The 144,179-nt window shown below is 56.4% G+C and overlaps 1 protein-coding gene across 1 annotated transcript; it reads right to left on the reverse strand.

The window, feature by feature from the left end:
- Window positions 1–57,276: 57,276 nt before the first annotated feature.
- On the reverse strand, window positions 57,277–110,654 carry LOC122547825 (E3 ubiquitin ligase RNF157-like). Its single transcript, XM_088000797.1, has 14 exons — window positions 110,589–110,654; window positions 106,016–106,059; window positions 102,412–102,459; window positions 93,997–94,068; window positions 92,619–92,778; window positions 89,235–89,347; window positions 88,364–88,602; window positions 87,980–88,085; window positions 80,952–81,063; window positions 74,279–74,454; window positions 67,301–67,366; window positions 63,295–63,352; window positions 62,687–62,791; window positions 57,277–57,867 (listed from the first exon to the last, which is right to left on the reverse strand). Exons 1-14 carry the CDS (start codon window positions 110,620–110,622, stop codon window positions 57,758–57,760), a joined length of 1,443 nt encoding a protein of 480 aa, XP_087856923.1. The 5' UTR covers window positions 110,623–110,654; the 3' UTR covers window positions 57,277–57,757.
- Window positions 110,655–144,179: the final 33,525 nt, after the last annotated feature.

The following is a 144,179-nucleotide window of genomic DNA, read 5'->3' on the forward strand; positions in this document are numbered from 1 at the left end:
CCCCCCTCCAATGCACGGGCTATTTACCTCCCAATGCACGGGCTATTTACCCCCCAATGCAGGGGCTATTTACCTCCCAATGCACGGGCTATTTACCCCCCAATGCACGGGCTATTTACCCCCCAATGCACGGGCTATTTATCTCCCAATGCACGGGCTATTTACCCCCCAATGCACGGGCTATTTACCACCCAATGCACGGGCTATTTACCTCGCAATGCAGGGGCTATTTACCCCCCAATGCACGGGCTATTTACCCCCCAATGCACGGGCTATTTACCTCCCAATGCAGGCGCTATTTACCACCCAATGCACGGGCTATTTACCACCCAATGCACGGGCTATTTACCTCCCAATGCACGGGCTATTTACCCCCCAATGCAGGGGCTATTTACCCCACAATGCAGGGGCTATTTACCTCCCAATGCAAGGGCTATTTACCCCCCAGTGCACAGGCTATATACCCCCCAATGCAGGGGCTATTTACCCCCAAATGCAGGGGCTATTTACCCCCCAATGCACGGGCTATTTACCCCCCAGTGCACGGGCTATTTACCACCAAATGCACGGGCTATTTACCACCCAATGCAGGGGCTATTTACCCCACCAATGTAGGGGCTATTTACCCCCCAAATGCACGGGCTATTTACCCCCCAATGCAGGGGCTATTTACCCCCCAATGCCGGGGCTATTTACCCCCCAATGCAGGGGCTATTTACCTCCCAATGCCGGGGCTATTTACCCCCCAATGCAGGGCCTATATACCACCCAATGCACGGGCTATTTACCCCCCAATGCAGGGGCTATTTACCCCCCAATGCACAGCATATTTACCCCCCAATGCAGGGGCTATTTACCCCCCAATGCAGGGGCTATTTACCCCCCCAATGCTCAGGCTATTTACCCCCCCCAATGCACAGGCTATTTACCCCCCAATGCAGGGGCTATTTACCCCCCAATGCAGGGGCTATTTACCTCCCAATGCAGGGGCTATTTACCACCCAATGCAGGGGCTATGTACCCCCCAATGCACGGGCTATTTACCACCCAATGCACGGGCTATTTACCTCCCAATGCACGGGCTATTTACCACCCAATGCACGGGCTATTTACCACCCAATGCACGGGCTATTTACCACCCAATGCACGGGCTATTTACCCCCCAATGCACGGGCTATTTACCTCCCAATGCACGGGCTATTTACCTCCCAATGCACGTGCTATTTACCACCCAATGCACGGGCTATTTACCCCCCAATGCACGGGTTATTTACCCCCCAATGCACGGGCTATTTACCCCCCAATGCACGGGCTATTTACCCCCCAATGGACGGGCTATTTACCTCCCAATGCACGGGCTATTTACCCCCCAATGCAGGGGCTATTTACCTCCCAATGCAGGGGCTATTTACCACCCCAATGCACAGGCTAATTACCACCCAATGCAGGGGCTATTTACCCCCAATGCAGGGGCTATTTACCCCCCCAATGCAGGGGCTATTTACCTCCCAATGCACGGGCTATTTACCACCCAATGCAAGGGCTATTTACACCCCAATGCAGGGGCTATTTACCCCCCCAATGCACAGGCTATTTACCCCCCAATGCAGGGGCTATTTACCCCCCAATGCAGAGGCTATTTACCCCCCAATGCACAGGCTATTTACCCCCCCCCCAATGCACAGGCTATTTACCCCCCAATGCAGGGGCTATTTACCCCCCAATGCAGCGGCTATTTACCTCCCAATGCAGGGGCTATTTACCACCCAATGCAAGGGCTATTTACCCCCCAATGCAGGGGCTATTTACCCCCCCAATGCACAGGTATTTACACCCCAATGCAGGGGCTATTTACCCCCCAATTCAGGGGCTATTTACCTCGCAATGCAGGGGCTATTTACCTCCCAATGCACGGGCTATTTACCCCCCCAATGCACGGGCTATTTACCCCCCCAATGCAGGGGCTATTTACCTCCCAATGCAGGGGCTATTTACCACCCAATGCAGGGGCTATTTACCACCCAATGCACGGGCTATTTACCCCCAAATGCTGGGGCTATTTACCCCCCCCCAATGCACAGGCTATTTACCCCCCAATGCAGGGGCTATTTAACCCCCAATGCAGGGGCTATTTACCCCCCAATGCACAGGCTATTTACCCCCCCAATGCACAGGCTATTTAACCCCTAATGCCGGGGCTATTTACCCCCCAATGCACGGGCTATTTACCTCCCAATGCACAGGCTATTTACCCCCCAATGCACGGGCTATTTACCCCCCAATGCAGGGGCTATTTACCCCCCAATGCACAGGCTTTTTACCCCCCAATGCAGGGGCTATTTACCCCCCAATGCAGGGGCTATTTACCTCCCAGTGCACGGGCTATTTACCACCCAATGCACGGGCTATTTACCCCCCAATGCCGGGGCTATTTACCCCATAATGAAGGGGCTATTTACCTCCCAATGCCGGGGCTATTTAACCCCCAATGCAGGGCCTATATACCACCCAATGCACGGGCTATTTACCCCCCAATGCAGGGGCTATTTACCCCCCAATGCACAGGATATTTACCCCCCAATGCAGGGGCTATTTACCCCCCAATGCAGGGGCTAATTACCCCCCCAATGCTCAGGCTATTTACCCCCCCAATGCACAGGCTATTTACCCCCCAATGCAGGGGCTATTTACCCCCCAATGCAGGGGCTATTTACCTCCCAATGCAGGGGCAATTTACCACCCAATGCAGGGGCTATGTACCCCCCAATGCAGGGGCTATTTACCTCCCAATGCACGGGCTATTTATCACCCAATGCACGGGCTATTTACCTCCCAATGCACGGGCTATTTACCACCCAATGCACGGGCTATTTACCACCCAATGCACGGGCTATTTACCTCCCAATGCACGGGCTATTTACCACCCAATGCACGGGCTATTTACCCCCCAATGCACGGGCTATTTACCTCCCAATGCACGGGCTATTTACCCCCCAATGCACGGGCTATTTACCTCCCAATGCACGTGCTATTTACCACCCAATGCACGGGCTATTTACCCCCCAATGCACGGGTTATTTACCCCCCAATGCACGGGCTATTTACCCCCCAATGCACGGGCTATTTACCCCCCAATGCACGGGCTATTTACCCCCCAATGCAGGGGCTATTTACCTCCCAATGCACGGGCTATTTACCCCCCAATGCAGGGGCTATTTACCCCCCCCCCAATGCACAGGCTATTTACCACCCAATGCAGGGGCTATTTACCCCCAATGCAGGGGCTATTTACCCCCCCAATGCAGTGGCTATTTACCTCCCAATGCACGGGCTATTTACCACCCAATGCAAGTGCTATTTACACCCCAATGCAGGGGCTATTTACCCCCCCAATGCACAGGCTATTTACCCCCCAATGCAGGGGCTATTTACCCCCCAATGCAGAGGCTATTTACCCCCCAATGCACAGGCTATTTACCCCCCCCAATGCACAGGCTATTTACCCCCCAATGCAGGGGCTATTTACCCCACAATGCAGGGGCTATTTACCTCCCAATGCAGGGGCTATTTACCACCCAATGAAAGGGCTATTTACCCCCCAATGCAGGGGCTATTTACCCCCCCAATGCACAGGTATTTACCCCCCAATGCAGGGGCTATTTACCCCCCAATTCAGGGGCTATTTACCTCGCAATGCAGGGGCTATTTACCTCCCAATGCACGGGCTATTTACCCCCCCAATGCACGGGCTATTTACCCCCCCAATACAGGGGCTATTTGCCTCCCAATGCACGGGCTATTTACCCCCCAATGCACGGGCTATTTACCTCCCAATGCACGGGCTATTTACCACCCAATGCACGGGCTATTTACCACCCAATGCACGGTCTATTTACCCCCTCCCCCCAATGCACGGGCTATTTACCCCCTCCCCCCCAATGCAGGGGCTATTTACCACCCAATGCACGGGCTATTTACCCCCCAATGCACGGCTTATTTACCACCCAATGCACGGGCTATTTACCACCCAATGCAGGAGCTATTTACCCCCAACCCCCCAATGCACGGGCTAATTACCCCCTCCCCCCCAATGCAGGGGCTATTTACCACCCAATGCACGGGCTATTTACCCCCTCCCCCCCAATGCAGGGGCTATTTACCCCCCAATGCAGGGGCTATTTACCCCCCAATGCAGGGGCTATTTATCTCCCAATGCACGGGCTATTTACCCCCCAATGCAGGGGCTATTTACCCCCCAATGCAGGGGCTATTTACCTCCCAATGCAGGGGCTATTTACCACCCAATGCAGGGGCTATTTACCTCCCAATGCAGGGGCTATTTACCTCCCAATGCACGGGCTATTTACCCCCCCAATGCAGGGGCTATTTACCTCCCAATGCAGGGGCTGTTTACCACCCAATGCAGGGGCTATTTACCACCCAATGCACGGGCTATTTACCCCCCAATGCAGGGGCTATTTACCCCCCCCAATGCACAGGCTATTTACCCCCCAATGCAGGGGCTATTTAACCCCCAATGCAGGGGCTATTTACCCCCCAATGCACAGGCTATTTACCCCCCCAATGCACAGGCTATTTAACCCCCAATGCAGGGGCTATTTACCCCCCAATGCAGGGGCTATTTACCTCCCAATGCAGGCGCTATTTACCACCCAATGCACGGGCTATTTACCCCCCAATGCAGGGGCTATTTACCCCCCAATGCACAGGCTATTTACCCCCCAATGCAGGGGCTATTTACCCCCCAATGCAGGGGCTATTTACCTCCCAGTGCACGGGCTATTTACCACCCAATGCACGGGCTATTTACCCCCCAATGCACGGGCTATTTACCTCCCAATGCACGGGCTATTTACCACCCAATGCACGGGCGATTTAACACCCAATTCACGGGCTATTTACCCCCCAATGCACGGGCTATTTACCTCCCAATGCACGGGCTATTTACCCCCCAATGCACGGGCTATTTACCTCCCAATGCACGGGCTATTTACCTCCCAATGCACGGGCTATTTACCCACCCATTGCATGGGCTATTTACTACCCAATGCACGGGCTATTTACCACCCAATGCACGGGCTATTTACCCCCCAATGCACCGGCTATTTACCTCCCAATGCACGGGCTATTTACCCCCCAATGCAGGGGCTATTTACCTCCCAATGCACGGGCTATTTACCTCCCAATGCACGGGCTATTTACCCACCCAATGCAGGGGCTATTTACCACCCAATGCACGGGCTATTTACCTCCCAATGCACGGGCTATTTACCACCCAATGCACGGGCTATTTACCCCCCAATGCACAGGCTATTTACCTCCCAATGCAGGGGCTATTTACCCCCCAATGCAGGGGCTATTTACCCCCCCAATGCAGGGGCTATTTACCTCCCAATGCACGGGCTATTTACCACCCAATGCACGGGCTATTTACCCCCCAATGCAGGGGCTATTTACCCCCACAATGCACAGGCTATTTACGCCCCAATGCAGGGGCTATTTACCCCCCAATGCACAGGCTATTTACCCCCTCAATGCACAGGCTATTTACCCCCCCAATGCACAGGCTATTTATCCCCCAATGCAGGGGCTATTTACCCCCCAATGCAGGGGCTATTTACCTCCCAATGCAGGGGCTATTTACCACCCAATGCACGGGCTATTTACCCCCAAATGCAGGGGCTATTTACCCCCACAATGCACAGGCTATTTACCCCCCCCAATGCAGGGGCTATTTACCCCCCAATGCAGGGGCTATTTACCTCCCAATGCACGGGCTATTTACCTCCCAATGCACGGGCTATTTACCCCCCCAATGCAGGGGCTATTTACCACCCAATGCAGGGGCTATTTACCCCCCAATGCAGGGGTTATTTACCTCCCAATGCACGGGCTATTTACCACCCAATGCTCGGGCTATTTACCCCACAATGCACGGGCTATTTACCCCCCAATGCACGGGCTATTTACCTCCCAATGCACGGCCTATTTACCCCCCAATGCACGGGCTATTTACCCCCCAATGCACGGGCTATTTACCACACAATGCACGGTCTATTTACCCCCTCCCCCCCAATGCACGGGCTATTTACCCCCTCCCCCCAATGCAGGGGCTATTTACCACCCAATGCACGGGCTATTTACCCCCCAATGCACGGCTTATTTACCACCCAATGCACGGGCTATTTACCACCCAATGCAGGAGCTATTTACCCCCTCCCCCCCAATGCACGGGCTAATTACCCCCTCCCCCCCAATGCAGGAGCTATTTACCACCCAATGCACGGGCTATTTACCCCCTCCCCCCCAATGCAGGGGCTATTTACCCCCCAATGCAGGGGCTATTTACCCCCCAATGCAGGGGCTATTTACCTCCCAATGCACGGGCTATTTACCCCCCAATGCAGGGGTATTTACCCCCCAATGCAGGGGCTATTTACCTCCCAATGCAGGGGCTATTTACCACCCAATGCAGGGGCTATTTACCTCCCAATGCAGGGGCTATTTACCTCCCAATGCACGTGCTATTTACCACCCAATGCACGGGCTATTTACCCCCCAATGCACGGGTTATTTACCCCCCAATGCACGGGCTATTTACCCCCCAATGCACGGGCTATTTACCCCCCAATGCACGGGCTATTTACCTCCCAATGCACGGGCTATTTACCCCCCAATGCAGGGGCTATTTACCTCCCAATGCACGGGCTATTTACCCCCCAATGCAGGGGCTATTTACCCCCCCCAATGCACAGGCTATTTACCACCCAAGGCAGGGGCTATTTACCCCCAATGCAGGGGCTATTTACCCCCCCAATGCAGGGGCTATTTACCTCCCAATGCACGGGCTATTTACCACCCAATGCAAGTGCTATTTACACCCCAATGCAGGGGCTATTTACCCCCCCAATGCACAGGCTATTTACCCCCCAATGCAGGGGCTATTTACCCCCCAAAGCAGAGGCTATTTACCCCCCAATGCACGGGCTATTTACCACCCAATGCACGGGCTATTTACCTCCCAATGCACGTGCTATTTACCACCCAATGCACGGGCTATTTACCCTCCAATGCACGGGTTATTTACCCCCCTATGCACGGGCTATTTACCCCCCAATGCACGGGCTATTTACCCCCCAATGCACGGGCTATTTACCTCCCAATGCACGGGCTATTTACCCCCCAATGCAGGGGCTATTTACCTCCCAATGCACGGGCTATTTACCCCACAATGCAGGGGCTATTTACCCCCCCCAATGCACAGGCTATTTACCACCCAATGCAGGGGCTATTTACCCCCAATGCAGGGGCTATTTACCCCCCCAATGCAGGGGCTATTTACCTCCCAATGCACGGGCTATTTACCACCCAATGCAAGGGCTATTTACACCCCAATGCAGGGGCTATTTACCCCCCCAATGCACAGGCTATTTACCCCCCAATGCAGGGGCTATTTACCCCCCAATGCAGATGCTATTTACCCCCCAATGCACAGGCTATTTAACCCCCCCAATGCACAGGCTATTTACCCCCCAATGCAGGGGCTATTTACCCCCCAATGCAGGGGCTATTTACCTCCCAATGCAGGGGCTATTTACCACCCAATGCACAGGTATTTACCCCCCAATGCAGGGGCTATTTACCCCCAAATTCAGGGGCTATTTACCTCCCAATGCAGGGGCTATTTACATCCCAATGCACGGGCTATATACCCCCCAACGCACGGGCTATTTACCCCCCAATGCACGGGCTATTTACCTCCCAATGCACGGGCTATTTACCCCCCAATGCACGGGCTCTTTACCCCCCAATGCACGGGCTATTTACCACCCAATGCACGGTCTATTTACCCCCTCCCCCCCAATGCACGGGCTATTTACCCCCTCCCCCCAATGCAGGGGCTATTTACCACCCAATGCACGGGCTATTTACCCCCCAATGCACGGCTTATTTACCACCCAATGCACGGGCTATTTACCACCCAATGCAGGAGCTATTTACCCCCTCCCCCCAATGCACGGGCTAATTACCCCCTCCCCCACAATGCAGGGGCTATTTACCACCCAATGCACGGGCTATTTACCCCCTCCCCCCCAATGCAGGGGCTATTTACCCCCCAATGCAGGGGCTATTTACCCCCCAATGCAGGGGCTATTTACCTCCCAATGCACGGGCTATTTACCCCCCAATGCAGGGGCTATTTACCCCCCAATGCAGGGGCTATTTACCTCCCAATGCAGGGGCTATTTACCACCCAATGCAGGGGCTATTTACCTCCCAATGCAGGGGCTATTTACCTCCCTATGCACGGGCTATTTACCCCCCCAATGCAGGGGCTATTTACCTCCCAATGCAGGGGCTATTTACCACCCAATGCAGGGGCTATTTACCACCCAATGCACAGGCTATTTACCCCCCAATGCAGGGGCTATTTACCCCCCCAATGCACAGGCTATTTACCCCCCAATGCAGGGGCTATTTACCCCCCAATGCAGGGGCTATTTATCACCCAATGCACAGGCTATTTACCCCCCAATGCACAGGCTAGTTACCCCCCAATGCAGGGGCTATTTACCCCCCAATGCAGGGGCTATTTACCTCCCAATGCAGGCGCTATTTACCACCCAATGCACGGGCTATTTACCCCCCAATGCAGGGGCTATATACCCCCCAATGCACAGGCTATTTACCCCCCAATGCAGGGGCTATTTACCTCCCAATGCAGGCGCTATTTACCACCCAATGCACGGGCTATTTACCCCCCAATGCAGGGGCTATTTACCCCCCAATGCAGGGGCTATTTACCTCCCAATGCAGGGGCTATTTACCACCCAATGCACGGGCTATTTACCCCCCAATGCACGGGTTATTTATCCCCCAATGCACGGGCTATGTACCCCCCAATGCACGGGCTATTTACCCCCCAATGCACGGGCTATTTACCTCCCAATGCACGGGCTATTTACCCCCCAATGCACGGGCTATTTACCTCCCAATGCACGGGCTATTTACACCCCCCCCAATGCACAGGCTATTTACCACCCAATGCAGGGGCTATTTACCCCCAATGCACGGTCTATTTACCCCCTCCCCCCCAATGCAGGGGCTATTTACCCCCTCCCCCCCAATGCCCGGCCAGTTACCCCCCAATGCACGGGCTATTTACCCCCCAATGCACGGCTTATTTACCACCCAATGCACGGGCTATTTACCACCCAATGCAGGAGCTATTTACCCCCTCCCCCCAATGCACGGGCTAATTACCCCCTCCCCCACAATGCAGGGGCTATTTACCACCCAATGCACGGGCTATTTACCCCCTCCCCCCCAATGCAGGGGCTATTTACCCCCCAATGCAGGGGCTATTTACCCCCCAATGCAGGGGCTATTTACCTCCCAATGCACGGGCTATTTACCCCCCAATGCAGGGGCTATTTACCCCCCAATGCAGGGGCTATTTACCTCCCAATGCAGGGGCTATTTACCACCCAATGCAGGGGCTATTTACCTCCCAATGCAGGGGCTATTTACCTCCCTATGCACGGGCTATTTACCCCCCCAATGCAGGGGCTATTTACCTCCCAATGCAGGGGCTATTTACCACCCAATGCAGGGGCTATTTACCACCCAATGCACAGGCTATTTACCCCCCAATGCACAGGCTATTTACCCCCCCAATGCACAGGCTATTTACCCCCCAATGCAGGGGCTATTTACCCCCCAATGCAGGGGCTATTTATCACCCAATGCACAGGCTATTTACCCCCCAATGCACAGGCTAGGTACCCCCCAATGCAGGGGCTATTTACCCCCCAATGCAGGGGCTATTTACCTCCCAATGCAGGCGCTATTTACCACCCAATGCACGGGCTATTTACCCCCCAATGCAGGGGCTATATACCCCCCAATGCACAGGCTATTTACCCCCCAATGCAGGGGCTATTTACCCCCCAATGCAGGGGCTATTTACCTCCCAATGCACGGGCTATTTACCACCCAATGCACGGGCTATGTACCCCCCAATGCATGGGCTATTTACCCCGAATGTAGGGACTATTTACCCCTCCCCCCCCCAATACAGGGACTATCTACCCCGAATGCACGGACTATATCCCCCCCCAGTGCTGGGGCTATTTATCCCCCAATGCACAGGCTATTTACCTCCAATGCACTGGCTATTTACCCCCCAATGCTGGGGCTATTTACCCCCCAATGCATGGGCTATTTACCCCAAATACACGGGCTATTTAACCCCCATAATTCAGGGGCTATTTACCCCCCTCCAATGCACGGGCTATTTACCCCCCCATTGCTGGTGCTATTTACCCCCTCCCCCCAATGCAGGGGCTATTTACCCCCCAATGCAGGGGATATTTACCCCCCAATGCAGGGGGTATTTACAACCCAATGCAGGGGCTATTCACCCCCCCCCCAAATGCACGGGCTATTTACCCCCCAATGCACGGGCTATTTATTCTCCAATGGACGGGCTATTTACCCCCCAGTGCATGGACTATTTACCCCCAATGCAGGGGATATTTACAACCCAATGCAGGGGCTATTCACCCCCCCCCCAAATGCACGGGCTATTTACCTCCCAATGCACAGGCTATTTACCCCCCAATGCAGGGGCTATTTACCCCCCAATGCAGGGGCTATTTACCCCCCAATGCAGGGGCTATTTACCCCCCCAATGCACAGGCTATTTACCCCCCAATGCAGGGGCTATTTACCCCCAATGCAGGGGCTATTTACCCCCCAATGCACGGGCTATTTACCCCCAATGCACGGGCTATGTACCCCCCAATGCATGGGCTATTTACCCCGAATGTAGGGACTATTTACCCCCCCCCCAATACAGGGGCTATCTACCCCGAATGCAGGGACTATATCCCCCCTAGTGCTGGGGCTATTTACCCCCCAATGCACAGGCTATTTACCCCAAATACACGGGCTATTTAACCCCTATAATTCACGTGCTATTTTCCCCCCATTGAAGGGGCTATTTACCCCAAATACACGGGCTATTTAACTCCCATAATTCAGGGGCTATTAACCCCCCTCCAATGCACGGGCTATTTACCTCCCAATGCACGGGCTATTTACCCCCCAATGCAGGGGCTATTTACCTCCCAATGCACGGGCTATTTACACCCCAATGCAGGGGCTATTTACCCCCCCAATGCACAGGCTATTTACCCCCCAATGCACGGGCTATTTACCCCCCAATGCACGGGCTATTTATCTCCCAATGCACGGGCTATTTACCCCCCAATGCACGGGCTATTTACCCCCCAATGCACGGGCTATTTACCTCCCAATGCAGGGGCTATTTACCCCCCAATGCACGGGCTATTTACCCCCCAATGCACGGGCTATTTACCTCCCAATGCTCAGGCTATTTACCCCCCCAATGCACAGGCTATTTACCCCCCAATGCAGGGGCTATTTACCCCCAATGCAGGTGCTATTTACCTCCCAATGCAGGGGCTATATACCACCCAATGCAGGGGCTATGTACCCCCCAATGCAGGGGCTATTTACCTCCCAATGCACGGGCTATTTACCACCCAATGCACGGGCTATTTACCTCCCAATGCACGGGCTATTTACCACCCAATGCACGGGCTATTTACCACCCAATGCACGGGCTATTTACCTCCCAATGCACGGGCTATTTACCACCCAATGCACGGGCTATTTACCCCCCAATGCACGGGCTATTTACCTCCCAATGCACGGGCTATTTACCACCCAATGCACGGGCTATTTACCTCCCAATGCACGTGCTATTTACCACCCAATGCACGGGCTATTTACCCCCCAATGCACGGGTTATTTACTCCCCAATGCACGGGCTATTTACCCCCCAATGCACGGGCTATTTACCCCCCAATGCACGGGCTATTTACCTCCCAATGCACGGGCTATTTACCCCCCAATGCAGGGGCTATTTACCTCCCAATGCACGGGCTATTTACCCCCCAATGCAGTAGCTATTTACCCCCCCCCAATGCACAGGCTATTTACCACCCAATGCAGGGGCTATTTACCCCCAATGCAGGGGCTATTTACCCCCCCAATGCAGGGGCTATTTACCTCCCAATGCAAGGGCTATTTACACCCCAATGCACGGGCTATTTACCCCCCCAATGCACAGGCTATTTACCCCCCAATGCAGGGGCTATTTACCCCCCAATGCAGAGGCTATGTACCCCCCAATGCACAGGCTATTTACCCCCCCCAATGCACAGGCTATTTACCCCCCAATGCAGGGGCTATTTACCCCCCAATGCAGGGGCTATTTACCTCCCAATGCAGGGGCTATTTACCCCCCAATGCAAGGGCTATTTACCCCCAATGCAGGGGCTATTTACCCCCCCAATGCACAGGTATTTACCCCCCAATGCAGGGGCTATTTACCCCCCAATTCAGGGGCTATTTACCTCCCAATGCAGGGGCTATTTACCTCCCAATGCAGGGGCTATTTACCCCCCCAATGCACGGGCTATTTACCCCCCCAATGCAGGGGCTATTTGCCTCCCAATGCACGGGCTATTTACCCCCCAATGCACGGGCTATTTACCTCCCAATGCACGGGCTATTTACCCCCCAATGCACGGGCTATTTACCCCCCAATGCACGGGCTATTTACCACCCAATGCACGGTCTATTTACCCCCTCCCCCCCAATGCACGGGCTATTTACCCCCTCCCCCCCCAATGCAGGGGCTATTTACCACCCAATGCACGGGCTATTTACCCCCCAATGCACGGCTTATTTACCACCCAATGCACGGGCTATTTACCACCCAATGCAGGAGCTATTTACCCCCTCCCCCCAATGCACGGGCTAATTACCCCCTCCCCCCCAATGCAGGGGCTATTTACCACCCAATGCACGGGCTATTTACCCCCTCCCCCCCAATGCAGGGGCTATTTACCTCCCAATGCACGGGCTATTTACCCCCCAATGCAGGGGCTATTTACCCCCCCAATGCACAGGCTATTTACCACCCAATGCAGGGGCTATTTACCCCCAATGCAGGGGCTATTTACCCCCCCAATGCAGGGGCTATTTACCTCCCAATGCACGGGCTATTTACCACCCAATGCAAGGGCTATTTACACCCCAATGCAGGGGCTATTTACTCCCCCCCAATGCACAGGCTATTTACCCCCCAATGCAGGGGCTATTTACCCCCCAATGCAGAGGCTATTTACCCCCCAATGCACAGGCTATTTAACCCCCCCAATGCACAGGCTATTTACCCCCCAATGCAGGGGCTATTTACCCCCCAATGCAGGGGCTATTTACCTCCCAATGCAGGGGCTATTTACCACCCAATGCACGGGCTATTTACCCCCCAATGCAGGGGCTATTTACCCCCCCAATGCACAGGTATTTACCCCCCAATGCAGGGGCTATTTACGCCCCAATTCAGGGGCTATTTACCTCCCAATGCACGGGCTATTTACATCCCAATGCACGGGCTATATACCCCCCCAACGCACGGGCTATTTACCCCCCAATGCACGGGCTATTTACCTCCCAATGCACGGGCTATTTACCCCCCAATGCACGGGCTCTTTACCCCCCAATGCACGGGCTATTTACCACCCAATGCACGGTCTATTTACCCCCTCCCCCCCAATGCACGGGCTATTTACCCCCCAATGCAGGGGCTATTTACCCTCCAATGCACAGGCTATTTACCCCCCAATGCAGGGGCTATTTACCCCCCAATGCCGGGGCTATTTACCTCCCAATGCACGGGCTATTTACCACCCAATGCACGGGCTATTTACCCCCAATGCACAGGCTATTTACCCCCCAATGCAGGGGCTATTTACCCCCCAATGCAGGGGCTATTTACCTCCCAATGCAGGCGCTATTTACCACCCAATGCACGGGCTATTTACCCCCCAATGCAGGGACTATTTACCCCCCAATGCACAGGCTATTTACCCCCCAATGCAGGGGCTATTTACCCCCAATGCAGGGGCTATTTACCTCCCAATGCACGGGCTATTTACCACCCAATGCACGGGCTTTGTACCCCCCAATGCATGGGCTATTCACCCCGAATGTAGGGACTATTTACCCCTCCCCCCCCCCAATACAGGGACTATCTACCCCGAATGCACGAACTATATCCCCCCCAGTGCTGGGGCTATTTATCCCCCAATGCACAGGCTATTTACCTCCAATGCACGGGCTATTTACCCCCCAATGCAGGGGCTATTTACCCCCCAATGCATGGGCTATTTACCCCAAATACACGGGCTATTTAACCCCCAGAATTCAGGGGCTATTTACCCCCCTCCAATGCACGGGCTATTTACCCCCCAATGTACGGACTATTACCCCCCAATGCATGGACTATTTACCCCCAATGCAGGGGGTATTTACAACCCAATGCAGGGGCTATTCACCCCCCCCCAAATGCACGTGCTATTTACCCCCCAATGCACGGGCTATTTATTCTCCAATGGACGGGCTATTTACCCCCCAGCGCAGGGACTATTTACCCCCAATGCAGGGGACATTTACAACCCAATGCAGGGGCTATTCACCCCCCCCCCAAATGCACGAGCTATTTACCTCCCAATGCACAGGCTATTTACCTCCCAATGCAGGGGCTATTTACCCCCCAATGCAGGGGCTATTTACCCCCCAATGCAGGGGCTATTTACCCCCCCAATGCACAGGCTATTTATCCCCAATGCAGGGGCTATTTACCCCCAATGCAGGGGCTATTTACCCCCCAATGCACGGGCTATTTACCCCCAATTGACGGGCTATGTACCCCCCAATGCATGGGCTATTTACCCCGAATGTAGGGACTATTTACCCCCCCCCCCCAATACAGGGGCTATCTACCCCGAATGCAGGGACTATATCCCCCCTAGTGCTGGGGCTATTTACCCCCCAATGCACAGGCTATTTACCCCAAATACACGGGCTATTTAACCCCTATAATTCAGGTGCTATTTTCCCCCCAATGAAGGGGCTATTTACCCCAAATACATGGGCTATTTAACTCCCATAATTCAGGGGCTATTTACCCCCCTCCAATGCACGGGCTATTTACCTCCCAATGCACGGGCTATTTACCCCCCAATGCAGGGGCTATTTACCTCCCAATGCACGGGCTATTTAACCCCCAATGCACGGACTATTTACCCCCCAATGCACGGGCTATTTATCTCCCAATGCACGGGCTATTTACCCCCCAATGCACGGGCTATTTACCCCCCAATGCACGGGCTATTTACCTCCCAATGCAGGGGCTATTTACCCCCCAATGCACGGGCTATTTACCCCCCAATGCACGGGCTATTTACCTCCCAATGCTCAGGCTATTTACCCCCCCAATGCACAGGCTATTTACCCCCCAATGCAGGGGCTATTTACCCCCCAATGCAGGGGCTTTTTACCTCCCAATGCAGGGGCTATTTACCACCCAATGCAGGGGCTATGTACCCCCCAATGCAGGGGCTATTTACCTCCCAATGCACGGGCTATTTACCACCCAATGCACGGGCTATTTACCTCCCAATGCACGGGCTATTTACCACCCAATGCACGGGCTATTTACCCCCCAATGCACGGGCTATTTACCTCCCAATGCACGGGCTATTTACCCCCCAATGCACGGGCTATTTACCTCCCAATGCACGTGCTATTTACCACCCAATGCACGGGCTATTTACCCCCCAATGCACGGGTTATTTACCCCCCAATGCACGGGTTATTTACCCCCCAATGCACGGGCTATTTACCCCCCAATGCACGGGCTATTTACCTCCCAATGCACGGGCTATTTACCCCCCAATGCAGGGGCTATTTACCTCCCAATGCACGGGCTATTTACCCCCCAATGCAGGGGCTATTTACCCCCCCCCCCCAATGCACAGGCTATTTACCACCCAATGCAGGGGCTATTTACCTCCCAATGCAGGGGCTATTTACCCCCCCAATGCAGGGGCTATTTACCTCCCAATGCACGGGCTATTTACCACCCAATGCAAGGGCTATTTACACCCCAATGCAGGGGCTATTTACCCCCCCAATGCACAGGCTATTTACCCCCCAATGCAGGGGCTATTTACCCCCCAATGCAGAGGCTATGTACCCCCAATGCACAGGCTATTTACCCCCCCCCAATGCACAGGCTATTTACCCCCCAATGCAGGGGCTATTTACCCCCCAATGCGGGGGCTCTTTACCTCCCAATGCAGGGGCTATTTACCCCCCAATGCAAGGGCTATTTACCCCCCAATGCAGGGGCTATTTACCCCCCCAATGCACAGGTATTTACCCCCCAATGCAGGGGCTATTTACCCCCCAATTCAGGGGCTATTTACCTCCCAATGCAGGGGCCATTTACCTCCCAATGCACGGGCTATTTACCCCCCCAATGCACGGGCTATTTACCCCCCCAATGCAGGGGCTATTTGCCTCCCAATGCACGGGCTATTTACCCCCCAATGCACGGGCTATTTACCTCCCAATGTACGGGCTATTTACCCCCCAATGCAGGGGCTATTTACCCCCCAATGCACGGGCTATTTACCACCCAATGCACGGTCTATTTACCCCCTCCCCCCCAATGCACGGGCTATTTACCCCCTCCCCCCCCAATGCAGGGGCTATTTACCACCCAATGCACGGGCTATTTACCCCCCAATGCACGGCTTATTTACCACCCAATGCACGGGCTATTTACCACCCAATGCAGGAGCTATTTACCCCCTCCCCCCAATGCACGGGCTAATTACCCCCTCCCCCCCAATGCAGGGGCTATTTACCAACCAATACACGGGCTATTTACCCCCTCCCCCCCAATGCAGGGGCTATTTACCCCCCAATGCAGGGGCTATTTACCCCCCAATGCAGGGGCTATTTACCTCCCAATGCACGGGCTATTTACCCCCCAATGCAGGGGCTATTTACCCCCCAATGCAGGGGCTATTTACCTCCCAATGCAGGGGCTATTTACCACCCAATGCAGGGGCTATTTACCTCCCAATGCAGGGGCTATTTACCTCCCAATGCACGGGCTATTTACCCCCCCCAATGCAGGGGCTATTTACCTCCCAATGCAGGGGCTATTTACCACCCAATGCAGGGGCTATTTACCACCCAATGCACGGGCTATTTACCCCCCAATGCAGGGGCTATTTAACCCCCCCCAATGCACAGGCTATTTACCCCCCAATGCAGGGGCTATTTACCCCCCAATGCAAGGGCTATTTACCCCCCAATGCACAGGCTATTTACCCCCCCAATGCACAGGCTATTTACCCCCCAATGCAGGGGCTATTTACCCCCCAATGCAGGGGCTATTTACCTCCCAATGCAGGCGCTATTTACCACCCAATGCACGGGCTATTTACCCCCCAATGCAGGGGCTATTTACCCCCCAATGCACAGGCTATTTACCCCCCAATGCAGGGGCTATTTACCCCCCAATGCAGGGGCTATTTACCTCCCAATGCACGGGCTATTTACCACCCAATGCACGGGCTATTTACCCCCCAATGCACGGGCTATTTACCTCCCAATGCACGGGCTATTTACCACCCAATGCACGGGCTATTTACCACCCAATGCACGGGCTATTTACCCCCCAATGCACGGGCTATTTACGTCCCAATGCACGGGCTATTTACCCCCCAATGCACGGGCTATTTACCTCCCAATGCACGGGCTATTTACCTCCCAATGCACGGGCTATTTACCCACCCAATGCAGGGGCTATTTACCCCTCAATGCACGGGCTATTTACCCCCCAATGCACGTGCTATTTACCTCCCAATGCACGGGCTATTTACCCCCCAATGCACGGGCTATTTACCCCCCAATGCACGGGCTATTTACCTCCCAATGCTCAGGCTATTTACCCCCCCAATGCACAGGCTATTTACCCCCCAATGCAGGGGCTATTTACCTCCCAATGCACGGGCTATTTACCCCCCAATGCACGGGCTATTTACCTCCCAATGCACGGGCTATTTACCCCCCAATGCAGGGGCTATTTACCTCCCAATGCACGGGCTATTTACCCCACAATGCAGGGGCTATTTACCCCCCCAATGCACAGGCTATTTACCACCCAATGCAGGGGCTATTTACCCCCAATGCAGGGGCTATTTACCCCCCCAATGCAGGGGCTATTTACCTCCCAATGCACGGGCTATTTACCACCCAATGAGAAGGGCCATTTACACCCCAATGCAGGGGCTATTTACCCCCCCAATGCACAGGCTATTTACCCCCCAATGCAGGGGCTATTTACCCCCCAATGCAGAGGCTATTTACCCCCCAATGCACAGGCTATTTACCCCCCCAATGCACAGGCTATTTACCCCCCAATGCAGGGGCTATTTACCCCCAATGCAGGGGCTATTTACCTCCCAATGCAGGGGCTATTTACCACCCAATGCAAGGGCTATTTACCCCCCAATGCAGGGGATATTTACCCCCCCAATGCACAGGTATTTACCCCCCAATGCAGGGGCTATTTACCCCCCAATTCAGGGGCTATTTACCTCCCAATGCAGGGGCTATTTACCTCCCAATGCACGGGCTATTTACCCCCCCAATGCACGGGCTATTTACCCCCCCAATGCAGGGGCTATTTGCCTCCCAATGCACGGGCTATTTACCCCCCAATGCTCGGGCTATTTACCTCCCAATGCACGGGCTATTTACCTCCCAATGCACGGGCTATTTACCCCCCAATGCAGGGGCTATTTACCTCCCAATGCAGGCGCTATTTACCACCCAATGCACGGGCTATTTACCCCCCAATGCAGGGGCTCTTTACCCCCCAATGCACAGGCTATTTACCCCCCAATGCAGGGGCTATTTACCCCCCAATGCAGGGGCTATTTACCTCCCAATGCACGGGCTATTTACCACCCAATGCACGGGCTATTTACCCCCCAATGCACGGGCTATTTACCTCCCAATGCACGGGCTATTTACCACCCAATGCACGGGCTATTTACCACCCAATGCACGGGCTATTTACCCCCCAATGCACGGGCTATTTACCTCCCAATGCACGGGCTATTTACCCCCCAATGCACGGGCTATTTACCTCCCAATGCACGGGCTATTTACCTCCCAATGCACGGGCTATTTACCCACCCAATGCAGGGGCTATTTACCCCTCAATGCACGGGCTATTTACCCCCCAATGCACGTGCTATTTACCTCCCAATGCAGGGGCTATTTACCCCCCAATGCACGGGCTATTTACCCCCCAATGCACGGGCTATTTACCTCCCAATGCTCAGGCTATTTACCCCCCCAATGCACAGGCTATTTACCCCCCAATGCAGGGGCTATTTACCCCCCAATGCAGGGGCTATTTACCTCCCAATGCACGGGCTATTTACCCCCCAATGCACGGGCTATTTACCTCCCAATGCACGGGCTATTTACCCCCCAATGCAGGGGCTATTTACCTCCCAATGCACGGGCTATTTACCCCACAATGCAGGGGCTATTTACCCCCCCAATGCACAGGCTATTTACCACCCAATGCAGGGGCTATTTACCCCCAATGCAGGGGCTATTTACCCCCCCAATGCAGGGGCTATTTACCTCCCAATGCACGGGCTATTTACCACCCAATGAGAAGGGCCATTTACACCCCAATGCAGGGGCTATTTACCCCCCCAATGCACAGGCTATTTACCCCCCAATGCAGGGGCTATTTACCCCCCAATGCAGAGGCTATTTACCCCCCAATGCACAGGCTATTTACCCCCCCAATGCACAGGCTATTTACCCCCCAATGCAGGGGCTATTTACCCCCAATGCAGGGGCTATTTACCTCCCAATGCAGGGGCTATTTACCACCCAATGCAAGGGCTATTTACCCCCCAATGCAGGGGCTATTTACCCCCCCAATGCACAGGTATTTACCCCCCAATGCAGGGGCTATTTACCCCCCAATTCAGGGGCTATTTACCTCCCAATGCAGGGGCTATTTACCTCCCAATGCACGGGCTATTTACCCCCCCAATGCACGGGCTATTTACCCCCCCAATGCAGGGGCTATTTGCCTCCCAATGCACGGGCTATTTACCCCCCAATGCACGGGCTATTTACCTCCCAATGCACGGGCTATTTACCTCCCAATGCACGGGCTATTTACCCCCCAATGCACGGGCTATTTACCACCCAATGCACGGTCTATTTACCCCCTCCCCCCCAATGCACGGGCTATTTACCCCCTCCCCCCCAATGCAGGGGCTATTTACCACCCAATGCACGGGCTATTTACCCCCCAATGCACGGCTTATTTACCACCCAATGCACGGGCTATTTACCACCCAATGCAGGAGCTATTTACCCCCTCACCCCCAATGCACGGGCTAATTACCCCCTCCCCCCCAATGCAGGGGCTATTTACCACCCAATGCACGGGCTATTTACCCCCTCCCCCCCAATGCAGGGGCTATTTACCCCCCAATGCAGGGGCTATTTACCCCCCAATGCAGGGGCTATTTACCTCCCAATGCACGGGCTATTTACCCCCCAATGCAGGGGCTATTTACCCCCCAATGCAGGGGCTATTTACCTCCCAATGCAGGGGCTATTTACCACCCAATGCAGGGGCTATTTACCTCCCAATGCAGGGGCTATTTACCTCCCAATGCACGGGCTATTTACCCCCCCAATGCAGGGGCTATTTACCTCCCAATGCAGGGGCTATTTACCACACAATGCAGGGGCTATTTACCACCCAATGCACGGGCTATTTACCCCCCAATGCAGGGGCTATTTACCCCCCCAATGCACAGGCTATTTACTCCCCAATGCAGGGGCTATTTAGCCCCCAATGCAGGGGCTATTTAACCCCCAATGCAGGGGCTATTTACCCCCCCAATGCACGGGCTATTTACCCCCCCCAATGCAGGGGCTATTTGCCTCCCAATGCACGGGCTATTTACCCCCCAATGCACGGGCTATTTACCTCCCAATGCACGGGCTATTTACCCCCCAATGCACGGGCTATTTACCCCCCAATGCACGGGCTATTTACCACCCAATGCACGGTCTATTTACCCCCTCCCCCCCAATGCACGGGCTATTTACCCCCTCCCCCCCAATGCAGGGGCTATTTACCACCCAATGCACGGGCTATTTACCCCCCAATGCACGGCTTATTTACCACCCAATGCACGGGCTATTTACCACCCAATGCAGGAGCTATTTACCCCCTCCCCCCAATGCACGGGCTAATTACCCCCTCCCCCCCAATGCAGGGGCTATTTACCCCCCAATGCACGGGCTATTTACCCCCTCCCCCCCAATGCAGGGGCTATTTACCCCCCAATGCAGGGGCTATTTACCCCCCAATGCAGGGGCTATTTACCTCCCAATGCACGGGCTATTTACCCCCCAATGCAGGGGCTATTTACCCCCCAATGCAGGGGCTATTTACCTCCCAATGCAGGGGCTATTTACCACCCAATGCAGGGGCTATTTACCTCCCAATGCAGGGGCTATTTACCTCCCAATGCACGGGCTATTTACCCCCCCAATGCAGGGGCTATTTACCTCCCAATGCAGGGGCTATTTACCACCCAATGCAGGGGCTATTTACCACCCAATGCACGGGCTATTTACCCCCCAATGCAGGGTCTACTTACCCCCCCCCCAATGCACAGGCTATTTACCCCCCAATGCAGGGGCTATTTACCCCCCAATGCAGGGGCTATTTACCCCCCAATGCACAGGCTATTTACCCCCCCAATGCACAGGCTATTTACCCCCCAATGCAGGGGATATTTACCCCCCAAAGCAGGGGCTATTTACCTCCCAATGCAGGCGCTATTTACCACCCAATGCACGGGCTATTTACCCCCCAATGCAGGGGCTATTTACCCTCCAATGCACAGGCTATTTACCCCCCAATGCAGGGGCTATTTACCCCCCAATGCAGGGGCTATTTACCTCCCAATGCACGGGCTATTTACCACCCAATGCACGGGCTATTTACCCCCAATGCACAGGCTATTTACCCCCCAATGCAGGGGCTATTTACCCCCCAATGCAGGGGCTATTTACCTCCCAATGCAGGCGCTATTTACCACCCAATGCACGGGCTATTTACCCCCCAATGCAGGGACTATTTACCCCCCAATGCACAGGCTATTTACCCCCCAATGCAGGGGCTATTTACCCCAAATGCAGGGGCTATTTACCTCCCAATGCACGGGCTATTTACCACCCAATGCACGGGCTTTGTACCCCCCAATGCATGGGCTATTCACCCCGAATGTAGGGACTATTTACCCCTCCCCCCCCCCAATACAGGGACTATCTACCCCGAATGCACGAACTATATCCCCCCCAGTGCTGGGGCTATTTATCCCCCAATGCACAGGCTATTTACCTCCAATGCACGGGCTATTTACCCCCCAATGCAGGGGCTATTTACCCCCCAATGCATGGGCTATTTACCCCAAATACACGGGCTATTTAACCCCCAGAATTCAGGGGCTATTTACCCCCCTCCAATGCACGGGCTATTTACCCCCCATTGCTGGTGCTATTTACCCCCTCCCCCCAATGCAGGGGCTATTTACCCCCCAATGCAGGGGATATTTACCCCCCAATGCACGGGCTATTTACCCCCCAATGTACGGACTATTACCCCCCAATGCATGGACTATTTACCCCCAATGCAGGGGGTATTTACAACCCAATGCAGGGGCTATTCACCCCCCCCCCCCCAAATGCACGTGCTATTTACCCCCCAATGCACGGGCTATTTATTCTCCAATGGACGGGCTATTTACCCCCCAGCGCATGGACTATTTACCCCCAATGCAGGGGACATTTACAACCCAATGCAGGGGCTATTCACCCCCCCCCCCCAAATGCACGAGCTATTTACCTCCCAATGCACAGGCTATTTACCTCCCAATGCAGGGGCTATTTACCCCCCAATGCAGGGGCTATTTACCCCCCAATGCAGGGGCTATTTACCCCCCCAATGCACAGGCTATTTATCCCCAATGCAGGGGCTATTTACCCCCAATGCAGGGGCTATTTACCCCCCAATGCACGGGCTATTTACCCCCAATTGACGGGCTATGTACCCCCCAATGCATGGGCTATTTACCCCGAATGTAGGGACTATTTACCCCCCCCCCCCAATACAGGGGCTATCTACCCCGAATGCAGGGACTATATCCCCCCTAGTGCTGGGGCTATTTACCCCCCAATGCACAGGCTATTTACCCCAAATACACGGGCTATTTAACCCCTATAATTCAGGTGCTATTTTCCCCCCAATGAAGGGGCTATTTACCCCAAATACATGGGCTATTTAACTCCCATAATTCAGGGGCTATTTACCCCCCTCCAATGCACGGGCTATTTACCTCCCAATGCACGGGCTATTTACCCCCCAATGCAGGGGCTATTTACCTCCCAATGCACGGGCTATTTACCCCCCAATGCACGGGCTATTTACCCCCCAATGCACGGGCTATTTATCTCCCAATGCACGGGCTATTTACCCCCCAATGCACGGGCTATTTACCCCCCAATGCACGGGCTATTTACCTCCCAATGCAGGGGCTATTTACCCCCCAATGCACGGGCTATTTACCCCCCAATGCACGGGCTATTTACCTCCCAATGCTCAGGCTACTTACCCCCCCAATGCACAGGCTATTTACCCCCCAATGCAGGGGCTATTTACCCCCCAATGCAGGGGCTTTTTACCTCCCAATGCAGGGGCTATTTACCACCCAATGCAGGGGCTATGTACCCCCCAATGCAGGGGCTATTTACCTCCCAATGCACGGGCTATTTACCACCCAATGCACGGGCTATTTACCTCCCAATGCACGGGCTATTTACCACCCAATGCACGGGCTATTTACCCCCCAATGCACGGGCTATTTACCTCCCAATGCACGGGCTATTTACCCCCCAATGCACGGGCTATTTACCTCCCAATGCACGTGCTATTTACCACCCAATGCACGGGCTATTTACCCCCCTATGCACGGGTTATTTACCCCCCAATGCACGGGTTATTTACCCCCCAATGCACGGGCTATTTACCCCCCAATGCACGGGCTATTTACCTCCCAATGCACGGGCTATTTACCCCCCAATGCAGGGGCTATTTACCTCCCAATGCACGGGCTATTTACCCCCCAATGCAGGGGCTATTTACCCCCCCCCCCAATGCACAGGCTATTTACCACCCAATGCAGGGGCTATTTACCTCCCAATGCAGGGGCTATTTACCCCCCCAATGCAGGGGCTATTTACCTCCCAATGCACGGGCTATTTACCACCCAATGCAAGGGCTATTTACACCCCAATGCAGGGGCTATTTACCCCCCAATGCACAGGCTATTTACCCCCCAATGCAGGGGCTATTTACCCCCCAATGCAGAGGCTATGTACCCCCAATGCACAGGCTATTTACCCCCCCCCCAATGCACAGGCTATTTACCCCCCAATGCAGGGGCTATTTACCCCCAATGCGGGGGCTCTTTACCTCCCAATGCAGGGGCTATTTACCCCCCAATGCAAGGGCTATTTACCCCCCAATGCAGGGGCTATTTACCCCCCCAATGCACAGGTATTTACCCCCCAATGCAGGGGCTATTTACCCCCCAATTCAGGGGCTATTTACCTCCCAATGCAGGGGCCATTTACCTCCCAATGCTCGGGCTATTTACCCCCCCAATGCACGGGCTATTTACCCCCCCAATGCAGGGGCTATTTGCCTCCCAATGCACGGGCTATTTACCCCCCAATGCACGGGCTATTTACCTCCCAATGTACGGGCTATTTACCCCCCAATGCACGGGCTATTTACCCCCAATGCACGGGCTATTTACCACCCAATGCACGGTCTATTTACCCCCTCCCCCCCAATGCACGGGCTATTTACCCCCTCCCCCCCCAATGCAGGGGCTATTTACCACCCAATGCACGGGCTATTTACCCCCCAATGCACGCTTATTTACCACCCAATGCACGGGCTATTTACCACCCAATGCAGGAGCTATTTACCCCCTCCCCCCAATGCACGGGCTAATTACCCCCTCCCCCCCAATGCAGGGGCTATTTACCAACCAATACACGGGCTATTTACCCCCTCCCCCCCAATGCAGGGGCTATTTACCCCCCAATGCAGGGGCTATTTACCCCCCAATGCAGGGCTATTTACCTCCCAATGCACGGGCTATTTACCCCCCAATGCAGGGGCTATTTACCCCCCAATGCAGGGGCTATTTACCTCCCAATGCAGGGGCTATTTACCACCCAATGCAGGGGCTATTTACCTCCCAATGCAGGGGCTATTTACCTCCCAATGCACGGGCTATTTACCCCCCCCAATGCAGGGGCTATTTACCTCCCAATGCAGGGGCTATTTACCACCCAATGCAGGGGCTATTTACCACCCAATGCACGGGCTATTTACCCCCCAATGCAGAGGCTATTTAACCCCCCCCCAATGCACAGGCTATTTACCCCCCAATGCAGGGGCTATTTACCCCCCAATGCAAGGGCTATTTACCCCCAATGCACAGGCTATTTACCCCCCCAATGCACAGGCTATTTACCCCCCAATGCAGGGGCTATTTACCCCCCAATGCAGGGGCTATTTACCTCCCAATGCAGGCGCTATTTACCACCCAATGCACGGGCTATTTACCCCCCAATGCAGGGGCTATTTACCCCCCAATGCACAGGCTATTTACCCCCCAATGCAGGGGCTATTTACCCCCCAATGCAGGGGCTATTTAACCCCCCCCCCCAATGCACAGGCTATTTACCCCCCAATGCAGGGGCTATTACCCCCCAATGCAGGGGCTATTTACCCCCCAATGCACAGGCTATTTACCCCCCCAATGCACAGGCTATTTACCCCCCAATGCAGGGGCTATTTACCCCCCAATGCAGGGGCTATTTACCTCCCAATGCAGGCGCTATTTACCACCCAATGCACGGGCTATTTACCCCCCAATGCAGGGGCTATTTACCCCCCAATGCACAGGCTATTTACCCCCCAATGCAGGGGCTATTTACCCCCCAATGCAGGGGCTATTTACCTCCCAATGCACGGGCTATTTACCACCCAATGCACGGGCTATTTACCCCCCAATGCACGGGCTATTTACCTCCCAATGCACGGGCTATTTACCACCCAATGCACGGGCTATTTACCACCCAATGCACGGGCTATTTACCCCCCAATGCACGGGCTATTTACCTCCCAATGCACGGGCTATTTACCCCCCAATGCACGGGCTATTTACCTCCCAATGCACGGGCTATTTACCTCCCAATGCACGGGCTATTTACCCACCCAATGCAGGGGCTATTTACCCCTCAATGTACGGGCTATTTACCCCCCAATGCACGTGCTATTTACCTCCCAATGCAGGGGCTATTTACCCCCCAATGCACGGGCTATTTACCCCCCAATGCACGGGCTATTTACCTCCCAATGCTCAGGCTATTTACCCCCCCAATGCACAGGCTATTTACCCCCCAATGCAGGGGCTATTTACCCCCCAATGCAGGGGCTATTTACCTCCCAATGCACGGGCTATTTACCACCCAATGCAGGGGCTATGTAACCCCCAATGCAGGGGCTATTTACCTCCCAATGCACGGGCTATTTACCACCCAATGCACGGGCTATTTACCTCCCAATGCACGGACTCTTTACCACCCAATGCACTGGCTATTTACCACCCAATGCACGGGCTATTTACCTCCCAATGCACGGGCTATTTACCACCCAATGCACGGGCTATTTACCCCCCAATGCACGGGCTATTTACCTCCCAATGCACGGGCTATTTACCCCCCAATGCACGGGCTATTTACCTCCCAATGCACGTGCTATTTACCACCCAATGCACGGGCTATTTACCCCCCAATGCACGGGTTATTTACCACCCAATGCACGGGCTATTTACCCCCCAATGCACGGGCTATTTACCCCCCAATGCACGGGCTATTTACCTCCCAATGCACGGGCTATTTTCCCCCCAATGCAGGGGCTATTTACCTCCCAATGCACGGGCTATTTACCCCACAATGCAGGGGCTATTTACCCCCCCAATGCACAGGCTATTTACCACCCAATGCAGGGGCTATTTACCCCCAATGCAGGGGCTATTTACCCCCCCAATGCAGGGGCTATTTACCTCCCAATGCACGGGCTATTTACCACCCAATGCAAGGGCCATTTACACCCCAATGCAGGGGCTATTTACCCCCCCAATCCACAGGCTATTTACCCCCCAATGCAGGGGCTATTTACCCCCCAATGCACAGGCTATTTACCCCCCAATGCAGGGGCTATTTACCCCCAATGCAGGGGCTATTTACCTCCCAATGCAGGGGCTATTTACCACCCAATGCAAGGGCTATTTACCCCCCAATGCAGGGGCTATTTACCCCCCCAATGCACAGGTATTTACCCCCCAATGCAGGGGCTATTTACCCCCCAGTTCAGGGGCTATTTACCTCCCAATGCAGGGGCTATTTACCTCCCAATGCACGGGCTATTTACCCCCCCAATGCACGGGCTATTTACCCCCCAATGCACGGGCTATTTACCTCCCAATGCACGGGCTATTTACCCCCCAATGCACGGGCTATTTACCCCCCAATGCACGGGCTATTTACCACCCAATGCACGGTCTATTTACCCCCTCCCCCCCCAATGCACGGGCTATTTACCCCCTCCCCCCCCAATGCAGGGGCTATTTACCACCCAATGCACGGGCTATTTACCCCCCAATGCACGGCTTATTTACCACCCAATGCACGGGCTATTTACCACCCAATGCAGGAGCTATTTACCCCCTCCCCCCCAATGCACGGGCTAATTACCCCCTCCCCCCCAATGCAGGGGCTATTTACCACCCAATGCACGGGCTATTTACCCCCTCCCCCCAAATGCAGGGGCTATTTACCCCCCAATGCAGGGGCTATTTACCCCCAAATGCAGGGGCTATTTACCTCCCAATGCACGGGCTATTTACCCCCCAATGCAGGGGCTATTTACCCCCCAATGCAGGGGCTATTTACCTCCCAATGCAGGGGCTATTTACCACCCAATGCAGGGGCTATTTACCTCCCAATGCAGGGGCTATTTACCTCCCAATGCACGGGCTATTTACCCCCCCAAAGCAGGGGCTATTTACCTCCCAATGCAGGGGCTATTTACCACACAATGCAGGGGCTATTTACCACCCAATGCACGGGCTATTTACCCCCCAATGCAGGGGCTATTTACCCCACCCAATGCACAGGCTATTTACTCCCCAATGCAGGGGCTATTTACCCCCCAATGCAGGGGCTATTTACCCCCCAATGCACAGGCTATTTACCCCTCCAATGCACAGGCTATTTACCCCACAATGCAGGGGCTATTTACCCCCCAATGCAGGGGCTATTTACCTCCCAATGCAGGCGCTATTTACCACCCAATGCACGGGCTATTTACCCCCCAATGCAGGGGCTATTTACCCCCCAATGCACAGGCTATTTACCCCCCAATGCAGGGGCTATTTACCCCCCAATGCAGGGGCTATTTACCTCCCAATGCACGGGCTATTTACCACCCAATGCACGGGCTATTTACCCCCCAATGCACGGGCTATTTACCTCCCAATGCACGGGCTATTTACCACCCAATGCACGGGTATTTACCACCCAATGCACGGGCTATTTACCCCCCAATGCACGGGCTATTTACCTCCCAATGCACGGGCTATTTACCCCCCAATGCACGGGCTATTTACCTCCCAATGCACGGGCTATTTACCTCCCAATGCACGGGCTATTTACCCACCCAATGCAGGGGCTATGTACCCCCCAATGCACGGGCTATTTACCCCCCAATGCACGGGCTATTTACCTCCCAATGCACGGGCTATTTACCCCCCAATGCACGGGCTATTTACCTCCCAATGCACGGGCTATTTACCTCCCAATGCACGGGCTATTTACCCACCCAATGCAGGGGCTATTTACCCCCCAATGCACGGGCTATTTACCCCCCAATGCACGGGCTATTTACCTCCCAATGCAGGGGCTATTTACCCCCCAATGCACGGGCTATTTACCTCCCAATGCTCAGGCTATTTAGCCCCCAATGCACAGGCTATTTACCCCCCAATGCAGGGGCTATTTACCCCCCAATGCAGGGGCTATTTACCTCCCAATGCAGGGGCTATTTACCACCCAATGCAGGGGCTATGTACCCCCCAATGCAGGGGCTATTTACCTCCCAATGCACGGGCTATTTACCACCCAATGCACGGGCTATTTACCTCCCAATGCACGGGCTATTTACCACCCAATGCACGGGTTATTTACCCCGCAATGCACGGGCTATTTACCTCCCAATGCACGGGCTATTTACCCCCCAATGCACGGGTTATTTACCCCCCAATGCACGGGCTATTTACCCCCCAATGCACGGGCTACTTACCCCCCAATGCACGGGCTATTTACCTCCCAATGCACGGGCTATTTACCCCCCAATGCAGGGGCTATTTACCTCCCAATGCACGGGCTATTTACCCCGCAATGCAGGGGCTATTTACCCCCCCCAATGCACAGGCTATTTACCACCCAATGCAGGGGCTATTTACCCCCAATGCAGGGGCTATTTACCCCCCCCAATGCAGGGGCTATTTACCTCCCAATGCACGGGCTATTTACCACCCAATGCAAGGGCTATTTACACCCCAATGCAGGGGCTATTTACCCCCACAATGCACAGGCTATTTACCCCCCAATGCAGGGGCTATTTACCCCCCAATGCAGAGGCTGTTTACCCCCCAATGCACAGGCTATTTACCCCCCCCAATGCACAGGCTATTTACCCCCCAATGCAGGGGCTCTTTACCACCCAATGCAGGGGCTATTTACCTCCCAATGCAGGGGCTATTTACCCCCCAATGCAAGGGCTATTTACCCCCCAATGCAGGGGCTATTTACCCCCCCCCCAATGCACAGGTATTTACCCCCCAATGCAGGGGGTATTTACCCCCCAATTCAGGGGCTATTTACCTCCCAATGCAGGGGCTATTTACCTCCCAATGCACGGGCTATTTACCCCCCCAATGCACGGGCTATTTACCCCCCCAATGCAGGGGCTATTTGCCTCCCAATGCACGGGCTATTTACCCCCCAATGCACGGGCTATTTACCTCCCAATGCACGGGCTATTTACCCCCCAATGCACGGGCTATTTACCCCCCAATGCACGGGCTATTTACCACCCAATGCACGGTCTATTTACCCCCTCCCCCCAATGCATGGGCTATTTACCCCCTCCCCCCCCAATGCAGGGGCTATTTACCACCCAATGCACGGCTTATTTACCACCCAATGCACGGGCTATTTACCCCCCAATGCACGGCTTATTTACCACCCAATGCACGGGCTATTTACCACCCAATGCAGGAGCTATTTACCCCCTCCCCCCAATGCACGGGCTAATTACCCCCTCCCCCCCAATGCAGGGGCTATTTACCACCCAATGCACGGGCTATTTACCCCCTCCCCCCCAATGCAGGGGCTATTTACCCCCCAATGCAGGGGCTATTTACCCCCCAATGCACGGGCTATTTACCTCCCAATGCACGGGCTATTTACCCCCCAATGCAGGGGCTATTTACCCCCCAATGCAGGGGCTATTTACCTCCCAATGCAGGGGCTATTTACCACCCAATGCAGGGGCTATTTACCTCCCAATGCAGGGGCTATTTACCTCCCAATGCACGGGCTATTTACCCCCCCAATGCAGGGGCTATTTACCTCCCAATGCAGGGGCTATTTACCACCCAATGCAGGGGCTATTTACCACCCAATGCACGGGCTATTTACCCCCCAATGCAGGGGCTATTTACCCCCCCCCCAATGCACAGGCTATTTACCCCCCAATGCAGGGGCTATTTACCCCCCAATGCAGGGGCTATTTAGCCCCCAATGCACAGGCTATTTACCCCCCCAATGCACAGGCTATTTACCCCCCAATGCAGGGGCTATTTACCCCCAATGCAGGGGCTATTTACCTCCCAATGCAGGCGCTATTTACCACCCAATGCACGGGCTATTTACCCCCCAATGCAGGGGCTATTTACCCCCCAATGCACAGGCTATTTACCCCCCAATGCAGGGGCTATTTACCCCCCAATGCAGGGGCTATTTACCTCCCAATGCACGGGCTATTTACCACCCAATGCACGGGCTATTTACCCCCCAATGCACGGGCTATTTACCTCCCAATGCACGGGCTATTTACCACCCAATGCACGGGCTATTTACCACCCAATGCACGGGCTATTTACCCCCCAATGCACGGGCTATTTACCTCCCAATGCACGGGCTATTTACCCCCCAATGCACGGGCTATTTACCTCCCAATGCACGGGCTATTTACCTCCCAATGCACGGGATATTTACCCACCCAATGCAGGGGCTATTTACCACCCAATGCACGGGCTATTTACCCCCCAATGCACGGGCTATTTACCCCCCAATGCACGGGCTATTTACCCTCCCAATGCATGGGCTATTTACCACCCAATGCACGGGCTATTTACCCCCCAATGCACGGGGTATTTACCCCCCAATGCACGGGCTATTTACCTCCCAATGCACGGGCTATTTACCCCCCAATGCAGGGGGTATTTACCTCCCAATGCACGGGCTATTTACCCCCCAATGCACGGGCTATTTACCCCCCCCAATGCACAGGCTATTTACCTCCCAATGCACAGGCTATTTACCCCCTCAATGCACAGGCTATTTAACCCCCCAATGCACAGGCTATTTACCCCCCAATGCAGGGGCTATTTACCCCCCAATGCAGGGGCTATTTACCTCCCAATGCAGGGGCTATTTACCACCCAATGCACGGTCTATTTACCCCCAAATGCAGGGGCTATTTACCCCCCCAATGCACAGGCTATTTACCCCCCAATGCAGGGGCTATTTACCCCCCAATGCAGGGGCTATTTACCTCCCAATGCACGGGCTATTTACCTCCCAATGCACGGGCTATTTACCCCCCCAATGCAGGGGCTATTTACCACCCAATGCAGGGGCTATTTACCCCCCAATGCACGGGCTATTTACCTCCCAATGCACGGGCTATTTACCACCCAATGCACGGGCTATTTACCCCACAAAGCACGGGCTATTTACCCCCCAATGCACGGACTATTTACCTCCCAATGCACGGCCTATTTACCCCCCAATGCACGGGCTATTTACCCCCCAATGCACGGGCTATTTACCACCCAATGCACGGTCTATTTACCCCCTCCCCCCCAATGCACGGTCTATTTACACCCTCCCCCCAATGCAGGGGCTATTTACCACCCAATGCACGGGCTATTTACCCCCCAATGCACGGCTTATTTACCACCCAATGCACGGGCTATTTACCACCCAATGCAGGGGCTATTTACCTCCCAATGCACGGGCTATTTACCCCCCAATGCAGGGGCTATTAACCCCCACAATGCACAGGCTATTTACCTCCCAATGCAGGGGCTATTTACCCCCCAATGCAGGGGCTATTTACCCCCCCAATGCAGGGGCTATTTACCACCCAATGCACGGGCTATTTACCACCCAATGCACGGGCTATTTACCCCCCAATGCAGGGGCTATTTACCCCCACAATGCACAGGCTATTTACGCCCCAATGCAGGGGCTATTTACCCCCAATGCACCGGCTATTTACCCCCTCAATGCACAGGCTATTTACCCCCCCAATGCACAGGCTATTTACCCCCCAATGCAGGGGCTATTTACCCCCCAATGCAGGGGCTATTTACCTCCCAATGCAGGGGCTATTTACCACCCAATGCACGGGCTATTTACCCCCAAATGCAGGGGCTATTTACCCCCCCAATGCACAGGCTATTTACCCCCCAATGCAGGGGCTATTTACCCCCCAATGCAGGGGCTATTTACCTCCCAATGCACGGGCTATTTACCTCCCAATGCACGGGCTATTTACCCCCCCAATGCAGGGGCTATTTACCACCCAATGCAGGGGCTATTTACCCCCCAATGCAGGGGCTATTTACCTCCCAATGCACGGGCTATTTACCACCCAATGCACGGGCTATTTACCCCACAATGCACGGGCTATTTACCCCCCCAATGCACGGGCTATTTACCTCCCAATGCACGGCCTTTTTACCCCCCAATGCACGGGCTATTTACCCCCCAATGCACGGGCTATTTACCACCCAATGCACGGTCTATTTACCCCCTCCCCCCCAATGCACGGGCTATTTACACCCTCCCCCCAATGCAGGGTCTATTTACCCCCCAATGCACGGGCTATTTACCACCCAATGCACGGTCTATTTACCCCCTCCCCCCAATGCACGGGCTATTTACCCCCTCCCCCCAATGCAGGGGCTATTTACCACCCAATGCACGGGCTATTAACCCCCCAATGCACGGCTTATTTACCACCCAATGCACGGGCTATTTACCACCCAATGCAGGAGCTATTTACCCCCTCCCCCCCAATGCACGGGCTAATTACCCCCTCCCCCCCAATGCAGGGGCTATTTACCACCCAATGCACGGGCTATTTACCCCCTCCCCCCCAATGCAGGGGCTATTTACCCCCCAATGCAGGGGCTATTTACCCCCCAATGCAGGGGCTATTTACCTCCCAATGCACGGGCTATTTACCCCCCAATGCAGGGGTATTTACCCCCCAATGCAGGGGCTATTTACCTCCCAATGCAGGGGCTATTTACCACCCAATGCAGGGGCTATTTACGTCCCAATGCAGGGGCTATTTACCTCCCAATGCACGGGCTATTTACCCCCCAATGCAGGGGTATTTACCTCCCAATGCAGGGGCTATTTACCACCCAATGCAGGGGCTATTTACCACCCAATGCACGGGCTATTTACCCCCCAATGCAGGGGCTATTTACCCCCCCCAATGCACAGGCTATTTACCCCCCAATGCAGGGGCTATTTACCCCCCAATGCAGGGGCTATTTACCCCCCAATGCACAGGCTATTTAACCCCTAATGCACAGGCTATTTACCCCCCAATGCAGGGGCTATTTACCCCCCAATGCAGGGGCTATTTACCTCCCAATGCAGGCGTTATTTACCACCCAATGCACGGGCTATTTACCCCCCAATGCAGGGGCTACTTACCCCCCAATGCACAGGCTATTTACCCCCCAATGCAGGGGCTATTTACCTCCCAATGCAGGGGCTATTTACCACCTAATGCACGGGCTATTTACCCCCCAATGCACGGGCTATTTACCTCCCAATGCACGGGCTATTTACCACCCAATGCACGGGCTATTTACCCCCCAATGCACGGGCTATTTACCTCCCAATGCACGGGCTATTTACCTCCCAATGCACGTGCTATTTACCTCCCAATGCACGGGCTATTTACCCACCCAAAGCAGGGGCTATTTACCACCCAATGCACGGGCTATTTACCCCCCAATGCACGGGCAATTTACCCCCCAATGCACGGGCTATTTACCTCCCAATGCTCGGGCTATTTACCCCCCAATGCAGGGGCTATTTACCTCCCAATGCACGGGCTATTTACCCCCCAATGCAGAGGCTATTTACCACCCAATGCACAGGCTATTTACCTCCCAATGCAGGGGCTATTTACCCCCCAATGCAGGGGCTATTTACCCCCCCAATGCAGGGGCTATTTACCTCCCAATGCACGGGCTATTTACCACCCAATGCACGGGCTATTTACCCCCCAATGCAGGGGCTATTTACCCCCACAATGCACAGGCTATTTACACCCCAATGCAGGGGCTATTTACCCCCCAATGCAGGGGCTATTTACCACCTCAATGCACAGGCTATTTACCCCCCCAATGCACAGGCTATTTACCCCCCAATGCAGGGGCTATTTACCCCCCAATGCAGGGGCTAGTTACCTCCCAATGCAGGGGCTACTTACGACCTAATGCACGGGCTATTTACCACCCAATGCACGGGCTATTTACCCCCCAATGCAGGGGCTATTTACCCCCCAATGCAGGTGCTATTTACCCCCCCAATGCACAGGCTATTTACCCCCCAATGCAGGGGCTATTTACCCCCCAATGCAGGGGCTATTTACCTCCCAATGCACGGGCTATTTACCTCCCAATGCACGGGCTATTTACCCCCCCAATGCAGGGGCTATTTACCACCCAATGCAGGGGCTATTTACCCCCCAATGCAGGGGCTATTTACCTCCCAATGCACGGGCTATTTACCACCCAATGCATGGGCTATTTACCACCCAATGCACGGGCTATTTACCCCCCAATGCACGGGCTATTTACCACCCAATGCACGGACTATTTACCCCCCAATGCACGGGCTATTTACCTCCCAATGCACGGGCTATTTACCCCCCAATGCACGGGCTATTTACCTCCCAATGCACGGGCTATTTACCTCCCAATGCACGGGCTATTTACCCCCCAATGCAGGGGCTATTTACCCCCCCCCCCCAATGCACAGGCTATTTACCCCCCAATGCAGGGGCTATTTACCCCCCAATGCAGGGGCTATTTACCCCCCAATGCACAGGCTATTTAACCCCCAATGCACAGGCTATTTACCCCCCAATGCAGGGGCTATTTACCCCCCAATGCAGGGGCTATTTACCTCCCAATGCAGGCGCTATTTACCACCCAATGCACGGGCTATTTACCCCCCAATGCAGGGGCTATTTACCCCCCAATGCACAGGCTATTTACCCCCCAATGCAGGGGCTATTTACCCCCCAATGCAGGGGCTATTTATCTCCCAATGCACGGGCTATTTACCACCTAATGCACGGGCTATTTACCCCCCAATGCATGGGCTATTTACCTCCCAATGCACGGGCTATTTACCACCCAATGCACGGGCTATTTACCCCCCAATGCACGGGCTATTTACCTCCCAATGCACGGGCTATTTACCTCCCAATGCACGGGCTATTTACCCACCCAATGCAGGGGCAATTTACCACCCAATGCACGGGCTATTTACCCCCCAATGCACGGGCTATTTACCCCCCAATGCACGGTCTATTTACCTCCCAATGCACGGGCTATTTACCCCCCAATGCAGGGGCTATTTTCCTCCCAATGCACGGGTATTTACCCCCCAATGCAGAGGCTATTTACCCCCCAATGCACAGGCTATTTACCTCCAAATGCAGGGGCTATTTACCCCCCAATGCAGGGGCTATTTACCCCCCCCAATGCAGGGGCTATTTACCTCCCAATGCACGGGCTATTTACCACCCAATGCACGGGCTATTTACCCCCCAATGCAGGGGCTATTTACCCCCACAATGCACAGGCTATTTACACCCCAATGCAGGGGCTATTTACCCCCCAATGCAGGGGCTATTTACCCCCTCAATGCACAGGCTATTTACCCCCCCAATGCACAGGCTATTTACCCCCCAATGCAGGGGCTATTTACCCCCCAATGCAGGGGCTAGTTACCTCCCAATGCAGGGGTATTTACCCCCCAATGCAGGTGCTATTTACCCCCCCAATGCACAGGCTATTTACCCCCCAATGCAGGGGCTATTTACCCCCCAATGCAGGGGCTATTTACCACCCAATGCACGGGCTATTTACCCCCCAATGCACGGGCTATTTACCACCCAATGCACGGGCTATTTACCCCCCAATGCAGGGGCTATTTACCCCCCAATGCAGGTGCTATTTACCCCCCCAATGCACAGGCTATTTACCCCCCAATGCAGGGGCTATTTACCCCCCAATGCAGGGGCTATTTACCTCCCAATGCACGGGCTATTTACCTCCCAATGCACGGGCTATTTACCCCCCCCCCAATGCAGGGGCTATCTACCACCCAATGCAGGGGCTATTTACCCCCCAATGCAGGGGCTATTTACCTCCCAATGCACGGGCTATTTACCACCCAATGCATGGGCTATTTACCCCCCAATGCACGGGCTATTTACCTCCCAATGCACGGGCTATTTACCACCCAATGCACGGGCTATTTACCACCCAATTCACGGGCTATTTACCCCCCAATGCACGGGCTATTTACCTCCCAATGCACGGGCTATTTACCCCCCAATGCACGGGCTATTTACCTCCCAATGCACTGGCTATTTACCTCCCAATGCACGGGCTATTTACCACCCAATGCATGGGCTATTTACCCCCCAATGCACGGGCTATTTACCTCCCAATGCACGGGCTATTTACCACACAATGCACGGGCTATTTACCACCCAATGCACGGGCTATTTACCACCCAATGCACGGGCTATTTACCTCCCAATGCACGGGCTATTTACCACCCAATGCACGGGCTATTTACCCCCCAATGCACGGGCTATTTTCCTCCCAATGCACGGGCTATTTACCCCCCAATGCACTGGCTATTTACCTCCCAATGCACGGGCTATTTACCCACCCAATGCAGGGGCTATTTACCACCCAATGCACGGGCTATTTACCTCCCAATGCACGTGCTATTTACCACCCAATGCACGGGCTATTTACCCCCCAATGCACGGGTTATTTACCCCCCAATGCACGGGCTATTTACCCCCCAATGCACGGGCTATTTACCTCCCAATGCACGGGCTATTTACCCCCCAATGCAGGGGCTATTTACCTCCCAATGCACGGGCTATTTACCCCCCAATGCAGGGGCTATTTACCCCCCCAATGCTCAGGCTATTTACCACCCAATGCAGGGGCTATTTACCCCCCAATGCCGGGGATATTTACCCCCTCCCCCCCAATGCACGGGCTATTTACCCCCTCCCCCCCAATGCAGGGGCTATTTACCCCCCAATGCAGCGGCTATTTACCCCCCAATGCACGGGCTATTTACCACCCAATGCACGGGCTATTTACCCCCCAATGCACGGGCTATTTACCCCCCAATGCACGGGCTATTTACCTCCCAATGCACGGGCTATTTACCCCCCAATGCAGGGGCTATTTACCTCCCAATGCACGGGCTATTTACCCCCCAATGCACGGGCTATTTACCCCCCCAATGCACAGGCTATTTACCTCCCAATGCACAGGCTATTTACCCCCTCAATGCACAGGCTATTTACCCCACCAATGCACAGGCTATTTACCCCCCAATGCAGGGGCTATTTACCCCCCAATGCAGGGGCTATTTACCTCCCAATGCAGGGGCTATTTACCACCCAATGCACGGTCTATTTACCCCCAAATGCAGGGGCTATTTACCCCCCCAATGCACAGGCTATTTACCCCCCAATGCAGGGGCTATTTACCCCCCAATGCAGGGGCTATTTACCTCCCAATGCACGGGCTATTTACCTCCCAATGCACGGGCTATTTACCCCCCCAATGCAGGGGCTATTTACCACCCAATGCAGGGGCTATTTACCCCCCAATGCACGGGCTATTTTCCTCCCAATGCACGGGCTATTTACCACCCAATGCACGGGCTATTTACCCCACAAAGCACGGGCTATTTACCCCCCAATGCACGGACTATTTACCTCCCAATGCACGGCCTATTTACCCCCCAATGCACGGGCTATTTACCCCCCAATGCACGGGCTATTTACCACCCAATGCACGGTCTATTTACCCCCTCCCCCCCAATGCACGGGCTATTTACACCCTCCCCCCAATGCAGGGGCTATTTACCACCCAATGCACGGGCTATTTACCCCCCAATGCACGGCTTATTTACCACCCAATGCACGGGCTATTTACCACCCAATGCAGGGGCTATTTACCTCCCAATGCACGGGCTATTTACCCCCCAATGCAGGGGCTATTAACCCCCCCAATGCACAGGCTATTTACCTCCCAATGCAGGGGCTATTTACCCCCCAATGCAGGGGCTATTTACCCCCCCCAATGCAGGGGCTATTTACCACCCAATGCACGGGCTATTTACCACCCAATGCACGGGCTATTTACCCCCCAATGCAGGGGCTATTTACCCCCACAATGCACAGGCTATTTACGCCCCAATGCAGGGGCTATTTACCCCCAATGCACCGGCTATTTACCCCCTCAATGCACAGGCTATTTACCCCCCCAATGCACAGGCTATTTACCCCCCAATGCAGGGGCTATTTACCCCCCAATGCAGGGGCTATTTACCTCCCAATGCAGGGGCTATTTACCACCCAATGCACGGGCTATTTACCCCCAAATGCAGGGGCTATTTACCCCCCCAATGCACAGGCTATTTACCCCCCAATGCAGGGGCTATTTACCCCCCAATGCAGGGGCTATTTACCTCCCAATGCACGGGCTATTTACCTCCCAATGCACGGGCTATTTACCCCCCCCAATGCAGGGGCTATTTACCACCCAATGCAGGGGCTATTTACCCCCCAATGCAGGGGCTATTTACCTCCCAATGCACGGGCTATTTACCACCCAATGCACGGGCTATTTACCCCACAATGCACGGGCTATTTACCCCCCAATGCACGGGCTATTTACCTCCCAATGCACGGCCTATTTACTCCCCAATGCACGGGCTATTTACCCCCCAATGCACGGGCTATTTACCACCCAATGCACGGTCTATTTACCCCCTCCCCCCCAATGCACGGGCTATTTACACCCTCCCCCCAATGCAGGGGCTATTTACCACCCAATGCAGGGGCTATTTACGTCCCAATGCAGGGGCTATTTACCTCCCAATGCACGGGCTATTTACCCCCCAATGCAGGGGCTATTTACCTCCCAATGCAGGGGCTATTTACCACCCAATGCAGGGGCTATTTACCACCCAATGCACGGGCTATTTACCCCCCAATGCAGGGGCTATTTACCCCCCCCAATGCACAGGCTATTTACCCCCCAATGCAGGGGCTATTTACCCCCCAATGCAGGGGCTATTTACCCCCCAATGCACAGGCTATTTAACCCCTAATGCACAGGCTATTTACCCCCCAATGCAGGGGCTATTTACCCCCAATGCAGGGGCTATTTACCTCCCAATGCAGGCGTTATTTACCACCCAATGCACGGGCTATTTACCCCCCAATGCAGGGGCTATTTACCCCCCAATGCACAGGCTATTTACCCCCCAATGCAGGGGCTATTTACCTCCCAATGCAGGGGCTATTTACCACCTAATGCACGGGCTATTTACCCCCCAATGCACGGGCTATTTACCTCCCAATGCACGGGCTATTTACCACCCAATGCACGGGCTATTTACCCCCCAATGCACGGGCTATTTACCTCCCAATGCACGGGCTATTTACCTCCCAATGCACGTGCTATTTACCTCCCAATGCACGGGCTATTTACCCACCCAAAGCAGGGGCTATTTACCACCCAATGCACGGGCTATTTACCCCCCAATGCACGGGCTATTTACCCCCCAATGCACGGGCTATTTACCTCCCAATGCTCGGGCAATTTACCCCCCAATGCAGGGGCTATTTACCTCCCAATGCACGGGCTATTTACCCCCCAATGCAGAGGCTATTTACCACCCAATGCACAGGCTATTTACCTCCCAATGCAGGGGCTATTTACCCCCCAATGCAGGGGCTATTTACCCCCCCAATGCAGGGGCTATTTACCTCCCAATGCACGGGCTATTTACCACCCAATGCACGGGCTATTTACCCCCCAATGCAGGGGCTATTTACCCCCACAATGCACAGGCTATTTACACCCCAATGCAGGGGCTATTTACCCCCCAATGCAGGGGCTATTTACCACCTCAATGCACAGGCTATTTACCCCCCCAATGCACAGGCTATTTACCCCCCAATGCAGGGGCTATTTACCCCCCAATGCAGGGGCTAGTTACCTCCCAATGCAGGGGCTACTTACGACCTAATGCACGGGCTATTTACCACCCAATGCACGGGCTATTTACCCCCCAATGCAGGGGCTATTTACCCCCCAATGCAGGTGCTATTTACCCCCCCAATGCACAGGCTATTTACCCCCCAATGCAGGGGCTATTTACCCCCCAATGCAGGGGCTATTTACCTCCCAATGCACGGGCTATTTACCTCCCAATGCACGGGCTATTTACCCCCCCAATGCAGGGGCTATTTACCACCCAATGCAGGGGCTATTTACCCCCCAATGCAGGGGCTATTTACCTCCCAATGCACGGGCTATTTACCACCCAATGCATGGGCTATTTACCACCCAATGCACGGGCTATTTACCCCCCAATGCACGGGCTATTTACCACCCAATGCACGGACTATTTACCCCCCAATGCACGGGCTATTTACCTCCCAATGCACGGGCTATTTACCCCCCAATGCACGGGCTATTTACCTCCCAATGCACGGGCTATTTACCTCCCAATGCACGGGCTATTTACCCCCCAATGCAGGGGCTATTTACCCCCCCCAATGCACAGGCTATTTACCCCCCAATGCAGGGGCTATTTACCCCCCAATGCAGGGGCTATTTACCCCCCAATGCACAGGCTATTTAACCCCCAATGCACAGGCTATTTACCCCCCAATGCAGGGGCTATTTACCCCCCAATGCAGGGGCTATTTACCTCCCAATGCAGGCGCTATTTACCACCCAATGCACGGGCTATTTACCCCCCAATGCAGGGGCTATTTACCCCCCAATGCACAGGCTATTTACCCCCCAATGCAGGGGCTATTTACCCCCCAATGCAGGGGCTATTTATCTCCCAATGCACGGGCTATTTACCACCTAATGCACGGGCTATTTACCCCCCAATGCATGGGCTATTTACCTCCCAATGCACGGGCTATTTACCACCCAATGCACGGGCTATTTACCCCCCAATGCACGGGCTATTTACCACCCAATGCACGGGCTATTTACCTCCCAATGCACGGGCTATTTACCCACCCAATGCAGGGGCAATTTACCACCCAATGCACGGGCTATTTACCCCCCAATGCACGGGCTATTTACCCCCCAATGCACGGGCTATTTACCTCCCAATGCACGGGCTATTTACCCCCCAATGCAGGGGCTATTTTCCTCCCAATGCACGGGTATTTACCCCCCAATGCAGAGGCTATTTACCCCCCAATGCACAGGCTATTTACCTCCAAATGCAGGGGCTATTTACCCCCCAATGCAGGGGCTATTTACCCCCCCAATGCAGGGGCTATTTACCTCCCAATGCACGGGCTATTTACCACCCAATGCACGGGCTATTTACCCCCCAATGCAGGGGCTATTTACCCCCACAATGCACAGGCTATTTACACCCCAATGCAGGGGCTATTTACCCCCCAATGCAGGGGCTATTTACCCCCTCAATGCACAGGCTATTTACCCCCCCCAATGCACAGGCTATTTACCCCCCAATGCAGGGTCTATTTACCCCCCAATGCAGGGGCTAGTTACCTCCCAATGCAGGGGTATTTACCCCCCAATGCAGGTGCTATTTACCCCCCCAATGCACAGGCTATTTACCCCCCAATGCAGGGGCTATTTACCCCCAATGCAGGGGCTATTTACCACCCAATGCAGGGGCTATTTACCCCCCAATGCACGGGCTATTTACCACCCAATGCACGGGCTATTTACCCCCCAATGCAGGGGCTATTTACCCCCCAATGCAGGTGCTATTTACCCCCCAATGCACAGGCTATTTACCCCCCAATGCAGGGGCTATTTACCCCCCAATGCAGGGGCTATTTACCTCCCAATGCACGGGCTATTTACCTCCCAATGCACGGGCTATTTACCCCCCCAATGCAGGGGCTATCTACCACCCAATGCAGGGGCTATTTACCCCCCAATGCAGGGGCTATTTACCTCCCAATGCACGGGCTATTTACCACCCAATGCATGGGCTATTTACCCCCCAATGCACGGGCTATTTACCTCCCAATGCACGGGCTATTTACCACCCAATGCACGGGCTATTTACCACCCAATTCACGGGCTATTTACCCCCCAATGCACGGGCTATTTACCTCCCAATGCACGGGCTATTTACCCCCCAATGCACGGGCTATTTACCTCCCAATGCACTGGCTATTTACCTCCCAATGCACGGGCTATTTACCACCCAATGCATGGGCTATTTACCCCCCAATGCACGGGCTATTTACCTCCCAATGCACGGGCTATTTACCACCCAATGCACGGGCTATTTACCACCCAATGCACGGGCTATTTACCACCCAATGCACGGGCTATTTACCTCCCAATGCACGGGCTATTTACCACCCAATGCACGGGCTATTTACCCCCCAATGCACGGGCTATTTACCTCCCAATGCACGGGCTATTTACCCCCCAATGCACTGGCTATTTACCTCCCAATGCACGGGCTATTTACCCACCCAATGCAGGGGCTATTTACCACCCAATGCACGGGCTATTTACCTCCCAATGCACGGGCTATTTACCCCCCAATGCACGGGTTATTTACCCCCCAATGCACGGGCTATTTACCCCCCAATGCACGGGCTATTTACCTCCCAATGCACGGGCTATTTACCCCCCAATGCAGGGGCTATTTACCTCCCAATGCACGGGCTATTTACCCCCCAATGCAGGGGCTATTTACCCCCCCAATGCTCAGGCTATTTACCACCCAATGCAGGGGCTATTTACCCCCCAATGCCGGGGATATTTACCCCCTCCCCCCCAATGCACGGGCTATTTACCCCCTCCCCCCCAATGCAGGGGCTATTTACCCCCCAATGCAGCGGCTATTTACCCCCCAATGCACAGGCTATTTACCCCCCAATGCACGGGCTATTTACCACCCAATGCACGGGCTATTTACCCCCCAATGCAGGGGCTATTTACCCCCCAATGCAGGGGCTATTTACCTCCCAATGCAGGCGCTATTTACCACCCAATGCACGGGCTATTTACCCCCCAATGCAGGGGCTATTTACCCCCCAATGCACAGGCTATTTACCCCCCAATGCAGGGGCTATTTACCCCCCAATGCAGGGGCTATTTACCTCCCAATGCACGGGCTATTTACCACCCAATGCACGGGCTATTTACCCCCCAATGCACGGGCTATTTACCTCCCAATGCACGGGCTATTTACCACCCAATGCACAGGCTATTTACCACCCAATGCACGGGCTATTTACCCCCCAATGCTCGGGCTATTTACCTCCCAATGCACGGGCTATTTACCCCCCAATGCACGGGCTATTTACCTCCCAATGCACGGGCTATTTACCTCCCAATGCACGGGCTATTTACCCACCCAATGCAGGGGCTATTTACCACCCAATGCACGGACTATTTACCACCCAATGCACGGGCTATTTACCCCCTAATGCACGGGCTATTTACCTCCCAATGCACGGGCTATTTACCCCCCAATGCACGGGCTATTTACCTCCCAATGCACGGGCTATTTACCTCCCAATGCACGGGCTATTTACCCACCCAATGCAGGGGCTATTTACCACCCAATGCACGGGCTATTTACCTCCCAATGCATGGGCTATTTACCACCCAATGCACGGGCTTTTTACCCCCCAATGCACAGGCTATTTACCCCCCAATGCACGGGCTATTTACCCCCCAATGCAGGGGCTATTTACCTCCCAATGCACGGGCTATTTACCTCCCAAAGCACGGGCTATTTACCCCCCCAAAGCAGGGGCTATTTACCACCCAATGCAGGGGCTATTTACCCCCCAATGCAGGGGCTATTTACCTCCCAAAGCACGGGCTATTTACCACCCAATGCACGGGCTATTTACCTCCCAATGCACGGGCTATTTACCCCCCAATGCACGGGTTATTTACCTCCCAATGCACGGCCTATTTACCCCCCAATGCACGGGCAATTTAACCCCCAATGCACGGGCTATTTACCACCCAATGCACGGTCTATTTACCCCCTCCCCCCCAATGCACGGGCTATTTACCCCCTCCCCCCCAATGCAGGGGCTATTTACCACCCAATGCACGGGCTATTTACCCCCCAATGCACGGGTTATTTACCACCCAATGCACGGGCTATTTACCACCCAATGCAGGAGCTATTTACCCCCTCCCCCCCAATGCACGGGCTAATTACCACCCAATGCAGGGGCTATTTACCACCCAATGCATGGGCTATTTACCCCCTCCCCCCCAATGCAGGGGCTATTTACCCCCCAATGCAGGGGCTATTTACCCCCCAATGCAGGGGCTATTTACCTCCCAATGCACGGGCTATTTACCCCCCAATGCAGGGGCTATTTACCCCCCAATGCAGGGGCTATTTACCTCCCAATGCAGGGGCTATTTACCACCCAATGCAGGGGCTATTTACCTCCCAATGCATGGGCTATTTACCTCCCAATGCACGGGCTATTTACCCCCCCAATGCAGGGGCTATTTACCTCCCAATGCAGGGGCTATTTACCACCCAATGCAGGGGCTATTTACCACCCAATGCACGGGCTATTTACCCCCCAATGCAGGGGCTATTTACCCCCCCCCCAATGCACAGGCTATTTACCCCCCAATGCAGGGGCTATTTACCCCCCCCAATGCACAGGCTATTTACCCCCCAATGCAGGGGCTATTTACCCCCCAATGCAGGGGCTATTTACCCCCCCCCCCAATGCACAGGCTATTTTCCCCCCAATGCAGGGGCTATTTACCCCCCCAATGCAGGGGCTATTTACCTCCCAATGCACGGGCTATTTACCACCCAATGCACGGGCTATTTACCCCCCAATGCACGGGTATTTACCTCCCAATGCACGGGCTATTTACCACCCAATGCACGGGCTATTTACCTCCCAATGCACGGGCTATTTACCCCCCAATGCACGGGCTATTTACCTCCCAATGCACGGGCTATTTACCTCCCAATGCAGGGGCTATTTACCACCCAATGCACGGGCTATTTACCTCCCAATGCACGGGCTATTTACCACCCAATGCACGGGCTATTTACCCCCCAATGCAGGGGCTATTTACCTCCCAATGCACGGGCTATTTACCCCCCAATGTAGGGGCTATTTACCCCCCCAATGCACAGGCTATTTACCTCCCAATGCAGGGGCTATTTACCCCCCCAATGCAGGGGCTATTTACCTCCCAATGCACGGGCTATTTACCACCCAATGCACGGGCTATTTACCCCCCAATGCAGGGGCTATTTACCCCCACAATGCACAGGCTATTTACGCCCCAATGCAGGGGCTATTTACCCCCCAATGCAGGGGCTATTTACCCCCTCAATGCACAGGCTATTTACCCCCCAATGCAGGGGCTATTTACCCCCCAATGCAGGGGCTAGTTACCTCCCAATGCAGGGGCTATTTACCACCCAATGCACGGGCTATTTACCCCCAAATGCAGGGGCTATTTACCCCCCCCAATGCACAGGCTATTTACCCCCCAATGCAGGGGCTATGTACCCCCCAATGCAGGGGCTATTTACCTCCCAATGCATGGGCTATTTACCCCCCAATGCACGGGCTATTTACCTCCCAATGCACGGGCTATTTACCCCCCAATGCACGGGCTATTTACCACCCAATGCACGGGCTATTTACCACCCAATGCACGGGCTATTTACCTCCCAATGCACGGGCTATTTACCACCCAATGCACGGGCTATTTACCACCCAATGCCCGGGCTATTTACCACCCAATGCACGGGCTATTTACCTCCCAATGCACGGGCTATTTACCCCCCAATGCACGGGTATTTACCCCCCAATGCACGGGCTATTTACCCTCCAATGCAGGGGCTATTTACCCCCCAATGCAGGGGCTATTTACCTCCCAATGCACGGGCTATTTACCCCCCAATGCACGGGTATTTACCCCCCAATGCACGGGCTATTTACCCTCCAATGCAGGGGCTATTTACCCCCCAATGCAGGGGCTATTTACCCCCCAATGCAGGGGCTATTTACCTCCCAATGCACGGGCTATTTACCCCCCAATGCACGGGCTATTTACCCTCCAATGCAGGGGCTATTTACCCCCCAATGCAGTGGCTATTTACCTCCCAATGCACGGGCTATTTACCCCCCAATGCACGGGTATTTACCCCCCAATGCACGGGCTATTTACCCTCCAATGCAGGGGCTATTTACCCCCCAATGCAGGGGCTATTTACCCCCCAATGCAGGGGCTATTTACCTCCCAATGCACGGGCTATTTACCCCCCAATGCACGGGCTATTTACCACCCAATGCACGGGCTATTTACCCCCCAATGCAGGGGCTATGTACCCCCCAATGCAGGGGCTATTTACCTCCCAATGCACGGGCTATTTACCCCCCAATGCACGGGCTATTTACCTCCCAATGCACGGTCTATTTACCACCCAATGCACGGGCTATTTACCTCCCAATGCACGGGCTATTTACCCCCCAATGCACGGGCTATTTACCTCCCAATGCAGGGGCTATTTACCACCCAATGCACGGGCTATTTACCTCCCAATGCATGGGCTATTTACCACCCAATGCACGGGCTATTTACCCCCCAATGCAGGAGCTATTTACCTCCCAATGCACGGGCTATTTACCCCCCAATGCACGGGCTATTTACCTCCCAATGCACTGGCTATTTACCTCCCAATGCACGGGCTATTTACCACCCAATGCACGGGCTATTTACACCCCAATGCAGGGGCTATGTACCCCCCAATGCAGGGGCTATTTACTCCCCAATGCAAGGGCTATTTACCTCCCAATGCACGGGCTATTTACCTCCCAATGCACGGGCTATTTACCACCCAATGCACAGGCTATTTACCCCCCAATGCAGGGGCTATGTACCCCCCAATGCAGGGGCTATGTACCCCCCAATGCAGGGGCTATTTACCTCCCAATGCAGGGGCTATTTACCTCCCAATGCATGGGCTATTTACCCCCCAATGCACGGGCTATTTACCTCCCAATGCACGGGCTATTTACCACCCAATGCACGGGCTATTTACCTCCCAATGCACGGGCTATTTACCTCCCAATGCACGGGCTATTTACCCCCAATGCACTGGCTATTTACCTCCCAATGCACGGGCTATTTACCCCCCAATGCAGGGGCTATTTACCTCCCAATGCACGGGCTATTTACCCCCCAATGCAGGGGCTATTTACCCCCCCTAATGCACAGGCTATTTACCTCCCAATGCAGCGGCTATTTACCCCCCCAATGCAGGGGCTATTTACCTCCCAATGCACGGGCTATTTACCCCCCAATGCAGGGGCTATTTACCCCCACAATGCACAGGCTATTTACGCCCCAATGCAGGGGCTATTTACCCCCCAATGCAGGGGCTATTTACCCCCACAATGCACGGGCTATTTACGCCCCAATGCAGGGGCTATTTACCCCCCAATGCAGGGGCTATTTACCCCCTCAATGCACAGGCTATTTACCCCCCCAATGCACGGGCTATTTACCCCCCAATGCACGGGCTATTTACCTCCCAATGCACGGGCTATTTACCTCCCAATGCACGGGCTATTTACCCCCCAATGCAGGGGCTATTTACCTCCCAATGCACGGGCTATTTACCCCCCAACGCAGGGGCTATTTACCCCCCCAATGCACAGGCTATTTACCACCCAATGCAGGGGCTATTTACCCCCTCCCCCCCAATGCAGAGGCTATTTACCCCCCAATGCACGGGCTATTTACCCCCCAATGCCGGGGCTATTTACCCCCTCCCCCCAATGCACGGGCTATTTACCCCCTCCCCCCCAATGCAGGGGCTATTTACCCCCCAATGCAGGGGCTATTTACCCCCCAATGCACAGGCTATTTACCCCCCAATGCACGGGCTATTTACCCCAAATGCACGGGCTATTTACCACCCAATGCACGGGCTATTTACCCCCGAATGCACGGGCGATTTACCCCCGAATGCAGGTTTTTGTTTAGTCCGAATGCAGAGTGTGAGCCCGTCCTCGGTTGCTGGAGGAGGCTGCTCTTCACCAGGTTGGCGCCTCCCGAGTGAAGCCTCTCCCTCGCTGGAGTAAAGCTGATGGTTAATCCTGGCTCTGTGCCTGTGCTAAACAGCCTGGCCAGGCAGGAGCAATAGGAATGTGCTGTCACTGGCTCAGGGCACAATGTGCAAAAGGCCAAGGCTGAGGCAACTGTCAGCATCGAACTGGAGAAAGTGAAAGAGTGCTAGGACAGAATGCTGGGAGTGCAGCTTGGTGCCTTCCATGAGCTGGAGGCCTGTCCATGATGGGGAAGGGTCCTCACTGCAGTATTGCAATGATAGTCGCTGCCTCACCCCCCCACCCAAGGTGAACTACTGAAGTCTAGGAGCATCCTGTTAGTGGCTCAGCCATGAGGGTTACTAGAGGCTGGCACATGTCAGATGCCAATGTCCATGGATATGGGATGTATATGAAAATGTTGGTGCCAGGGTCCAATATGGAGGTCATTTGGAGAAAGCAGCAAGTGGAATCTGTCAGGAGTGCACTCAGGATCCAGAGCAAGGTTCCATACAACTCGTGTGTGTGAGAGAAAGTGTATCTGTGTCAGCGTGTGTGTCTCTGTGTGTCTGTGTCAGCGTGTGTGTGTGTATCAGTGTATCTGTCAGCGCGTGTCAGTGTCTGTGTATCAGAGCGTGAGTGTGCGCGTGTGTCAGAGTGTGTGTGTTTGGTTAGATAGGAAGATATGTGTTAATGAGACGAGTTGTTCTGTTAATATAACATCCAACAGCAATAATCCTCTTTATTCGGTCAGTCACTGCTGCCCATTGAGGAACACATCTATCTGCCTTTCAGATCCATAAAAGATGCAGCGACTTGTTCCCGATGCTGAGATTAAAAGCCCACACATTCTGACCCTGAGAAAATTGTGTCTATAGTTCATTGCTCACAACAAAAATCTTCCCCAGTGAGGGAGAGAGATTCCAGGGAAGGGATAAAGTGACTATGTTAATCAAGGAAGTTTGGAAAGATTAGATTAGATTACAGTGTGGAAACAGACCCTTCAGCCCAACAAGTCCACACCGACCCGCCGAAGCGAAACCCACCCATATATTGACCCATAACCTAACACTAAGGGCAATTTAGCATGGCCAATTCACCTGACCCTGCACTGATCTTTTGGACTGTGGGAGGAAACCCGAGCACCCGGAGGAAACCCACGCAGACACGGGGAGAATGTGCAAACTCCACACAGTCAGTCGCCTGAGGCAGGAATTGAACCCGGGTCTCTGGCGCTGTGAGGCAGCAGTGCTAACCACTGTGCCACCGTGCCGCCCACTGTGAGTATTGTATTGAAGGAAGAAACATACGTGGCAAACATTAGCAGTAAACTGCAGGATGGAAAAATGTTTGAAAAGCCAACAAAGTCTGATAAAAAGAGTTAACAATAGGGCAAACAAGCACATAATATGAAAATGGACAGTAGGCCCTAACTGGGTGTGGACATGGACTATCCACCATCTGATGGATTGTGAATTGCATCGCCCTGAGGGACTCCTGCAGAGATGTCCTGGAGCTGTGGTAACTGACCCTCCAACAACCACAACCATCTTCCTTTGTGCTCGGTGTGCCTCGAACCAGTGGAGAGTTTGCCCCCTGATACCCATTGATCCCAGTTTTGCCAGGGCTCCTTGATGCCTTACTCGGTCAAATGCAGCCCTGATGTCAAGAGCTGTGCCTCTCCCCACCCCAATGGAATTCAGCTCCTTTGTCCATTAGGGTGTAGGTTAGCTCACTGAGCTGTAGGTTTGATATCCAGACGTTTCATTACCTGGCTAGGTAACATCATCAGTGGCGACCTCCAAGTGAAGTGAAGCTGTTGTCTCCTGCTTTCTATTTGTATCTTTCTCCTGGATGGGGTTCCTGGGGTTTGTGGTGATGTCATTTCCTGTTTGTTTTCTGAGGGGTTGATAGATGGCATCGAGATCTATGTGTTTGTTTATGGCGTTGTGGTTGGAGTGCCAGGCCTCTAGGAATTCTCTGGCATGTCTTTGCTTAGCCTGTCCCAGGATAGATGTCCCAGGAACAAAACCAGATAGAAGAGACATTTAACATCATCAACAACACCCTCACAGGCATGAAGTTCACCGAGGAGGAAGGAACTGACAACAAACTCGCATTCCTGGACGTCACAGTCGAAAGAACGGACAAGGGAGAACTACAAACCTGCAAACACATAGATCAGATACCATCTATCAACCCCTCAGAAAACAAACAGGAAATGACATCACCACAAACCCCAGGAACCCCATCCAGGAGAAAGATATAAATAGAAAGCAGGAGACAACAGCTTCGCTTCACTTGGAGGTCGCCACTAATGATGTTACCTCGCCAGGTAATGAAACGTCTGGATATCAAACCTACAGCTCAGCGAGCTAACCTACACCCTAAACCTCAACCTGAGCTACAAACCTTCACAAACCTTCCTTTGTCCAAGTTTGACCCAAGGCTGTAATGAGGTCAGGAGCTGAGTGACCCTGGGGGAACCCAAACTGGGTGTTACTCAGCAGGTTATAGCTGAGCAGGTGCTGCTTGATAGCTCTGTTGATGAGCCCTTCATCACTTTACTGATGATGGAGAGTAGACTGATGGGGTGGGAACTGGCCAGGTTGGATTTGTCCTGCTTTTTGTGTCCAGGACATACCTGGGCAATTTTCCCCATTGTCGGGTCGATGCCATTGTTGTAACTGGACTGGAAGAGCTTGGCGAGGGGAGCGGCACGTTCTGGAGCACACGTTTTCAGGACTATTGCTGGAATGTTTTCAGGGCCCATTGCCTTTGCAGTATCCAGTGCCTCGAACTGTTTCTTGATATCACATGGAGTGAATTGAATTGGCTGGAGACTGGTATCTGTGATCACTGGAGGAGCCCAAGACAGATCATCCACTCAGCACTTCCGGCTGAAGATTGTTGCGAATGCGTCAGCCTTGTCTTTTGCCCCGATGTGCTGGGTTCCCCCATCATTGAGGTTGGGATATTTGTGGAGCCCCCTCCCCCAGTGAGTTGTTTAATTGTCTATCACATTCACGGTTGGATGGATTGCAGAGCTTCAATGTGACCTGGTGGGTTTAATCCCAATTTCACGGTAATCGGGGCGATTTAAACTGTTTAACACGATATTAAAGGTATTTACCCAGTCTGACCCCGGGCCTGGGGTATTTACCCAGTCTGACCCTGGGGCCTGGGGTATTTACCCAGTCTGACCCTGGGCCTGGGGTATGTACCCAGTCTGACCCTGGGGCCTGGGGTATTTACCCAGTCTGACCCTGGGCCTGGGGTATGTACCCAGTCTGACCCTGGGGCCTGGGGTATTTACCCAGTCTGACCCTGGGCCTGGGGTATGTACCCAGTCTGACCCCGGGCCTGGGGTATTTACCCGGTCTGACCCCGGGCCTGGGGTATTTACCTGGTCTGACCCTGGGCCTGGGGTATTTACCCAGTCTGACCCTGGGATCTGGGGTATTTACCCAGTCTGACCCTGGGGCCTGGGGTATTTACCCAGTGTGACCCTGGGGCCTGGGGTATTTACCCGGTCTGACCCTGGGATCTAGGGTATTTACCCGGTCTGACCCTGGGCCTGGGGTATTTACCCAGTCTGACCCTGGGGCCTGGGGTATTTACCCAGTCTGACCTTGGGGCCTGGGGTATTCACCCGGTCTGACTCTGGGGCCTGGGGTATTCACCCGGTCTGACTCTGACCATGGGGTATTTACCCGGTCTGACTCTAGGGCCTGGGGTATTTACCCGGTCTGACTCTGGGCCTGGGGTATTTACCCAGTCTGACCCCGGGCCTGGGGTATTTACCCTGTCTGACCCCGGGCCTGGGGTATTTGCCCAGTCTGACCCCGGGCCTGGGGTATTTACCCGGTCTGACCCTGGGCCTGGGGTATTTACCCAGTCTGACCCTGGGGTATTTACCCGGTCTGACTCTGGGCCTGGGGTATTTACCCAGTCTGACCCTGGGGCCTGGGGTATTTACCCGGTCTGACTCTGGGCCTGGGGTATTTACCCGGTCTGACCCTGGGCCTGGGGTATTTACCCAGTCTGACCCCGGGCCTGGGGTATTTACCCAGTCTGACCCCGGGCCTGGGGTATGTACCCAGTCTGACCCTGGGACCTGGGGTATTTACCCGGTCTGACCTTGGGGCCTGGGGTATTCACCCGGTCTGACTCTGACCCTGGGGTATGTACCCAGTCTGACCCTGGGGCCTGGGGTATTTACCCAGTCTGACTCTGAACCTGGAGTATTTACCCAGTCTGACCTTGGGGCCTGGGGTATTCACCCAGTCTGACTCTGACGCAGGGTATTTACCCAGTCTGATCCTGGGGCCTGGGGTATTTACCCGGTCTGACTCTGACGCAGGGTATTTACCCAGTCTGATCCTGGGGCCTGGGGTATTTACCCGGTCTGACTCTGACCCTGGGGTATTTACCCAGTCTGACCCTGGGGTATTTACCCAGTCTGACCCTGGGGTATTTACCCAGTCTGACTCTGACCTTGGGGTATTTACCCAGTCTGACCATGGGGCCTGGAGTATTTGCCCAGTCTGACCCTGGGGCTTGGGGTATTTACCCGGTCTGACTCTGACCCTGGGGTATTTACCCGATCTGACCATGGGGCCTGGAGTATTTGCCCAGTCTGACCCTGGGGCTTGGGGTATTTACCCGGTCTGACTCTGACCCTGGGGTATTTACCCTGTCTGACTCTGACCCTGGAGTATTTACCCAGTCTGACCCTGGGGTATTTACCCGGTGTGACTCTGACCCTGGGGTATTTACCCAGTCAGACCCTGGGGCTTGGGGTATTTACCCAGTCTGACCCTGGGGCCTGGGGTATTTACCCGGTGTGAATCTGACCCTGGGGTATTTACCCAGTCTGACCTTGGGGTATTTACCCAGTCTGACCCTGGGGCCTGGGGCATTTACCCAGTCTGACTCTGACCCTGGGGTATTTATCCAGTCTGACCCCGGGGTATTTACCCAGTCTGACCCTGGGGCTTGGGGAATTTACCCAGTCTGACCCTGGGGCCTGGGGTATTTACCCAGTCTGACCCTGGGGCCTGGGGTATTTACCCAGTCTGACCCCGGGCCTGGGGTATTTACCCTGTCTGACCCAGGGCCTGGGGTATTTACCCTGTCTGACCCAGGGCCTGGGGTATTTACCCAGTCTGACTCTGGGCCTGGGGTATTTACCCTGTCTGACCCCGGGCCTGGGGTATTTACCCAGTCTGACCCCGGGCCTGGGGTATTTACCCAGTCTGACCCCGGGCCTGGGGTATTTACCCAGTCTGACCCCGGGCCTGGGGTATTTACCCAGTCTGACCCCGGGCTTGGGGTATTTACCCAGTCTGACCCTGGGGCCTGGGGTATTTACCCAGTCTGACTCTGGGCCTGGGGTATTTACCCAGTCTGACTCTGGGGCCTGGGGTATTTACCCAGTCTGACCCTGGGGCCTGGGGTAAATACCCAGTCTGACCCTGGGGCCTGGGGTATGTACCCAGTCTGACCTTGGGGTATTTACCCAGTCTGACTCTGACCCTGGGGTATGTACCCAGTCTAACCCCAGGCCTGGGGTATGTACCCAGTCTGACCCTGGGGTATTTACCCAGTCTGACCCTGGGGTATTTACCCAGTCTGACTCTGGGGCTTGGGGTATTTACCCAGTCTGACTCTGGGGCTTGGGGTATTTACCCAGTCTGACCCTGGGGCTTGGGGTATTTACCCAGTCTGACCCTGGGGCTTGGGGTATTTACCCAGTCTGACTCTGGGGCTTGGGGTATTTACCCAGTCTGACCCTGGGGCTTGGGGTATTTACCCAGTCTGACCCTGGGGCCTGGGGTATTTACCCAGTCTGACGCTGGGGCTTGGGGTATTTACCCAGTCTGACCCTGGGGCCTGGGGTATTTACCCAGTCTGACCCTGGGGCTTGGGGTATTTAGTGTTGAAAAGTGTGGTGCTGGAAAAGCGCAGCAGGTCAGGCAGCATCCGAGGAGCAGGAGAATCGACGTTTCAGGCATAAGGCCTTCTTCAGGAATGAGGCTGGTGTGCCAAGCGGGCTGAGATAAAAGGTGGTGGGGGGGGCGCTGGGAATACGATAGGTGGAAGGAGTTGAGGGTGAGGGTGATAGGCCGGAGAGGGGGTGGGGGGGGGGGGGGGAGAGGTCAGGAAGAAGATTGCAGGTTAGGAAGGCGGTGCTGAATGGATTTGACTGAGACAGGGTGGGGGGAGGGGAAATGAGGAAACTGGTGAAATCCGAGTTCATCCCTTGTGGTTGGAGTGTTCCCAGGGGGAAGATGAGGCGTTCTTCCTCCAACCGTCGTTTTGTTGTGGTCTGACGATGGAGGAGTCCAAAGACCTGCATATCCTTGGTGGAGTGGGAGGGGGAGTTGAAATGTTGAGCTACAGGGTGGTTGGGTTGGTTGGTCCGGGTGTCCCAGAGGTGTTCTCTGAAACGCTCCGCAAGTAGCCGGCCTGTCTCCCCAATATAGAGGAGGCCACATCGGGTGCAGCGGATGCAATAGATGATGTGTGTGGCGGTGCAGGTGAATCTGTGGCGGATATGGAAGTTTCCTTTGGGGCCTTGGAGGGAGGTGAGGGGGGAGGTGTGGGCGCAAGTCTTGCACCTCCTGCGGTTGCAGGGGAAGGTGCCGGGAGTGGAGGTTGGGTTGGTGGGGGGTGTGGATCTGACGAGGGAGTCACGGAGGGAGTGGTCTTTACGGAACGCTGATAGGGGAGGGGAGGGAAATATATCCCTGGTGGTGGGGTCCGTTTGGAGGTGGCGGAAGTGACGGCGGATGATGCGCTGTACATGGAGATTGGTGGGGTGGTAGGTGAGGACCAGTGGGGTTCTGTCCTGGTGGCGGTTGGAGGGGCGGGGCTCAAGGGCGGAGGAGCGGGAAGTGGAAGAGATGCGGTGGAGGGCATCGTCGACCACGTCGGGGGGGAAATTGCGGTCCTTGAAGAAGGAGGCCATCTGGGATGTGCGTTTTTGGAACTGGTCCTACTGGGAGCAGATGCGGCGGAGTCGAAGGAATTGGGAGAATGGGATGGCGTTTTTGCAGGGGGCAGGATGGGAGGAGGTGTAGTCCAGGTAGCTGTGGGAGTCGGTCGGTTTGTAGTAGATGTCCGTGTTGATTCGGTCGCCTGAGATAGAAATAGAAAGGTCGAGGAAGGGGAGGGAGGAATCTGAGACTGTCCAGGTGAATTTGAGGTCGGGGTGGAAGGTGTTGGTGAAGTGGATGAACTGTTCAACCTCCTCGTGGGAGCACGAGGCGGCGCCGATACAGTCATCGATGTAGCGGACGAAAAGGTGGGGGGTGGGGCCAGTGTAGTTGCGGAAGATGGATTGTTCCACATATCCTACGAAGAGGCAGGCATAGCTGGGGTCCATGCGGGTGCCCATGGCTACTCCTTTCGTTTGGAGGAAGTGGGAGGATTGGAAAGAGAAGTTGTTCAGGGTGAGGACCAGTTCAGTCAGTCGAAGGAGGGTGTCTGTGGAAGGGTACTGGTTGGTACGGCGGGAAAGGAAGAAGCGGAGGGCTTTGAGTCCTTCGTGATGGGGGATGGAGGTGTACAGGGACTGGATGTCCATGGTGAAAATAAGGCGTTGGGGACCGGGGAAGCGAAAATCATGGAGCAGGTGGAGGGCGTGGGTGGTGTCCCGAACGTAGGTGGGGAGTTCTTGGACTAAGGGGGACAGGACCGTGTCAAGGTATGCGGAGATGAGTTCGGTGGGGCAGGAGCAGGCTGAGACAATGGGTCGTCCGGGGCAGTCAGGTTTGTGGATTTTGGGCAGGAGGTAGAAGCGGGCGGTGCGGGGTTGTGGGACTATGAGGTTGGAGGCGGTGGATGGGAGGTCCCCTGAGGTGATGAGGTTATGGACGGTCTGGGAGATGATGGTTTGGTGGTGGGGGGTGGGGTCATGGTCAAGGGGGCAGTAGGAGGAGGTGTCTGCGAGCTGGCGTTTGGCCTCAGCGGTGTAAAGGTCGGTGCGCCAAACTCCCACTGCGATTCCCTTGCTGGTTTGGGGTATTTATCCAGTCTGACACTTGGGGCCTGGGGTATTTCCTGAAGAAGGGCTTATGCCCGAAACGTCGATTCTCCTGTTCCCTGGATGCTGCCTGACCTGCTGCACTGTTCCAGCAACACATTTTCAGCCCTGGGGCATTTACCCCGTCTGACCTTGGGGCCTGGGGTATTTACCCCGTCTGACCCCAGGCCTGGGGTATTTCCTGAGTAGATTGTTTCTGTAACAGAGTCACTGAGCAGGCACTGAATTGTTTTCTGAAATTTTAATTGTGATCTTTCTATTTTGGGAATGACAGTGATCTGGGCCAACACGAAACTGTAACAATTCACACTGACTGTAAAATATCGTCCAGTCTCAGAGGGGAGGGTCATGTGTGATTTCAAACCCTCACACATCAGCTTCACCAAACAACAGACAGAGAAACGAAGGCAGCCCTGATCAAACATGCAACAAGGCAGTGAGAGAGATGGTGAGGGGGAAGGAGTCACACAGTGATGGGAGAGACACAGGGAGTGAGGTAGTGATGGGGAGAGAGAGTGAGTGACAGGCCAGAGGTACAGGAACTTGGAGAGATGAACAGGAGGTAGGGGTAATATCTCAGTGCTATAACTGTGCTACATTTGAGGTATTGCTCTGCTACAGCTACAAAGTGCTTTGGCCTCCAAACTGCTCGACTCTGGGAGGCGTCACACTCAGGGTGGGAGTCTAGTTCATTGTTGATCCTTCATTCAGACCATCAGGGATCCGTAGACATTAGTGGGGTCCCCACAGTCCTTCAGGTCAGTATTATCTGTGAGCGCCAGAGGGTGGTGGACAGGGTCATCACTCAAAGTTGTACCTGTGAGAGACAGAGAGAGAGAAATGTCAGGGTGAGCCCACATCCCCCAGGCCCCACACCCACACCGATTATTCCAGCAACAAACTGACACCAAAGGCAGAATCACAGATCCTCACACCCGGAGCTCAGTAAAGACACGGACTGGAAAGACCATGACGTGTTTTTAACAAAGCGATAGTCAGCCTTGTATTTTGGTGTTTGCTGCCAGGAGAGGTTTTCACAATTCACCAGAACACGGCTCCCGGCGCGGTGCAGACACAGCACTGCTCCCGGCGCGGTGCAGACAGGACGCCGCTCCCGGCGCGGTGCAGACAGGACGCCGCTCCCGGCGCGGTGCAGACAGGACGCCGCTCCCGGCGCGGTGCTGAGAGAACACTGCTCCCAGCGCGGCGCTGAGAGAACACTGCTCCCAGCGCGGTGCTGAGAGAACACTGCTCCCAGCGCGGCGCTGAGAGAACACTGCTCCCAGCGCGGTGCAGACAGGACACTGCTCCCAGCGCAGTGCAGACAGAACACTGCTCCCGGCGCGGTGCAGACAGGACGCCGCTCCCGGCGCGGTGCAGACAGGACGCCGCTCCCGGCGCGGTGCAGACAGGACGCCGCTCCCGGCGCGGTGCAGACAGGACGCCGCTCCCGGCGCGGTGCAAACAGGACGCCGCTCCCGGCGCGGCGCTGACAGAACGCCGCTCCCGGCGCGGCGCTGACAGAACGCCGCTCCCGGCGCGGCGCTGACAGAACGCTGCTCCCGGCGCGGTGCTGACAGGACACTGCTCCCAGCGCGGTGCCGACAGAACACTGCTCCCAGCGCGGTGCTGACGGGACACTGCTCCCGGCGCGGTGCCAACAGAACACTGCTCCCAGCGCGGTGCCGACAGAACACTGCTCCCAGCGCGGTGCCGACAGAACACTGCTCCCAGCGCGGTGCCGACAGAACACTGCTCCCAGCGCGGTGCTGACGGGACACTGCTCCCGGCGCGGTGCCAACAGAACACTGCTCCCAGCGCGTTGCAGACAGGACACTGCTCCCAGCGCGGTGCTGACGGGACACTGCTCCCGGCGCGGTGCCAACAGAACACTGCTCCCAGCGCGGTGCCGACAGAACACTGCTCCCAGCGCGGTGCTGACGGGACACTGCTCCCGGCGCGGTGCCTACAGAACACTGCTCCCAGCGCGGTGCTGACAGAACACTGCTCCCAGCGCGGTGCTGACAGAACACTGCTCCCAGCGCGGTGCCGACAGAACACTGCTCCCAGCGCGGTGCTGACGGGACACTGCTCCCGGCGCGGTGCCAACAGAACACTGCTCCCAGCGCGGTGCTGACACAACACTGCTCCCGGCGCGGTGCTGACGGGACACTGCTCCCAGCGCGGTGCCGACAGAACACTGCTCCCAGCGCGGTGCTGACGGAACACTGCTCCCAGCGCGGTGCTGACAGGACACTGCTCCCAGCGCGGTGCTGACGGGACACTGCTCCCGGCGCGGTGCTGACAGAACACTGCTCCCGGCGCGGTGCCGACAGAACACTGCTCCCGGCGCGGTGCTGACAGAACACTGCTCCCAGCGCGGTGCCGACAGAACACTGCTCCCAGCGCGGTGCTGACAGGACACTGCTCCCAGCGCGGTGCTGACAGAACACTGCTCCCAGCGCGGTGCTGACAGAACACTGCTCCCAGCGCGGTGCTGAGAGAACACTGCTCCCAGCGCGGTGCTGAGAGAACACTGCTCCCAGCGCGGTGCTGAGAGAACACTGCTCCCAGCGCGGCGCTGAGAGAACACTGCTCCCAGCGCGGTGCTGAGAGAACACTGCTCCCAGCGCGGTGCAGACAGGACACTGCTCCCAGCGCAGTGCAGACAGAACACTGCTCCCGGCGCGGTGCAGACAGGACGCCGCTCCCGGCGCGGTGCAGACAGGACGCCGCTCCCGGCGCGGTGCAGACAGGACGCCGCTCCCGGCGCGGTGCAGACAGGACGCCGCTCCCGGCGCGGTGCAAACAGGACGCCGCTCCCGGCGCGGCGCTGACAGAACGCCGCTCCCGGCGCGGCGCTGACAGAACGCCGCTCCCGGCGCGGCGCTGACAGAACGCCGCTCCCGGCGCGGCGCTGACAGAACGCCGCTCCCGTCGCGGCGCTGACAGAACGCTGCTCCCGGCGCGGTGCTGACAGGACACTGCTCCCAGCGCGGTGCCGACAGAACACTGCTCCCAGCGCGGTGCTGACGGGACACTGCTCCCGGCGCGGTGCCAACAGAACACTGCTCCCAGCGCGGTGCCGACAGAACACTGCTCCCAGCGCGGTGCCGACAGAACACTGCTCCCAGCGCGGTGCCGACAGAACACTGCTCCCAGCGCGGTGCTGACGGGACACTGCTCCCGGCGCGGTGCCAACAGAACACTGCTCCCAGCGCGTTGCAGACAGGACACTGCTCCCAGCGCGGTGCTGACGGGACACTGCTCCCGGCGCGGTGCCAACAGAACACTGCTCCCAGCGCGGTGCCGACAGAACACTGCTCCCAGCGCGGTGCTGACGGGACACTGCTCCCGGCGCGGTGCCTACAGAACACTGCTCCCAGCGCGGTGCTGACAGAACACTGCTCCCAGCGCGGTGCTGACAGAACACTGCTCCCAGCGCGGTGCCGACAGAACACTGCTCCCAGCGCGGTGCTGACGGGACACTGCTCCCGGCGCGGTGCCAACAGAACACTGCTCCCAGCGCGGTGCTGACACAACACTGCTCCCGGCGCGGTGCTGACGGGACACTGCTCCCAGCGCGGTGCCGACAGAACACTGCTCCCAGCGCGGTGCTGACAGAACACTGCTCCCAGCGCGGTGCTGACAGGACACTGCTCCCAGCGCGGTGCTGACGGGACACTGCTCCCGGCGCGGTGCTGACAGAACACTGCTCCCGGCGCGGTGCCGACAGAACACTGCTCCCGGCGCGGTGCTGACAGAACACTGCTCCCAGCGCGGTGCCGACAGAACACTGCTCCCAGCGCGGTGCTGACAGGACACTGCTCCCAGCGCGGTGCTGACAGAACACTGCTCCCAGCGCGGTGCTGACAGAACACTGCTCCCGGCGCGGTGCTGACAGAACACTGCTCCCAGCGCGGTGCTGACAGAACACTGCTCCCAGCGCGGTGCTGACAGAACACTGCTCCCAGCGCGGTGCTGACAGAACACTGCTCCCGGCGCGGTGCTGACAGAACACTGCTCCCAGCGCGGTGCTGACAGAACACTGCTCCCGGCGCGGTGCTGACAGAACACTGCTCCCAGCGCGGTGCCGACAGAACACTGCTCCCGGCGCGGTGCTGACAGAACACTGCTCCCAGCGCGGTGCTGACAGGACACTGCTCCCGGCGCGGTGCCGACAGGACACTGCTCCCGGCGCGGTGCAGACAGGACACTGCTCCCGGCGCGGTGCCGACAGGACACTGCTCCCGGCGCGGTGCAGACAGGACACTGCTCCCGGCGCGGTGCAGACAGGACACTGCTCCCGGCGCGGTGCCGACAGAACACTGCTCCCAGCGCGGTGCCGACAGAACACTGCTCCCAGCGCGGTGCTGACAGGACACTGCTCCCAGCGCGGTGCTGACAGGACACTGCTCCCAGCGCGGTGCTGACAGGACACTGCTCCCAGCGCGGTGCTGACAGGACACTGCTCCCAGCGCGGTGCTGACAGGACACTGCTCCCAGCGCGGTGCTGACAGGACACTGCTCCCGGCGCGGTGCTGACAGGACACTGCTCCCGGCGCGGTGCTGACAGGACACTGCTCCCAGCGCGGTGCTGACGGGACACTGCTCCCAGCGCGGTGCTGACGGGACACTGCTCCCGGCGCGGTGCTGACGGGACACTGCTCCCAGCGCGGTGCTGACGGGACACTGCTCCCGGCGCGGTGCCGACAGAACATTGCTCCCAGCGCGGTGCTGACAGGACACTGCTCCCAGCGCGGTGCAGATGTAGCATAATGCAGTGGAACAGCTCTCTCTTTCTCCAGGACTGGTTGCATTGCCAATGATTCAGGACCCATCTCTCCCACAACGATATTTCCAACACAAGTTTCCGTCTCTAACCTTCGGTATAATTCTGGCAAGTATTACCTCTATGGGCCTGCTGCTCATGATCTCTCAGCCCTGCTCCTCCACCCTTTCCCAGTGTCTGGATTGTAGTCCTTTGCCCGTGTGCCCTTTTCTAACCGTGCATTTGGAAAAATCCTCTCTGTCACATCCATGTTGTCATCAGGAAGGAGAAAGTAAGGACTGCAGATGCTGGAGATTAGAGTCAATTGTGGTGCTGGAGAAGCACAGCAGGTCAGGCCGCATCCCAGGGGCAGGAGAATCGATGTTTCGTCGATTCTCCTGCTTTTCAGAAGCTGCCTGACCTTCTGTGCTTCTCCAGTACCACACTTGGAAGTGCAGCCTGTCATCAGTTCACAAGTTAACTTAGCTTCCTCTGACATTAATTAATGTAATTAAAAACCAAACACTTGCAGCTGATTGACAGATAACTGCCCTTTCCAGTCAATCACCACTTTTTCAAACCAATCAAACTGGCTGTGAACAATTCCTGATCAGAGGCCAATCGCTCACTCTCAGGTTCAGACATTATTATACATGTCTGGAGCAGGTGGGACTTGCACCCGGGTCTCCTGAGCCAGGTGAAGGAACACTACCACTTGAATAATTTGATCTTATTCCTGAGCTAGGAAAATATCTTTTCAAAAGGAAGCTGGAAGTGGTGAGTGTCCCACGTGAACAGACTGGGCTCACGTGTTGTTGAGGTGACGTTTCTCTGAGTGGGATTTATAGAGCAGAGTCTCACTCACCAGGAACAGCATCCTCTGGACAGGGCTCATTATCCAAACGCATCGGCCTGGGCTGCTCGTTGTTATTCTCACACACTCGAGGTGTTACAGCTGCTACCCACCATCCTATAACAGGGGCACAACAAGATCATGAACCCTCCTTACAAGCAACAATCAATCAGTCACACAGCACATAAGAGGCCGTTTGACCCATCGTGTCTGTTCCACCAAGAATACACTCAGTCTGCATTTGTCCCACGTTCTGGCACTGGGCCCATAACCTTGACTGTTTGATTTTTCAACTTCTCACCCAATGCTTTTTAAAGGTTGTGAGGTTTTCCTGCTCAACTCCGCTCCCAGGCAGTGCATTCCAGACCCCCACCAGCCTTGGGATGGGAGGGTTGTTCCTCAAATTCCCTCTAAACTCCGGCCTTTCACTTTCAAATTATACCCCCTTGTTACTGACCCTTCAACTGAGGGCAACAGCTGTGCTCTCCTCACCCTGTACATGCCCCTCAATCTTACACACCAGGGGGTGGGGTTGGAGAGGAGTTGGGGACAGGGGGCTGTGAGGGAGGGGGTAATGTTTTATTCCATTGATGAAGGGGGGCAGGGTGAGGGGTATTTACCTTCAGTTTCCAGCTCTCCTTCTGTCGATGCAGACACCTCCTCAATGACCGCGTTACCCTGTAAACACAGACAGACAGTGAGAGCACTGACCCAACAACCCCCATCCCCATCGCCCCGACCCCAACTCATCGCCCTGACCCCAACTTATCGCCCCTCACCCCAACCAATCACCTCCGACCCCAACCCATCACCCCCGACCCCAACCCATCACCCCCGACCCCAACCCATCACCTCCGACCCCAACTCATCACCCCCGTACCCATCCCCATCGTCCCGAACCATCCCCATCACCCCAACCCCAACTCATCGCCCCTGACCCCAACCCATCACCCCTGACCCCAACCCATTGCCCCTGACCCCAACCCATCACCCCCGACCCCAACTCATCACCCCCGAAACCAACCAATCACCCCCAAATCCCAACCCATCACCCCTGACCTCAACCTATCACCTCCGACCCCAACTCATCACCCCCGTACCCATCCCCATCGTCCCGAACCATCCCCATTACCCCAACCCCAACTCATCGCCCCTGACCCCAACCCATCACCCCTGACCCCAACCCATCACCTCCGACCCCAACTCATCACCCCCGTACCCATCCCCATCGTCCCGAACCATCCCCATCACCCCAACCCCAACTCATCGCCCCTGACCCCAACCCATCACCCCTGACCCCAACCCATCACCCCTGACCCCAACCCATCACCTCCGACCCCAACTCATCACCCCCGTACCCATCCCCATCGTCCCGAACCATCCCCATCACCCCAACCCCAACTCATCGCCCCTGACCCCAACCCATCACCCCTGACCCCAACCCATTGCCCCTGACCCCAACCCATCACCCCAACCCCAACTCATCGCCCCTGACCCCAACCCATCACCCCCAACCCCAACTCATCACCCCCGTACCCATCCCCATCGTCCCGAACCATCCCCATCACCCCAACCCCAACCCATCACCTCCGACCCCAACCCATCACCCCCGACCCCAACCCATCACCCCTGACCCCAACCCATCACCCCCGACCCCAACCCATCACCCCCGACCCCAACCCATCACCCCCGACCCCAACCCATCACCCCGACCCCAACCCATCACCCCTGACCCCAACCCATCACCCCTGACCCCAACCCATTGCCCCTGACCCCAACCCATCACCCCCAACCCCAACTCATCACCCCCGAAACCAACCAATCACCCCCAAATCCCAACCCATCACCCCTGACCTCAACCTATCAGCGGTGAGCCTGACCTCAGTGGTGGGCAAGTTGTTGGAGGGAATCCTGAGGGACGGGATGTACATGTATTTGGAAAGGCAAGGACTGATTCGGGATAGTCAATATGGCTTTGTGCGTGGGAAATCATGTCTCACAAACTTGACTGAGTTTTCTGACGAAGTAACAAAGAAGATTGCTGAGGGCAGAGCAGTAGATGTGATCTATATGGACTTCAGTAAGGCGTTCGACAAGATTCCCCATGGGAGACTGATTGGCAAGGTTAGATCTCATGGAATACAGGGAGAACTAGCCATTTGGATACAGAACTGGCTCAAAGGTAGAAGACAGAGGGTGGTGGTGGAGGGTTGTTTTTCAGACTGGAGGCCTGTGACCAATGGAGTGCCACAAGGATCGGTGCTGGGTCCTCTACTTTTTGTCATTTACACAAATGATTTGGATGCGAGCATAAGAGGTACAGTTAGTAAGTTTGCAGATGACACCAAAATTGGAGGTGTAGTGGACAGCGAAGAGGGTTACCTCAGATTACAACAGGATCTTGACCTGATGAGCCAATGGGCTGAGAAGTGGCAGATGGAGTTTAATTCAGATAAATGTGAGGTTCTGCATTTTGGGAAAGCAAATCTTAGCAGGACTTATACACTTAATGGTAAGGTCCGAGGGTGTGTTGCTGAACAAAGAGACCTTGGAGTACAGATTCATAGCTCCTTGAAAGTGGAGTCGCAGGTAGATAGGATAGTGAAGAAGGTGTTTGGTATGCTTTCCTTTATTGGTCAGAGTATTGAGTGTAGGAGTTGGGAGGTCATGTCGTGGCTGTACAGCCACTGTTGGAATATCACGTGCAATTCTGGTCTCCTTCCTATCGGAAAGATGTTGTGAAACTTGAAAGGGTTCAGAAAAGATTTACAAGGATGTTGCCAGGGTTGGAGGATCTGAGCTATAGGGAGAGGCTGAACAGGCTGGGGCTGCTTTTCCTGGAGCATCGGAGGCTGAGGGGTGACCTTATAGAGGTTTACAAAATTATGAGGAGCATGGATAGGATAAATAGACAAAGTCTTTTCCCTGGGGTCGGGGAGTCCAGAACTAGAGGGCATAGGTTTAGGGTGAGAGGGGAAAGATATAAAAGAGACCTAAGGGGCAACTTTTTCACACAGAGGATGGTACGTGTATGGAATGAGCTGCCAGAGGATGTGGTGGAGGCTGGTACAATTGCAACATTTAAAAGCATCTGGATGGGTATATGAATAGGAAGGTTTTGGAGGGATATGGGCCGGGTGCTGGCAGGTGGGACTAGATTGGGTTGGGATATCTGGTCGGCATGGACGGGTTGGACCGAAGGGTCTGTTTCCGTGCTGTACATCTCGAAGACTCTATCACCCTTGACCCCAAACCATCACCCCCGACCCCAACCCATCACCCCGACCCCAACTCATCACCCCGACCCCAACCCATCACCCCGACCCCAACCCATCACCCCGACCCCAACTCATCACCCCGACCCCAACCCATCACCCCGACCCCAACCCATCACCCCGACCCCAACCCATCACCCCGACCCCAACCCATCACCCCGACCCTGCCCCTGACCCAACAAACCCCCATCCCCATCACCCCGACCCCACCCCATCACGCTGACCCAACCCCAACCCATCACCCTTGACCCTGACCCATCACCCCCAACCCCAACCAATCACGCTGACCCAACCCCAACCCATCACGCTGACACCACCCCATCACCCAGGATCCCAACCGACCCCAACCCTTCACCTCTGACCGTAACTCATCACCCTCGACCCCAAACCATCAGCCCTGACCCCAACCCATCACCCCCAATCCCAACCCATCATTCCGACCCCATCACCCCTGACCGTAACCCATCACCCCCGACCCCAACCCATCACCCCTGACCCCAACCCATCACCCCGACCCCAACCCATCATCCTGACACCAACCCCATCACCCCTGACCCCAACGCATCACCCCTGACCCCTTCCCCATCACCCCTGACCCAAATCATCATCCCTGACCCCACCCCATCACCCCTGACCCTAATCCTGACCCAATAAACCTCATCACCACCCTCGACCCCACGACATCATCCCTGACCCTTACCTAATAAACCTCCATCCCATTACCCCTGACCCTACGTGATTGCTGCTGACCCTAACCCTGACCCCATGCCATCATCCTAACCCCGTTCCTGACCGAAACACCAACCCCCCACCCCACCCCAATCCAACAATCCCAGGTTAGATTCACCAGAAAGCTGCTGGGACTTAATGAGTTTAATTCTGTGCAGAGATGAAACAATCTGGGATTGGATCTCTGGAATTCAGAAGAGTAAGGGGTGATTTCATTGAAACTTTCAATGTTTTAAGTGATACAGAAATAGGGAATAATGAAACTATTTCGGTTACTTGGAGAGTCTAGAATGAGGGGGCAGAGTTTAAAAATGGGAGCCAGGTCTCTTGAGGAATGAACACTGGAAATATCTTTAGACACAAAGGGTGACAGATGTTTGAAATTCTCTTCTGCAAACGGTAATTAATTCTGAATAATGTTCATTTAATCTGAAATTGAGAGATTACAGTGAAGCAAGGATAAGGAGGAATATGGAGCAAAGGCAGAAGATATGGGGGTAGGTCACAAATCAGTCATGGTAGATGGAGTGGGCTGAAAGGCCTCCTCTCGTTGTAACATTGTGATTCCAACATGTCCCGAACTCCTGTTGCAGCCCAGTTCCAAAAGGCCCATTCCCCTTACCTCAGCGTCCTGATCTCGATGGTGGGGCATGTCACACCGAGCCTCTGCAGCTACATCTGTTGGGGTCTGTAATGTGAACAAGTGGAGACCATAACTGACGGCACATGGACAGCAGCGCTTAAAGAAGGCAGCTCATCACCAACTGCTCAAGGGGAAACCAGCGATGGGCAAAGCTCATCAACAAACTGAGACCAACCTGATCTACGAAGTGATCTCCCCCAGGTCAGCCGGAGCATCCGATGAGTGTAGCTGTGGATGTTTTAGCTGATTTGCCCATTGTGTCTCCAGGTGCGTCAGCTCAGCCGCTCCCAGGGGGATTACATTAGATTAGATTACTCACAGTGTGGAAACAGGCCCTTCGGCCCAACAAGTCCACACCGACCCGCCGAAACGCAAGCACCCATACATTTTACCCCTTCATGTAACACTACGGGCAAATTAGCATGACCAATTCACCCTGACCTGCACACCTTTGGACTGTGGGAGGAAACCGGAGCACCCGGAGGAAACCCACACAGACACGGGAAGAATGTGCAAACTCCACACAGACAGTCGCCTGAGGCGGGAATTGAACCTGGGTCTCTGGCGCTGTGAGACAGAAGTGCTATCCACGGTGCCACCGAGCCACCCACAAACACAACCCCCATCCCATTGCCCCTGACCATACGTGGGATCCGGAGCACAAACAAACAGAACGTGGGGGAATCAAAAACTGTGGGGCTGGAAAAGCACAGCAGGTCAGCCAACAGCGGAGGAGCAGGAGAATCGACACTTCAAGCATAAGGTCTTCATCAGGAGGAGCCGATGAAGGGTATATGCACAAAACATTGACTCTCCTGCTCCTCACATGCTACCTGACCAGCTGTGCTGTTCCAGCCCCACAATTTTGGATTCCGATCTCCAGCATCTGCAGTCCTCACTTTCTCCCAACACTCATCAACATAATCGAATCACACCCACACCCACACAGTCCCACACTGACACACACCCTCCCAAACACAGTCCCACACTGACACACACCCTCTCACAGTCCCACACTGACACGCACCCTCCCAAACACAGTCCCACACTGACACACACCCTCCCAAACACAGTCCCACACTGACACACACCCTCTCACAGTCCCACACTGACACGCACCCTCCCAAACACAGTCCCACACTGACACACACCCTCCCACAGTCCCACACTGACACACACCCTCCCTAACACAGTCCCTCACTGACACACACCCTCAAACAGTCCAACACTGAAACACACCCTCCCTAACACAGTCCCACACTGACACACACCCTCCAACAGTCACGCACTGAAACACACCCTCCCAAACACAGTCCCTCACTGACATACACCCTCCCACAGTCACACACTGCCAGACTCCATCCCACAGTCCCACACTGACACACATCCTCCCACAGTCCCACACTGACACACACCCTCCCAAACACCCACACAGTCCCACAATGACACCCACCCTCCCAAACACAGTCCCACACTGATACACACCTTCCCACAGTTCCACATTGACACATACCCTCCCAAACACAGTCCCACACTGACACACACCCTCCCACAGTCCCACACTGACACACACCCTCCCACAATCCCACACTGAGACACACCCTCCCAAACAGTCCCACACTGACACACACCCTCCCACAGTCCCACACTGACACACACCCTCCCAAACAGTCCCACACTGACACGCACCCTCCCAAACACAGTCCCACACTGACACGCACCCTCCCAAACACAGTCCCACACTGACACACACCCTCCCAAACACAGTCCCACACTGACACACAGCCTCCCAAACACAGTCGCACACCGCCAGACACCATCCCACAGTCCCACATTGACACACAACCTCCCACAGTCCCACACTGACACACACCGTCCCAAATACAGTCCCACTCTGACACACACCCTCCCAAACACAGTCCCACACTGACACACACCCTCCCAAACACCCACACAGTCCCACAATGACACACACCCTCCCACAGTTCCACACTGACACACACTCTCCCAAACACAGTCCGACACTGACAGACAACCTTCCACAGTCCCACACTGACACATACCCTCCCAAACACAGTCCCACACTGACACACACCCTCCCAAACACAGTCCCACACTGACACACACCTTCCCACAGTCCCACACTCTCACACCGTCCCACAGTCCCACACTGACACACACCCTCCCTAACACACTCCCACAGTGACACACACCCTCCCACAGTCCCACAGTGACACACACCCTCTCAAACACAGTTCCACACTGACATACACCCTCCCACAGTGACACACACCATCCCAAACACATTCCCATACTGATACACATCCTCCCACAGTCCCACACTGACACACACCCTCCAAAACACAGTCCCACACTGACACACACCTTCCCACAATCCCACACTCACACACTGTCCCACACTGACACACACCCTCCCAAACACAGTCCCACAGTGATACACACCCTCCCACAGTCCCACACTGACACACACCCTCCCAAACTAGGTCCCACAGTGACACACACCGTCCACAGTGACACACACCCTCCCAAACACAGTCCCACACTGATACACACCCTCCAACAGTCCCACACTGAAACACACCCTCCCAAACACATTCCCTCACTGACACACACCCTCCCACAGTCCCACACTGCCAGACTCCATCCCACAGTCCCACACTGCCAGACACCATCCCACAGTCCCATACTGATACACACCCTCCAAAACACAGTCCCACACTGATATACACCCTCCCAAACACCCACACAGTCCCACACTGACACACACCCTCCCAAACACCCACACAGTCCCACACTGACACACACCCTTCCAAACACCCACACAGTCCCACACTGATATACACCCACCCACAGTCCCACACTGACACACACCCTCCAAAAACACAGTCCCACACTGACACACACCCTCTCACAGTCCCACACTGACACGCACCCTCCCACACTGACACATACCCTCCCAAACACAGCCCCACACTGACACACACAGTCCCACACTGACACACACCCTCCCAAACACAGTCCCACACTGACACACACCCTCCCAGTCCCACACGGACACACAGCCTCCCGAACACAGTCCCACACTGACGCACACCTTCCCACAGTCCCACACTGACACACACCCTCCCAAACACAGTCCCACAAAGACACACACCCTCCCACAGTCCCACACTGACACACACCCTCCTAAACACAGTCCCACTGACACATACCCTCCCACAGTCCCACACTGACACACACCCTCCAAAACACAGTCCCACACTGACACACACCCTCCCAGTCCCACACGGACACACAGCCTCCCGAACACAGTTCCACACTGACGCACACCTTCCCACAGTCCCACACTGACACACCCTCCAAAACACAGTCCCACACAGACACACACCCTCCCACAGTCCCACACTGACACACACCCTCCTAAACACAGTCCCACTGACACATACCCTCCCACAGTCCCACACTGACACACACCCTCCAAAACACAGTCCCACACTGATACACATCCTCCCACAGTCCCACACTGACACACACCCTCCCACAATCCCACACAGTCCCACACTGACACACACCCTCCCACAGTCCCACACTGCCAGACACCATCCCACAGTCCAACACTGACACACACCGTCCCAAACACAGTCCCACACTGACACACACCCTCCCAAACACAGTCCCAAACTGCCAGACACCCTCCCACAGTCCCACACTGACACACACCCTCCCACAGTCCCACACTGACACACACCCTCCCAAACACAGTCCCACACTGACACACACCCTCCCAAACACAGTCCCACTCTGACACACACCTTCCCAAACACAGCGCCACACTGCCAGACACCATCCCAGAGTCCCACACTGACTCACACCCTCCCAAACACAGAGCCACACGGACACACACCTTCCCAAACACAGAGCCACATTGCCAGACACCATCCCAGAGTCCCACACTGACACACACCCTCCCAAACACAGTCCCACACTGACACACCCTCTCCCACAGTGACACACACCCTCCCAAACACAGTCCCACTCTGACACACACCTTCCCAAACACAGCGCCACATTGCCAGACACCATCCCACAGTCCCACACTGACACACACCCTCCCACAGTCCCACACTGACACACACCCTCCAAAAACACAGTCCCACACTGACAGACACCCTCCCACAGTCCCACAGTGACACACACCCTCCCAAACATAGTCCCACACTGCCAGACACCATCCCACAGTCCAACACTGACACACACCATCCCAAACACAGTCCCACACTGAAACACACCCTCCCAAACACAGTCCCTCACTGACACACACCCTCCCACAGTCCCACACTGCCAGACTCCATCCCACAGTCCCACACTGCCAGACACCATCCCACAGTCCCACACTGACACACACCCTCCAAAACACAGTCCCACACTGATATACATCCTCCCACAGTCCCACACTGACAAAACACCCTCCCACAATCCCACACAGTCCCACACTGACACACACCCTCCCAAACACAGTCCCACACTGACATACACCCTCCCACTGTCCCACACTGCCAGACACCATTCCACAGTCCAACACTGACACACACCGTCCCAAACACAGTCCCACACTGACACACACCCTCCCAAACACAGTCCCAAACTGCCAGACACCATTCCACAGTCCAACACTGACACACACCGTCCCAAACACAGTCCCACAATGACACACACCCTCCCTAACACAGTCCCACACTGATACACACCCTCCCACAGTCCCACACTGACACACACCCTCCCAAACACAGTCCCACACTGACACACACCCTCCCAAACACAGTCCCACTCTGACACACACCTTCCCAAACACAGCGCCACACTGCCAGACACCATCCCAGAGTCCCACACTGACTCACACCCTCCCAAACACAGTGCCACATTGCCAGACACGATCCCAGAGTCCCACACTGACACACACCCTCCCAAACACAGTCCCACACTGACACACCCCCTCCCACAGTGACACACACCCTCCCAAACATAGTCCCACACTGACACACACCTTCCCACAGTCCCACACTGACACACACCCTCCCACAGTCACACTTTGACACACACCTTCCCAAACACAGCGTCACCCTTCCAAACACCCACACAGTCCCACACTGACACACACCCTCCCACAGTCCCACACTGACACACACCCTCCCAAACACAGTCCCACACTGACACACACCCTCCCACAGTGACACACACCCTCCCAAACATAGTCCCACACTGCCAGACACCATCCCACAGTCCAACACTGACACACACCATCCCAAACACAGTCCCACACTGACACACACCCTCCAACAGTCCCACACTGAAACACACCCTCCCAAACACAGTCCCTCACTGACACACTCCATCCCACAGTCCCACACTGCCAGACTCCATCCCACAGTCCCACACTGCCAGACACCATCCCATAGTCCCACATTGACACACACCCTCCAAAACACAGTCCCACACTGATATACATCCTCCCACAGTCCCACACTGACACACACCCTCCCACAATCCCACACAGTCCCACACTGACACACACCCTCCCAAACACAGTCCCACACCGACATATACCCTCCCACTGTCCCACACTGCCAGACACCATTCCACAGTCCAACACTGACACACACCGTCCCAAACACAGTCCCACACTGACACACACCCTCCAACAGTCCCACACTGAAACACACCCTCCCTAACACAGTCCCTCACTGACACACACCCTCAAACAGTCCAACACTGAAACACACCCTCCCTAACACAGTCCCACACTGACACACACCCTCCAACAGTCACGCACTGAAACACACCCTCCCAAACACAGTCCCTCACTGACATACACCCTCCCACAGTCACACACTGCCAGACTCCATCCCACAGTCCCACACTGACACACATCCTCCCACAGTCCCACACTGACACACACCCTCCCAAACACCCACACAGTCCCACAATGACACCCACCCTCCCAAACACAGTCCCACACTGATACACACCTTCCCACAGTTCCACATTGACACATACCCTCCCAAACACTGTCCCACACTGACATACACCCTCCCAAACACAGTCCCACCCTGACACACACCCTCCCACAGTCCCACACTGCCAGACACCATCCCAAACACAGTCCCATAAACTCGCAGGCTAATACCTGACAGGGACAGTGTCAGATCCCCCACAGCAGTGGGGTGGCAGTGTTGCAGTGGGATTGTCACTGGCTTAGTGACCCAGAGCAGCAGCTAAAGTCCTGGGGATATAGCTTCAATTCCCACAGGTTCACTGTCCAACACAAATCCACTGAGTGAAATCTGGAATTGAAATGACTCTCAGGCTCAGCGCTGTGGCCCTGGCACTGTTGGGGGATTGTTGTTAAAGCCCATTGGGGGACTTTAGGGAAGGAAACTGCTGTCATCACTTGGCCTCGCCTACGTGTGACTCCAGACCGGCAGCAATGTGGGTGACTCCAATATGGCCTGAGCCAGTCAGTGATTTGAGGGTAATTACTGACAGGCAAGAACATCATGAGTGGATTTTCACTGGTGAACGGGGACTGGATACAGTGAATAGGTTCCCACTGAGGAACCAGGATCCAGAAGGTGAGGGTACAGAGTCAAAGTGATCTGTAAATGAAGCAAGCAGCCGGTGAAGATAAAACATTCTCACTCAGCGAGTTGTTAGGGTCTGGAAGACCCTGCCAGGAAATGTGGTGGAGGCAGGTTCAAGTGAGACATTCAGAAGGAGACAGGATGGTTATGTGGAATTAACAGGCAGGGATATTAGGGAAAGGGAGGAGAGTGGCCCTGTTAGAAGAGCCAATGCAGCAGGATGGGCCCCAATGGCCTCTTGCTGCACTGTCGAGATTGTGTGAAATACTGACCTCGGCAGTGATAGCCAGAGTCTCACCTTCAGCTCCTCATCTTCCTCCTGTGTGGCTGGCAGTGTCAGATGCTCTTCAGAAATACACTCCAACAGATCATCAGGGCCAGGGGCCTGGTAGGAGCCAGACATCGAGGAGATGGTGTCTGTGCTGAGCTGAGAGGATGCCATTGACATCACTGACTGCACCAGACTGCTGCCATCTGAGAGACACAGAGAGAACAGAGAGAGGGAGAGAACAAGGGGGAGAGAGAGGGAGGGAGAGGGGAGAGAGAGGGAGGGAGAGGGGAGAGAGAGGGAGGGAGAGGGGAGAGAGAGGGAGAGAACAAGGGGGAGAGAGAGGGAGGGAGAGGGGAGAGAGAGGGAGAGAACAAGGGGGAGAGAGAGGGAGGGAGGGAGAGGGGAGAGAGAGGGAGGGAGAGGGGAGAGAGAGGGAGAGAACAAGGGGGAGAGAGAGGGAGAGAGAGGGAGAGAACAAGGGGGAGAGAGAGGGAGGGAGAGGGGAGAGAGAGGGAGGGAGAGGGGAGAGAGAGGGAGGGAGAGGGGAGAGAGAGGGAGAGAACAAGGGGGAGAGAGAGGGAGGGAGAGGGGAGAGAGAGGGAGAGAACAAGGGGGAGAGAGAGGGAGGGAGAGGGGAGAGAGAGGGAGAGAACAAGGGGGAGAGAGAGGGAGGGAGAGGGGAGAGAGAGGGAGGGAGAGGGGAGAGAGAGGGAGGGAGAGGGGAGAGAGAGGGAGAGAACAAGGGGGAGAGAGAGGGAGGGAGAGGGGAGAGAGAGGGAGAGAACAAGGGGGAGAGAGAGGGAGGGAGAGGGGAGAGAGAGGGAGAGAGAGGGGAGAGAGAGGGAGGGAGAGGGGAGAGAGAGGGAGAGAACAAGGGGGAGAGAGAGGGAGGGAGAGGGGAGAGAGAGGGAGAGAACAAGGAGGAGAGAGAGGGAGGGAGAGGGGAGAGAGAGGGAGAGAACAAGGGGGAGAGAGAGGGAGGGAGAGGGGAGAGAGAGGGAGAGAGAGGGGAGAGAGAGGGAGGGAGAGGGGAGAGAGAGGGAGAGAACAAGGGGGAGAGAGAGGGAGGGAGAGGGGAGAGAGAGGGAGAGAACAAGGGGGAGAGAGAGGGAGGGAGAGGGGAGAGAGAGGGAGAGAACAAGGGGGAGAGAGAGGGAGGGAGAGGGGAGAGAGAGGGAGAGAGAGGGGAGAGAGAGGGAGGGAGAGGGGAGAGAGAGGGAGAGAACAAGGGGGAGAGAGAGGGAGGGAGAGGGGAGAGAGAGGGAGAGAACAAGGGGGAGAGAGAGGGAGGGAGAGGGGAGAGAGAGGGAGAGAACAAGGGGGAGAGAGAGGGAGGGAGAGGGGAGAGAGAGGGAGAGAGAGGGGAGAGAGAGGGAGGGAGAGGGGAGAGAGAGGGAGAGAACAAGGGGGAGAGAGAGGGAGGGAGAGGGGAGAGAGAGGGAGAGAACAAGGGGGAGAGAGAGGGAGGGAGAGGGGAGAGAGAGGGAGGGAGAGGGGAGAGAGAGGGAGGGAGAGGGGAGAGAGAGGGAGAGAACAAGGGGGAGAGAGAGGGAGGGAGAGGGGAGAGAGAGGGAGGGAGAGGGGGAGAGAGAGGGAGGGAGAGGGGAGAGAGAGGGAGAGAACAAGGGGGAGAGAGAGGGAGGGAGAGGGGAGAGAGAGGGAGGGAGAGGGGAGAGAGAGGGAGAGAACAAGGGGGAGAGAGAGGGAGGGAGAGGGGAGAGAGAGGGAGGGAGAGGGGAGAGAGAGGGAGGGAGAGGGGAGAGAGAGGGAGGGAGAGGGGAGAGAGAGGGAGAGAACAAGGGGGAGAGAGAGGGAGGGAGAGGGGAGAGAGAGGGAGAGAGAGGGGAGAGAGAGGGAGGGAGAGGGGAGAGAGAGGGAGAGAACAAGGGGGAGAGAGAGGGAGGGAGAGGGGAGAGAGAGGGAGAGAACAAGGGGGAGAGAGAGGGAGGGAGAGGGGAGAGAGAGGGAGGGAGAGGGGAGAGAGAGGGAGGGAGAGGGGAGAGAGAGGGAGAGAACAAGGGGGAGAGGGAGGGAGGGAGAGGGGAGAGAGAGGGAGGGAGAGGGGGAGAGAGAGGGAGGGAGAGGGGAGAGAGAGGGAGAGAACAAGGGGGAGAGAGAGGGAGGGAGAGGGGAGAGAGAGGGAGGGAGAGGGGAGAGAGAGGGAGAGAACAAGGGGGAGAGAGAGGGAGGGAGAGGGGAGAGAGAGGGAGGGAGAGGGGAGAGAGAGGGAGGGAGAGGGGAGAGAGAGGGAGAGAACAAGGGGGAGAGAGAGGGAGGGAGAGGGGAGAGAGAGGGAGAGAACAAGGGGGAGAGAGAGGGAGGGAGAGGGGAGAGAGAGGGAGGGAGAGGGGAGAGAGAGGGAGGGAGAGGGGAGAGAGAGGGAGAGAACAAGGGGGAGAGAGAGGGAGGGAGAGGGGAGAGAGAGGGAGGGAGAGGGGGAGAGAGAGGGAGGGAGAGGGGAGAGAGAGGGAGAGAACAAGGGGGAGAGAGAGGGAGGGAGAGGGGAGAGAGAGGGAGGGAGAGGGGAGAGAGAGGGAGGGAGAGGGGAGAGAGAGGGAGGGAGAGGGGAGAGAGAGGGAGGGAGAGGGGAGAGAGAGGGAGAGAACAAGGGGGAGAGAGAGGGAGGGAGAGGGGAGAGAGAGGGAGAGAACAAGGGGGAGAGAGAGGGAGGGAGAGGGGAGAGAGAGGGAGAGAACAAGGGGGAGAGAGAGGGAGGGAGAGGGGAGAGAGAGGGAGAGAACAAGGGGGAGAGAGAGGGAGGGAGAGGGGAGAGAGAGGGAGAGAACAAGGGGGAGAGAGAGGGAGGGAGAGGGGAGAGAGAGGGAGGGAGAGGGGAGAGAGAGGGAGAGAACAAGGGGGAGAGAGAGGGAGGGAGAGGGGAGAGAGAGGGAGGGAGAGGGGAGAGAGAGGGAGGGAGAGGGGAGAGAGAGGGAGAGAACAAGGGGGAGAGAGAGGGAGGGAGAGGGGAGAGAGAGGGAGGGAGAGGGGAGAGAGAGGGAGGGAGAGGGGAGAGAGAGGGAGGGAGAGGGGAGAGAGAGGGAGGGAGAGGGGAGAGAGAGGGAGAGAACAAGGGGGAGAGAGAGGGAGGGAGAGGGGAGAGAGAGGGAGAGAACAAGGGGGAGAGAGAGAGAGAGGGAGAGGGGAGAGAGAGGGAGGGAGATGGCGAGAGAGAGAGAAACAGACAGTCAAAGAGACACACGCAGAGACAGTGCAGGATCAAGGCACTCAGAGCAAAGGAAATATTCAGAAACACAACATGAAGGCCTGGCCATGGAGGGTAGGAACAGGGTCACCATGTGGGGGTGGGGAGGTGGGGGGGAGATACGGAGATACTCTGTGTACACTGGGGGGGGGGAGATACTCTGTGTACACTGGGGGGGATTTACTCTGTGTACACTGGGGGGGGGATTTACTCTGTGTACACTGGGGGGGGGGAGATACTCTGTGTACACTGGGGGGGGAGATACTCTGTGTACACTGGGGGGGGGAGATACTCTGTGTACACTGAGGGGGGAGATACTCTGTGTACACTGAGGGGGGAGATACTCTGTGTACACTGAGGGGGGAGATACTCTGTGTATACTGAGGGGGGATATACTCTGTGTACACTGAGGGGGGAGATACTCTGTGTACACTGAGGGGGGAGATACTCTGTGTACACTGAGGGGGGAGATACTCTGTGTACACTGGGGGGGAGATACTCTGTGTACACTGGGGGGGAGATACTCTGTGTACACGGCGGGGAGATACTCTGTGTACACGGCGGGGAGATACTCTGTGTACACTAAGGGTGGGAGGGGGAGATACTCTGTGTACACTGGGTGGGGGAAAAACTCTGTGTACACTAAGGGGGGGAGATACTCTGTGTACACGGGGGGATATACTCTGTGTACACTGGGGATGGGTAGGGAGATACGCTTTGTATACTAGGGGGGGAGATACTCTGTGTACACTGAGGGGTGGGGGACTGAGATACTCTGTGTACACAAAGAAAATTTACAGCTCAGGAACAGGCCCTTCGGCCCTTAAAGCCTGAGACGAGCCAAATCTACTGCCTAAACCTATCGCCCAATTCCTAAGGATCTGTATCCCTCTGCTCCCCACCTACTCATGCATCTGTCCAGACACACCTTAAATGAATCTGCCGTGCCTGCCTCTACCACCTCTGCTGGCAACGCGTTCCAGACACCCACCACCCACTGTGTGAAGTACTTGCCGTGTGTATCCCCTTAAACTTTTCACCCCTCACCTTGAAAGCGTGACCTCTCGTTATTGAATCCCTCACCCTGGGGAAAAGCTTGTCTCTATCCACCCTGTCTATACCCTTCATGATTCTGTAAGACCTCAATCAGGGCCGCCCTCAATCTCCTTTTTTCTAATGAAAACAAACCTAACCTACTCAACCTCTCTTCATAGCTAGCACCTTCCATACCAGGCAACATCCTCATAAACCTTCTCAGCACCCTCTCCATAGTGTCCACATCCTTTTGGTAATGTGGCGCCCAGAACTATACACAGTATTCTAAACGCAGCCAAACCAATGTCCTGTACAATTTTAACATGACCTGCCAGCTCTTATACTCAATACCCCGTCCAATGAAGGCAAGCAGACCATATGCCTTCTTGACCACTCTATCCACCTGTGCAGCCACCTTCAGGGTACAATGGACCTGCGCTCCCGGATCTCTCTGCCCGTCAACTTTTCCCAAGGCTCTTCCATTTACAGTATAGTTCACTCTAGAATTAGACCTCCCAAAATGCATCACCTCACATTTGTCTGGATTGAACTCCATCTGCCACTTTTCCACCAAACTCTCCAGCCTATCTATATCCTCCTGTATTCTCTGACAGACCCTTATGCTTTCTGCTACTCCACCAGTCTTCGTATCATCTGCTAACTTGATTATACCAACAGTGTCCTCTTCCAGATCATTTATGTATATTACTAACAACAGTGGCCCCGCACTGACCCCTGTGGAACATCACTGGTCACCTTTCTCCATTTCGAGAAACTCCCTTCAACTACTACTCTCTGTCTCCTGTTGCTCAACCAGTTCTTTATCCACCTAGCTAGAACACCCTGCATACCATGTGACGTCACTTTCTCTATTAGTCTACCATGGGGAACCTTATCAAACGCCTTACTAAAGTCCACGTATATGACATCAACAGCCCTTCCTTCATCTATCAACTTGGTCACTTCCTCAAAGAACTCTATTAAGTTGGTAAGGCACAATCTCCCCCACATAAAACCATGTTGCCTATCACTGATAAGCCCATTCTTTTCCAAATATAAATAGATTTTATCCCTCAGTACCTTCTGTAGCAACTTTCCCACCACCAACACCAGGCTCACTGGTCTGTAGTTACCTGGAATATCCCTACTACCCTTCTTGTACAGAGGGACAACATTAGCAACTCTCCAGTCCTCCGGCACCTCACCTGTGTTTAAGGATGCCACAAAGATATCTGTCAGGGCCCCAGCTATTTCCTGTCTCGCCTCCCTCAGCAATCTGGGATAGATCCCATCCGGTCCTGGGGATTTGCCCACCTTAATAACCTCAAGCCAACCCAACACATCTTCCCTCCTTATGTCAACGCGATCCAGAGTAAACAAACTTCTATCTCTAATCTCAACATTCATCATGTCCCTCTCCTCAGTGAACATTGATGCAAAGTAATCATTCAGAATCTCACCCATTCTCTCAGGTTCGACACACAGCCTTCCTTCATTGTCCTTTAGTGGACCAATCCTTTCTCTGGTTACTGTCTTGCTTCTTATCTAAGAATAAAATGCCTTGGGATTCTCCTTAATTGTGAGAGAATGATTGGGAATGGGATTTTGGGAGTGAATCCTCAGGGACACAGACTCCCTCTTCCTCAGGGGCTCTGACTGTGAGTGCAGACTATTGTCTGAGACCCAGGACAGACGTTCACATGTGCTTTCGGGGCATGGATGGTGAGGGACGGGGCGTCCCTGAAATGGACACTGATTTCAACTCACTCTGTATGCATGTGTGAATAGGACAAACAAACAACCTTTATCCAACAGTAGGTAGGGCAGCTTCTCATTGCCACCTTCATACGCTGTGATCCACTCCTCCCACCCCAATAATCATCAACTGCCCCTCCTGTAACCCCCACCCATTCCCATCTCTCACCCCCAATTGTGTCTGACTCTTCTGAACTGCAGTAGATAAAAAGCAGCAAGAGCAGCAACCTCTCATCACAGGGATTTGCTTAGTGAACATTCACTGAGTTGCTTCCTGCATGTTAAGATCCATCTGTCAGGACACTGATCTGTACTGTACTCAGTCCACCAGATGTGCCCTCTTTAACTGGAGCAGAACTGCCCTTATCAATTCCCCTCACAATAAAACATTACATTCACTTTGCTTTCCTGATGAGTTGCTGGATCTGCAGACTAACCTTCAGTGATTCATGCAATCGGACCCCCCTCCGAGACTCTGCGCCCTCTCACTGTTTAAATAAGCAGCTTCCTCTTTACTCATTCGGCCAAAAATGTCACATTTTCCCACGTTATACTCTTTTTGCTACATCTTTCCCCACTCACCTATTTATATCTTTTGGAAAGCACCTTAAGCCCACTCCACAGCTGCCTTTCCTACCTTGTGCCAGTCCTGAACCCTTGCAGAGACTCCTGAAATGTTGTCGAGCAGGAGGAGTTGGGTTGGATTACCTTCTGGTGATGTAATGGTGGAGGACAGTGGTGTGCCGGTACATGAAGACTGGTCGACAGCTCCAGATGATGATAGGGTCACATTCTCACTCTCAGGAGTAGCACTTGAATCCTGAGTAACAACAGGCCCAGCTCAGGGAACATGTATCTGAGACACTCAAATGGAATAAGCCTAACTCCACTTTCAACTCCCCACTAACCTCTCTCCAAAAGACAAGTCCTTTAGTCAGGATCACTGTCTTTACTCTGGGGTTAAAGTGGCCCTTCTTTAAATTTGTTTATGGATGTGAAAGGGTTAAAACTGAGGAGTGCCAAATGTCCCCAGCCTCCTGCACTGTGCTGATACCACATCGGCTCCAGGAGGATTAGCTGACGGTCCGTACGTGACCTTCTAACCGAGGGGCTGGGAGTCACGTACTTCAGCCGGATGTGGTCGGTGTGGGAGTTCAACGTCTTTTTAATTGATATAAATAGGAACAAAATTACATTCCTACGGTCATGGCTACTCCTCGGAAAATCTGAGCCAATATTCCTTCAAGTACTAAGACTGTGAAGGATTGTGAAAAATGATCTTATTTCAAGTTATGTGGATATACCTGAAAGGTTTATTTAAATAGAGGTCATTGAGAGGTTACTGTGTACCTTGGAAATTTCATTTAAAAACACGTTTTTCTTAGTATCACTCAACTGGAGGGACGTCTGTGCTTTGATATGGACCCAGCTTCTGAACAGAGACAGGCTGAGGGAGGGTGGTGTTTTATTGAGCAGGGACGGGCTGAGGGAGGGTGGTGTTTTATTGAGCAGGGACGGGCTGAGGGAGGGTGGTGTTTTATTGAACAGGGACGGGCTGAGGGAGGGTGGTGTTTTATTGAACAGGGATGGGCTGAGGGAGGGTGGTGTTTTATTGAACAGGGATGGGCTGAGGGAGGGTGGTATTTTATTGAACAGGGACAGGCTGAGGGAGGGTGGTGTTTTATTGAACAGGGATGGGCTGAGGGAGGGTGGTGTTTTATTGAACAGAGACAGGCTGAGGGAGGGTGGTGTTTTATTGAACAGGGATGGGCTGAGGGAGGGTGGTGTTTTTTTGAGCAGGGACAGGCTGAGGGAGGGTGGTGTTTTATTGGGCAGGGATGGGCTGAGGGAGGGTGGTGTTTTATTGAACAGAGACACGCTGAGGGAGGGTGGTGTTTTATTGAACAGGGACGGGCTGAGGGAGGGTGGTGTTTTATTGAACAGGGATGGGCTGAGGGAGGGTGGTGTTTTATTGAACAGGGATGGGCTGAGGGAGGGTGGTGTTTTATTGAACAGGGATGGGCTGAGGGAGGGTGGTGTTTTATTGAACAGAGACAGGCTGAGGGAGGGTGGTGTTTTATTGAACAGGGACGGGCTGAGGGAGGGTGGTATTTTATTGAACAGGGACAGGCTGAGGGAGGGTGGTGTTTTATTGAACAGGGACAGGCTGAGGGAGGGTGGTGTTTTATTGAACAGAGACAGGCTGAGGGAGGGTGGTGTTTTATTGAACAGGGACGGGCTGAGGGAGGGTGGTGTTTTATTGAGCAGGGACGGGCTGAGGGAGGGTGGTGTTTTATTGAGCAGGGACGAGCTGAGGGAGGGTGGTGTTTTATTGAACAGGGACGGGCTGAGGGAGGGTGGTGTTTTATTGAGCAGGGATGGGCTGAGGGAGGGTGGTGTTTTATTGAACAGAGACAGGCTGAGGGAGGGTGGTGTTTTATTGAACAGGGATGGGCTGAGGGAGGGTGGTGTTTTATTGAGCAGGGACGGGCTGAGGGAGGGTGGTGTTTTATTGAACAGGGACGGGCTGAGGGAGGGTGGTGTTTTATTGAACAGGGACAGGCTGAGGGAGGGTGGTGTTTTATTGAACAGGGACGGGCTGAGGGAGGGTGGTGTTTTATTGAGCAGGGACAGGCTGAGGGAGGGTGGTGTTTTATTGAACAGGGATGGGCTGAGGGAGGGTGGTGTTTTATTGAACAGAGACACGCTGAGGGAGGGTGGTGTTTTATTGAACAGGGACGGGCTGAGGGAGGGTGGTGTTTTATTGAACAGGGACGGGCTGAGGGAGGGTGGTGTTTTATTGAACAGGGACAGGCTGAGGGAGGGTGGTGTTTTATTGAACAGGGACGGGCTGAGGGAGGGTGGTGTTTTATTGAACAGGGACAGGCTGAGGGAGGGTGGTGTTTTATTGAACAGGGACAGGCTGAGGGAGGGTGGTGTTTTATTGAACAGAGACAGGCTGAGGGAGGGTGGTGTTTTATTGAACAGGGACGGGCTGAGGGAGGGTGGTATTTTATTGAACAGGGACAGGCTGAGGGAGGGTGGTGTTTTATTGAACAGGGACAGGCTGAGGGAGGGTGGTGTTTTATTGAACAGAGACAGGCTGAGGGAGGGTGGTGTTTTATTGAACAGGGACGGGCTGAGGGAGGGTGGTGTTTTATTGAGCAGGGACGGGCTGAGGGAGGGTGGTGTTTTATTGAGCAGGGACGAGCTGAGGGAGGGTGGTGTTTTATTGAACAGGGACGGGCTGAGGGAGGGTGGTGTTTTATTGAGCAGGGATGGGCTGAGGGAGGGTGGTGTTTTATTGAACAGAGACAGGCTGAGGGAGGGTGGTGTTTTATTGAACAGAGACAGGCTGAGGGAGGGTGGTGTTTTATTGAACAGGGATGGGCTGAGGGAGGGTGGTGTTTTATTGAGCAGGGACGGGCTGAGGGAGGGTGGTGTTTTATTGAACAGGGACGGGCTGAGGGAGGGTGGTGTTTTATTGAACAGGGACAGGCTGAGGGAGGGTGGTGTTTTATTGAACAGGGACGGGCTGAGGGAGGGTGGTGTTTTATTGAGCAGGGACAGGCTGAGGGAGGGTGGTGTTTTATTGAACAGGGATGGGCTGAGGGAGGGTGGTGTTTTATTGAACAGAGACACGCTGAGGGAGGGTGGTGTTTTATTGAACAGGGACGGGCTGAGGGAGGGTGGTGTTTTATTGAACAGGGACGGGCTGAGGGAGGGTGGTGTTTTATTGAACAGGGACAGGCTGAGGGAGGGTGGTGTTTTATTGAACAGGGACGGGCTGAGGGAGGGTGGTGTTTTATTGAGCAGGGACAGGCTGAGGGAGGGTGGTGTTTTATTGAACAGGGATGGGCTGAGGGAGGGTGGTGTTTTATTGAACAGGGACGGGCTGAGGGAGGGTGGTGTTTTATTGAACAGAGACAGGCTGAGGGAGGGTGGTGTTTTATTGAGCAGGGACAGGCTGAGGGAGGATGGTGTTTTATTGAACAGGGACGGGCTGAGGGAGGGTGGTGTTTTATTGAGCAGGGACGGGCTGAGGGAGGGTGGTGTTTTATTGAACAGGGACGGGCTGAGGGAGGGTGGTGTTTTATTGAGCAGGGACAGGCTGAGGGAGGGTGGTGTTTTATTGAGCAGGGACAGGCTGAGGGAGGGTGGTGTTTTATTGAACAGAGACACGCTGAGGGAGGGTGGTGTTTTATTGAACAGGGATGGGCTGAGGGAGGGTGGTGTTTTATTGAGCAGGGACGGGCTGAGGGAGGGTGGTGTTTTATTGAACAGGGACGGGCTGAGGGAGGGTGGTGTTTTATTGAACAGGGACAGGCTGAGGGAGGGTGGTGTTTTATTGAACAGGGACGGGCTGAGGGAGGATGGTGTTTTATTGAACAGGGACAGGCTGAGGGAGGGTGGTGTTTTATTGAACAGGGACAGGATGAGGGAAGGTGGTGTTTTATTGAGCAGGGACAGGCTGAGGGAGGGTGGTGTTTTATTGAACAGGGACAGGATGAGGGAGGGTGGTGTTTTATTGAGCAGGGACGAGCTGAGGGAGGGTGGTGTTTTATTGAGCAGGGACAGGCTGAGGGAGGGTGGTGTTTTATTGAACAGGGACGGGCTGAGGGAGGGTGGTGTTTTATTGAGCAGGGACGGGCTGAGGGAGGGTGGTATTTTATTGAACAGGGACGGGCTGAGGGAGGGTGGTGTTTTATTGAGCAGGGACAGGCTGAGGGAGGGTGGTGTTTTATTGAGCAGGGACAGGCTGAGGGAGGGTGGTGTTTTATTGAACAGAGACACGCTGAGGGAGGGTGGTGTTTTATTGAACAGGGATGGGCTGAGGGAGGATGGTGTTTTATTGAGCAGGGACGGGCTGAGGGAGGGTGGTGTTTTATTGAACAGGGACGGGCTGAGGGAGGGTGGTGTTTTATTGAACAGGGACGGGCTGAGGGAGGATGGTGTTTTATTGAACAGGGACGGGCTGAGGGAGGGTGGTGTTTTATTGAACAGGGACGGGCTGAGGGATATTTTATTGAACAGGGATGGGCTGAGGGAGGGTGGTGTTTTATTGAGCAGGGACGGGCTGAGGGGTGTTTTATTGAACAGGACGGGCTGAGGGAGGGTGGTGTTTTATTGAACAGGGACAGGGTGAGGGAGGATGGTGTTTTTTGAGCAGTGTTAGAGGAACGGCTGCTAAGAACAAGCTGCTCATTTCTGAGAATAAACTCCTTGTTCAATTCAGGGTGAAATTTGCTGTTCTTTTGAAAGTGACGAAAGGAACACCTCAGATTGTATCTCAGAACAAGCTGTCTGTCTGTGTGTGTGTGTTGGGATGTGTGTGCGTGTGTCCGGGAGTGTGTGTTGGGGTGTGTGTCCGTGCCCGGGTATCCGGATATGTGTGTGTGTGTGTCTGGGTGTGTGTGTGTGTGTGTTGGGGTGTCTGTGTCGGTGTGTGTGTATGTCTCCGGATGTGTGTGTGTGTGTCCGGGAGTGTGTGTTGGGGTGTGTGTCCGTGCCCGGGTATCCGGATATGTGTGTGTGTGTGTCTGGGTGTGTGTGTGTGTGTGTGTGTGTGTTGGGGTGTCTGTGTCGGTGTGTGTGTATGTCTCCGGATGTGTGTGTGTGTGTGTGTGTGTGTGTGTGTGTGTGTGTAGATGTGTGTGTCGATGTGTGTGTGTGTCTGGGTGTGTGTTGGTGTATGTGTGTCGAGGTGTGTGTGTGTGTCGGGGTGTGTGTGTGTGTCGGTATGTGTGTGTCCGTGTGTGTTGGGGTGTGTGTCCGTGCCCGGGTATCCGGATATGTGTGTGCGTGTGTGTGTCCGGGTGTGTGTGTTGGGGTGTGTGTGTGTGTGTGTGTGTGTGTGTCTGGGTGTGTGTTGGTGTATGTGTGTCGGGGTGTGTGTGTGTCGGGTATGGGTGTGTGTGTCGGTGTGTGTGCGTGTCGGTGTGTGTGTGTGTCCGGGTGTGTAGATGTGTGTGTCGATGTGTATGTGTGTGTGTGTCTGGGTGTGTGTTGGTGTATGTGTGTCGGGGTGTGTGTGTGTGTCGGGGTGTGTGTGTGTGTGTCTGGGTGTGTGTGTGTCCGTGTGTGTTGGGGTGTGTGTCCGGGTGTGTGTGTCCGGGTGTGTGTGTGTTGGGGTGTGTGTCCGTGTCCGAGTGTGTGTGAGTGTGTCCGGGTGTGTGTTTGTTTGTTGGGGTGCGTGTGTGTCGTGGTGTGTGTGTGTGTGTGTCCGGGTGTGTGTGTGTGTGCGCGTCGGTGTGTGTGTGTGTCGGGTATGGGTGTGTGTCGGTGTGTGTGTGTCGGTGTGTGTGTGTCCAGGTGTGTAGATGTGTGTGTCGGTGTGGATGTATGTGTGTGATTGTGTCCGGGTGTGTGTTGGTGTATGTATGTCGGGGTGTGTGTTTGTGTCGGGGTGTGTATGTGTTGGTGTGTATGTGTGTCGGTGTGTGTGTGTCGGTGTGTGTGTTTGTGTTGGGGGGTGAGTGTGTCGGTGTGTGTTTGTATGTGTCCGAGTGTGTGTGTGTGTCTGGGTGTGTGTGTGTGTGTGTTGGGGTGTGTGTGTGTGTGTGTGTGTGTGTGTCTGGGTGTGTGTATGTGTCCGGGTGTGTGTGTGTTTCCGGGTGTGTGTGTGTGTTTGTTGGGGTGTGTGTGTGTGTCTGGGTGTGTGTGTGCGTGTGTGTTGGGGTGTGTGTATATGTGTCATGGTGTGTGCGTGTGTGTGTCCGGGTGTGTGTGTGTTGGGGTGTGTGTCCGTGTCCGGGTGTGTGTGAGTGTGCCCGGGTGTGTGTGTTTGTGTGTTGGGGTGTGTGTGTCATGGTGTGTGTGTGTGTGTTGGGGTGTGTGTTGGGGTGTGTGTGTTGGGTGTGTGTGTGTGTGTCCGTGTGTGTGTGTGTGTCGTGGTGTGTGTATGTCCGGGTGTGTGTTGGGATGTGTGTGTGTGTGTGTGTCATTGTGTGTGTGTGTTGGTGTGTGTGTGTGTGTGTGTCCGGGGCTGTGTGTGTGTCCGGGTGTGTGTGTGTCTGGGTGCGTGTGTGTGGGTTGGGGTGTGTGTGTGTGTTGGGGGGTGTGTGTGTGTGTGTGTGTGTGGGGGGGGGTGTGTGTGTGTCGTGGTGTGTGTATGTCCGGGTGTGTGTGTGTGTATCGTGGTGTGTGTGTGTCGCGGTGTGTGTGTCCGGGTGTGTGTGTCTGTTGGGGTGTGTGTGTGTCGCGGTGTGTGTGTGTGTGTGTGTGTGTGTGTTGGGGTGTGCGTGTCCGGGTGTGTGTGTGTCGTGGTGTGTGTGTGTCGCGGTGTGTGTCCGGGTGTGTGTGTCTGTTGGGGTGTGTGTGTGTGTTTGTGTGGGGGTGTCGTGGTGTGTGTGTGTGTTGGGAATCTTTATTGAGATAAGCATTTATGCTTCTATCTGCTGACAGTGTAAATTATCTAATGATTGCATTTTCACTGAGTAGGTTTTGCCATGAGGAGACTTGGTTGCTGGATCTTGTTTTAAAGCTGATATCGCTGAGGTATTTAACTGGCCATGTTGGGTAACTGGAAAGTGTCCTTTGATTTTATGTTGTGTCCTGTGGAATATGGGATCAGAGCAATGGTACACCCCCCTCCAAAGCTCGGTGAAATGTGTGATGAACTAGTTCCTGTTACAACAAGAGTCTTTTCTAGTTAGAGCAGGCAGTGGTTTTGCCCTCCGGCATCACAGTGAGCTGGCAGAGTGCATTAATCTTACCGCAGGTTAGTGGGAACTTACCTCAATCTCCTGATTGTTCTGTTTTATGGGGGACACTATCTCCCTGTCACTGAATGATTTCTCTTCATCTTCCTCATGAAGAATGGACGAGCTGCGTGAGACTGACCTTGAGGGAAAGAGTGAATCCTGTTAGCAAAGTGACAGTGAGAGACAGAGAGAGAGAGAGAAAATGAGTGAGGCCTACAGAGAGACACAGAGAGAAACAGACAGAGTGTGTGATAGAGGTACAGTGAGAGTGAGAGAGAGAGAGAGAGAGAGAGAGAGTGAGGGAGTGAGAATGAGAGACTGAGTGAGAGAGAGAGACCCAGACAGAAACAGAGAGCGTGCGTGATAGAGGGACAGAGAGTGAGACTGTGTTTTGTCGGCAGCGAGAGCTTTTCTTACTTGGAAGAGCTTTTCTTCAGCTTGAAGCCTTGGTTGGTGTTGTCACAAACTCTGTCCAATGGAGACAAAGTGTGCACAGGAAGGGTTCGTCCATCAGGTCCAATGGTAGGTAAGGGACTGGGTGTGAGGCCATCTCTAACCCGGTGAATGGGAGGAGCTGAAGGTGAAGGAGTGAGGGGTCCGTTCAAAGCTTCGAGCAGTGAAACGACCTCATAGCCCACAGGGATATGATCAGAAGCCTGGAGAAAGGAGGTTAGTCACATTTACTAGCACTGACAAAAACCAATCCAACAGTAAAATACTGCATGTTCTGCTGGGAATCTAGGACCAGACAGAAAACCATGGAACTAATTAGCAGCTCAGTCAGTGTCTGTAGGTACAGAAATAATCAGAATGGTCAGGCTTTAGTCACAGTGCCAGAGGGTTAGTGAGGCAGAGGATTCCCCCATGTCACCTCTGCAATGGGAGGGAAACTGGCACGACCTCAATCCCATGGAGCTGACCCACAGCCAGACGCCAGGATCCGATCAGGGGCAAGCAGTGACTACTGCCAATCAGAAACTGCAGTGTCACAGTCATTCATACCCAGGTCTCCCACTAATGGCACTGGGATTGCTGGTAATAGTCATTATTTTCATCATGACTTTAATAATTATTTCAATAATAACTTTTAAACTGATCCTTCATCCGTTATCATTGAGATTAATTTCAATCCCCTATCATTACAGGTTCATCTAAGGCTTGCAGGTGCTCACAGACAGGACCCCATCCCCACACCACACCCCTCCACCCGCCCCTCACTCCCCCTCCACAATGATCTCAGGAGTGACCAGGAGGATGGATCAGTCCTTGGCTCTCTCCTGCTACCCACCGGATGATCATCAGTCTCAGCTATCTGCGATGTGATGATAGGGTTGTAGCCACTCGGTGTCAGAGGATCCACTTTCTTCCTCATCGCCCGGATTTGCAGGAGAGCACGGAATGCTGCACGAGAGAGAGAGAGAAAGAGAGTGAGAGAGAGAGACAGCGTGAGAGAGAGACAGAGAGAGAGAGCGTGGGAGACAGAGAGAGAGAAAGACAGACAGAGAGAGAGAGAGAGACAGAGTGAGAGAGACAGAGAGAGAGAGATAGAGAGATAGAGAGATAGAGAGAGAGAAAGACAGACACACAGACAGACAGACACACACACACAGATCAGTGATGTTACCCCTGCTCCTGGCCTCAAACCTCTGCGATTGGTTCACGGCTCACTCCACCCCATTTCCTCTGCACATCAACATTCACTACCCCAGAGAACACAATCCCAGTGACACTCCTTAAACTGTGTCAGACCAGAGAGAAACAAACTGAGGGGAGAGCACTCTTTGTGTTTTATTAATTCATATGATGTGGGTGTCACTAGCTATGAGTCATTACTGTCCCTAGTTGCCCCTTGAGAAGGTGGGGATGAGCTGCCTTGTTGACCTGCTGCAGTCCCTGTGCTGTGGGTAGACCCACAATGTCCCTTAGGGAGGGGATTCCAGGATTCTGACCCAGTGACACTGAAGGAACAGCGATATATTTCCAAGTCAGGATAGTAACTGGCTTAGAGAGGAACTAGCAGGGGGTGGTGTTCCCATGTACCTGCTGCCCTTGTCCTTCTAAATGGAAGGAGTTATGGGTTTGAAAGGTGCTGTTTGAGGATCTTTGGTGAATTTCTGCAGTGCATCTTGTAGATAGTACACACTGCTGCTACTGAGTGCCGATGGGGGGGGGGGGGGGAGGGGATGGTACACACTAATGTTACTGAGTGTCGGTGGGGTGGGAGGGAGGGGATGGTAAATACTGCTGTTACTGAGTGCCGGTGGGAGGGGAGGGAGGGGATGGTACACACTGCTGTTACTGAGTGCTGGTGGGGGGGGGAGGGAGGGGATGGTACACACTGCTGTTACTGAGTGCTGGTGGGGGGGGGAGGGAGGGGATGGTACACACTGCTGTTACTGAGTGCTGGTGGGGGGGGGAGGGAGGGGATGGTACACACTGCTGTTACTGAGCGTCGGTGGGGGGGGAGGGAATGGTACACACTGCTGTTACTGAGCGCTGGTGGGGGGGGAGGGAGGGGATGGTACACACTGCTGTTACTGAGTGTCGGTGGGGGGGAGGGAGGGGATGGTACACACTGCTGTTACTGAGTGTCGGTGGGGGGGAGGGAGGGGATGGTACACACTGCTGTTACTGAGCGTCGGTGGGGGGGAGGGAGGGGATGGTACACACTGCTGTTACTGAGCGTCGGTGGGGGGGAGGGAGGGGATGGTACACACTGCTGTTACTGAGCGCCGGTGGGGGGGGGAGGGAATGGTACACACTGCTGTTTCTGAGCGTCGGTGGGGGGGGAGGGAGGGGATGGTACACACTGCTGTTACTGAGCGTCGGTGGGGGGAGGGAGGGGATGGTACACACTGCTGTTACTGAGTGTCAGTGGGGGGGAGGGAGGGAGGGGATGGTACACACTGCTGTTACTGAATGTCGGTGGGGGGAGGGAGGGGATGGTACACACTGCTGTTACTGAGCGTCGGTGGGGGGGGAGGGAGGGGATGGTACACACTGCTGTTACTGAGCGTCGGTGGGGGGGAGGGAGGGGATGGTACACACTGCTGTTACTGAGTGTCGGTGGGGGGGAGGGAGGGAATGGTACACACTGCTGTTACTGAGCGTCGGTGGGGGGAGGGAGGGAGGGGATGGTACACACTGCTGTTACTGAGCGTCGGTGGGGGGAGGGAGGGAGGGGATGGTACACACTGCTGCTACTGAGCGTCGGTGGGGGGGGGAGGGAGGGAGGGGATGGTACACACTGCTGTTACTGAGTGTCGGTTGGGGGAGGGAGGGGATGGTACACACTGCTGTTACTGAGTGTCGGTTGGGGGAGGGAGGGGATGGTACACACTGCTGTTACTGAGTGTCGGTGGGGGGGAGGGAGGGGATGGTACACACTGCTGTTACTGAGCGTCGGTGGGGGGGGGGGGATGGTACACACTGCTGTTACTGAGCGTCGGTGGGGGGAGGGAGGGGATGGTACACACTGCTGTTACTGAGTGTCGGTGGGGGGGGGAGGGAGGGGATGGTACACACTGCTGTTACTGAGCGTCGGTGGGGGGAGGGAGGGGATGGTACACACTGCTGTTACTGAGTGTCAGTGGGTGGGGGGGGGAGGGGATGGTACACACTGCTGTTACTGAGTGTCAGTGGGGAGGGAGGGAGGGAGGGGATGGTACACACTGCTGTTACTGAGCGCCGGGTGGGGGGGAGGGAAGTTTGTGGATGTGGGACATGTCATGTGGGTTGCTTTGTCCTGCTTTTTGTGTCCAGGACATACCTGGGCAATTTTCCCCATTGTCGGGTTGATGCCAGTGTTGTAACTGTAGTGGAAGAGCTTGGCGAGGGCCATGGCATGATGGTGCACACTGGTATTATTGGTCACAGTGGTAACTAGTGGGGCACACCGGTTACTAGAGGGCTACACTCATTACTGTAGTTGGGGGCATATTGGTTATGAGAGAAGGAACTCTGGTTACTGAGTGGCCATTCTGGTAACTAGTGGGACACAGTGGTTACTAGCAGAGTAGACTGGTTATTGTTACTGAGAGGTCACATTGGTTACTAAGTGCTCATGCAGGTTACTAAGCAGTTAAACTGGTTATTAAGTGGTTACATTAGTTACAAAGCAGTTTCACTGGTTACTAAGTGGTTACAAATTAGCACACAGGTTACTAAGCAGTTACACTGGTTACTAAGTGGTTACAAATTGGCACACTGGTTACTAAGCGGTTGCACAGGTTACTAAGCGGTCACACTGGTTAATAAGCGGTCACACTGGTTACTAAGTGGTTACACAGCTTACTAAGCGGTCACACTGGTTACTAAGTAGTCACACTGGTTAATAAGCTGTCACACTGGTTACTTAGCAGTCATACTGGTTATAAGCGGTCACACTGGTTACTAAGCGGTCACACTGGTTATAAGCGGTTACACAGGTTATTAAGTGGTCACACTGGTTACTTAGCGGTTACACAGTTTACTAAGCGATCACACTGGTCATTAAGCGGTTACACTAGTTACTAAGCGGTTACAGAGGTTACTAAGCGGTCACACTGGTCATTTAGCGGTTACACTGGTTACTAAGCGGTCACACTGGTTATAAGCGGTCACACTGGTTACTAAGCGGTCACACTGGTTATAAGCGGTCACACTGGTTATTAAGCGGTTATGGTGATCTTACGGAGCCGGCAGATTGGGCAGTTGTTGGCTTGGTATCGGAGGGTGTCAGCACAGGCATTGCAGAGACACAGATGACGACAGGGTAGGATAAGGGTGTCCCGGACATCAGACAGACAAACGACACACTCCGCACTGTTATCACTCAGCTCATCGGCTGGGACCTAGACACCGAGGGCAGACAGAGAGAGACCGAGAGCAGCACTGAGCAAGGGGTCACCCCGGGGAGGGGGGGAAGAGGAGGGGAGACTGGGGAGGGGGTCAGGTCTGGAAGGGAGAGTGGGACAGAAGAGAAACAAATTATCCCCTTAGCCCCAAACCCCGCCCCCCCCCGGCAGTGACCCCATGCCCCGCTGTAAACCCACGCCCCGCGGTATACCCACACCCCCACAGTAAACCCCCCCCACAGTAAAACCCCCCCACAGTAAACCCCCCCCACAGTAACCCCCCCCACAGTAAACCCCCCCCACAGTAAACCCCCCCCACAGTAAACCCCCCCCACAGTAACCCCCCCACAGTAAACCCCCCCAGTAAAACCTCCCCCACAGTAAAACCCCCCCCACAGTATACCCCCCCCAACAGTAACCCCCCCCACAGTAACCCCCCCACAGTAAAAGCCCCCACACTAAAACCCCCCACACAGTAAACCCCCCCACAGTAAACCGCCCAGAGTAAACCCCCCCACAGTAAAACCCCCCCACAGTAAAACCTCCCCCCACAGTAAACCCCCCCCACAGTAACCCCCCCACAGTAAAACCCCCCCCACAGTAAACCCCCCCCACAGTAAACCCCCCCACAGTAACCCCACCCCCACAGTAAACCCCCCCACAGTAAACCCCCCACAGTAAACCCCCCCCACAGTAAACCCCCCCACAGTAAACCCCCCCCACAGTAAACCCCCCCACAGTAAACCCCCCCCCACAGTAAACCCCCCCACAGTAAACCCCCCCACAGTAAACCCCCCCCACAGTAAACCCCCCCACAGTAAACCCCCCCCCACAGTAAACCCCCCCCCACAGTAAACCCCCCCCACAGTAAACCCCCCCACAGTAAACCCCCCCCCACAGTAAACCCCCCCACAGTAAACCCCCCCTACAGTAAACCCCCCCCCACAGTAAACCCCCCCACAGTAAACCCCCCCCACAGTAAACCCCCCCACAGTAACCCCCCTCCCCACAGTAAACCCCCCCCCCACAGTAAACCTCCCCACAGTAACCCCCCCCACAGTAAACCCCCCCACAGTAACCCCCCTCCCCACAGTAAACCCCCCCCCCACAGTAAACCCCCCCCACAGTAAAACCCCCCCACAGTAACCCCCCCCCCCACAGTAAAGTCATCCTCAGACCCTTCCTCCATAAATGTGGAAGTTTCCCGTTTCCCACCTTCGATTGCTGCGAGTTATACTTATTTTCAATTCCATAAATCTCTTGCAGCAGGTAACTGACCCCATCGACCTGGGGGAAAGACACAGGAAGAGATTGGAATGAATAAGCTCCTTCTGTAAACAGTGAGTGTATATCCGCAGATAGGAAAAGGGTCAGGGGGGAAAAGTGAGACCATTAGACAACAAAAAAAAATAGAAAAAAGATTAGGCCCTCAAGCCTGTTCCAGCTTTTAATTGGATCAGGGTTGAGAGGTAGGAGGGTTAGGGGTGAGTGCCACACAATTGCCAGATTCCGTGACATTCAATGGTGTTACCATCACTGAATCCCCCAGTGTCGACATCCTGGGGGTTACCATCACTGAATCCCCCAGTGTCGACATCCTGGGGGTTACCATCACTGACACTCCCACTATCGACAGCCTGGTGGTTACCATTGACCAGAAATTCAACTGGACTCACCACATAAACACAAAAGTAGGTCAGAGGCTGGGAAACCTGCAGTGAGTAACACACCTCCTGAAGGTGAAGAGCCAGAGGTGGTGGTACATGTCAGCACAAATGACATTCGGAAGAAGAGGAGGGACATTCTACAGCGGGACTTCGGAGAACTAGGAAGAAGGCTGAAAAGCAGGACGTCCAGGGTGGTTATCTCCGGTTTGCTTCCAGTTCCTCGGGCTGGTGAGGCCAGAAACAGGGAGGTAATGGACTTGAAGGTGTGGCTGGGGAACTGGTGCAGGAAGCAAGGATTTAAATTCTTGGATCACTGGGGTATGTTTTGTGGTAAGGATAAATTATACACGAGGGACGGTTTGCACCTTAATAGATGGGGGACCAGCATTCTGGCAGGCAGGTTTGCTACTGAAACACAGCTGCGTTTAAACTAAATAGCGGGGGGGGGGACGGACGGACAAACTGGAAGTTTAACGAGGAAGTTAAAGGAAAAGTTAGAACAAGGGAAGTCAAGAAAGATAAGGGAATCAATGGAGCAGAAAACTCAAAAAAGGATCACACCGTAAGGTCAAGTGAAATAGGGATTGATAGGAGGGGTGAGGGCAGTAACAAATTCAAAATATTATATATGAATGCACGAAGCATTAGAAATAAGATGGATGAGCTTGAGGATCATTTGGAAATTGGCAGATACGATATTGTGGGGATAACTGAGACGTGGCTTCAAGTGGACAGGGCCTGGGAAATGAATATTCAAGGATACACGTGTTATCGTAAGGACAGACTGACGGCCAGAGGGTGGCCACGTTGGTAAGGGACGATATTCAATCCCTTGCACGGGGGTACCTAGAATCAGGGGATGTAGAGTCAGTGTGGATAGAGCTGAGAAATTCTAAGGGTAAAAAGACCCTCATGGGAGTTATCTACAGGCCCCCAAACAGTAGCCTGGATGTAGTGTGTAAGTTGAATAAGGAGCTGAAATTGGCCTGTCGCAAAGATGTTACTACAGTTGTTATGGAGGATTTCAACATGCAGGTAGACTGGGAGAATCAGGGTGGTACTGGACCCCAAGAAAGAGACATTGTGGAGTGTCTCCGAGATGGATTCTTAGAACAGAATCCATCGGCCTAGCAGGGGTAAGCTGCAGCGACCGGGTCTCTGGCGTGAGGTCTGGCTCTGAGACTCAGAAGGGAAAGGGGGAGAGGAGGAGAGCGCTAGTTATAGGGGACTCTCTAGTTAGAGGGACGGACAGGCGGTTCTGTGGACATGGGCGAGACTCTCGGATGGTTTGTTGCCTCCCGGGTGCCAGGGTCCGAGACGTCTCGGACCGTGTCTTCAGAATCCTTAAGGGGGAGGGTGTGCAGCCAGAAGTCGTGGTGCACGTTGGCACCAACGACATAGGTAGGAAGAGAGGTGGGGAGGTCATTCAGGAGCTCAAGGAGTTAGGCTGGAAGCTGAAAGCTAGGATGGACAGAGTCGTCATCTCTGGGTTGTTGCTGGTGCCACGTGACAGTGAGGCAAGGAATAGGGAGAGAGTGCAGATGAACACGTGGCTGCAAGGATGGTGTAGGAGGGAGGGCTTCAGGTATCTGGACAATTGGACTGCATTCTGGGGAAGGTGGGACCTGTACAAGCAGGACGGGTTGCACCTGAACCAGAAGGGCACCAATATCCTGGGGGGTAGGTTTGCTAGCACTCTTCGGGGGGGGGCGGGGTTAAACTAATTTGGCAGGGGGATGGGATCCGGACTTGTAGTCCAGCAAGGAGGCTAGCTGTTTGTCAGGATGTCCAAGTGTGTGGGGAGGCTGTGAAGAAGGTAGCACTGACAGGGAATACTTGCGGACACAGAGATGGGCTCAAGTGTGTATACTTCAACGCAAGGAGTATCAGAAATAAGGTGGGTGAACTTAAGGCGTGGATCGGTACTTGGGACTACGATGTTGTGGCCATCATGGAAACGTGGATAGAAGAGGGACAGGAATGGTTGTTGGAGGTTCCTGGTTACAGATGTTTCAGTAAGATTAGGGAGGGTGGTAAAAAAGGAGGGGGGGTGGCGTTGTTAATTAGAAATGGTATAACGGCTGCAGAAAGGCAGTTCGAGGGGGATCTGCCTTTGGAGGTAGTATGGGCTGAAGTCAGAAATAGGAAAGGAGCAGTCACCTTGTTGGGTGTTTACTATAGGCCCCCCAATAGCAGCAGAGATGTGGAGAAACAGATTGGGAAACAGATTTTGGAAAGGTGCAGAAGCCACAGGGTAGTAGTCATGGGCGATTTCAACTTCCCAAATGTTGATTGGAAGCTCTTTAGATCAAGTAGATTGGATGGGGCAGTGTTTGTGCAGTGTGTCCAGGAAGCTTTTCTAACTCAGTATGTAGATTGTCCGACCAGAGGGGAGGCCATATTGGATTTGGTACTCGGTAACGAACCGGAACAAGTGATGGGCTTGTTAGTGGGTGAACATTTTGGTGATGGTGACCAAAATTCTGTGACTTTCACCTTGGTTATGGAGAGAGATAGGTGCGTGCAACAGGGCAGGTTTTACAATTGGGGGAAGGGTAAATACGATGCTGTAAGACAGGATCTGAGGAGCATAAGTTGGGAGCATAGGCTGTCAGGGAAGGATGTCGTGGAAATGTGGAACTTTTTTAAGGAACAGATATGACGTGTCCGTGATATGTATGTACCTGTCAGGCAGGAAAGAGATGGTCGTGTGAGGGAACCTTGGTTGACGAGGGAGGTTGAATGTCTTGCAAAGAGGAAGGAGGCTTACATAAGGTTGAAGAAACAAGGTTCAGACAGAGCAGTGGAGGGATATAGGATAGCCAGGAGGGAGCTGAAGAAAGGGATTAGGAGAGCTAAGAGAGGGCATGAAAAATCTTTGGCGGGTAGGATCAAGGAAAACCCCAAGGCCTTTTAGGCGTATGTGAGAAACATGAGAATGACGAGAACGAGGGTAGGTCTGATCAAGGACAGTAGTGGGAGACTGTGTATTGAGTCGGAAGAGAAGGAGAGGTCTTGAATGAGTACTTTTCTTTAGTATTTACAAATGAGAGGGAACGTATTGTTGAAGAGGAGAGTGTGAAACGGACAGGTAAGCTAGAGGAAATACTTGTTAGGAAGGAAGATGTGTTGGACATTTTGAAAAACTTGAGGATAGACAAGTCCCCGGGCCTGACGGGATATATCCTAGGATTATGTGGGAAGCAAGAGAGGAAATTTCAGTACTGTTGGCAATGATCTTTTCGTCATCACTGTTAATGGGGGTGGTACCAGGGGACTGGAGAGTGGCGAATGTTGTGCCCATGTTCAAAAAAGGGAATAGGGATAACCCCGGGAATTACAGGCCAGTTAGTCTTACTTCGGTGGTAGGCAAAGTAATGGAAAGGGTACTGAGGGATAGGATTTATGATTATCTGGAAAGACACTGTTTGATTAGGGACAGCCAGCATGGATTTGTGAGGGGTAGGTCTTGCCTTACAAGTCTTATTGAATTTTTTGAGGAGGTGACCAAGCATGTAGATGAGGGTAGAGCAGTGGATGTAGTGTACATGGATTTTAGTAAGGCATTTGATAAGGTTCCCCATGTTAGGCTTATGCAGAAAGTCAGGAGGCATGGGATAGTGGGAAGTTTGGCCAGGTGGATAGAAAACTGGCTAACCGGTCGAAGTCAGAGAGTGGTGGTAGATGGTAAATATTCAGCCTGGAGCCCAGTTACAAGTGGAGTTCCACAGGGATCAGTTCTGGGTCCTCTGCTGTTTGTAATTTTTATTAATGACTTGGAAGAGGGAGCCGAAGGGTGGGTCAGTAAATTTGCAGACGATACGAAGATTGGTGGAGTTGTGGATAGTGAGGAGGGCTGTGGTCGGCTGCAAAGGTACTTAGGTATGATGCAGAACTGGGCTGAGGAGTGGCAGATGGAGTTCAACCCTGTCAAGTGTGAGGTTGTCCATTTTGGAAAGACAAATAAGAATGCGGAATACAGGGTTAACGGTAGGGTTCTTAGTAAGATGGAGGAACAGAGGGATCTTGGGGTCTATGTTCATAGATCTTTGAAAGTTGCCACTCAGGTGGATAGAGCTTGTAAGAAGGCCTATGGTGTATTAGTGTTCATGAGCAAAGGGATTGAATTCAAGAGTCGTGAAGTGATGTTGCAGCTGTACAGGACCTTGGTTAGGCCACATTTGGAGTACTGTGTGCAGTTCTGGTCGCCTCACTTTAGGAAAGATGTGGAAGCTTTGGAGAGGGTGCAGAGAAGATTTACCAGGATGTTGCCTGGAATGGAGAATAGGTCGTACGAGGATAGGTTGAGAGTGCGAGGTCTTTTCTCATTGGAATGGAGAAGGATGAGGGGTGACTTGATAGAGGTTTATAAGATGATCAGGGGAATAGATAGAGTAGACAGTCAGAGACTTTTTCCCCGGGTACAACAGAGTGTTACAAGGGGACATAAATTTAAGGTGAAGGGTGGAAGGTATAGGGGAGATGTCAGGGGTGGGTTCTTTACCCAGAGAGTGGTGGGGGCATGGAATGCGCTGCCTGTGGGAGTGGCAGAGTCAGAATCTTTAGTGACCTTTAAGCGGCAATTGGATAGGACAAATGCTTGGCACAACATCATGGGCCGAAGGGCCTGTTCTGTGCTGTATTGTTCTATGTTCTATAACAGCTTGTGCTGCAGCCTACCAGGGAGAAAGCAATTCTGGATCTGGTGTTGTGCAACGAACCGGATTTGATCAGGGACCTCGAAGTAAAGGAGCCATTAGGAGGGAGTGACCACAATACAATAAGCTTTAATCTGCAGTTTGAAAGGGAGAGGGTACAATCGAAAGTGACAATATTTCAGTTGAATAAAGGGAACTATGGAACTGAGGGAGGAGCTGGCCAAAGTTCAATGGTGCAATATCCTAGCAGGGATGGCAGTGGAACAACAAAGGCAGGTATTTCTGGGTATAATGCAGAAGATGCAGGATCAGTTCATTCCATAAAGGAAGAAAGATCCCAAGGGGAGGCAGGGATGGCCGTGGCTGACAAGGGAAGTTAAGGACCATATAAAGACAAAAGGGAAAAAGTATAACATAGCAAAGATAAGTGGGAAATCGGAGGACTGGGAAGCTTTTAAAGAACAACAGAGGATTACTAAAAAGGAAATACACAAAGAAAAAATAAGGTATGAGGGTAAACTGGTCAAAAATATAAAGGAGGATAGTAAAGGCTTTTTTAGGTATGTGAAAAGAAAAAAAATGGTTAAGACCAAAATTGGGCCCTTGAAGACAGAAACAGAGGAATATATTACGGGGAACAAAGAAATGACAGAAGAGTTGAATTGGTACTTTAGATCTGTGTTCACTGGGGAAGACACGAGCAATCTCCCAGATATAGTGGCTGAAGGACCTGAACTGAAGGGAATTTATATTAGGCAGGAAATGGTGTTGGAGAGACTGTTAGGTCTGAAGGCTGCTAAGTCCCCAGGGCCTGACGGTCTACATCCCAGGGTACTGAAGGAGGTGGCTCGAGAAATCGTGGATGCGTTGGTGATCGTTTTCCAATGTTCTATAGATTCAGGATCAGTTCCTGCGGGTTGGAGGGTGGCTAATGTTGCCCCACATTTTAAGAAAGTGGAGGGAGAGAGAAAACAGAGAATTATAGACCAGTTAGTCTGACCTCAGTGGTGGGAAAAATGCTGGAATCAATTATAAAGGACGAAATTACGACACATCTGGATTGTAGTAACAGGATAGGTCAGATTTATGAAGGGGAAATCATGCTTGACTAATCTTCTGGAATTTTTTGAGGATGTAACTCTGAAGATGGACAAGGGAGATTCAGTAGATGTGGTGCACCTGGACTTTCAGAAAGCCTTTGATAAAGTCCCACACAGGAGGTTAGTGAATAAAATTAGGGCACATGGTATTAGGGGCAAAATACTGACATGGATTGAAAGTTGGTTGGCTGACAGGAAACAAAGGGTAGTGATAAACGGCTCCCTTTCAGAATGGCAGGTGGTGACCAGTGGGATACCGCAGGGATCAGTGCTGGGACCGCAGCTTTTACAATGTACATTAATGATATAGATGAAGGTATTAAAAGTAATATTAGCAAATTTGCTGATGACACCAAGCTGGGTGGCAGGGTGAAATGTGAGGAGGATGTTAGGAGAATACAGGGTGACCTGCATAGGCTAGGTTAGTGGACGGATGCATGGCAGATGCAGTTTAATGTGGATAAATGTGTGGTTATCCACTTTGGTGGCAAGAACAGGAAGGCAGATTACTACCTAAATGGAATCAATTTAGGTAAAGGGGCAGTACAGAGAGATCTGGGTGTTCTTGTACACCATTCAATGAAGGTAAGCATGCAGGTACAGCAGGTAGTGAAGAAAGCTAATAGCATGCTGGCCTTCATAACAAGAGGGATTGAGTATAGAAGCAAAGAGGAAGGGCAGTGCTTGTCACTGGCCACCCGGGTGTTTTCCTATCTTCCTGGTGGTGGAAATTGAATAAAGATTCGTGCACTTTGTAAAAAAAAAAAACGACAAAAGAAAAGAAGAAAAAAAAGAAAAAATAGAAGCAAAGAGGTTCTTCTGCAGCTGTACAGAGCCCTGGTGAGACCACACCTGGAGTACTGTGTGCAGTTCTGGTCTCCAAATTTGAGGAAAGACATTCTGGCTATTGAGGGAGTGCAGCGTAGGTTCACGAGGTCAATTCCTGGAATGGCGGGATTACCATACACTGAAAGACTGGAGTAACTGGGCTTGTATACCCTTGAGTTTAGAAGACTGAGAGGGAATCTGATTGAGACATATAAGATTATTAAAGGATTGGACACTCTGGAGGCAGGAAACATGTTTCCGCTGATGGGTGAGTGCCGATCCAGAGGACACAGCTTAAAAATAAGGGGTAGGCCATTTAGGACAGAGATGAGGAGAAACTTCTTCACCCAGAGAGTGGTGGCTGTGTGGAATGCTCTGCCCCAGAGGGCAGTGGAGGCCCAGTCTCTGGATTAGTTTAAGAAAGAGTTGGATAGAGCTCTCAAAGATAGTGGAATCAAGGGTTATGGAGATAGGCAGGAACAGGATACTGATTAAGGATGATCAGCCATGATCATATTGAATGGTGGTGCAGGCTCGGACGGCAGAATGGCCTACTCCTGCACCTATTGTCTATTGTCCCCAAAGTCTATCCACCATCCTCAAGGCACAAGCCAAGAGTGTGATGGAATACTCCCCACTTGCCTCCAACAACACTCAAGAGGCTGGACCCCATCCAGGTCAAAGCAGCCCACCTGATCGGCACCACATCCACTCCCTCCTCCACCGACCCTCAGTAGCAGCAGTGGGTGCTATCTACAAGATGCACTATAGAAATTCACCAAAGATCCTCAGCACCTTCCAAACCCACAACCACTGTCACTGGGTCAAAATCGTGGCATTCTCTGCCTCAGGGCATTGTGGATCTATTTACAGCAGGTGGACTGCAACAGGGTAAGAAAGCAGCTCATCACCATCTTCTCAAGGGGCAATGAGGGGACAGGCAATAAATGCTGGACAGTCAGGGGTGCCCACATCCCACAGATGAATAATAAAACAGGACAGGCTGAGGGATAAAGGTGAGATACATGAGTGAGAGAGGACTGGGTGAGAGATGAGAGGGTGAGGGGTGACGCGGTGAGGGTTGGAAGGTGAGATGGGGAATGAGGGATAGAAGGTGTAGGATGGTGGATGAGGGATGAGGTGGTGAGGGGTGAGGTGGTGAGGGGCAAGAGATGACATGGTGAGGGGTGAGAGATGTGCAGTGAGAGGATAAGCGGTGAGGGATGAGGAGTGAGAGAAGTGAGCAGTGAGAGGTGAGGGATGAAGGGTGAGGTGCAGAGGTGGTGAGGGGATGGGGGTAAGGGGATGGGGGTAAGGGGATGAGGTGGTAAGGGATTGAGGGGTGAGAGGTGAGGTGAGGGGTGGGAAAAGACTTACCACCTGTTTCTGTTTGAGAGGTTTCACCAAGCAGTTACCGTCCACACTCTGTAAACAACAACAGTGACGATGCAGAGTGAGCACTGTCTGCAAACCACACCCACCCCTCAGGGCCACACCCATCCATCTGGCCACACCCCCACAAAGCCACACCCCCACAGGGACACACCCCCACACCATCCCAAATTGCCCCACCCCCACAGTGCCCCACCCTTCCACAATGCCCTACCCCCCACACCGCCACACCCCCCACATTCCCCTGCACACCTCCCCACCCAACCCCTACACCTCCCCACCCCACCCCTACACCTCCCCACCCCACACCCCACCCCTACAGTGCCCCAACACCCACCCCCACACACCGCCCCGCTCCCACACCCCACGCTGCCCCACCCCACAGCACCCCACCCTCACACTATCCCACCCTCACACCGCCGAACCCCCACACTGCTCCACCCCCCCACACTGCCCACTCCCCACATCGCCCCACCCCCACACTGCCCGACCCCCACACTGCCCCACCCCATACTGTCCCACCCCCGCACTGTCCCACTCACCACACTGTACCACGCCTATAGTGCCCCACCCCCCACATTGCCCCACCCCCACACTGTCCCACTCCCCACACTGCCCCACTCCCCACACTGCCCCACCCCCACACTGTCCCACCCCACACAACGCTCCACCCACACCCTGTCCCACTCACCACACTGTACCACGCCTATAGTGCCCCACCCCCTCACATTGCCCCACCCCCACACTGCCCCACCCCCACACTGTCCCACCCCACACAACGCTCCACCCACACCCTGTCCCACCACCACACTGCCCCACCCATACACTGCCCCACCCCACACTGTCCCACCCCCACACTGTCCCACCCTCGCACTGTCCCACCCCCACACTGCCCCACTCCCTACACTGTCCCACCCCCGCACTGCCCCACTCCCCAAACTGCCCCACCCCCACACTGCCCCACACCACACCACCCCCACACTGTCCCACCTCCCATACTGACCCAACCCCCCAAACTGCCCCACCCCCACACCGCCCCACACCACACCACCCCCACACTGTCCCACCTCCCATACTGACCCAACCCCCCAAACTGCCCCACCCCCACACCGCCCCACACCACACCACCCCCACACTGTCCCACCTCCCATACTGACCCAACCCCCCAAACTGCCCCACCCCCACACCGCCCCACACCACACCACCCCCACACTGTCCCACCTCCCATACTGACCCAACCCCCCAAACTGCCCCACCTCCACACTGACCCATCCCCAATCTGCATCACCCCCACACCGCCCCACCCCCTCACACTGTCCCACCCCAACACAGCCCAACTGCCCACCCTCCCCGACCTCCACACTGCCCCACCCCCACCCTCCCCCACGCCCCACACTGCCCCACCCCACACTGTCCCACCCCAAACTGCCCCACCCACACACTGTCCCTCCCCATACACTGCCCCACCCCCACACTCACATCACCCCACCCCCACCCACACTGTCCCACCCCAACGCTCCACCCCCACATCACCCCACCCCACACCGCCCCACTCCCCACACAGTCCCACCCCCACACAGCCCCTCCCCCAAACTGCCCCACACCCACACCACCCCACCCCCGCACTGTCCCACCCCCGCTCTGTCCCGCCCCCGCTCTGTCTCACTCCCCACACTGTCCCAACCCCCCACAGCACTACACCCCCACAGTGCCCCACCTCCACACAATCCCACCCCCACACTGCATCATCCTCACACTGCCCCACCCCCCACAGCGCCCCAACCCCACACCATCCCCACCCCCGCACTGTCCCACCCCCGCACTGTCCCACTCCCACACTGTCCCACCCCCGCACTGTCGCACTCCCCACACTGCCCCAACCCCACACTGCCCCACTCTCACACCACCCCTCCCGCACACCGCCCCACCCCCACGCTGTCCCACCCCCAACCTGCCCCACCCCCAATCTGCCCCACCCCCACACTGTCCCTCCTCGTACACTGCCCCACCCCCCACACTGCCCCACCCCTACACCGCCCCACTCCCATCACCCCACCCCCACACCCCCCACACTGCCCCACCCTCCACACCGCCCCACCCCCACACCAACCCACCCCTACACTGCCCCACTCCCCACAGTCCCACCCCCATACAGCCCCTCCCCACACTGCCCCTCCCCCACACTGCTCCACCCCCAAACTGCCCCACCCCAACACTGTCCCACCCCCACACTGCCCCAACTCCACATTGACCCACCCCCACACTGCCCCAACTCCCCCACAGCACTACACCCCCACAGTGCCCCACCTCCACACCGTCCCACCCCCACACTGCATCACCCTCACACTGCTCCACCACCTCACTGCCCCACTCCCACACTGTCCCAACCCTCACATCGCATCATCCTCACACTGCCCCACCCCTCACAGCGCCCCAACCCCACACCATCCCAACCCCCACACTGTTCGCCCCACACGGGGGAGGTGAGTCAGGATTGGGGAGGTGCTGGTGTGGTGTTGGGGGTTGTGGTGGGGGGTGCGCTGAGGAGAGATGGAAGGGGGGAGGCGGGACAGAGGGGAGATGGGGAAGGTGCACCCTCAGAGGAAGTTTAATCTGCTGGAAGTTGAGGGCAGGTGGGACTAGATTGGGTTGAGATATCGGGTCAGCATGGATGAGTTTTGCCGAAGGGTCTGTTTCCATGCTGTCCATCTCGATGATCCTATGCCATGTTCAGACAGGAGAGAGGCCATTCCTTCAATAATGTCAGTGTAAATCCAGAGGGTCACCTTGGTCTGACTTATTAACAGTCAAAGGGACAAAGGTTTGAGGAGCTGAACGGTGGCCAAAAGTCAGTGATGAAAGTTTCAGATGGAGTCCAAGCTCCACCTGTGGCTGAGATTGTGAACAATTCTATCATCGCTAACAGGATGAAGCCGAACTCAACATCTTTAGGAAAGAATCAACATTTGGAATTCAGGGGTAAGTTTATGAGAGGAGATGAGGCACTTTAGGGCTAGAACTTAGCAGATTAATGAGTGATCTAATTGAGATTTTCAGGATATTAACGGGAAAGACTGGGTAGATAAACTATATCCACTGGCTGAAGGTTCTAGAACCAGGGGACAATATGATGAAGGGCTCAGGCCCGAAACATCGATTCTCCTGCTCCTCGGATGCTGCCTGACCTGCTGTGCTTTTCCAGCACCACACTCATCCAGCACCACACTCTCGACTCTAATAATTAATGCCAGGCCATTCAGGAGGGATGTTAGAAAGCATTTCTCCTCACAAAGAGTATTGGAGATTTGGAACTCTTCCTCAAATGGCAGTCAATGTTAATTCGGTTGTTAAATATAAATCTGAGATAGACAAAGTTTTATTGAGCCAGAGTATCAAGGGAAACGGACCCAAGGCAAGCAGATGGATTTAGGCCACAACTCAACCATGACCTTACTGAATGGTGGAGTTGGCTCAAGGAGCTGAATGGCCTTCTCCTGTTTCCTGGAAACACAATGAGCTGAATGGCTTCCCTCAGTGTATGACTATGGAAGGTCAGGCCAGAGCCTGGAGCTCAGTTTGAATAGTGTACCTTATCAAATGTGGTCAGTAGCACGTGGGAATGTCCCAGATGTTCTGGGGATAAGAGAACAATAAGATGGAGTTAGACTGAGAGACAGAGACCAAGGCTGCACCCCCACAACCCCAACTCCACCCCCCACCCCAGAGAACAATCCCCCACCTCCAAGACTACTCCCCCACACCCAGAGACCACTCCCCAACCCCCACCCCCGAGACCACCCTCCCCACTCTGAGACCACTCCCTCACTCTCAGAGACAAGCACACCCACCCTTGCCCAGACCAGACCCTCCCCTTGTCGAGTCCATTATTAAGGATGAGGCTGGGCAATACTTGGAAGTGTGTGGTACAATAGGCTGAGTCAGCGCGGCTTCATCAACGGTAGGTCATGCCGGGAGAATCTGTTAGAATTCTTTCAGGAGACAATGAGCAAATTAGACAAAGGAGAGCCGGAGATTTCCAAAAAGTCTTTGTCAAGGTACTGTACAGGAGGCTCCTGAATAAGTTAAGAGCCCGTGGTGTTAGGGGCAAGGTACTGGCATGGAGAGAGGATTGGCTGACTGGCAGCAAGCAGAGAGTGGGGATAAAGGGGTCTTTTCAGGATGGCAACTGGTGACCAGTGGGAGTTCTGCAGGGGTCAGTGTTGGGACCATAACTCTTCATATTATACATTAATGATCTGGGTGAAGGAACTGAGGACATTGTTGCTAAGTTTGCAGATGAGACAAAGATAGGTGGAGGGACAGGTAGGTGTTGAGTCAGGGGGAGGCTGTAGAAGGACTTACACAGGCTTGGAGAGTGAGCAAAGAAATGGTAGGTGGAATACAATGTGGGAAAGTGAGAGGGTATTCACTTTGGGAGGAAGAATAGAAACAGACTGTAACTAAACAGGGAAAGGCTTTGGAATTCTGAAGCACAAAGGATTTAAGAGTGCTAGTTCCAGATTCTCCTGAGATTAACCTGTCGGTTTAGTTGGCAGTTCGGAAGTTAAATACAACATGAGCATTCTCTTCAACAGGGCAAGAATACCAGAGCAGAGGTTACATCTGAGGCTGTAAAGAACACAGGACAAAGAACATTACAGCACAGGAACAGGCCCTTCGGCCCTCCAAGCCTGTGCCGATCCAGATCCTCGATCTAAACCTGTCGCCTATTTTCTGAGGATCTGTATCCCTCTGCTCCCTGCCCATGCATGTATCTGTCTAGATACATCTTCAATGACACTATCGTTCCTGCCTCTACCACCTCCACTGGCAACGCGTTCCAGGCACACACCACCCTCTGCATAAAGAACTTTCCACACATATCTTCCACATCCTTTTGGTAATGTGGTGACCAGAACTGTACACAGTATTCCAAATGTGGCCGAACCAAAGTCCTATACAACTCTGTAACATGACCTGCCAACTCTTGTACTCAGTACCCCGTCCGATGAAGGAAAGTATGCCGTATGCCTCCTTGACCACTCACTGACCTGCATTACCACCATCAGGGAACAATGCGCCTGAACACGCAGATCTCTCTGTACGCCAAGTTTCCTCAGGACTTTTCCATTTACTGTATAGTTCGCTCTGGAATTGCATCTTCCAAAACGCATCACCTCGCAGCTTGAAAGTGGAGTCGCAGGTAGATAGGATAGTGAAGGCGGCGTTTGGTATGCTTTCCTTTATTGGTCAGAGTATTGAGTACAGGAGTTGGGAGGTCATGTTGTGGCTGTACAGGACATTGGTTAGGTCACTGTTGGAATATTGTGTGCAATTCTGGTCTCCTTCCTAACGGAAAGATGTTCTGAAACTTGAAAGGGTTCAGAAAAGATTTACAAGGATGTTGCCAGGGTTGGAGGATTTGAGCTATTGGGAGAAGCTGAACAGGCTGGGGCTGTTTTCCCTGGAGCGCGGAGGCTGAGGGGTGACCTTATAGAGGTTTACAAAATTATGAGGGGCATGGATAGGGTAAATAGGCAAAGTCTTTTCCCTGGGGTCATAGAGTCCAGAACTAAAGGGCATAGGTTTAAGGTGAGAGGGGAAAGATATAAAAGAGACCCAAGGGGCAACTTTTTCACACAGACGGTGGTACGTGTATGGAATGAGCTGCCAGAGGATGTGGTGGAGGCTGGTACAATTACAACATCTAAGAGGCATTTGGATGGGTATATGAATAGGAAGGGTTTGGAGGGATATGGGCCGGGTGCTGGCAGGTGGGACTAGATTAGATTGGAATATCTGGTCGGCGTGGATGAGTTGGACTGAAGGGTCTGTTTCCGTGCTGTACATCTCTATGACTCTATGAACTCTCCAATCTATCTATATTCTGCTGTATTCTCTGACAGTCCCTTTCACTATCTGCTACTCCATCAATCTTAGTGTCACCTGCAAACTTTCTAATGAGGCAACCTACACCTTCCTCCAAATCATTTGTGTAAATCACAAACAACAGTGGTCCCAGCACGGATCTCTGTGGGACACCACTGGTCACAGGTCTCCATTTTGAGAATCTCCCTTCCACGACTACTCTCTGTCTCCTGTTGCCCAGCCAGTTCTCTATCCATCTAACTAGAACACCCTGGACCCATGTAACTTCACCTTCTTCATCAGCCTACCATTGGGAACTTTATCAAACACCTTACTAAGACATGCATATGACATCTACGTCCCTTCCCTCATCAATCAACTTTGTCACCTCTTCAAATAATTCTATTAGGTTTGTAAGACATGACCTTCCCTGCACAAAACCATGCTGCCTATCACTGATAAGCCAATTTTTTTCCAAATGGGTATATATCCTATCCCTCAGTATGTTCTCCAGTAGCTTCCCTACCACTGACGTCAGGCTCACAGGTCTGTAATTACCTGGATTACCCCTGCTACCCTTTTTAAACACAGACAACATTAGCAATAGGGCTGTCGTCAGATCATATTTGGAATATTGTGAGCAGTTTTGGGCCCCGTGTCTAAGGAGGGATGTGCTGGTGTTGGAGGGGGTTCAGAAGAGATTTACAAGAATGATCCCAGGGATGAAGGACTTGTCATATGAGGAGCAGTTGAGGACACTCGGCCTGTACTCGATGGAGTTTAGAAGATAGAATTGATGGTAATTGTCTTTTCCCGGAGATGGGAACTTTCAAGATTGAGGCACATTTTTAAGGTGAGAGGACAGAGGTTTAAAGAGGATATATGAGGCAATCTTTTACATAGAGGGTGATTCATGTGTTGAATGAGCTTCCTGAGGAAGTGATGGATGTGGGTACAATTACAATATCTAAAGGATATCTGAATAAGTACATGAATGGGAAATGTTTTGTGGGATATGGGCCAGGTGCAGGCAGGTGGGGCTAGGTTAGTTTGGAATTATGTTCAGCATGGAATGGTTGGACCAAAGGGTCTGTTTCTGTGCTGTCTGACTCTACAAGTATGACTGAGAGAAAACAAAAGCAGAAATTGCTGGAAAAGCTCAGCAGGTCTGGCAGCACCTGTGCAGTGAAAGCAGAGTTAACATTCCGGGTCTGGTGACCCTTCCCCAGAATGTTCTGAAGGAGGGTCACTGAACCCGAAACATTAACTCTGATTTCTCTGCACAGGTGCTGCCAGACCTGCTGAGCTTTTCCAGCAATTTCTGTTTTTGTTGCTGATTTACAACATCCGCAATTCTTTCTGTTTTTATTTAGAATACTGAGAGACCTGGATAGATTGGACATGGAGAAGATGTTTCCGTTAGTAGGAGAGACGAGGGCCGAAGGGCACAGCCTCCGAGTGAAGGGACTGAGATGAGGGGGGATTTCTTCAGCCAGGGGAGGTGACTCTGTGGGACTCATTGCTGCAGAGGGTGATGGAGACCAAGTCATTGCGTGTCTATAAGACAGAGGTAGATAGGTTCTTGATTAGTGAGGGGATCAATGGTTACAGGGAGAAGGCAGGAGAATGGGGTTAAGCAACACATCCACCATGACAGAATGGCAGTTTGACTTGATGGGCCGAATGGCTGAATTGTGCTCCTATATCTTATGGTCCCAAGACAAGCCCACAGCCCCAGGGACCAGTGTCTTCAACGACTAACACTCAGCTTCGACCCCACCTGACACAAAACCCAACCCACAAGACTACCCACAATCCCCAGAGACCAGTCCCTCACCCTGGGGACCAGACCACCCCCACCCCCAGAGATCAATCCCTCCCACTCTGAGCAGGCCCCTCCCACACTGAACTGACCCCACCCACTGAGCTGACCACACCCACTCTGAGCTGGCCCCTCCCACACTGAACTGACCCCACCCACTCTGAGCTGGCCCCTCCCACACTGAGCTGACCCCACCCACTGAGCTGACCACACCCACTCTGAGCTGGCCCCTCCCACACTGAACTGACCCCACCCACTCTGAGCTGGCCCCTCCCACACTGAGCTGACCCCACCCACTGAGCTGACCACACCCACTCTGAGCTGGCCCCTCCCACATTGAACTGACCCCACCCACTCAGAGCTGGCCCCTCCCACACTGAGCTGACCCCACCCACTGAGTTGACCCCACCCACTCTGAGCTGGCCCCTCCCACACTGAACTGACCCCACCCACTCTGAGCTGGTGTGCTTACCATCTCCTTCATCCACCACCGCGTGAATGACCATGGGGTAGACCGTGTGCTCTCCGTCCAGGACCAGCTAATGGGAGAGGGAGGCACACACAGCAGTCACAACAGGGTCCAAGTACCACCCCCAGGGGCCAGGCCCCACCCCCAGGATCCAGCTCCCACCCCCAGGGGCCAGGCCCCACCCCCAGGATCCAGCTCCCACCCCCAGGGGCCAGGCCCCACCCCCAGGATCCAGCTCCCACCCCCAGGGGCCAGGTGCCAATCCCAGGAGCCAGGCCCCACCCCCAGGATCCAGCTCCCACCCCCAGGGTCCAGCTCCCACCCCCAGGGGCCAGGCCCCACCCCCAGGATCCAGCTCCCACCCCCAGGGGCCAGGCCCCACCCCCAGGATCCAGCTCCCACCCCCAGGGGCCAGGCCCCACCCCCAGGATCCAGCTCCCACCCCCAGGGGCCAGGTGCCAATCCCAGGAGCCAGGCCCCACCCCCAGGATCCAGCTCCCACCCCCAGGGTCCAGCTCCCACCCCCAGGGGCCAGGCCCCACCCCCAGGATCCAGCTCCCACCCCCAGGGGCCAGGCCCCACCCCCAGGATCCAGCTCCCACCCCCAGGGGCCAGGTGCCAATCCCAGGAGCCAGGCCCCACCCCCAGGATCCAGCTCCCACCCCCAGGGGCCAGGTGCCAATCCCAGGGGCCAGGCCTCATTCCCAGAAGCTCAGGGGAGTGGGATGGGGAATGTGAAGCCTGGTCCTGCTCTGACCTCCCTACACCCTCACCATCAGGAAACAGGCCATTCTTGTACTGACCTTTCTTAGGGATAGTCTCAATCACTGGAGTTAACCCCAGGAAGAGGAAGGGACTGGTGCAGGATATGGTGGAGAGAAGGAAAAAGGGAGATAGAGAGAGAGAAAAAGAGGGGGCGGGGAAAGGAAGGAAGAGAGAGAGAGAGGAAAGGTGGGGGAGAGAGAGGGAGAGAGAGAGAGGAAAGGGGGATGAGAGTGGAAAAGGTGAGGGGTGGAGAGAGAGAGTAAATGGGGGTAGAGGGCGGAAAGGGAGGAGAGAGAGAAGTAGGGGGATGAGAAAGAGGAAGGGGGGGAGAGAGAGAGAGAGGAAAGGGAGTTACGGAATCGGAGGAACTCGAACAGATAACCAGGAGAGGAGGAGTGTGTGATCAAGTGAGTATTGTCTGCTCATGTTAAACCCAGTTTCCCTCCAGCATCTCAAGTCTGTTTGTACTCTCCAATGGAGAATGACCCTGGAACCTGCTCGAACATTAACACGATCCAGCTCCCCACCATCTCAGCTCATCAGCTACAGAAGCCTTCATTTATTACCTTGAAACTTGACTCTGTTGGCTTTCCAAATGCTGAGAACATCAGCTAACCTCACACTGTGCCAGCCCCAGCCTGACCTCCCCCATACAGTTCTCTTCAATCTTCACAGTGAGCTGCTAATACCCTCCTCTCCTCCAGAACCAGTGCTGGTTCTAAATTCCCATCCTCCTTCTTAAATGCTTTCACATCTTCACCCCCTCCCTATCCCCTACATCCCCCTCCCTATCCCCTACGCCCCCTCCCTATCCCCTACGCCCCCTCCCTATCCCCTACGCCCCCTCCCTATCCCCTACACCACCCTCCCTATCCCCTACACCCCCCTCCCTATCCCCTACACCCCCCTCCCTATCCCCTACACCCCCCTCCCTATCCTCCACACCCCCCTCCCTATCCTCCACACCCCCCTCCCTATCCTCCACACCCCCTCACTATCCCCTACACCCGCTCACTATCCCCTACACCCGCTCCCTATCCCCTACACCCCCTCCCTATCCCCTACACCCCCTCCCTATCCTCCACACCCCCTCCCTATCCCCTACACCCCCTCCCTATCCTCCACACCCCCTCCCTATCCTCCACACCCCCTCCCTATCCTCCACACCCCCTCCCTATCCTCCACACCCCTTCCCTATCCTCCACACCCCTTCCCTATCCCCTACACCCCCCTCCCTATCCCCTACACCCCCCTCCCTATCCCCTACACCCCCCTCCCTATCCCCTACACCCCCCTCCCTATCCCCTACAACCCCCTCCCTATCCCCTACAACCCCCTCCCTATCCCCAACACCCCCCTCCCTATCCCCAACACCCCCCTCCCTATCCCCAACCCCCTCCCTATCCCCTACAAACCCCTCCCTATCCCCTACAAACCCCTCCCTATCCCCTACAAACCCCTCCCTATCCCCTACAAACCCCTCCCTATCCCCTACAACCCACTCCCTATCCCCTACAACCGCCTCCCTATCCCCTACACCCCCCTCCCTATCCCCTACACCCCCCTCCCTATCCCCTACAACCCCCTCCCTATCCCCTACACCCCCCTCCCTATCCCCTACACCCCCCTCCCTATCCCCTACACCCCCCCCCCTATCCCCTACACCCCCCCCTCCCTATCCCCTACACCCCCCCTCCCTATCCCCTACACCCCCCCTCCCTATCCCCTACACCCCCCCTCCCTATCCCCTACACCCCCCTCCGTATCCCCTACACCCCCCTCCGTATCCCCTACACCCCCCTCCGTATCCCCTACACCCCCCTCCCTATCCTCCACACCCCCCTCCCTATCCTCCACACCCCCCTCCCTATCCTCCACACCCCCCTCCCTATCCTCCACACCCCCCTCCCTATCCTCCACACCCCCCTCTCTATCCTCCACAGCCCCCTCCCTATCCTCCACAGCCCCCTCCCTATCCTCCACACCCCCCTCCCTATCCTCCACACCCCCCTCCCTATCCCCTACACCCCCTCCCTATCCCCTACACCCCCTCCCTATCCCCTACACCCCCTCCCTATCCCCTACACCCCCTCCCTATCCCCTACACCCCCTCCCTATCCCCTACACCCCCTCCCTATCCTCCACCCCCCCTCCCTATCCTCCACACCCCCTCCCTATCCTCCACACCCCCTCCCAATTCTCCACACCCCCTCCCAATCCTCCACACCCCCTCCCAATCCTCCACACCCCCTCCCAATCCTCCACACCCCCTCCCAATCCTCCACACCCCCTCCCTATCCCCTACACCCCCTCCCTATCCCCTACACCCCCTCCCTATCCTCCACACCCCCTCCCTATCCTCCACACCCCCTCCCTATCCCCTATCCTCCACACCCCCTCCCTATCCCCTATCCTCCACACTCCCTCCCTATCCCCTATCCCCTACCTATCCTCCATACCCCCTCCCTATCCTCCATACCCCCTCCCTATCCTCCACACCCCCTCCCTATCCTCCATACCCCCTCCCTATCCCCTACACCCCCTCCCTATCCGTTACACCCCCTCCCTATCCGTTACACCCCCTCCCTATCCGTTACACCCCCTCCCTATCCCCAACACCCCCTCCCTATCCCCAACACCCCCTCCCGATCCCCAACAAGCCCTCCCTATCCCCTACACCCCCTCCCTATCCCCTACACCCCCTCCCTACCCCCTACACTCCCTCCCTACCCCCTACACTCCCTCCCTATCCCCTACACCCCCTCCCTATCCACTACACCCCCTCCCTATCCCCCACACCCCCTCCCTATCCCCCACACCCCCTCCCTATCCCCCACACCCCCTCCCTATCCCCCACACCCCCTCCCTATCCTCCAAACCCCATCCCTATCCCCTATACCCCCTCCCTATCCCCTATACCCCCTCCCTATCCCCTATACCCCCTCCCTATCCCCTATACCCCCTCCCTATCCGCTACACACCCTCCCTATCCCCTACACCCCCCCTATCCCCTACACCCCCTCCCTATCCTACACACCCCCTCCCTATCCCCTACACCCCCTCCCTATCCCCTACACCCCCTCCCTATCCCCTACACCCCCTCCCTATCCTCCACACCATCTCCCTATCCCCTAAACCCTCTCCCTATCCACTAAACCCTCTCCCTATCCACTAAACCCTCTCCCTATCCTCCACACCCCCTCCCTATCCCCTACACCCCCTCCCTATCCTCCAAACCCCATCCCGATCCCCTACACCCCCCTCCCTATCCCCAACACCCCCCTCCCTATCCCCTACAAACCCCTCCCTATCCCCTACAAACCCCTCCCTATCCCCTACAAACCCCTCCCTATCCCCTACAAACCCCTCCCTATCCCCTACAAACCCCTCCCTATCCCCTACAAACCCCTCCCTATCCCCTACAACCCACTCCCTATCCCCTACAACCGCCTCCCTATCCCCTACACCCCCCTCCCTATCCCCTACAACCCCCTCCCTATCCCCTACACCCCCCTCCCTATCCCCTACACCCCCCCTCCCTATCCCCTACACCCCCCTCCGTATCCCCTACACCCCCCTCCGTATCCCCTACACCCCCCTCCGTATCCCCTACACCCCCCTCCCTATCCTCCACACCCCCCTCCCTATCCTCCACACCCCCCTCCCTATCCTCCACACCCCCCTCCCTATCCTCCACACCCCCCTCCCTATCCTCCACACCCCCCTCTCTATCCTCCACAGCCCCCTCCCTATCCTCCACACCCCCCTCCCTATCCTCCACACCCCCCTCCCTATCCTCCACACCCCCCTCCCTATCCCCTACACCCCCTCCCTATCCCCTACACCCCCTCCCTATCCCCTACACCCCCTCCCTATCCCCTACACCCCCTCCCTATCCTCCACACCCCCTCCCTATCCTCCACACCCCCTCCCAATCCTCCACACCCCCTCCCAATACTCCACACCCCCTCCCAATCCTCCACACCCCCTCCCAATCCTCCACACCCCCTCCCTATCCCCTACACCCCCTCCCTATCCCCTACACCCCCTCCCTATCCTCCACACCCCCTCCCTATCCTCCACACCCCCTCCCTATCCCCTATCCTCCACACCCCCTCCCTATCCCCTATCCTCCACACCCCCTCCCTATCCCCTATCCCCTACCTATCCTCCATACCCCCTCCCTATCCTCCATACCCCCTCCCTATCCTCCACACCCCCTCCCTATCCTCCATACCCCCTCCCTATCCCCTACACCCCCTCCCTATCCGTTACACCCCCTCCCTATCCGTTACACCCCCTCCCTATCCCCAACACCCCCTCCCTATCCCCAACACCCCCTCCCGATCCCCAACAAGCCCTCCCTATCCCCTACACCCCCTCCCTATCCCCTACACCCCCTCCCTATCCCCTACACCCCCTCCCTATTCCCTACACTCCCTCCCTATTCCCTACACCCCCTCCCTATCCTCCACACGCCCTCCCTACCCCCTACACTCCCTCCCTACCCCCTACACTCCCTCCCTATCCACTACATCCCCTCCCTATCCCCTACACCCCCTCCCTATCCACTACACCCCCTCCCTATCCCCCACACCCCCTCCCTATCCCCCACACCCCCTCCCTATCCTCCAAACCCCATCCCTATCCCCTATACCCCCTCCCTATCCCCTATACCCCCTCCCTATCCCCTATACCCCCTCCCTATCCCCTATACCCCCTCCCTATCCGCTACACACCCTCCCTATCCCCTACACCCCCTCCCTATCCTACACACCCCCTCCCTATCCCCTACACCCCCTCCCTATCCCCTACACCCCCTCCCTATCCCCTACACCCCCTCCCTATCCTCCACACCATCTCCCTATCCCCTAAACCCTCTCCCTATCCACTAAACCCTCTCCCTATCCTCCACACCCCCTCCCTATCCCCTACACCCCCTCCCTATCCTCCAAACCCCATCCCGATCCCCTACACCCCCTCCCTATCCACTACACCCCCTCCCCTATCCCCTACACCCCCTCCCCTATCCCCTACACCCCCTCCCCTATCCCCTACACCCCCTCCCCTATCCCCTACACCCCCTCCCCTATCCCCTACACCCCCTCCCCTATCCCCTACACCCCCTCCCCTATCCCCTACACCCCCTCCCCTATCCCCTACACCCCCTCCCCTATCCCCTACATCCCCTCCCCTATCCCCTACACCCCCTCCCCTATCCCCTACACCCCCTCCCCTATCCCCTACACCCCCTCCCCTATCCCCTACACCCCCTCCCCTATCCCCTACACCCCCTCCCCTATCCCCGACAACCCCTCCCCTATCCCCGACAACCCCTCCCCTATCCCCGACAACCCCTCCCCTATCCCCGACAACCCCTCCCCTATCCCCTACACCCCCTCCCCTATCCCCTACAACCCCTCCCCTATCCCCTACACCCCCTCCCCTATCCCCTACACCCCCTCCCCTATCCCCTACACCCCCTCCCCTATCCCCGACAACCCCTCCCCTATCCCCTACAACCCCTCCCCTATCCCCTACACCCCCTCCCCTATCCCCTACACCCCCTGCCCTATCCCCTATCCCCTACACCCCCTCCCCTATCCCCGACACGCCCTCCCCTATCCCCTACACGCCCTCCCCTATCCCCTACACCCCCTCCCCTATCCCCTACACCCCCTCCCCTATCCCCTACACCCCCTCCCCTATCCCCTACACCCCCTCCCCTATCCCCTACACCCCCTCCCCTATCCCCTACACCCCCTCCCCTATCCCCTACACCCCCTCCCCTACACCCCCTCCACCCCCTCCCCTACACCCCCTCCCCTATCCCCTCCACCCCCTCCCCTATCCCCTCCACCCCCTCCCCTATCCCCTCCACCCCCTCCCCTATCCCCTCCACCCCCTCCCCTATCCCCCCTCCCATATCCCCTACACCCCCTCCCCTATCCCCTACACCCCCTCCCCTACACCCCCTCCCCTATTCCCTACACCCCCTCCCCATCCCCTACACCCCTCCCCATCGCGTACACCCCCTCCCCATCGCGTACACCCCCTCCCCATCCCCTACACCCCCTACACCCCCTCCCTATCCCCTACACCCCCTATCCCCTACACTCTCACCCTAATCCCAACACCCCCTCCCTATCCCGAACACCCCCTCCCTATCTGCAACACACCCCACCCAAACCACAACACCCACCACCCTATCCTCTACACCCCCACCCTATCCCCTACACCCCCACCCTATCCCCTACACTCCCTCCCTATCCCCCACGCACCCTCCCTATCCCCCACGCCCCCTCCCTATCCCCTACACCCCCACCCTATCCCCTACGCCCCCACCCTATCCCCTACGCCCCCGCCCTATCCCCTACGCCCCCTCCCTATCCCCTACGCCCCCTCCCTATCCCCTACGCCCCCTCCCTATCCCCTACGCCCCCTCCCTATCCTCCACACGCCCTCCCTATCCCCTACACCCCCTCCCTATCCCCTACACCCCCTCCCTAACCCCTACACCCCCTCCCTATCCCCTACACCCCCTCCCTATCACCTACACCCCCCTCCCTATCCCCAACACCCCCTCCCTATCCCCTCCACCCCCTCCCTATCCCCTCCCTATCCCCTACACTCCCTCCCTATCCTCCATACCCCCTCCCTATCCTCCATACCCCCTCCCTATCCTCCATACCCCCTCCCTATCCCCTACACCCCCTCCCTATCCCCTACACCCCCTCCCTATCCCCTACACCCCCTCCCTATCCCCTACACCCCCTCCCTATCCCCTACACCCCCTCCCTAACCCCTACACCCCCTCCCTATCCCCTACACCCCCTCCCTATCACCTACACCCCCCTCCCTATCCCCTACACCCCCCTCCCTATCCCCTACACCCCCCTCCCTATCCCCTACACCCCCCTCCCTATCCCCTACACCCCCCTCCCTATCCCCTACACCCCCCTCCCTATCCCCTACACCCCCTCCCTATCCGCTACACCCCCCTCCCTATCCGCTACACCCCCCTCCCTATCCGCTACACCCCCTTCCCTATCCTCTACACCCCCCTCCCTATCCCCTACACCCCCCTCCCTATCCCCTACACCCCCCTCCCTATCCCCTACACCCCCCTCCCTATCCCCTACACCCCCCTCCCTATCCCCTACACCACCCTCCCTATCCCCTACACCCCCCTCCCTATCCCCTACACCCCCCTCCCTATCCCCTACACTCCCCTCCCTATCCCCTACACCCCCTCCCTATCCCCTACACCCCCCTCCCTATCCTCCACACCCCCCTCCCTATCCTCCACACCCACTCCCTATCCTCCACACCCCCTCCCTATCCTCCACACCCCCCTCCCTATCCTCCACACCCCCTCCCTATCCCCTACACCCCCTCCCTATCCCCTACACCCACTCCCTATCCCCTACACCCCCTCCCTATCCCCTACACCCCCTCCCTATCCCCAACACCCCCTCCCTATCCCCTCCACCCCCTCCCTATCCCCTCCACCCCCTCCCTATCCCCTACACCCCCTCCCTATCCCCTACACCCCCTCCCAATCCTCCACACCCCCTCCCAATCCTCCACACCCCCTCCCAATCCTCCACACCCCCTCCCTATCCCCTACACCCCCTCCCAATCCTCCACACCCCCTCCCTATCCCCTACACCCGCTCCCTATCCTCCACACCCCCTCCCTATCCTCCACACCCCCTCCCTATCCCCTACACCCCCTCCCTATCCCCTACACCCCCTCCCTATCCCCTACACCCCCTCCCTATCCCCTACACCCCCTCCCTATCCCCTACACCCCCTCCCTATCCCCTACACCCCCTCCCTATCCCCTACACCCCCTCCCTATCCCCTACACCCCCTCATTATCCTCCACACCCCCTCCCTATCCTCCACACCCCCTCCCTATCCTCCACACCCCCTCCCTATCCCCTATCCTCCACACCCCCTCCCTATCCCCTATCCTCCACACCCCCTCCCTATCCCCTATCCTCCACACCCCCTCCCTATCCCCTACACCCCCTCCCTATCCTCCATACCCCCTCCCTATCCTCCATACCCCCTCCCTATCCTCCATACCCCCTCCCTATCCTCCATACCCCCTCCCTATCCTCCATACCCCCTCCCTATCCCCAACACCCCCTCCCTATCCTATCCCCTACACCCCCTCCCTATCCCCTACACACCCTCCCTATCCCCTACACACCCTCCCTATCCCCCACACCCCCTCCCTATCCTCCACACCCCCTCCCTATGCTCCACACCCCCTCCCTATCCTCCATACCCCCTCCCTATCCTCCATACCCCCTCCCTATCCTCCATACCCCCTCCCTATCCTCCATACCCCCTCCCTATCCTCCATACCCCCTCCCTATCCCCAACACCCCCTCCCTATCCTACCCCCTACACCCCCTCCCTATCCCCTACACCCCCTCCCTATCCCCTACACACCCTCCCTATCCCCCACACCCCCTCCCTATCCTCCACACCCCCTCCCTATCCTCCACACCCCCTCCCTATCCTCCACACCCCCTCCCTATCCCCTATCCTCCACACCCCCCCTCCCTATCCTCCATACCCTCTCCCTATCCTCCATACCCCCTCCCTATCCTCCATACCCCCTCCCTATCCGCCATACCCCCTCCCTATCCGCCATACCCCCTCCCTATCCTCCATACCCCCTCCCTATCCTCCATACCCCCTCCCTATCCTCCATACCCCCTCCCTATCCCCAACACCCCCTCCCTATCCACTACACCCCCTCCCTATCCCCTACACCCCCTCCCTATCCCCTACACCCCCTCCCTATCCCCTACACCGCCTCCCTATCCCCTACACCCCCTCCCTATCCTCCACACCCCCTCCCTATCCTCCACACCCCCTCCCTACCCCTACACCCCCTCCCTATCCCCTACAACCCATCCCTATCCCCTACACCCCCTCCCTATCCCCTACACCCCCTCCCTATCCCCTACACCCCCTCCCTATCCCCTACACCCCCTCCATATCCCCTACACCCCCTCCATATCCCCTACACCCCCTCCCTATTCTCCAAACCCCATCCCTATCCCCTATACACCCTCCCTATCCCCTATACCCCCTCCCTATCCTCCACACCCCCTCCCTATCCTCCACACCCCCTCCCTATCCCCTACACCCCCTTCCTATCCCCTACACCCCCTCCCTATCCCCTACACCCCCTCCCTATCCTCCACACCCCCTCCCTATCCTACACACCCCCTCCCTATCCTCCACACCCGTCCCTATCCCCTACACACCCTCCCTATCCCCTACACCCCCTCCCTATCCCCTACACCCCCTCCCTATCCTCCACACCCCCTCCCTATCCTCCACACCCCCTCCCTATCCTCCACACCCCCTCCCTATCCTCCACACCCCCTCCTTATCCTCCACACCCCCTCCCTATCCCCCACACCCCCTCCCTATCCCCCACACCCCCTCCCTATCCCCCACACCCCCACCCTATCCCCCACACCCCCTCCCTATCCTCCACACCCCCTCCCTATCCCCTAAACCCTCTCCCTATCCTCCACACCCCCTCCCTATCCCCTACACCCCCTCCCTATCCCCTAAACCTTCTCCCTATCCTCCACACCCCCTCCCTATCCCACACACCCCCTCCCTATCCTCCACACCCCCTCCCTATCCCCCACACCCCCTCCCTATCCTCCACACCCCCTCCCTATCCTCCACACCCCCTCCCTATCCTCCACACCCCCTCCCTATCCTCCACACCCCCTCCCTATCCTCCACACCCCCTCCCTATCCCCTATCCTCCACACCCCCTCCCTATCCCCTACACCCCCTCCCTATCCTCCATACCCTCTCCCTATCCTCCATACCCCCTCCCTATCCGCCATACCCCCTCCCTATCCGCCATACCCCCTCCCTATCCGCCATACCCCCTCCCTATCCGCCATACCCCCTCCCTATCCTCCATACCCCCTCCCTATCCTCCATACCCCCTCCCTATCCTCCATACCCCCTCCCTATCCCCTACACCCCCTCCCTATCCCCAACACCCCCTCCCTATCCCCAACACCCCCTCCCTATCCCCTACACCCCCTCCCTATCCCCTACACCCCCTCCCTATCCCCTACACCCCCTCCCTATCCCCTACACCCCCTCCCTATCCTCCACACCCCCTCCCTATCCTCCACACCCCCTCCCTACCCCCTACACCCCCTCCCTATCCCCTACACCCCCTCCCTATCCCCTACACCCCCTCCCTATCCCCTGCACCCCCTCCCTATCCCCTACACCCCCTCCCTATCCCCTACACCCCCTCCATATCCCCTACACCCCCTCCCTATCCTCCAAACCCCATCCCTATCCCCTATACCCCCTCCCTATCCCCTATACCCCCTCCCTATCCTCCACACCCCCTCCCTATCCTCCACACCCCCTCCCTATCCCCTACACCCCCTTCCTATCCCCTACACCCCCTCCCTATCCCCTACACCCCCTCCCTATCCTCCACACCCCCTCCCTATCCTACACACCCCCTCCCTATCCTCCACACCCGTCCCTATCCCCTCCACACCCTCCCTATCCCCTACACCCCCTCCCTATCCCCTACACCCCCTCCCTATCCTCCACACCCCCTCCCTATCCTCCACACCCCCTCCCTATCCTCCACACCCCCTCCCTATCCTCCACACCCCCTCCCTATCCCCCACACCCCCTCCCTATCCCCCACACCCCCTCCCTATCCCCCACACCCCCTCCCTATCCCCCACACCCCCTCCCTATCCTCCACACCCCCTCCCTATCCCCTAAACCCTCTCCCTATCCTCCACACCCCCTCCCTATCCCCTACACCCCCTCCCTATCCCCTAAACCCTCTCCCTATCCTCCACACCCCCTCCCTATCCCCTACACCCCCTCCCTATCCCCTACACCCCCTCCCTATCCCCTACACCCCCTCCCTATCCCCTTCACCCCCTCCCTATCCTCCAAACCCCATCCCGATCCCCTACACCCCCTCCCGATCCCCTACACCCCCTCCCTATCCCCTACACCCCCTCCCTATCCCCTACACCCCCTCCCTATCCCCTACACCCCCTCCCTATCCCCTACACCCCCTCGCTATCCTCCACACCCCCTCGCTATCCTCCACACCCCCTCCCTATCCTCCACACCCCCTCCCAATCCTCCACACCCCCTCCCAATCCTCCACACCCCCTCCCAATCCTCCACACCCCCTCCCAATCCTCAACTCTCCCTCCCAATCCTCCACACCCCCTCCCAATCCTCCACACCCCCTCCCTATCCCCTACACCCCCTCCCTATCCCCTACACCCCCTCCCTATCCCCTACACCCCCTCCCTATCCCCTACACCCCCTCCTTATCCCCTACACCCCCTCCTTATCCCCTACACCCCCTCCCTATCCCCTACACCCCCCTATCCCCTACACCCCCCTATCCCCTACACCCCCTCCCTATCCTCCACACCCCCTCCCTATCCTCCACACCCCCTCCCTATCCTCCACACCCCCTCCCTATCCTCCACACCCCCTCCCTATCCCCTATCCTCCACACCCCCTCCCTATCCCCTATCCTCCACACCCCCTCCCTATCCCCTATACCCCCTCCCTATCCTCCATACCCCCTCCCTATCCTCCATACCCCCTCCCTATCCTCCATACCCCCTCCCTATCCCCTACACCCCCTCCCTATCCTCTACACCCCCTCCCTATCCCCTACACCCCCTCCCTATCCGTTACACCCCCTCCCTATCCCCAACACCCCCTCCCTATCCCCAACACCCCCTCCCTATCCCGAACACCCCCTCCCTATCCCCAACACCCCCTCCCTATCCCCTACACCCCCTCCCTATTCCCTACACCCCCTCCCTATTCCCTACACCCCCTCCCTATCCTCCACACGCCCTCTCTATCCTCCACACGCGCTCCCTACCCCCTACACTCCCTCACTATCCACTACATCCCCTCCCTATCCCCTACACCCCCTCCCTATCCCCTACACCCCCTCCCTATCCCCTACACCCCCTCCTTATCCCCTACACCCCCTCCCTATCCCCTACACCCCCTCCCTATCCCCTACACCCCCTCCCTATCCTCCAAACCCCATCCCTATCCCCTATACCCCCTCCCTATCCCCTATACCCCCTCCCTATCCCCTATACCCCCTCCCTATCCCCTATACCCCCTCCCTATCCGCTACACACCCTCCCTATCCCCTACAACCCCTCCCTATCCCCTACACCCCCTCCCTATCCCCTACACCCCCTCCCTATCCCCTACACCCCCTCCCTATCCTCCACACCCTCTCCCTATCCCCTAAACCCTCTCCCTATCCCCTAAACCCTCTCCCTATCCTCCACAACCCCTCCCTATCCCCTACACCCCCTCCCTATCCCCTACACCCCCTCCCTATCCCCTACACCCCCTCCCTATCCTCCAAACCCCATCCCGATCCCCTACACCCCCTCCCTATCCCCTACACCCCCTCCCCTATCCCCTACACCCCCTCCCCTATCCCCTACACCTCCTCCCTATCCCCTACACCTCCTCCCTATCCCCTACACCCCCTCCCTATCCCCTACACCCCCTCCCTATCCCCTACACCCCCTCCCTATCCCCTACACCCCCTCCCCTATCCCCTACACCCTCTCCCCTACACCCCCTCCCCTATCCCCTACACCCCCTCCCCTATCCCCTACACCCCCTCCCCTATCCCCTACACCCCCTCCCCTATCCCCGACAACCCCTCCCCTATCCCCGACAACCCCTCCCCTATCCCCGACAACCCCTCCCCTATCCCCTACAACCCCTCCCCTATCCCCTACAACCCCTCCCCTATCCCCTACAACCCCTCCCCTATCCCCTACACCCCCTCCCCTATCCCCTCCACCCCCTCCCCTATCCCCTCCACCCCCTCCCCTATCCCCTCCACCCCCTACCCTACACCCCCTCCCCTATCCCCTACACCCCCTCCCCTATCCCCTACACCCCCTCCCCTATCCCCTACACCCCCTCCCCTATCCCCTACACTCCCTCCCCTATCCCCCCTCCCCTATCCCCTACACCCCCTCCCCTATCCCCCCTCCCCTATCCCCTACACCCCCTCCCCTATCCCCTACACCCCAACCCTATCCTCCAAACCCCATCCCGATCCCCTACACCCACTCCCTATCCCCTACACCCCCTCCCTATCCTCCAAACCCCATCCCGATCCCCTACACCCCCTCCCTATCCCCTACACCCCCTCCCTATCCCCTACACCCCCTCCCTATCCCCTACACCCCCTCCCTATCCCCTACACCCCCTCCCTATCCTCCACACCCCCTCCCTATCCTCCACACCCCCTCCCTATCCTCCACACCCCCTCCCTATCCTCCACACCCCCTCCCAATCCTCCACACCCCCTCCTAATCCTCCACACCCCCTCCCAATCCTCCACACCCCCTCCCAATCCTCCACACCCCCTCCCAATCCTCCACACCCCCTCCCAATCCTCCACACCCCCTCCCAATCCTCCACACTCCCTCCCAATCCTCCACACCCCCTCCCTATCCCCTACACCCCCTCCCTATCCCCTACACCCCCTCCCTATCCCCTACACCCCCTCCCTATCCTACACACCCCTTCCCTATCCTCCACACCCCCTCCCTATCCTCCACACCCCCTCCCTATCCCCTATCCTCCACACCCCCTCCCTATCCCCTATCCTCCATACCCCCTCCCTATCCCCTATCCTCCACACCCCTTCCCTATCCCCTACACCCCCTCCCTATCCTCCATTCCCCCTCCCTATCCTCCATACCCCCTCCCTATCCTCCATACCCCCTCCCTATCCCCTACACCCCTTCCCTATTCCCTACACCCCCTCCCTATACGTTACACCCCCTCCCTATCCCCAACACCCCCTCCCTATCCCCAACACCCCCTCCCTATCCCCAACACCCCCTCCCTATCCCCAACACCCCCTCCCTATCCACTACACCCCCTCCCTATCCCCTACACCCCCTCCCTATCCCCTACACCCCCTCCCTATCCTCCACACCCCCTCCCTATCCTCCACACCCCCTCCCTATCCCCTATCCTCCACACCCCCTCCCTATCCCCTACACCCCCTCCCTATCCTCCATACCCTCTCCCTATCCTCCATACCCCCTCCCTATCCTCCATACCCCCTCCCTATCCGCCATACCCCCTCCCTATCCGCCATACCCCCTCCCTATCCTCCATACCCCCTCCCTATCCTCCATACCCCCTCCCTATCCTCCATACCCCCTCCCTATCCTCCATACCCCCTCCCTATCCCCTACACCCCCTCCCTATCCCCAACACCCCCTCCCTATCCCCAACACCCCATCCCTATCCCCTACACCCCCTCCCTATCCTCCACACCCCCACCCTATCCCCCACACCCCCTCCCTATCCTCCACACCCCCTCCCTATCCCCTAAACCTTCTCCCTATCCTCCACACCCCCTCCCTATCCCACACACCCCCTCCCTATCCTCCACACCCCCTCCCTATCCCCCACACCCCCTCCCTATCCTCCACACCCCCTCCCTATCCTCCACACCCCCTCCCTATCCTCCACACCCCCTCCCTATCCTCCACACCCCCTCCCTATCCCCTATCCTCCACACCCCCTCCCTATCCCCTACACCCCCTCCCTATCCTCCATACCCTCTCCCTATCCTCCATACCCCCTCCCTATCCTCCATACCCCCTCCCTATCCGCCATACCCCCTCCCTATCCGCCATACCCCCTCCCTATCCTCCATACCCCCTCCCTATCCTCCATACCCCCTCCCTATCCTCCATACCCCCTCCCTATCCCCTACACCCCCTCCCTATCCCCAACACCCCCTCCCTATCCCCAACACCCCCTCCCTATCCCCAACACCCCCTCCCTATCCCCTACACCCCCTCCCTATCCCCTACACCCCCTCCCTATTCCCTACACCCCCTCCCTATCCCCTACACCCCCTCCCTATCCTCCACACCCCCTCCCTATCCTCCACACCCCCTCCCTACCCCCTACACCCCCTCCCTATCCCCTACAACCCATCCCTATCCCCTACACCCCCTCCCTATCCCCTACACCCCCTCCCTATCCCCTACACCCCCTCCATATCCCCTACACCCCCTCCCTATCCTCCAAACCCCATCCCTATCCCCTATACCCCCTCCCTATCCCCTATACCCCCTCCCTATCCTCCACACCCCCTCCCTATCCCCTACACCCCCTTCCTATCCCCTACACCCCCTCCCTATCCCCTACACCCCCTCCCTATCCCCTACACCCCCTCCCTATCCTCCACACCCCCTCCCTATCCTACACACCCCCTCCCTATCCTCCACACCCGTCCCTATCCCCTCCACACCCTCCCTATCCCCTACACCCCCTCCCTATCCCCTACACCCCCTCCCTATCCTCCACACCCCCTCCCTATCCTCCACACCCCCTCCCTATCCTCCACACCCCCTCCCTATCCTCCACACCCCCTCCCTATCCCCCACACCCCCTCCCTATCCCCCACACCCCCTCCCTATCCCCCACACCCCCTCCCTATCCCCTATACCCCCTCCCTATCCCCTATACCCCCTCCCTATCCTCCACACCCCCTCCCTATCCCCTACACCCCCTTCCTATCCCCTACACCCCCTCCCTATCCCCTACACCCCCTCCCTATCCTCCACACCCCCTCCCTATCCTACACACCCCCTCCCTATCCTCCACACCCGTCCCTATCCCCTCCACACCCTCCCTATCCCCTACACCCCCTACCTATCCCCTACACCCCCTCCCTATCCTCCACACCCCCTCCCTATCCTCCACACCCCCTCCCTATCCTCCACACCCCCTCCCTATCCTCCACAACCCCTCCCTATCCTCCACACCCCCTCCCTATCCCCCACACCCCCTCCCTATCCCCCACACCCCCTCCCTATCCCCCACACCCCCTCCCTATCCTCCACACCCCCTCCCTATCCCCTAAACCCTCTCCCTATCCTCCACACCCCCTCCCTATCCCCTACACCCCCTCCCTATCCCCTAAACCCTCTCCCTATCCTCCACACCCCCTCCCTGTCCCCTACACCCCCTCCCTATCCCCTACACCCCCTCCCTATCCCCTTCACCCCCTCCCTATCCTCCAAACCCCATCCCGATCCCCTACACCCCCTCCCTATCCCCTACACCCCCTCCCTATCCCCTACACCCCCTCCCTATCCCCTACACCCCCTCGCTATCCTCCACACCCCCTCCCTATCCTCCACACCCCCTCCCTATCCTCCACACCCCCTCCCTATCCTCCACACCCCCTCCCAATCCTCCACACCCCCTCCCAATCCTCCACACCCCCTCCCAATCCTCCACACCCCCTCCCAATCCTCAACTCTCCCTCCCAATCCTCCACACCCCCTCCCAATCCTCCACACCCCCTCCCTATCCCCTACACCCCCTCCCTATCCCCTACACCCCCTCCCTATCCCCTACACCCCCTCCCTATCCCCTACACCCCCTCCCTATCCCCTACACCCCCTCCTTATCCCCTACACCCCCTCCTTATCCCCTACACCCCCTCCCTATCCCCTACACCCCCCTATCCCCTACACCCCCCTATCCCCTACACCCCCTCCCTATCCCCTACACCCCCTCCCTATCCTCCACACCCCCTCCCTATCCTCCACACCCCCTCCCTATCCTCCACACCCCCTCCCTATCCCCTATCCTCCACACCCCCTCCCTATCCCCTATCCTCCACACCCCCTCCCTATCCCCTATACCCCCTCCCTATCCTCCATACCCCCTCCCTATCCTCCATACCCCCTCCCTATCCCCTACACCCCCTCCCTATCCTCTACACCCCCTCCCTATCCCCTACACCCCCTCCCTATCCGTTACACCCCCTCCCTATCCCCAACACCCCCTCCCTATCCCGAACACCCCCTCCCTATCCCGAACACCCCCTCCCTATCCCCAACACCCCCTCCCTATCCCCTACACCCCCTCCCTATTCCCTACACCCCCTCCCTATTCCCTACACCCCCTCCCTATCCTCCACACGCCCTCTCTATCCTCCACACGCGCTCCCTACCCCCTACACTCCCTCACTATCCACTACATCCCCTCCTTATCCCCTACACCCCCTCCCTATCCCCTACACCCCCTCCCTATCCACTACACCCCCTCCTTATCCCCTACACCCCTCCCTATCCCCTACACCCCCTCCCTATCCCCTACACCCCCTCCCTATCCCCTACACCCCCTCCCTATCCTCCAAACCCCATCCCTATCCCCTATACCCCCTCCCTATCCCCTATACCCCCTCCCTATCCCCTATACCCCCTCCCTATCCGCTACACACCCTCCCTATCCCCTACAACCCCTCCCTATCCTACACACCCCCTCCCTATCCCCTACACCCCCTCCCTATCCCCTACACCCCCTCCCTATCCTCCACACCCTCTCCCTATCCCCTAAACCCTCTCCCTATCCCCTAAACCCTCTCCCTATCCCCTAAACCCTCTCCCTATCCTCCACACCCCCTCCCTATCCCCTACACCCCCTCCCTATCCCCTACACCCCCTCCCTATCCCCTACACCCCCTCCCTATCCTCCAAACCCCATCCCGATCCCCTACACCCCCTCCCCTATCCCCTCCACCCCCTACCCTACACCCCCTCCCCTATCCCCTACACCCCCTCCCCTATCCCCTACACCCCCTCCCCTATCCCCTACACCCCCTCCCCTATCCCCTACACTCCCTCCCCTATCCCCCCTCCCCTATCCCCTACACCCCCTCCCCTATCCCCCCTCCCCTATCCCCTACACCCCCTCCCCTATCCCCTACACCCCAACCCTATCCTCCAAACCCCATCCCGATCCCCTACACCCACTCCCTATCCCCTACACCCCCTCCCTATCCTCCAAACCCCATCCCGATCCCCTACACCCCCTCCCTATCCCCTACACCCCCTCCCTATCCCCTACACCCCCTCCCTATCCCCTACACCCCCTCCCTATCCCCTACACCCCCTCCCTATCCTCCACACCCCCTCCCTATCCTCCACACCCCCTCCCTATCCTCCACACCCCCTCCCTATCCTCCACACCCCCTCCCAATCCTCCACACCCCCTCCTAATCCTCCACACCCCCTCCCAATCCTCCACACCCCCTCCCAATCCTCCACACCCCCTCCCAATCCTCCACACCCCCTCCCAATCCTCCACACCCCCTCCCAATCCTCCACACTCCCTCCCAATCCTCCACACCCCCTCCCTATCCCCTACACCCCCTCCCTATCCCCTACACCCCCTCCCTATCCCCTACACCCCCTCCCTATCCTACACACCCCTTCCCTATCCTCCACACCCCCTCCCTATCCTCCACACCCCCTCCCTATCCCCTATCCTCCACACCCCCTCCCTATCCCCTATCCTCCATACCCCCTCCCTATCCCCTATCCTCCACACCCCTTCCCTATCCCCTACACCCCCTCCCTATCCTCCATTCCCCCTCCCTATCCTCCATACCCCCTCCCTATCCTCCATACCCCCTCCCTATCCCCTACACCCCTTCCCTATTCCCTACACCCCCTCCCTATACGTTACACCCCCTCCCTATCCCCAACACCCCCTCCCTATCCCCAACACCCCCTCCCTATCCCCAACACCCCCTCCCTATCCCCAACACCCCCTCCCTATCCACTACACCCCCTCCCTATCCCCTACACCCCCTCCCTATCCCCTACACCCCCTCCCTATCCTCCACACCCCCTCCCTATCCTCCACACCCCCTCCCTATCCCCTATCCTCCACACCCCCTCCCTATCCCCTACACCCCCTCCCTATCCTCCATACCCTCTCCCTATCCTCCATACCCCCTCCCTATCCTCCATACCCCCTCCCTATCCGCCATACCCCCTCCCTATCCGCCATACCCCCTCCCTATCCTCCATACCCCCTCCCTATCCTCCATACCCCCTCCCTATCCTCCATACCCCCTCCCTATCCTCCATACCCCCTCCCTATCCCCTACACCCCCTCCCTATCCCCAACACCCCCTCCCTATCCCCAACACCCCATCCCTATCCCCTACACCCCCTCCCTATCCTCCACACCCCCACCCTATCCCCCACACCCCCTCCCTATCCTCCACACCCCCTCCCTATCCCCTAAACCTTCTCCCTATCCTCCACACCCCCTCCCTATCCCACACACCCCCTCCCTATCCTCCACACCCCCTCCCTATCCCCCACACCCCCTCCCTATCCTCCACACCCCCTCCCTATCCTCCACACCCCCTCCCTATCCTCCACACCCCCTCCCTATCCTCCACACCCCCTCCCTATCCCCTATCCTCCACACCCCCTCCCTATCCCCTACACCCCCTCCCTATCCTCCATACCCTCTCCCTATCCTCCATACCCCCTCCCTATCCTCCATACCCCCTCCCTATCCGCCATACCCCCTCCCTATCCGCCATACCCCCTCCCTATCCTCCATACCCCCTCCCTATCCTCCATACCCCCTCCCTATCCTCCATACCCCCTCCCTATCCCCTACACCCCCTCCCTATCCCCAACACCCCCTCCCTATCCCCAACACCCCCTCCCTATCCCCTACACCCCCTCCCTATCCCCTACACCCCCTCCCTATTCCCTACACCCCCTCCCTATCCCCTACACCCCCTCCCTATCCTCCACACCCCCTCCCTATCCTCCACACCCCCTCCCTACCCCCTACACCCCCTCCCTATCCCCTACAACCCATCCCTATCCCCTACACCCCCTCCCTATCCCCTACACCCCCTCCCTATCCCCTACACCCCCTCCATATCCCCTACACCCCCTCCCTATCCTCCAAACCCCATCCCTATCCCCTATACCCCCTCCCTATCCCCTATACCCCCTCCCTATCCTCCACACCCCCTCCCTATCCCCTACACCCCCTTCCTATCCCCTACACCCCCTCCCTATCCCCTACACCCCCTCCCTATCCCCTACACCCCCTCCCTATCCTCCACACCCCCTCCCTATCCTACACACCCCCTCCCTATCCTCCACACCCGTCCCTATCCCCTCCACACCCTCCCTATCCCCTACACCCCCTCCCTATCCCCTACACCCCCTCCCTATCCTCCACACCCCCTCCCTATCCTCCACACCCCCTCCCTATCCTCCACACCCCCTCCCTATCCTCCACACCCCCTCCCTATCCCCCACACCCCCTCCCTATCCCCCACACCCCCTCCCTATCCCCCACACCCCCTCCCTATCCCCTATACCCCCTCCCTATCCCCTATACCCCCTCCCTATCCCCTATACCCCCTCCCTATCCTCCACACCCCCTCCCTATCCCCTACACCCCCTTCCTATCCCCTACACCCCCTCCCTATCCCCTACACCCCCTCCCTATCCTCCACACCCCCTCCCTATCCTCCACACCCCCTCCCTATCCTCCACACCCGTCCCTATCCCCTCCACACCCTCCCTATCCCCTACACCCCCTACCTATCCCCTACACCCCCTCCCTATCCTCCACACCCCCTCCCTATCCTCCACACCCCCTCCCTATCCTCCACACCCCCTCCCTATCCTCCACAACCCCTCCCTATCCTCCACACCCCCTCCCTATCCCCCACACCCCCTCCCTATCCCCCACACCCCCTCCCTATCCCCCACACCCCCTCCCTATCCTCCACACCCCCTCCCTATCCCCTAAACCCTCTCCCTATCCTCCACACCCCCTCCCTATCCCCTACACCCCCTCCCTATCCCCTAAACCCTCTCCCTATCCTCCACACCCCCTCCCTGTCCCCTACACCCCCTCCCTATCCCCTACACCCCCTCCCTATCCCCTTCACCCCCTCCCTATCCTCCAAACCCCATCCCGATCCCCTACACCCCCTCCCTATCCCCTACACCCCCTCCCTATCCCCTACACCCCCTCCCTATCCCCTACACCCCCTCGCTATCCTCCACACCCCCTCCCTATCCTCCACACCCCCTCCCTATCCTCCACACCCCCTCCCTATCCTCCACACCCCCTCCCAATCCTCCACACCCCCTCCCAATCCTCCACACCCCCTCCCAATCCTCCACACCCCCTCCCAATCCTCAACTCTCCCTCCCAATCCTCCACACCCCCTCCCAATCCTCCACACCCCCTCCCTATCCCCTACACCCCCTCCCTATCCCCTACACCCCCTCCCTATCCCCTACACCCCCTCCCTATCCCCTACACCCCCTCCCTATCCCCTACACCCCCTCCTTATCCCCTACACCCCCTCCTTATCCCCTACACCCCCTCCCTATCCCCTACACCCCCCTATCCCCTACACCCCCCTATCCCCTACACCCCCTCCCTATCCCCTACACCCCCTCCCTATCCTCCACACCCCCTCCCTATCCTCCACACCCCCTCCCTATCCTCCACACCCCCTCCCTATCCCCTATCCTCCACACCCCCTCCCTATCCCCTATCCTCCACACCCCCTCCCTATCCCCTATACCCCCTCCCTATCCTCCATACCCCCTCCCTATCCTCCATACCCCCTCCCTATCCCCTACACCCCCTCCCTATCCTCTACACCCCCTCCCTATCCCCTACACCCCCTCCCTATCCGTTACACCCCCTCCCTATCCCCAACACCCCCTCCCTATCCCGAACACCCCCTCCCTATCCCGAACACCCCCTCCCTATCCCCAACACCCCCTCCCTATCCCCTACACCCCCTCCCTATTCCCTACACCCCCTCCCTATTCCCTACACCCCCTCCCTATCCTCCACACGCCCTCTCTATCCTCCACACGCGCTCCCTACCCCCTACACTCCCTCACTATCCACTACATCCCCTCCTTATCCCCTACACCCCCTCCCTATCCCCTACACCCCCTCCCTATCCACTACACCCCCTCCTTATCCCCTACACCCCTCCCTATCCCCTACACCCCCTCCCTATCCCCTACACCCCCTCCCTATCCTCCAAACCCCATCCCTATCCCCTATACCCCCTCCCTATCCCCTATACCCCCTCCCTATCCCCTATACCCCCTCCCTATCCGCTACACACCCTCCCTATCCCCTACAACCCCTCCCTATCCTACACACCCCCTCCCTATCCCCTACACCCCCTCCCTATCCCCTACACCCCCTCCCTATCCTCCACACCCTCTCCCTATCCCCTAAACCCTCTCCCTATCCCCTAAACCCTCTCCCTATCCCCTAAACCCTCTCCCTATCCTCCACACCCCCTCCCTATCCCCTACACCCCCTCCCTATCCCCTACACCCCCTCCCTATCCCCTACACCCCCTCCCTATCCTCCAAACCCCATCCCGATCCCCTACACCCCCTCCCTATCCCCTACACCCCCTCCCTATCCACTACACCCCCTCCTTATCCCCTACACCCCTCCCTATCCCCTACACCCCCTCCCTATCCCCTACACCCCCTCCCTATCCTCCAAACCCCATCCCTATCCCCTATACCCCCTCCCTATCCCCTATACCCCCTCCCTATCCCCTATACCCCCTCCCTATCCGCTACACACCCTCCCTATCCCCTACAACCCCTCCCTATCCTACACACCCCCTCCCTATCCCCTACACCCCCTCCCTATCCCCTACACCCCCTCCCTATCCTCCACACCCTCTCCCTATCCCCTAAACCCTCTCCCTATCCCCTAAACCCTCTCCCTATCCCCTAAACCCTCTCCCTATCCTCCACACCCCCTCCCTATCCCCTACACCCCCTCCCTATCCCCTACACCCCCTCCCTATCCCCTACACCCCCTCCCTATCCTCCAAACCCCATCCCGATCCCCTACACCCCCTCCCTATCCCCTACACCCCCTCCCCTATCCCCTACACCCCCTCCCCTATCCCCTACACCTCCTCCCTATCCCCTACACCCCCTCCCTATCCCCTACACCCCCTCCCTATCCCCTACACCCCCTCCCTATCCCCTACACCCCCTCCCCTATCCCCCCTCCCCTATCCCCTACACCCCCTCCCCTACACCCCCTCCCCTATCCCCTACACCCCCTCCCCTATCCCCGACAACCCCTCCCCTATCCCCGACAACCCCTCCCCTATCCCCGACAACCCCTCCCCTATCCCCGACAACCCCTCCCCTATCCCCTACAACCCCTCCCCTATCCCCTACACCCCCTCCCCTATCCCCTCCACCCCCTCCCCTATCCCCTCCACCCCCTCCCCTATCCCCTCCACCCCCTACCCTACACCCCCTCCCCTATCCCCTACACCCCCTCCCCTATCCCCTACACCCCCTCCCCTATCCCCTACACCCCCTCCCCTATCCCCCCTCCCCTATCCCCTACACCCCCTCCCCTATCCCCTACACCCCCTCCCTATCCTCCAAACCCCATCCCGATCCCCTACACCCACTCCCTATCCCCTACACCCCCTCCCTATCCTCCAAACCCCATCCCGATCCCCTACACCCCCTCCCTATCCCCTACACCCCCTCCCTATCCCCTACACCCCCTCCCTATCCCCTACACCCCCTCCCTATCCCCTACACCCCCTCCCTATCCCCTACACCCCCTCCCTATCCCCTACACCCCCTCCCTATCCTCCACACCCCCTCCCTATCCTCCACACCCCCTCCCAATCCTCCACACCCACTCCCAATCCTCCACACCCCCTCCCAATCCTCCACACCCCCTCCCAATCCTCCACACCCCCTCCCAATCCTCCACACTCCCTCCCAATCCTCCACACCCCCTCCCTATCCCCTACACCCCCTCCCTATCCCCTACACCCCCTCCCTATCCCCTACACCCCCTCCCTATCCCCTACACCCCCTCCCTATCCTACACACCCCTTCCCTATCCTCCACACCCCCTCCCTATCCTCCACACCCCCTCCCTATCCCCTATCCTCCACACCCCCTCCCTATCCCCTATCCTCCATACCCCCTCCCTATCCCCTATCCTCCACACCCCTTCCCTATCCCCTACACCCCCTCCCTATCCTCCATTCCCCCTCCCTATCCTCCATACCCCCTCCCTATCCTCCATACCCCCTCCCTATCCCCTACACCCCTTCCCTATTCCCTACACCCCCTCCCTATACGTTACACCCCCTCCCTATCCGTTACACCCCCTCCCTATCCCCAACACCCCCTCCCTATCCCCAACACCCCCTCCCTATCCCCAACACCCCCTCCCTATCCCCAACACCCCCTCCCTATCCACTACACCCCCTCCCTATCCCCTACACCCCCTCCCTATCCCCTACACCCCCTCCCTATCCTCCAAACCCCATCCCTATCCCCTATACCCCCTCCCTATCCCCTATACCCCCTCCCTATCCGCTACACACCCTCCCTATCCCCTACACCCCCTCCCTATCCCCTACACCCCCTCCCTATCCCCTACACCCCCTCCCTATCCCCAACACCCCCTCCCTATCCTCCACACCCTCTCCCTATCCCCTAAACCCTCTCCCTATCCCCTAAACCCTCTCCCTATCCTCCACACCCTCTCCCTATCCCCTACACCCCCTCCCTATCCTCCAAACCCCATCCCTATCCCCTACACCCCCTCCCTATCCCCTACACCCCCTCCCTATCCCCTACACCCCCTCCCTATCCCCTACACCCCCTCCCTATCCCCGACACCCACTCCCCTATCCCCTACACCCCCTCCCTATCCCCTACACCCCTCCCCTATCCCCTACACCCCCGCCCCATCCCCTACACCCCCGCCCCTATCCCCTACACCCCCTCCCCTATCCCCTACACCCCCTCCCCTATCCCCTATCCCCTACACCCCCTCCCCTATCCCCTACACCCCCTCCCCTATCCCCTACACCCCCTCCCCTATCCCCTACACCCCCTCCCCTATCCCCTACACCCCCTCCCCTACACCCCCTCCCCTATCCCCGACAACCCCTCCCCTACACCCCCTCCCCTATCCCCGACAACCCCTCCCCTATCCCCGACAACCCCTCCCCTATCCCCGACAACCCCTCCCCTATCCCCGACAACCCCTCCCCTATCCCCTACACCCATTCCCCTATCCCCTACACCCCCTCCCCTATCCCCTACACTCCCTCCCCTATCCCCTCCACCCCCTCCCCTACACCCCCTCCCCTATCTCCTACACCTCCTCCCCTATCTCCTACACCTCCTCCCCTATCTCCTACACCTCCTCCCCTATCCCCTCCACCTCCTCCCCTATCCCCTCCACCTCCTCCCCTATCCCCTCCACCTCCTCCCCTATCCCCTCCACCCCCTCCCCTATCCCCTCCACCTCCTCCCCTATCCCCTCCACCTCCTCCCCTATCCCCTCCACCCCCTCCCCTATCCCCTCCACCCCCTCCCCTATCCCCTCCACCCCCTCCCCTATCCCCTCCACCCCCTCCCCTATCACCTCCACCCCCTCCCCTATCACCTCCACCCCCTCCCCTATCCCCCCTCCCCTACACCCCCTCCCCTATCCCCTACACCCCCTCCCCTACACCCCTTCCCCTATTCCCTACACCCCCTCCCCATCCCCTACACCCCCTCCCTATCCCCTACACCCCCTCCCTATCCCCTACACCCCCACCTTATCCCCTACACCCCCACCTTATCCCCTACACCCCCACCTTATCCCCTACACCCCCTATCCCCTACACCCCCTATCCCCTACACCCCCTATCCCCTACACACCCTATCCCCTACACTCTCACCCTAATCCCAACACCCCCTCCCTATCCCGAACACCCCCTCCCTATCTGCAACACCCCCCACCCAAACCACAACACCCACCACCCTATCCCCCACAGCCCCTCCCTATCCCCTACACCCCCTCCCTATCCTCCACACCCCCTCCCTAACCTCCACACCCCCTCCCTATCCTCCACACCCCATCCCGATCCCCTACACCCCCTCCCTATCCCCTCCACCCCCTCCCTATCCCCTCCACCCCCTCCCCTACACCCCCTCCCCGACACCCCCTCCCCTATCTCCTACACCCCCTCCCTATCCCCTCCACCCCCTCCCTATCCCCTCCACCCCCTCCCCTACACCCCCTCCCCGACACCCCCTCCCCTATCTCCTACACCCCCTCCCCTATCCCCTCCACGCCCTCCCCTATCCCCTCCACGCCCTCCCCTATCCCCTCCACCCCCTCCCCTATCACCTCCACCCCCTCCCCTATCCCCTACACCCCCTCCCCTACACCCCCTCCCTATCCCCTTCACCCCCTCCCTATCCTCCACACCCCCTCCCTATCCCCTATCCTCCACACCCCCTCCCTATCCCCTATCCTCCACACCCCCTCCCTATCCCCTATCCTCTGCACCCCTTCCCTATCCCCTATCCTCCACACCCCCTCCCTATCCCCTATCCTCCACACCCCCTCCCTATCCCCTACACCCCCTCCCTATCCCCTATCCCCTACACCCCCTCCCTATCCTCCATACCCCCTCCCTATCCTCCATACCCCCTCCCTATCCTCCATACCCCCTCCCTATCCTCCATACCCCCTCCCTATCCCCCACACCCCCTCCCTATCCCCTACACCCCCTCCCTATCCCCTACACCCCCTCCCTATCCCCTACACCCCCTCCCTATCCCCAACACCCCCTCCCTATCCCCAACACCCCCTCCCTATCCCCAACAAGCCCTCCCTATCCCCTACACCCCCTCCCTATCCCCTACACCCCCTCCCTATCCCCTACACCCCCTCCCTATCCCCTACACCCCCTCTCTATCCCCTACACCCCCTCCCTATCCTCCACACCCCCTCCCTATCCTCCACACGCCCTCCCTATCCTCCACACGCCCTCCCTACCCCCTACACTCCCTCCCTATCCACTATACCCCCTCCCTATCCACTACACCCCCTCCCTATCCCCTACACCCCCTCCCTATCCCCTACACCCCCTCCCTATCCCCTACACCCCCTCCCTATCCTCCAAACCCCATCCCTATCCCCTATACCCCCTCCCTATCCCCTATACCCCCTCCCTATCCACTATACCCCCTCCCTATCCTACACACCCCCTCCCTATCCTACACACGCCCTCCCTACCCCCTACACTCCCTCCCTATCCACTACATCCCCTCCCTATCCCCTATACCCCCTCCCTATCCACTACACCCCCTCCCTATCCCCTACACCCCCTCCCTATCCCCTACACCCCCTCCCTATCCCCTACACCCCCTCCCTATCCTCCAAACCCCATCCCTATCCCCTATACCCCCTCCCTATCCCCTATACCCCCTCCCTATCCCCTATACCCCCTCCCTATCCTACACACCCCCTCCCTATCCTACACACCCCCTCCCTATCCCCTACAACCCCTCCCTATCCCCTACACCCTCTCCATATCCTCCACATCCTCTCCCTATCCTCCACACCCTCTCCCTATCCCCTAAACCCTCTCCCCTAAACCCTCTCCCTATCCCCTAAACCCTCTCCCTATCCCCTAAACCCTCTCCCTATCCCCTAAACCCTCTCCCTATCCTTCAAACCCCCTCCCTATCCCCTACACCCCCTTCCTATCCCCTACACCCCCTCCCCTATCCCCTACACCCCCTCCCCTATCCCCTACACCCCCTCCCCTATCCCCTACACCCCCTCCCCTATCCCCGACAACCCCTCCCCTATCCCCGACAACCCCTCCCCTATCCCCGATAACCCCTCCCCTATCCCCTACACCCCCTCCCCTATCCCCTCCACCCCCTCCCCTATCCCCTCCACCCCCTCCCCTATCCCCTCCACCCCCTCCCCTATCTCCTACACCCCCTCCCCTATCCCCTCCCCTATCCCCTCCACCCCCTCCCCTATCCCCTCCCCTATCCCCTCCACCCCCTCCCCTATCCCCTCCACCCCCTCCCCTATCCCCTCCACCCCCTCCCCTATCCCCTCCACCCCCTCCCCTATCCCATCCACCCCCTACCCTACACCCCCTCCCCTATCCCCTACACCCCCTCCCCTATCCCCTACACCCCCTCCCCTACACCCCCTCCCCTATCCCCTACACCCCCTCCCCTATCCCCTACACCCCCTCCCCTATCCCCCCTCCCTTATCCCCCCTCCCCTATCCCCTACACCCCCTCCCCTATCCCCTACACCCCCTCCCCTATCCCCTACACCCCCTCCCTATCCTCCAAACCCCATCCCGATCCCCTACACCCACTCCCTATCCCCTACACCCCCTCCCTATCCTCCAAACCCCATCCCGATCCCCTACACCCCCTCCCTATCCCCTACACCCCCTCCCTATCCCCTACACCCCCTCCCTATCCCCTACACCCCCTCCCTATCCCCTACACCCCCTCCCTATCCTCCACACCCCCTCCCTATCCTCCACACCCCCTCCCAATCCTCCACACCCCCTCCCAATCCTCCACACCCCCTCCCAATCCTCCACACCCCCTCCCAATCCTCCACACTCCCTCCCAATCCTCCACACTCCCTCCCAATCCTCCACACCCCCTCCCTATCCCCTACACCCCCTCCCTATCCCCTATCCTCCACACCCCCTCCCTATCCCCTATCCTCCATACCCCCTCCCTATCCCCTATCCTCCACACCCCTTCCCTATCCCCTACACCCCCTCCCTATCCTCCATTCCCCCTCCCTATCCTCCATACCCCCTCCCTATCCTCCATACCCCCTCCCTATCCCCTACACCCCTTCCCTATCCCCTACACCCCCTCCCTATCCGTTACACCCCCTCCCTATCCGTTACACCCCCTCCCTATCCGTTACACCCCCTCCCTATCCCCAACACCCCCTCCCTATCCCCAACACCCCCTCCCTATCCCCAACACCCCCTCCCTATCCCCTACACCCCCTCCCTATCCCCTACACCCCCTCCCTATCCACTACACCCCCTCCCTATCCCCTACACCCCCTCCCTATCCCCTACACCCCCTCCCTATCCTCCAAACCCCATCCCTATCCCCTATACCCCCTCCCTATCCCCTATACCCCCTCCCTATCCCCTATACCCCCTCCCTATCCGCTACACACCCTCCCTATCCCCTACACCCCCTCCCTATCCCCTACACCCCCTCCCTATCCCCTACACCCCCTCCCTATCCCCAACACCCCCTCCCTATCCCCAACACCCCCTCCCTATCCTCCACACCCCCTCCCTATCCTCCACACCCTCTCCCTATCCTCCACACCCTCTCCCTATCCCCTAAACCCTCTCCCTATCCCCTAAACCCTCTCCCTATCCTCCACACCCTCTCCCTATCCCCTACACCCCCTCCCTATCCTCCAAACCCCATCCCTATCCCCTACACCCCCTCCCTATCCCCTACACCCCCTCCCTATCCCCTACACCCCCTCCCTATCCCCTACACCCACTCCCCTACACCCCCTCCCTATCCCCTACACCCCTCCCCTATCCCCTACACCCCCGCCCCATCCCCTACACCCCCGCCCCTATCCCCTACACCCCCTCCCCTATCCCCTACACCCCCTCCCCTATCCCCTACACCCCCTCCCTATCCCCTACACCCCCTCCCTATCCCCTACACCCCCTCCCTATCCTCCACACCCCCTCCCTATCCTCCACACCCCCTCCCAATCCTCCACACCCCCTCCCAATCCTCCACACCCCCTCCCAATCCTCCACACCCCCTCCCAATCCTCCACACCCCCTCCCAATCCTCCACACTCCCTCCCAATCCTCCACACCCCCTCCCTATCCCCTACACCCCCTCCCTATCCCCTACACCCCCTCCCTATCCCCTACACCCCCTCCCTATCCCCTACACCCCCTCCCTATCCCCTACACCCCCTCCCTATCCCCTACACCCCCTCCCTATCCTACACACCCCCTCCCTATCCTCCACACCCCCTCCCTATCCCCTATCCTCCACACCCCCTCCCTATCCCCTATCCTCCATACCCCCTCCCTATCCCCTATCCTCCACACCCCTTCCCTATCCCCTACACCCCCTCCCTATCCTCCATTCCCCCTCCCTATCCTCCATTCCCCCTCCCTATCCTCCATACCCCCTCCCTATCCTCCATACCCCCTCCCTATCCCCTACACCCCTTCCCTATCCCCTACACCCCTTCCCTATCCCCTACACCCCTTCCCTATCCCCTACACCCCCTCCCTATACGTTACACCCCCTCCCTATCCGTTACACCCCCTCCCTATCCGTTACACCCCCTCCCTATCCCCAACACCCCCTCCCTATCCCCAACACCCCCTCCCTATCCCCTACACCCCCTCCCTATCCCCTACACCCCCTCCCTATCCACTACACCCCCTCCCTATCCCCTACACCCCCTCCCTATCCCCTACACCCCCTCCCTATCCTCCAAACCCCATCCCTATCCCCTATACCCCCTCCCTATCCCCTATACCCCCTCCCTATCCCCTATACCCCCTCCCTATCCGCTACACACCCTCCCTATCCCCTACACCCCCTCCCTGTCCCCTACACCCCCTCCCTATCCCCTACACCCCCTCCCTATCCCCTACACCCCCTCCCTATCCCCAACACCCCCTCCCTATCCCCCACACCCCCTCCCTATCCTCCACACCCTCTCCCTATCCCCTAAACCCTCTCCCTATCCCCTAAACCCTCTCCCTATCCTCCACACCCTCTCCCTATCCCCTACACCCCCTCCCTATCCTCCAAACCCCATCTCTATCCCCTACACCCCCTCCCTATCCCCTACACCCCCTCCCTATCCCCTACACCCCCTCCCTATCCCCTACACCCACTCCCCTACACCCCCTCCCTATCCCCTACACCCCTCCCCTATCCCCTACACCCCCGCCCCATCCCCTACACCCCCGCCCCTATCCCCTACACCCCCTCCCCTATCCCCTACACCCCCTCCCCTATCCCCTACACCCCCTCCCCTATCCCCTACACCCCCTCCCCTACAACCCCTCCCCTATCCCCGACAACCCCTCCCCTATCCCCGACAACCCCTCCCCTATCCCCGACAACCCCTCCCCTATCCCCGACAACCCCTCCCCTATCCCCTACACCCATTCCCCTATCCCCTCCACCCCCTCCCCTACACCCCCTCCCCTATCTCCTACACCCCCTCCCCTATCTCCTACACCTCCTCCCCTATCCCCTCCACCCCCTCCCCTATCCCCTCCACCCCCTCCCCTATCCCCTCCACCCCCTCCCCTATCCCCTCCACCCCCTCCCCTATCCCCTCCACCCCCTCCCCTATCACCTCCACCCCCTCCCCTATCCCCCCTCCCCTACACCCCCTCCCCTATCCCCTACACCCCCTCCCCTACACCCCCTCCCCTACACCCCCTCCCCTATTCCCTACACCCCCTCCCCTATTCCCTACACCCCCACCTTATCCCCTACACCCCCACCTTATCCCCTACACCCCCACCTTATCCCCTACACCCCCACCTTATCCCCTACACCCCCACCTTATCCCCTACACCCTCACCTTATCCCCTACACCCCCTATCCCCTACACCCCCTATCCCCTACATCCCCTATCCCCTACACTCTCACCCTAATCCCAACACCCCCTCCCTATCCCGAACACCCCCTCCCTATCTGCAACACCCCCCACCCAAACCACAACACCCACCACCCTATCCCCCACAGCCCCTCCCTATCCCCTACACCCCCTCCCTATCCCCTACACCCCCTCCCTATCCCCTTCACCCCCTCCCTATCCTCCAAACCCCATCCCGATCCCCTCCACCCCCTCCCTATCCCCTCCACCCCCTCCCTATCCCCTCCACCCCCTCCCCTACACCCCCTCCCCGACACGCCCTCCCCTATCTCCTACACCCCCTCCCCTATCCCCTCCACCCCCTCCCCTCCACCCCCTCCCCTATCACCTCCACCCCCTCCCCTATCCCCCCTCCCCTATCCCCTACACCCCCTCCCCTATCCCCTACACCCCCTCCCCTACACCCCCTCCCTATCCCCTTCACCCCCTCCCTATCCTCCACACCCCCTCCCTATCCCCTATCCTCCACACCCCCTCCCTATCCCCTATCCTCCACACCCCCTCCCTATCCCCTATCCTCCACACCCCCTCCCTATCCCCTATCCTCCACACCCCCTCCCTATCCCCTATCCCCTACACCCCCTCCCTATCCCCTACACCCCCTCCCTATCCTCCATACCCCCTCCCTATCCTCCATACCCCCTCCCTATCCCCCACACCCCCTCCCTATCCCCCACACCCCCTCCCTATCCCCTACACCCCCTCCCTATCCCCTACACCCCCTCCCTATCCCCAACACCCCCTCCCTATCCCCAACACCCCCTCCCTATCCCCAACACCCCCTCCCTATCCCCAACAAGCCCTCCCTATCCCCAACAAGCCCTCCCTATCCCCTACACCCCCTCCCTATCCCCTACACCCCCTCCCTATCCCCTACACCCCCTCCCTATCCCCTACACCCCCTCCCTATCCCCTACACCCCCCTCCCTATCCCCTACACCCCCTCCCTATCCCCTACACCCCCTCTCTATCCCCTACACCCCCTCCCTATTCCCTACACCCCCTCCCTATCCTCCACACGCCCTCCCTATCCTCCACACGCCCTCCCTACCCCCTACACTCCCTCCCTATCCACTACATCCCCTCCCTATCCCCTATACCCCCTCCCTATCCACTACACCCCCTCCCTATCCCCTACACCCCCTCCCTATCCCCTACACCCCCTCCCTATCCCCTACACCCCCTCCCTATCCCCTACACCCCCTCCCTATCCTCCAAACCCCATCCCTATCCCCTATACCCCCTCCCTATCCCCTATACCCCCTCCCTATCCCCTATACACCCTCCCTATCCCCTATACCCCCTCCCTATCCCC

The sequence above is a fragment of the Chiloscyllium plagiosum genome, unplaced genomic scaffold (assembly GCF_037043375.1).
Source record: "Chiloscyllium plagiosum isolate Xiang-an unplaced genomic scaffold, Cpla_swu_hap1 HiC_scaffold_25, whole genome shotgun sequence".
Lineage (NCBI taxonomy): Eukaryota > Metazoa > Chordata > Chondrichthyes > Orectolobiformes > Hemiscylliidae > Chiloscyllium > Chiloscyllium plagiosum.

Coding starts and splice junctions, on each gene's coding strand:
- LOC122547825 (XM_088000797.1), bottom strand. CDS start 110,622: ATGGTCATTCACGCGGTGGTGGATGAAGGAGATG. Junction 89,348..92,618: donor CTGCCCAATCTGCCGGCTCC/GTAAGATCACCA, acceptor TCTCTCGTGCAG/CATTCCGTGCTCTCCTGCAA. Junction 88,603..89,234: donor CTGAGACTGATGATCATCCG/GTGGGTAGCAGG, acceptor TCCTTTCTCCAG/GCTTCTGATCATATCCCTGT.